At 37.5% G+C, this 144,179-nt stretch overlaps 1 protein-coding gene across 1 annotated transcript; it reads left to right on the top strand.

Annotated features, from left to right (window-relative positions):
* Positions 1 to 27,171: 27,171 nt before the first annotated feature.
* On the top strand, positions 27,172 to 100,553 carry CDH19 (cadherin 19). Its single transcript, XM_049830464.1, has 13 exons — positions 27,172 to 27,292; positions 38,292 to 38,383; positions 59,173 to 59,399; positions 62,031 to 62,325; positions 69,645 to 69,764; positions 70,411 to 70,575; positions 71,323 to 71,507; positions 72,742 to 72,995; positions 76,110 to 76,246; positions 84,355 to 84,476; positions 92,426 to 92,543; positions 94,655 to 94,906; positions 99,181 to 100,553. The coding sequence occupies exons 3-13, from the start codon at positions 59,202 to 59,204 to the stop codon at positions 99,669 to 99,671; spliced, it is 2,337 nt and encodes a 778-aa protein (XP_049686421.1). The 5' UTR covers positions 27,172 to 27,292; positions 38,292 to 38,383; positions 59,173 to 59,201; the 3' UTR covers positions 99,672 to 100,553.
* The last annotated feature ends 43,626 nt before the right edge of the window (positions 100,554 to 144,179 follow it).

Here is a 144,179-nt window from a genome sequence, read left to right as displayed (position 1 = left end):
GAGCTGACCACTAGAGGACATAGCATTTACTTTGAGATGTCATCTGAAATTAAGACTTTTGTTTTTTATAAACAAGTTATGGTACAGCTTGTACTACATAAAATGTCAACAACTCCTCAACTTGGTAACTGCTTTACCTAGCTGAAGTCATAGTGCCCTTTTAAAATCCCTTAATCCACCGGTGCTTGCCAAATTCTGAATAAACGATATTCAGAGACTTCTGTCGATAATTCAAGTGGTTCATCATACTAATCCGATGCGTTGGCAATGGCCAAATGCAGCCACATATCAGCTGGTGAATGACTCTTGGTCGAGTCACTCTTTGCATTGCATGAATGGATAAACAGATCATATCTGGCTAAATTCAGTTTTGTTCTCTGTATTTGCAAGTGTATGGTTAGCCTGACTTTTTTTGGCAAGTAAATATTAGAATATACCTAATAGTGGAAGTCTTAGTTTATCTTTACCACAGTTATTTTTGTGAGAAAAGAAGTGATGCAATCTCTGTTAACTAGGTCTCATATATCAGCTCTGGCAGTTTTATGGATTAGCACCTAAAATAGTGGTATAAAGTGGGAGGATTTACAATAAAATTCCACCAGAACAGGCTTGCATTCATCTTTCTAGAGATTGTGCCCAGCTCCACAAAAAATAAACAAACAAAGCAGAACAAAAAAACTAGTTACAGTGATTCAACTTGTGGGTTGTACAAGCAATAATGTCTCCATAATGAGGTCTTTACCTTAAAGCGGAGTTTAAAATCTTCTGGATTACCGGTAATGAAAGATGTTTTTTTCTAACGATCTAGATGATGGGAAAGCATTTACCAGTCTCCCAACAGCTTTTTGAAATACTGTTGATCTGTTTGATAACTGATGTCCTTCAGTATCAAGGGTTGTGTTGAGAAAACAGCATCATGTCTGCTTGCAGATGATGTAATGAGAAAACACTGGCAGATGAGAGCTAATACACAGCAGGGTGAAAACTTTGGACCATGACCCTATGAACTAAGTCAGTAACACATTATTCTCATGAGATCACAATTCTGAAAAATTAAAAATTGCAATTGAGGATATAAAAGAAAGGGGAAAAAAAGAAAAAAAAAAAAAAAGAAGAATTTGCTATTATTGGCAGGGTTAAGACAGTTACTCCATGATCAGTGATGGATTAATTTTACAGTATCACTGGAACTCAACTTTTAGGTCCTTCAATCCTACTCAATCTGCAATGAGTGCAGTTCTTCCATACCAAAGCATGAACAAATAGCTCAACTCTGTTAAATGGTACCTGTGGTATTCTTAAAGATCTATCTTCAAGAGCTTATTTTTTATATTATAAATCTATTCCGGAGCCCTCTATAAGTGTATAGTAGTCAGTCAAACAATTGGCAGTTTGAGAGAAACGGTGCAATGGATTGGAAGTCCATGTAACTCAGCACTGCAAGTGAAAGGCATCATCTGCTGGCCATCACCCTAAGAGCAAGGTGTCAGAGGGATGTCAGAATAGGCTCTCAGGCTGAAGGTGAGATTTGTGCCTGAAGAGGATATTTTTACTAATGCTGACTTAACAGAGGGCAGCATAATGCCTGTGATACTAAGAAGATGATATTTCCTATTAATGGAGCGGGGACCTTGCTATCGCACATACAATTCTGCTCCAGCTCATCAAGACCCATTTTTTCTGCTTGAATGAAAGATCACAGCAAGGTATATTTTGTAAAGAAAGCTTATGTAATCAAAATGAAAATTGAATTCTTACAGAGGAAAGATTTTAACAACAGAAGCTGTAAAACTCCCCTGAAAGTGAGATTCAGTCCAATTTGACACAATAAATTGTTTTACCGTTGAACAGAGTCCCACTAACAAGTATAGATTACATGTGTAAGACCTGGTTTTGCCTGCAGCTAATGTACCTAGAAGATGTATTAACTGTGCAGCTCTCCTGTTTGCAAGTGGTAGAAAGAATTCGATTCAAGTATAGGAGGAAATGGAGAGGAATATGAACACTAAAGCTTAAAAATGGCCAAATATTCAAAAATATTTAATATCTGTAGCTGACTTAATGTTCCAAATAGTCTAAGGAGGCTACAGCCTTATCTATAAGTAAAATATGCTTTATTATTTACTGGAATACGGAATAAAAGGCAATTACATTAGCCACAGATATTAAAATGCCAGATGGGGGAAGGGGAGGCATGCTATGTATTCTGCAGCGTGCCTCCTTGGAACTGTTAGTGCTTCATGCTGTAACAGGCTGAAAATGAAGTGCAAACTCATCAGTGTAATTACTTCTTCTCTTCCTTTTGTGGAGGCTGTGCTGAAGGATGGACATCTTTAACTTAATCACTGATTACGTTTGTTGCTGTATGCATCTGTAAAACAAGTGTAGCAAATCTATTGCTACGCTGAGACGTTGGGAGCCCCAGTTCCTGTTCACAAATTTGTAGCTCTGCTGTACGAAAAACAGAAAACCCACTTTTCCCTGCTGGTGGTTTGAATTGCTCTAATTTGTTCTGGTAATGGTGCCAGATGTCACAGTATAAAAGGAAGCCCGACCCGGCAAAAAAGATTGCCATTCTGACCTTCTATTGAATTCTAGAGCTCTTGCCCTTTTTTGTTTTCTGAACAAACCCAGCACTCACAAACATGCTGAATGGAGTGGAAAAAGCAGCTTGACTCGTGTGAAAGAAGTTACAAGCAGAGCTGAGATGGCCGCTTGCCACTTTCCCTGTCACGGTGACATCTGCCACCGTTTGCTGAGCTGCTTTTTTGGGGGGGCAGATGAACCTTCACCCCAGCAGGGCTGGCCCTCTCCCCCCATCCCTGCACTTTTGTCACTGCTGCTTTTTTTCCAGAATGGTTGTTATTTTTCCTTCGGTCTTTGGAGTCTGTCTTCTAGGAGAGATGAAAGCTATATCTTACGAAGCTTTTACTTCTTCAGCAAGATCCTGACACCATTTCTTTTCTCATACAATAAGCATTTAGTTTATCATATTTACCACTCCATTTGTCTTGGTAAAATGGTTTTACATCTGTAAAAAAGCCCAGCAGAGTAAATCAAACTGAATATAGCCAGATGCCTGCTTGCATTGATAACAGTCCACTTTCATGATAAAGGCAGTCAACTTCCACATGATTCATGAGTCTTAGCCTTTAAGCCATATTTTTGGTTAACTGATCTTTGCCGTATTCAAGATAATCTGTGTGAAATTCTGTTTTCCTGTTTGCAGGAAGAAGTAACAAACTTGGCAGTACTGATTTTGGAAACGAATAGGTGTGCATATGTGTATGTACATGGCTGTGTATGTCTGTGTGTCTATACATTTCCAAGGTCTTGGCACTTACTTTATTTCCATAATTCTTATTTATATAAGCCTAAACATGGCTCTGCCACAAAACTGAATACAGAGCAGGATACAGTTGTAGCTCTCACAAGCAGAGAAAGGGTCGTTAAAAGAAAAATAAGAGAAAAGACTCAAAGCCTTTCTCTGCTTGGTGAGGGTCTATTTAGACCCTTGGTCTATTTTACCCTTGGCAAGCCAGAGAGAGCATAGATTTTGATCTGTCCTCCTAACTGGCTCAGATGCACTATTCAGCATCCTCCAGGGCAGAGACATGCTGCTTGGCAGAGGGCATAATCTCCCAGCGCTACATGAGGCTGCCTGTATCCAGTGAGTGCAGAAAAAGGAGGAATAACCACTAGAGAGAAGAGCAAGTGACAGTCAAAGATATAAGGCACAAATGAGCCATAAGAACATTTTAGAACCAGACTATAGCCCTTGCTCACGCTAATTCGTATTTGCTCAGTTAGAGAAACCCAACAAGTATGTACAGTGCTTTATGATTATATTCAGCAAGCAGAATTACATGGATAGGTATTTTGTTCAATATGAAGTGTTCAAGTGGGGAACTTCTCTTTATCTGAAATAAAATATTCTTTGTTTGCATCACGTCCAAGAGAGTGAAAAGCAAGACAGACATTAGAGGCTAAAATTAAAGCGGGCTGAAAATAGAAAGGATTTTAGAATCTTAACATCAGACATTAAAATACGGTTTAGCAGTGACTGTTGAGTTCTTCTGATCTGCCCCATGAGATTTCCTGTAGGTAAACGTGGGACATGAAAATTCTCTGCTATAGAAGAAATACGGAGTTTATTTGATATCTTTATATCTACCTTTATATCTTTACCTCTTTATATCTTTATAACGATGTCCAAATCTTTAATCTTTATGTCTATATGACTGCACCTTGTTAACACATTTTATCATCACTGTGTACTTCATTAGGCTAGATCATGCATTTTGGGGTTGATTTCAATTTACACAGAAGAAGCAATTAAATATTCACATCCTGACTTGTTCTTTAGTTGCTGTTCTGGTTTTAAAATGGAATGCAGATAAAAATTATGTCAATTATGGGGTTTCTAGTTTGGTTCAAAACCACAGCTGATAGAATAGACAATGAAGAAACTTGGTACAATGCTAGTTATTCGCTCATCTCCCAACAATTAGCAAAGCAAGTTTCCTTTTCTTTGCAGACTATTGCTGTGCATTGCTAAGGTATTTCTTTGTTTGACTTCTGAGTGAGAGACATCTAAGTGCTGAATTCCATTATGCTTTCATCAGAATCATTCTTATTTTTACAACTCAGAAAGCGTGGTAGGCTGTACATAAATGTGAAATAAAGTTTTTGGCATGAGGATGAAGCTTGATGAAATTGCAGATACACACACACAAAAAAAAAAAAAAAAAAAAAAAGAAAGAAAGCTCAATATATGAGGCACTTGCTGGGCCAACAGTCCTTCTCCAAGGATTCATGCTGTCTGGAGATTTCTATCCAACTGTCTTCCTGTTTTCTCCCCTCCATTCTCTTCTATTTATCATCAGTCCACTGGTTCTTTTGATTCTTTACAGCAGTAACTGACACCTACCAGCAACAGCAAGTTGAGGTCACTAAGGCAAGTGCCTGTGTCTTGCTAGAATTGATCATTGATCTGGGGGTATGACACACATATGACAGAGCAAGGTCACTCAACTTCTTTCCCTCCATTTTTCATTTCTATGCAGGTAGCTACCACTTCAAGGTTCTTCCTCCCGGCCTGTCATGTTGTTTCTTATTATACTACCGCATGAAAAATAGAGAGTACTCCAACCTTTATGAGATATTATCTCCTAAGTATTGCTCTGCTAACAGTTCAGAAACACACTTACCACTACAATATGTCACCGAGGTACACTATTTTAAAAATATGATTTTATCTAGTAACAAGTACTACTATGGGAAAAAACTGCAAAGAAAGAAATAAGCCAACTCATTAGGAATAACCTATTAAATCTTAATGAAAATATGTTGTAGAGGAGTCATATATCTGCAGGGATGACATAAATAATAATCCAATGTGAAGTAAAAATTCACTCAAATACCTATGATAGTAACTTTTGTTGATGTAAAGCACTTTAGGATATTCCGTAAGTGCCACTAGGCTATTTATCTTCGAGCAAAAAAAGCATCTGGGAGTTGTTCAAGGTCTTATATTTAAAATGGATAAACCTGTATATTAAAAATAAACCTCACGCTCTAGCATTAGTACTCCACTCTCAAATGTTTAATGTAAAAATACATGTATTTGTGTGAATATGTGAAACAAACTCCTGCCTTGTTCTTTTCTTTGGTTGACTTGACAGGGTTATTTAATTGTGTGTAGGAGTGAATGGCACATTCATTGACAGGTTCCTAAAACTGTAATTTCTATCTGACCAGGGTTTTAAGCCTCAGGAATGTTTTTAAATTAATCCTAATCCAGAAGTGAAATAACTTCTCTGAGGGAAGAAAAACTATTGATTGTTCTGTTTCACTGATTTTCAAAAACAAAGATTGGATGTAAACATAAAAGTTGAGGTCAGCCCTTGCTAGACTGTCTTAATGACCTAGAAAGGACAGAAAGCATTATGCTTTGACAGATCTTCTAATCAACTCAGAATAGGGCCAGAGTTTCAAATGAGGTTCAGCTGCTGTCGTCACTAGTGCAAATCAAAATCATTGTCCTTACTAGTTTTGATGCCAGGCTATCTGATGTTGATGAGAGCTTACAAAGGCACCAGAACAGGAATGGAAAAAAACACGTTTCTGAGTCCAATGACATTAGAAGATTTAAAAGATTCCAGAGAATTACAGAGAGGTAAAGTTTAAAAAAAAAAAAAAAAAAAAAAAGGTGCTTCCTTCCACATTTCATTCAATGAATTTAAAAACTGCTGAAGACTGAAAATGTCTTCATCCATGCAGTATAAATAAATCTCAAAGTGGTGGAAAATAGGTAGAAGGATTGGCTAAGGACAATTATTGCCTTGTTAGAAAACTGACTTTTGGAACAAATTGTTCTGACAACCTTCTGGTATTAAAACCCATGATGTTAAGATGACCTTATACTCAGGGGTCAGAACCCTGGAATCATAAGAAATAAAACTGGGGTGGACCTTAAGGCGTCATTAGATCATTCCTTTACACAAAGGCAGAATCAGATGAACTTAAAATATTGGTGATAGATGTTTGAATAGTCTGGTCTAAAAGCCAAATGTTATTACACAACTTCCCTTCTGCATCTAGACCTCTATCACCCTTCAGCTGAACTTAAGACATTGCTGATAGATGTTTGAATAGTCTGGTCTAAAAGTCAAATGTTATTACACAACTTCCCTCCTGCATCCAGACCTCCATCACCCTTAATATTTTTCTTGATACATCACATTGTAAACGCCTGTATAAATCACCCCTATCTCAATGCCTATTATTTGATAACCAAGAAATAGCACTTATCTATTCTCACTGTTAGATTTTTTACCCTGATATCTATCCTCATGCTTTCTTGCTTAGAACGACATGCTTTTTTTTTTTTTTTTTTTTTTTTTTTTGTCCTACCTATGATGATCACGGTGAATACTTTATCTTATTCCTTTATGTTTTTCTTTTCCTTTCTCCTATGTTCTTAGCAGATTTCAGTATATTAAAAAAAAGTCATATACTGTAATATACTGCCCTGCCATGATTAAGCTGTTCTTTACTAAACTCCACAATAACTGGGCAGGTCTTTCAAAATTTTCTGCATGATGAGCTTTTCCTCTGTTCTGTGGAACAATTGCCCTATCCATAACATGATCTTATTGCCTGGGTGATTCAACAATGTTCAGATGTAATGCTCTTTATCTATCTATACCCATTTGCTTGAAATATTACCCTTATTGTGATATTTTAATTTCCTTTAAAATAGCTTGCTTTTCATCTACATTCAAGAGTCTGACTCCAATATTTGCTCTCAATGACATTTTCCCACACTGCCAACTTATATCTAAATCATTGCACTGTTTGTGTGAAATGACCCAACTTGATATTATTTAGTGGCGTGAGGGTCCCAGACCAAACTGAGGAATGCATCTTTGCTTTATATGTAAAAGTATTAAACTGTAACCAAAGTAACACAATTAAACAGCTTATGATAAACTGCAGATAGAAACGTTCAGGCCTGTGAAGTTGTGCAGTTATAAGAAGGCAAATATACCTAAAAGGCCAGGTTTCTCAGTCTTTCCTCTGAGAAAAAGGTACGGGGGGGGCGGGGTGGGAACATAGATATCTATACCACATAGAAACAGTATGTACACATAATGACCTCCATATGTCCATGTTTCTACAAGCTTATAATGAGTGATTTAATTTCTGATAGTTCTGTCTCCAGATGATGATACATCCAAGAATGTCAGCATAGGCGTATAATTTGTCATGTTTCTGTCCAAATTTGTAAACCTGCTCCAGCATCACTGTGGAAGTACTGCACTCCCGCCCTCCCCACCACATCCCTTGCACTCCCTGCCAAAGGCACCATTGCTTTAAAACAACAGCAATGCCCACTGTGGTTGAATGACAGGGTTTACAAAATGACTAGAAATTATGTGAACATTTCTGCTTAAGAGAAATTCAGTGAAAAGATGAGTTTGCCAAGTCTGAAATGCTTTGAAGAAAAATATTGATATTTATTGTCATTGGAAGCCTACTAAAGGCCAGAGCTTACATTTCCTCTCCAAAGGAGCTTCCTCTGTCATTTGCTGAGTTTCAGACTAAGGACCCTTCGTATCATAATTTGCAGTCTGAAGGTAGGGCATATTGTGTCTGGTTTACTTCTATTGATGTAATTTCTGTCTTCTTCTGTCCCTCTTTGAAATATCAGCGCATGACCATTTCCGACATTGTGTTAGACAGAACTGGAAAAAGAATTAGTGGGGAAAAGAAGTCAGAAATGTTTGAAGACACAGAGAAGGTACTCTGTAGACAATAAATGAGAGCATCCCAGCAACCTCGGAAATAGTGTTATAGTAAATGACATATAAAATGGTCATCAGAAAGTACCATGTGTATAAGCATTAAGAAGGAAAATAGGAGAAAAGAAAACAACCCTAGAATTGTAGTTATGGTGGAAAACAGATAAAAGAAATACTAATACAAAAAGGTTCATTGAAGTCTAAGGCACTACTGAGAGTGGTAGAGCATTAGATGCATGATTGGCTAGATTGCCTTAGAAGTAATTAAAAATACTGCCACAAGAAAAAAATCTTCATACAAGTAGATCAAAGAACAGAAACAATATTTTGCATTATACATACCTGTCTAAAAAAAAAAAAGAAAAAACAAAAGAAAAAAAAGAAATCTGCTCTTCTTTGAGGATCTGAATGGTAGTTCACTAATAAAAGGTGAGATGGCAACTGTCACACGTAGCTTTTGTACCATGTGAAACAGAACTATACCTTGGAATGGGATGTTAGTGCTAAAGTCATCGTTCACAGCAGTAACATAAATAATCACACCACCTTGTCGGTTTTTCCTCTGTAAGCATGAAATAAAATTCCTGAAGCCTGAAGTGAATTACTTATCTCGGAAGGTGGTAAGAGCAGTAGCATCACCAGTTACAGGAAAGGAAATCAAACCTTCTGTTGTCTTAATCCTTTGGTGGCTAGTCCTGCGGCCTTGTGCCCCTCCTCCCTGTCCCTGAGGAAGAAAAACTGTCCCACCAGTGCCAGCACATTGCGGCAGAGACCTGCCCCTTCCTCGCCTCTCTCTGCGCCTTTCCCCCGGGCGGGCGTTGCTCTGCCGTCCATCCGCAGGCCATCTCCTCTTGCAGGAGGAGCAACCTGGGAGGCAGGCAGACCCTCCGCGGAGCAGGAGGAGGGACCAGAAGCCATCCCCTCACCTTGAAGTTTCAAGAGCTTGCTGATCAGTGCCTCTTTGGTACTTCAGAAGCGGGGAGTCACATGTGAACACATGGGGCTGGAAGGATTAATTTTTTTTTATACAAAGTCCTGCTTTACCTCTGTGTTGGCAATTTAAGAGACTTTCAATTATCCTCAGCAGAGTGTTCACGCATACAGCTTCCATAAGTAAAATAACTGAGTGTAAACGTGTTTTTTTCTGATGGATGTTGTGGCTAAGAGGACATGACAGTGAGCTGCAAGAGTCATTATCTATTAATTTTGCTAGTTTATTTTAGTAAGCAATTTATAGCTTTTCCAGAATGTCTTTTACATTTTCCGCTCATTAATTGAGTCCCATTTATACTATTTCTTTTGCATTAAAAGATGTATTGCACTATTTAAAGTCTTAATTTAGCCCATATGTCAAAACTATATCTAAATGAGACACTTACAGCACTTTTGTATGAATTACATTATGTAAGTCTCCTCTCCTGTCTTTTTTATCCTTGCAGATTCAATTTCTTTATTAGAAGGTAGGAAAGGAACAAATAAAATACAAGTATAATAAGCAGCAATATTAAAACACAAATTTGGGACGACCAAGTCAAGGTCAAGCTGTAGAAGATATTTTAAGTGCTTAAAAAAAATGGTCCAGAACCTTGCATAAATGTACTTAAATTATTGCTGCTATCATCAACAGAGAGAAGGTGCATACATTCTCAAGATAATGTCTTCTTTGTAAGCCAGTGGTAGGAGGGGAAAAAAAAATGCAGAATAAGGAGGGAGAATCAAGGCAGACCATTATCAGAACTTCTTTCTCAAAGCTCATCTAGTATTCCAGCTTCTGACAGTCCTTAACTCTAGGAAAAAAAATAAAACTAGACCAAAACAAAATGACAACAACCCCCCATCCCTGGGATCTACCCCAGAGTTACTGAGGCTAGGATACATTCTGTCTTTAAACATGGGGGTTTTTTTCCAGAAACTCTTCCAGAGTTTTTGTTTGTGTATTTGTTTTCCGGCAAGTAATTTCTTCCTGTTTCATATATTAGCTGCCGATGCTGTGAGCTAGATACTTTACTGGTTTAAATTTTCATCTCTTTCCTTTAGTATCTCCATTGAATGGCCCATTGATTCCCAAACTGTATTATTTACAAGAGGTACAGGGAACGTCATTCCTTTCCTTGGATGGCTAGCAGCAGGCAGTGACATCTCCCACTGGGAGTAGTACCTTTGCACTGTTCAAATGTGCGTATAACTTAGATGCTGATATTGATGTTCACAATAATGATGTTTGTCATCTGCTCCATTGCAGATGTCAGAAGCTCTTTCCCACTTAGCACTACATAATAAGGTGTCACTTGCTTGGTTCTTTATGCTTCTTTCTTTAGTCAGAGAGTTTGGTGAACTTTATTTCTACTTTCTCTCTCTATGAGCAAAGTATGACTTTTTTACATTATTTAAGGTATATGCTGTATTTTTAAGATCTCAGTTAACATTAATCAAGACAGTTTTTTGCCCTTAAAACTGTGACTATTTTCAACATAGATTTCCTTTTGCTCGCTCACTATTTGGTGCTATTATATTGCTTACAATAAGATACAATGTTGCCAGTGGTTATAATCATGATCTTTAACATCTGTTCTTTGCAAATACCAACTGTTCCTTAATTTGGTGCCATATTTAAAAATAATTATCCACTTTCAGCCTTCCAATTTAATATCAAGTTGTATTTCATATCAATGTGTTTTACTAGGTAGATGATTTTGTTTCTTTTATTGTATAGTTGAATCTTAGCTGATAACAAATTACTGTTTCTTTCACCCTGGATAAATTTGGTAGAGTGAGTAGTGCTCCTTATTACCTGCTTCCATCAACAGCTTTCTTTTGTCCTGGCAAAAAAAGAAACAATCACAACATATTACCATGTTATCCTGAGAAGGAATTTGGGTGTACTAGAATTTGGAGGTATCTGTACTGCATATCTGATAGTGTTGCTCTTTCCTAGTAACTACTCTTCCGCACAGAGCTGAGTATTCCTTTTTTAATTTTTTTTTTTTTTTTTTTTTTTTTTTTTTTTAGCTATACTTTGGAAAACTATGTGTTTCAGCTTTTACTATAAAGAGACTTTTAGTATAAGGGAAGGCCACTTTATGATAATTTCTTTACATTGGGCTTGGAAATCCCTTCAGACCCTGGACTGCTAATGCACCTGCTCCAAAACCGAGAAATAGAATAATTCTGAACCCAAATCTTGAAAGTTATAGGTCAGATAGTAAATTCTGTGTTATGATTTTTTTTACATATTAGAACCTTGCTGAAGTTATTTGCTCAGATCCTAACTTGCTCTCCATTTCTTCAAGTGCAGCCTAACCAGTCCTCGTGCGCAAGCAGAATCCTTCACCCCCCCATAGTAGGTATCATGACACATGCTTTCAACTTACTCATTTTGTGGAAAGGCTTCAGTTATTCAGGCCAATGTGCAGTGTTACCACCATTGGAAAAACCTGAGCTCTCTTTCAGATCTACCCTACTCTGTAGGAAACATTTTTTTGCCTTTATTTATCTTCAAGATAAGGTTGGAGAAACCTGAAACCACCTAAGGACTTGATCAGGCTCTCGATACGGATAGTTCAGAAAAAGAAGTGGGAATCATGTTATCCCACAATCACTCACTACAGCATTTTTACAACTTCCCGGACCAGGTTAACATTACTAACTGTTGAACAGTGGCTCCTATTCTAGCTAGACCTTAGCCTCACCCAGTGTGGCTATTCCAACATTTCTGCAATAAATTCTATAGTGATACTGGATCTATTCTGATTTTCCACTGAACATAACTTAAGTAATCTTGAAGGTCATGGACATAAGGAGGAAACTATGGCCATGCACAAATATCTTTAAAGATTCTTGTAGGTGGTTATCCCTGTTAAATTCATTACAGTTTAGATAAAGAAGGCTGGAAATTACATCAAGTTATAAATAACATAGCTTGTAAACCTGTATAAGTGACCAATATGGCAGAAATGCAGTCAAATGCAGTCAAAATGCATTTTATGTGTATAAAAGGCGTAGATAACTTTTTTTTTTTTACAGACAAGGAAAGTAATTTGAATTAATCAAGAACTAAATATAAAGTAGACACAAATAGACATTTTTTTACTTTTAAAAATATCTGTGAAAATCTAAACTTCTAGTTTTTGTTTGTACTTATAGCTATACTTCCTAAATGGCAAGACACAGAAGCTGAGATCTCAGAACTTTTTCCTACTGTGTCTGATCTGCTAGAATCACTGAGCAGAATGTTCAAAACCTTAAACAAACATATGCTCTTAGAAAATCTCCAGCTTTTCAGACTCACAGATACTGGAAAGTTCAAAGATGGCAAGTTCATTGCACTGAAGATGCCCTGGTCTGAACACACAAATTTTGCAAGCTTTATTTTTACTGTTGATAGAAAAATTTTCTGTTATTTTCCTGATTATACTTAAAATTAACAGATCATATACAGATGATGGATTATTTTTTTAAATTATGAATATCAGACTTAGTCTTTAAATAGAGCAGCAGAACCTCTCATTTTTCATTGCAATATTTAGTTTACATTTTTTTTGGATGAAGGAACTTACTTTTTTCACTGTATGTACAGTACCTAACACAATGAAAATGCTATTTGTTAAAGTCTCCTAGACATTACTGTACTCAATATGAAAAACTAGTAATATTATTAACCTAGTGGGGTAGCACTTCAGAATAAATTTATTTCTTGAGCTGTGCCCTTAATTTTTACAGAATTACATCTCTAATGCTTTGAAGGATTTATGAAATAAAATCAAGTGGTGAAGTTGTAATATGAAAGAGTGAGTTGTTTTCTGACAATGTATTGGCTTTAGAAGCAGCAAGGGTAGAAAGTCAAATACAACTAAAAATGAAATGTCCTATCATTGACCTCTAGAGAATTAATATTATTTCTTGTAATAGGGAATGTTAATTTTATTACTTACACCTTATGTTTTGAACAGCTCTACAGTCTCTTTCTATATTGGTTATTTTAAGAATGATTGCAAGATTTTAGGTTGAAAAAAGTACTAAGTGATAATATGTAAACTTTGTGTTATGTGACTTAAAAAACAGAAGATGAGAAAGCCTTACTACCTTGTTTGATGAATCTTAGGATATTATTCTGAATACTTTGTTTCTGTTTCTGTTGAAGATGGCCTTTGTGAAATAGGCCTACTGGCATATAATACTTTACATACCCACTGTAGCTGGTTACGTCAGATAAATTCACTGAGGAAAATTAAGCTGTGATGTTTCTATTAGAGATTCTTTGGGCATTTAGGGACAAAATCATCTAACTTTCACTGGAATTATCATTACTAGACTACAGGCTGAATTTATTTACTGTGTTAAAGTTAAGTAACTAATGATAGGATGAGAGGAAATAGCCTCAAGTTGCAGCAGGGGAGGTTTAGGTTGGATATTAAGAAAAATTTCCTTACTGAGGGTTGTCAGACATTGGAACAGGCTCCCCAGGGAAGTGGTGGAGTCACCATTCCTGGAGGTGTTCAAAAAAGGCACAGATGTGGCACTTCAGGACATGGTTTAGTGGGCACAGGGGTGTTGGTTTGATGGTTGGACTTGCTGATCTTAGACGTCTTTTCCAAACTTAATGATTCTATTTCTATTTAAAGAAGAAATATTTGAATGCTAATGTTCCTATCATGTAGGTTCCATAAAGTTTTATGAACCGGGAGAAAACAACCATTTTTACTTCAATCAATTGACATGATACATTGTTTGCATCCTGTTTTTTGCAGAACTTAGTTTATTGCTTATCATAATCAGATTAAAGTTTACTAAATTAATGAAACTTACTTTTTTCTTCTAATAATGGAACACGCAGAGTATATGCTTTGACTTAGGAAGACATTGCAAAACTGAAGCTATTAATATCTTCTCAAATTTTCCTCTTGAATCTCTTCACTAAGATGAGAAGGAAACATTCTCATCTTCATTTATTATCTATGTTGTATATGTCTGTGTGTATACTAAATCATTTTTTGCTTTGTTCAGAATATTGAACAAAGTCATATAAATAACTACTCATAAGCATTTACTTTTTTGCTTGAAAATCTCAAAAACTTCATGCTACAGGACAAACATTAACTCATCTGATGAACAAAGAATCACAAAGTCTGAAACGGTGGTATATGCATACCTGTGCTACCAGTTTGGTGCATCCAAGTTGTAGAGTAGGTTGCTTGGATTCCTCTGAATAAATGACTCCCAAATCTTGTTATGAGCAAAGGGCAATGAATACACTTTATCTTCAAAATCAATTTGTTACTCTAGTTGAAATCTCAAGAGTCTAATGAAATAATAATAATTATTAGCCCAATTACCATCTGAATAAGTTGCAGTTCAAACTATATACAATTAAAATTAATATGCTCAAATTTCTTAGTATGGTGCCCCTTTCTTTAGTGAAGTGTTCACCCCCTCTAGTGCTCTGCTGGCTGCTGAGGTCAAACGCTTCAGTGCGGCTTGAGGGAAGTTGTACACTGAAACTTCAGCATCCCTAGTCCTTCACTGGAAGGAGCTAAATGTTGATACGGATAGCATCTTCCCCCACACAGCCCGAGGCGATTTTTTTTTACCTTTGTAGTACCTTGCTCTTTCTTCATTGGTCTGCAGGACCACGTCACATCCAATGCACTGTATATGGTCTGTTTTACATGTTTACCCAGGTTATCAGGTTGCATTCTTCTCACAAATGGTGTTATCTCATCTCTGGTACCATCCTATGCCTATAATTTTAAGGCCTCTGCTCCTATCCTGCGCCTCCTCTCCTCTATGCAGCATTTCATTCCAGGGTCATAGATAGTTCATTCTACACCAAAAAGCTGCTGAATATGAATATCAAGCAGCTACCAAAATGTATATAGCTATACACACAAACAAATATGCATGTATGTACATAGTTACACAATTTTAGAAAGCTAAACAAAGATAAAATAAAATCAGATAATTATTAATCTGATCATTGGATAACTGCTTTTGTGGTTAAACAAGCTAAACAAGATCTTCAGAGATGAATCCAGACAAAGCCTGGTAAGTCCTAAAGCATGTGTTATTTTGTCAGCACAAAGTCTGTAGCCCATTACAAGCAATGACGTCGTTCCACTGATCTAGAAGGCTGTGCTTGTTTTCTTGAAAAAAAATCGTCCTAAGAAGATCCTTGAAGTTGATTTATAGGATCACAAACTGATTAATTTTTCAATGCTGGAAGATACCAATGCTGGAAGAAACCAAGCTGGCAAGTCCATATTATATAGTTCAGAATTATATAGCTATGGGTACGCTGTTTATTAGCTCTGATATTCCTTTTCATACCAGTGTCAGTCATCTTCCATACTCCAGCCAGGTGAACTCCATCACTAGAGAATCCTCCACAGCATCCAGGGGCCCTGCATACCAGGACATGTTTAGTGTCCTAGCACATGCAGCACTCATCACTGAGACTAAGATGAGGGATAAGATGAAGAGCTATACTTATCACTACTCCCAAGTCTGTCATTTTATTGCAAAGTAGATCAATTTTATGAGGGTACATACAATCACATAAGCTCAGAACTATAACCAGGCAGATAAACCCTGCCTTTTGGTACCTTTGGTACATTGGTACCTATGAAAGAAGCTGCATATATATATCTCTCTCTATATATCTATATATATATATATCTATCTATATCTCACTGTGGATCTTAGTTGCTAGACTTACTAACTCAGGTTTCCACTATCTCGTGCCTCTTTGCACAGTTTTATGGTGTAAACATTCAGATTTCAAATCTGCATTTGGAGATAGTTATGGCATTTCTGTTGAAGAGAAAGGAAGATTTAACCTCTACAGTTTATAAAATATTCACATACAAAAAACCCGAGACATGGAGAAAAGTTTTGCCTCATGGTCAAATGTACTATTTTGGGGCTGCAATTTAAGCATCATTTCAATTTGTCATTGTTGGAATTAAAACAACAGTAACACCAATAAATTACTGTACTATACTAATGAAAGTTATGCCAGACGTTTTATCTTAATAAACACTGAAAAATGTTTCTTTTTTTCTCCCTGTGAAATAAAGATCAGATATTTTCATGAGTTTAATAACAATAATAATAAGAATGCTACTTTTAAGTTCTCTAAGGAGAAGTCAAATTTGAGACTGGGCCTATAATAAATATTACCGGTGATCTTGGAAACACTGGGCAATTTGAGTAAATAATATTGTATTTCTTTTGCAGTTCAGAAGGCAAAGTATTTAGCCAAGGTCAAAAATAGAAAACAGAGCTTCAGCGTTCTGTACCAAACAACAGAATTCAAGTGCCTCTGTTGCATCCTTGCTAGATTTAGCTTCCCCCGAATCCCCAAACCCTTTCGGAAGAGTAGAGTCATCCACTGGCAATGATAGCTCCTGCTCCTCTCGGCCTCCTTCCCTGTGTGAAACCCCACAGCCTAGCTGTTTGCACGGGAGGTGGGATGGCTCCTGAAGGCAGTGACCCGACTGCTGCACGAGCTGTTCTCCATCTGCCTGTGGGTGACCTGGCTAGCACCCAAGGCAGGGCTGACCTTGCTCCTGGGCTACCCACATCTTCATCTGTCCGGGACCTTGCCGTGCTTCTCATAAAGTTGCTCTCCCCTTTCTCCTGACTGCCAGAAAAACTGGTCCTCCCTCTGGCTGGTGTCCAAGCTGATCCAGTCGCTGTTTCTCCATCTGGTTTATTCTTGGAAAGGTGAACTGGATGTTCTTAATTTAGAATAGTCAGTCTCTCCCTACCCTCTCTCTCCAGCCAACTTACTGCATCTACAACATATTTAATTTTGGCCAGATTTCTGTGTAATGCTGGAGGGGAGACCTGGCTGTTTCCCTCTCTTGCTCTCAAGCTCCCTTTTTTCTCTTTTGTCCTTTGCTTCTTTTCTATTCTCCAGTAGCTGGCAGAAAGTTTCCTAAAAATAGAACAGCTTAAAATCTTTATAGTTTTACTGTATCTTCATTGTCCTTTTGATACACCACTATCAACTACACACATGTATCCCTTCCTCTCTCTCCAGTGGGTAAAGCGCTTTAACAACACACATTCATAAAAATTAATTCTATATGAACATCTTATACCCTTGGTACCAAATGGTAAAATGCAGAAACAGACAATGGGTTCAAAAGGAAAAGCCTCCATGAATATTTTTAGTTTACTATAAAATATCTGAGTGAAGCTATGCTGATTTTTCTCCTCAGATTTTATCACACGAGGTCTGTTTGTTGGTTGACTGTGCCGCTGACTCTTAGAGGTCAATGCGTTTCCGTGCTGTTACTCGTGTAGCATTCATGTCAGGGGCTTCAGCTGGTCTAATTGGCGTAGACTACACCGCAGTCAATGAAGCTAGCGAAGTTTTCATCTGCCCATCCTGCTCACAGATCAAATAGGAGCATTCCACAAGCAGCAGTTACTCGGTCCTATCTATCTGACCTGCCTTTGACATGTAAAGATAGGACAGACTACGTTATACCAGCTATAAATCTGCGTTAGGCAATGCTGTGTTAACTCTTTAGTAGCAACTATGGTAGCGTTTAATAAAAAACAACAACATTGTTTATGAACAATTCAGTATTCTGATGTTTAGCCCACATAAACTGGGCTGGTTTGTTTAGGGCTTCCATTGATTTTAGTGCAACTTCAAACTGGTTTTTTAGAGAGAACATGCTTTTTATACTGACAATTGTACACAGATATTAAATAGGAGAATCTCGCTGTGGATATTTCAGTGAGAAATACAGAAAAATAAATCACACTATAAGCTTGATTTCAGATATTTTATAGAAGGTAGAGTGAATTATTTTGGCTGAAGTTATTAATTTGGCCCTCTTTTGGGGACAGTAAAATGCCTTAAAGTCAGATTTTTCTTTGCTTTTTTTTTAAAAAAATAACTATTTTTTTTAAACTAAACCAGCAATCCTTTCAGTCTGCAATAGGTATTAATATGGTGCAAGAAATCACAAACCCTCTAGGTAAAACCAAAAGAAAACAGGTTAGGATTAGTGTCATTATAATGACATATGAGTTGAGGTTAAATTGTTGTGCCCAAAATGCAACTGTAAACTCTGTATTAAATTCTCTTGTGTCAAGACCCTACCTCTGAACCTCAATGAAAACCACAATTTTCAAAAAAAAAGGAAAAACTTTTTTTTTTCCCCCAACTTTTTTCTTTCTGAATTCGAACAAAAAATAAAAAGAGGGGGGGAATTCCTTAAAAAAAGGTGTGGGGCGGGAGTTGGTGTCAAACAAAGCAAGGTTCTTTCTGGCTGATTGACTTTTCTCAAGGTGTAACTGAAAAGGCCAATTTTTTCATTCTAGAAAACCAGAGAGCTCAAAAAAATTGCCTTATGTCTGTCCCCTATCCTGTACCTAGAAATCAAAAAAAAAAGGTTCGTTCATGGAGCACAGAGTGAGGGCATCTTGTCCTGTGTCACCTTCTTAGCACCCACTAACAAAAAGAAAAAAATGTTGGCCTTCTGTTTTCCTCTCCCTCTTGGCAGGAGGGATGAGATTTGAATCTTTTCCTTACCCAGGAGCTCATCTCAAAGGCTTTTCCCTTTTCACAATTGTCTTCCAAGCTATCATTTAGGCTTTGCTGGTGGGACATGGGATGAAATGTTGAAATTATGAAATTATTCAGACAGGAATCCTTTATTTTATTTTATTTTGTTCTATTAAATTTCATTCTTTTTTTTTTTTTTTTTTTTAAATGGAAATGTCATGGGGATTAATTAAAACAAAACAAAACAAAACACATTGACATTTCTGAAATTGGAATATTTAATTTAGTTTTGTTGAACTAATCCAACAGGGCTATTTTTCTGCCACTGAAATTTGTGCATAAATGTCTTTTCCAAATTAGGCTGACCTGGCCATGTAATCTCTATACTAATTCTCATACTAATCTCTACACTAGTATTTATACCGAGAGGTTTTAATGCTGATCAATCACAGCTATAGATTTGGTCTTCATAAGCTGGAAGGTAATATTTCTGATATTTCTTCTACCTTCATGCTTCATTTTTTTCCTACATGTAAATGGGTACACTAATATTTACGTCGCTACCTACCATAGAGGTAGAATAGCCTTCTAACATTTGTACCAGATTGATCACACATGTGAAAAAGTGTATGACGGTTACATAGCTAACCAAATGGAAAGAAATATTTGTCTTGTTATTCTTCAACATATTTTATATTAACTCATGACCAAATTCTGACTTGTGCTATATATGACTTGTATCTAATAGCAGTTGCTGTCATCTCTGCAGGAGACAGGTGGAAGAATAAGAACTAGTTACTTACAGAAATCAGCTGAATTCAGGTTCTTCTTAGGATGTGATCATCACTGTGAGATCTTGGGCTAAAGACAGAGATGGGACAACATCCCCAATTTTGTTCAATCTATATCTAAACAGTGTGTAACAGTAAGAGAACAAGGGAGCTCCATTCTTTCAGGGGATCATCTGAATTTGATCTTATTGATTGTATCTTGTGATGGGAATAGAAACAGGAAAAGATAATAAGGTGTCTGCGTATTATTTTCCAAACACAGTGTATTCTATCATAATATTCACTGAGAAAATGAAAGGGAAGGGAAGGGAAGGGAAGGGAAGGGAAGGGAAGGGAAGGGAAGGGAAGGGAAGGGAAGGGAAGGGAAGGGAAGGGAAAGGAAGGGGAGGGGAGGGGAGGGAAGGGAAGGGAAAGGAAAGGAAAGGAAAGGAAGGGGAGGGAAGGGAAGGGAAGGGAAGGGAAGGGAAGGGAAGGGAAGGGAAGGGAAGGGAAGGGAAGGGAAGGGAAGGGAAGGGAAGGGAAGGGAAGGGAAGGGAAGGGAAGGGAAGGGAAGGGAAGGGAAGGGAAAGGAAAGGAAAGGAAAGGAAGGGGAGGGAAGGGAAGGGAAGGGAAGGGAAGGGAAGGGAAGGGAAGGGAAGGGAAGGGAAGGGAAGGGAAGGGAAGGGAAGGGAAGGGAAAGGAAGGGGAGGGGAGGGAAGGGAAGGGAAGGGAAAGGAAAGGAAAGGAAAGGAAAGGAAAGGAAAGGAAGGGGAGGGAAGGGAAGGGAAGGGAAGGGAAGGGAAGGGAAGGGAAGGGAAGGGAAGGGAAGGGAAGGGAAGGGAAGGGAAGGGAAGGGAAGGGAAGGGAAGGGAAGGGAAGGGAAGGGAAGGGAAAGGAAAGGAAAGGAAAGGAAGGGGAGGGAAGGGAAGGGAAGGGAAGGGAAGGGAAGGGAAGGGAAGGGAAGGGAAGGGAAGGGAAGGGAAGGGAAGGGAAGGGAAGGGAAGGGAAGGGAAGGGAAGGGAAGGGAAGGGAAGGGAAGGGAAGGGAAGGGAAGGGAAGGGAAGGGAAGGGAAGGGAAGGGAAGGGAAGGGAAGGGAAAGGAAGGGGAGGGGAGGGAAGGGAAGGGAAGGGAAAGGAAACGAAAGGAAAGGAAAGGAAGGGGAGGGAAGGGAAGGGAAGGGAAGGGAAGGGAAGGGAAGGGAAGGGAAGGGAAGGGAAGGGAAGGGAAGGGAAGGGAAGGGAAGGGAAGGGAAGGGAAGGGAAGGGAAAGGAAAGGAAAGGAAAGGAAGGGGAGGGAAGGGAAGGGAAGGGAAGGGAAGGGAAGGGAAGGGAAGGGAAGGGAAGGGAAGGGAAGGGAAGGGAAGGGAAGGGAAGGGAAGGGAAGGGAAGGGAAGGGAAGGGAAGGGAAGGGAAGGGAAGGGAAGGGAAGGGAAGGGGAGGGGAGGGGAGGGGAGGGGAGGGGAGGGGAGGAGAGAGAGAGGGGAGGGGAGGGAAGGAAAGGAAAGGAAAGGAAAGGAAAGGAAAGGAAAGGAAAGGAAAGGAAAGGAAAGGAAAGGAAAGGAAAGGAAAGGAAAGGAAAGGAAAGGAAAGGAAAGGAAAGGAAAGGAGAAAGGAATTGTCTTTGGAAAGGTCTGATTACAGTGTGATATTCAGATTCTTTTAATTAAGAAGGTTACGCACCATTTCCACAGCCTTTTCACACATACTACTAAGCACACACTTATCTTAAATAAGTATACTTTGTTGCAATTCATTAAACTTCTTTCCCCTCTGGGAAAAAAAAAAAAAAAAAGAAAGGAAAAAAAAAAGAAGAAAAAATGGATTTCGTAACACAGAAACCACACAATCGTATGGAAAAATGCAAAAACACTCAAGTTGATCATTAAATACTGAAACAAATAAAATGCAAAGATTTTCAAACTGATTCCAAATAATTCCATGAAAAAAGAGTCTCCCTGGTATTGTAAATTAATCCATGCAGTTTTGTATTTACAGTGCCTCATGTGTAGCTTCTAACTTCTGTTCCAGAAGCTGTGATTTAAAACATATTTTAGTAGGAACTGAATTTTAGTCACAGTGGAATTATTAAAGAAGAAGTGAAAGAAAAAAAACCCCAAAACCCAACATTTATTCAACAAAATGCTTTCATTCAGTGTAGTGTATTTATTCTGTATAGTGACAAGTTATTGATCAAGAATGCAAAAAAAAATAATTATATTTCAACCTATTCAGCCTTCCAAGCCCCACTTCTCCTTCCTCTCTTGGTTCCACTTGGCTCCTCTTGGAGCTATGCCTCCCTTAAGTGACAATAAGTAAGACTCACTTTGGGAAAAGCTGCATATATGAATCTCCATAAAACCCCCCATCTAGAAATGGCAAAGATCCCAACAATAATAATAAGAAAAAGGCAATACAAATCCCCCAAATTCATTATTGAGTCCACAGAGCAGCTTCTCCGCCTTTTAGCGGTGCTGTGCTGGATGCTTATCTAGCCTGGAATAATTCTGCTTAGTTTGATGCAAATTCCAAACACAAGAGCCATGATTTGGGTATAGGTGACTGGAGAGGATCATCCACCTTAAAATCTTGAGTTCTGTCCTTCTCCCTCCCTGTCCCTCAGTGAGTAAATTCAACTTACTGTGATATCAGATCAGTATTTGAATAACCTACCTTATTTTCTCTGGGATATATTTGCAAAAGTTATAAGCTGCTACTTGGAAGTTGGAAATATCGTATGTAAATCAAAAATAATCAAATAAAACTTTGCTCTTCTCATATTTCATGCCAATGATCTATAAAAGTGTAAAAACATAACCTGCATGATATTCAGAGATCAAATACAGGGATGAATATCTCCTCTCCCCCCCCCAGTTTTAGTTCACAGGAGCAATGTATTCCTGTGCAAAACCGAGGACAGGACTTAGTAGAAAAGTCTTTACATACCTTGCTTTTATATAGCACCTTGCTGTAAAACTCAGCAGATGTTTGACTAACTTCATTTAACTTTTTCCAAAATGTGAAGCTTTTTAAACAGCTTTTGTTTGAAAATAATCATCTTTGTTTGTAGATAAAAGCATGGCTTCTAATTCTCTGCAAACTAACATACATGCAATTTATTCATTTGGGTTTTGCCCTCTAGAGACAAATACCTTCAAAGAAAAAAAAAAAAGTAGTTTTGTTTTGGTTATAAAGTTTTTTTCTTTCTTCCCTTTGTTTTATAAGAGAAATCCACCCTTAGGTGGATAGAATGGAAATCCCACCACTGAAATTCCTCTAAACCTCTGCCTTGCATAAATGCAGCCCACAAACACAGTAAAAGAATAATTAAGCAACAAATAAATGAAATAAGAAGCAAAATATGTGGGTTTCCCCCTCTACCACCCTCGCCTCTCTTCTTCTTCTTCTTTTTTTTTTTGAGGTTTTGCTTGTCTCACCTTTTGGTTTTCCGAGATTTTTCAAGAAAACTTTTTTGCCCTTGTCAAAGTATCTGTCTGTGTTTTGAATTCTCCTCATACTGGAAAGTGATTAAGGGAAAAACTGTTTACCTGTCGTCCCACCAAATGAACCCAAGAGAGTGAAACCTTCTGAGATGAGTCCAATTACGCATGTGTCAAAGACGAGGATACAATCTCATTTATCTCCTTGAATGACAACTGACCCCTTTTTAATCCCTTTTTTTTTTTTTTTTTTTTTTTCAGTGTTCTTTATTCTGTTTAAAAATAAACAGTGCTCCTAGGGTTTCACATCTTTATTATTTCTTTAGTTTCTGGAAAATGGAATATGTTTTCCTTAAATAAAGATAGTTAACTCTACTGAATTCTTAGGACTGTCTTTCTTCAAGTCATTATAGCATATACACATATAACCACAACATTTGATTGGTCATTATAATTGAACAGAAATTTATCTTTAAAAGAAGTTAGTAGATATCATATTACAATTGACAGATCACTAACCAAGTTTTAAATTGTATAGACATTTTAATTCCAATTTCATTATAATGTTCTTGCGCACTAGCGAACACCTAATTTAAGCTATAGCTTTTGGATGGATCAAATTCCTATTTTTAATCACAATAAATATAATGAAAAAGGAAAAGTTTCCAAACAGTTTAACTGGAATTCTGAAGTTTCTCTCTCAGTACACAGTGCCTATATCACAACTCATTTTCATTTATTTATTTTGGTAAAATAAAGTTCACTCAACTCTTCCAAACCTCCAGTAAGGTTTTGCTCGGGCAGTGATTAGAGCTCCTCATGTGTTCCCTCAGAACTGGGTTGCCCAGTCATGTTGATTGTGCTACTAAATCTGCTCTCAGCAAGCAACGGGTCTCCCCCATGGAGCGAGATGATGTTAAGCTTTTAACACACCTTGGAGGGAAGCTGTGACAACAGTCAAGGTGACAGTGGCTGCTGAATGCTACCGTATCGCTGAGATCCCTCTCTGCAGGAAATAGCAGGGTCTGTGACATCCAGAAAGAGCTAACAGCGTAACTCTTTTCCTTAATATGTGACAGTCCAAATCATTTCCTTTCAATATTAGTACCAAAAAGCCTGTCTGTCATTAGCAGATGCCTAGACAAGGAGAAGCGGAGACTGTTTATCACGTGAGAACACTGTACTGGGAATAAGTATGTGTTTTCTTCTCAGTTTAGAAATGTTTTCTCATAATTTTGTGAATTAGCCTTCTTATTTGACTTCTGTTTTTTAAGATGCAGACTACACAACTAATTTATTTTTTTTTTACTTATTGCTGTGTGCTATCTGCACCTTGTCAAAAGTCCCTCCTATTCTGGCCAGTTCACCTCATCACTTCTTCAACGAACATTCCCAAGAAACTTCCATTTTTATTTGCTTCCTACTACTTATTTCTGTTCCCTTCACATGGCATATATTATTTAGATTACATCCTGTGACAAGTTTCAGCATTCTTGCTAAATGAGCATATCTTGTTTGCCAAATGTTAGCAATGGTTGTACCCTTTTCTTACACCTATGCCTGGTTAATTCTGACTTGGTAAATGAAATGTCAACTCTTCTGTATTGCTAGAAAGCTGGTGAGAAGCAGCGTTGGTAAAAAAGCTGTTTTTCCAGGTGGTAAATGGTAACATATCACTGAATTCCAGTAACACTTCTTCAATTTCCACAGGTCTTAGGAGAGCATCCTTCTCCTCTTCTCATTTTTCCTTTTTTGCATCAGCTCCATGTCATCCTGTGCAGAGCTGATGTCAGACCATAGACCAAAAGTAGGATTCAAGCATTATTACCAAAGAGCAGCTGTCTCCAAACTTTCCTGTTTCTTAAAGAAACAAACAAATAAACAAAGAAGCATGATAAAAAAGTGCAGAAGACATGAAAATGTGATCTGAGTTCGTGTTGGTTCCCTCACTCAAATCTAACATCAAGTTTTAGACAAAGAAATCAAGTTTTGCTTAGCACAGGCAAAAATGTTTGAGGTAAGAGCACCAGAAAGAAATCTTTGTTGATTTGGTTTTGATATCCAGTTTCATAAATAATTAAATAACCATTACTAAGAACGCAGTGTTCTCAAAGAACCTTAAGTTGTATAATACTATCATGTTTGCTCTGTTTTGAGAAAAAAATAACAGTCAATCTATCTACTTCTTAAAGCTGAAGCTGTATATAATTTGATAAGTTGTGTGTTCATTTCCAGTCTGATACAGAAACTATTTACTTATACTGACGTAGTTAGGAGGAGATAATCCTGAAGAATTTACCGAGAGATCATCCTCGAAAGATTGAGAAGTAATTCTGAATAATCTCAGAAAAATCCAGATGCTCAGATAGCGTACAGAATACTTTTCTATGGACCATAAGGCTTTCTGATGGTGCCATGATGGGCGCAATGGATAGACAGTTTTCCCGTGTTAACTTCAAGCTCATTCATTTCAAGTTTTAAGGTCTGTGATATTAGGGAGGTTTGTATTTCTTTGGAGCCAGCTGATTTGTCTCTGACGCGTAGACATAAATACAGTAAACAGTGATTCAGTGTTAGCCAAGGTACCAGAGCTCACCTATGCATCAATCATCAGGACTGTTCCCTTTGCACACCATGTTCTGCTCTGCTGCTGTTCTCTGAGCTGGCAGCACTACCTAGTTGTATTTTCTTATAGCATTAACTATGCTGAAGAATCATGTTTCCTCATTCACCATCTTTTGTGTTCTGGCCATGAGATTCCTGAATGACTGAGTAAGAGCTGCAGGGCTGGTCAGAATTTACTTTCCTTCCTTTCCAGAAAAAAGTATGATAAAAATACACGACAAAAGTACAGGCAAGAGTTTTTCAATCTCCACACAGGAACAGTTGTTAAATTTTCCTAAACTGGAATACGAAGAGGAAAGAGGGAGAGGTAACTTTTCTCAAGATGTCAAAATTTTCTGTTTAAAGGAGGCAGTTTCAACAGAAATAAAAAAAATCTGTCAACTGAAGGCATTTTCATTCCTTAAGCAACTAATTTCATAGTGCAAAAACTAAAATTGTTTTAGAAATTTTTGAGGTGGTACCTTTTTTTTTCTTTTTTTCAGTTTTATCATTAGCAGGATACATTAAGTCTGACAAAATGTAATGTTTGTTGTTTTACCATTTAGGACTTTCAGAAATCTTCTTGACCTGGAGCTAATACTGCTGTAGCACTAAGCTCTAAATTATCTCACCATAAATATGCCTTCCATAATAATGACAGAAGTGTTACTGTAATCCACAGTTCTTGTTTATTCTCCAAATATCCTTATTTCTTTTTGAGAGCCCAAGGAATGCACAATGAATATTTGAATTTTTTTTGTGTGTTTTGAATATTTGTTCAAAATTTCCTAAATTGACTTAAGGTAAAACTTAATTTCTATGAAAAAATTGTAACCTGTTGCATAATTATTGCACAAGATTTTGAGTGTATTATTCTTTTTTTTAATGAGGATTATATTATTTTTGTTATACTTTTCAGTGGACTATAAAAAAACAATGCTAGCTAGTAGACAAAAATTAACTTTTGTAGACAGTTGCAAGAAAAATAAACCGATGTATTTCATGTCTCTCAAAGTATGTAAGGACATAAACCAATACCTTGGGCATGTGTTTTTTTCTCAGTGTGAAGATTTCATGATTCTTGAAACTAATTTATTTTGGGGGAAAAAAAAAGCTGGAGAGCAAAAAACAGACTGTAGAAGCTCTCTTCTTTGACTAACTTCTGTGACTATTCTAAATTGATCACTTGTTTCCCAGACTAATCTCTAAACAGAGGGCATATCCCTTTCACTTGCAAAATACTCTCACACAAAATGAATTACCTTCCCACCACCTTGGTTACTTGCCAGGGAGTACTTTATTTTTCCACTAGGAAAAAGAAAATCAGCTCGTATTTTGCTTGCTAGAGCCTTCTGCATTTTAATTCTGAACTCTGAATGAACATCAGAGAGGCCTTATGATGTTTTGCACAAAAGTGCCTGTGTTCATAGTTTTACTCGGGGCACCCAAAATAGCATGCAGTAAGCAGTGTCATACTGTGAGTTTTCAAAACTAAAAGCAGAAGTGACTTATACTGGCAGGAAGCTGCAACTCCTAAAGCTTTCCGAGGATCTGTGAAGTAAAAGAGAACTGCTTACTTCTCTGCATCAGATGTTTAATTCAACTTTTACAATACCCATTTTTTTAAACCTAGAAGGCCCTGAGGTTACACAGGTAAGATCTCTATCTTTTTTTCCTTTATTATCTTCAAAAATCAAATTTAAAACGCTTAGCTGTGTGTCTCCAGTGCAAAAATCACAACAGGCGAGACAAACCCAAAAGCCACTCAGAACTTCCAGGACAAATCTGCTTTAGTTGTTTTCTCACGTTCCACCAACTAACTTCTATAGCTGTGGAAATCCAACTTTCTAAGTTGGATTTACCAGAGGAAACACTATAACTGTTTTGTGTTCAGCTGGCATATTAAAATATTCATGCTGATTATGTATCTGTTTTTGCAAGACCCCCGCCTCTGACAGACTGCTTGCAATTGCTTCATCTACACTTATGCAAGTGGTTGTCGCTAAAATGTGCTTACAATTTCTGAGGGTGATATCAAGAAGAGTGAAAAGTCTCTTGTTTTACAGCAACACTTAGAAGTACTCCCTGGCTTGCTTCTCTCCATTCTACTTTTGCAATAATAATAATAATAATAATAATTTTTAAATTTTGTCTTAACTTTACGTTCACCTTTCTTAGAAGTACTCCCTGGCTTGCTTCTCTCCATTCTACTTTTGCAATAATAATAATAATAATACTAATAATAAATCTTTTTAAATTTTGTCTTAACTTTACGTTCACCTTTCTGTTCCCATTTCTCTTTATAATCCCACACCTAGCAACTGCAAAGTCTTTCAGACCACAAAAAAGGGATGCCTCTACCTTTGTTGGATGTCAAGTGTAAAATGGCAATTTGTTAGTAAATAAGATGTTCAAAGAGCAGTGCCATATATATACTATCAAAATATTTGTATTGTATGTTTCTTTCATAAGCCTTCTATTAGGAGGTATAGCTACAATTTATTTTTCATGTTCAAACTCTCTGATTAGACTGTAGTCAAGAAACAGACAGTAGAATATAGCCCAGAAATATTTAATAGCTGTTGATTGGTTATTAAAATGCCGAGTGTCTGTCAGCTTGTTCATTTCTGCAAATTATTTTGGTATGAAACAGGTAGGAATTATATGGCTTTTGGATTATAGAATTTTTTAAGAGACTGTAATTTAGAATTAGTTGTGGTTGCAAAAGCACTCCAGATAGATAAACCACTATTAATTTATATGGGGATAAATTTGCACGAAGGTGCAAAAATTGATCTGTGGACACAGTTTTAGGAGTTATAATGATACATTGAAATGTTCAGCATTTTTCTGTTAGAAGTGTTGAACCAAGCACTTACATAAAATGAATATAGGGCTGTGTCTGGAGTTCAGGATTTCTGCATTTTTACAGCCTAAAAAATGCATTGGTGTAAGAGCTAGCAGACAATGAAAATCCATTCTTGGAATTATTTTTATGTAAAGGAGGGAAGAAGAAAGAGGGGCTTGTCCAGAAAATACTCTAAGTAGCTTAAAACTGAAGAACAAAATTACAAGTCTACTATGGAAAGCCATGCATTTTTAGAACCAAAATGTAACTATTTTAACCTAGTGTTAGGTAATTTATGAAATTATAATGCACATTTTACATTCTGAACTGCTAGTATGTAGAATATTTTAAAAATGAACTCAGTATGTCTCTGTTTCAGAATGCTTTACAATTACCAACCTGAAGTAAATATCAGACAATATCAGCACATTTTGTTTTTGAAATAAGAAAACAATATGTGATATGCTATACAGGCAGATTTTAATGATGCTCATGGTTTAAGCTACCTGTTGCTTTTCATCATTGCCTGGTGTTTTATTTGCTTTGGTACTTTATAACACTTTGGGGTGAAATTGCCATGGTGTAGTCTTTGCATCACATTCACTATAAATATACCTGGTGACTTCTTGTTAGCTTTATCAGAAAGATTTGGCTATTTCTTAAAACATTTTAATTTAAAACAGGTAATTTTGCCAACAGATCTAACACTACAATAGATAATACTCAATTAAAGCATTAGCTCTTTTGTAGGTGAAAACCACTATTCTCCTTTTACTCTGCAAGTCACAGAAAGTCTTGATTTCTACCACAGGCAGCAGAAATGGGTTCCATCACAGTCCCTTATTTTTTTCCCTATTTCAACTATGTTCCCAAGCCCTTTTGAGTCTACATGATGCTAAAGGAAGAAAGTTGTAATAACATGTCTTTGTTATCCATCCTTTCAATCTTCTTAACCCACAAAAATACTTGTTTCTGAAGGTGAATGAATCGAGAGGCCAGAGAGTGTGTCTGGCAACCTCAGCCATCCTGAGTATTCCAGACCTTACTAAGTAGACAAGGTACATATCCATCACAGAGGAAGTTGATGAGAATGGAGCAATGTCAACGAGACCACATGGGACGGACCTGGGAACATAATTGTGCTTTGGATCCACAGATCCAGGTCTCCTCTCCACAGCTGCATTGCCTGTAGCATAAAAGGAATTGCTATTGCTGCTGCTAACAAGCTGCAACTGTTAACAATGTTTGCAAAAGGACATTACTCCCAGGCTTTCTATCAGGGACACAAACATAGTGAAGACCTTGTAAGTGGAAGGTGATATTAAATTAGAATCCTTCATTCTCAGGCCACTGACCTAACTGTTAAATCAAACTCCTTTTTGAGACAACAGAATTAGAAACATTCAAATAAACAACATAAAAGATATCCCATTGGGAAAAAAGAACAAAGAAAGAAAGAAAACCTCAGTAAAAGACTTCGTGTCTGCACATATAGTACTGGAACTAAAAATACGATAATACCTGGAATAAGGTTACTAAAACTATATTAAGGGAGAACACTAAAGTATATATTCCGATGCAATGTTAAATTTGTGGAGGACAACTCTTTTTTCCATTGGCACTATTTTTTTTTTTCCAACTTATGACTGACAGTTGTTGCAACCTTAAAATTGCTAACTAAACATTAGAGGAAGTGTTTGGCTGTCACTAAACAATTTCCTGGTTGTCGTGGTTTAACTCCAGCCAGCAACTAAGCACCACGCAGCCGCTCACTCACTCCCCGCCATCCAGTGGGATGGGGGAGAAAATCGGGAAAAAAGAAGTAAAACACGTGCGTTGAGATAAGAACGGTGTAATAGAACAGAAAAGAAGAAACTAATAATGATAATGATAACACTAATAAATGACAACAGTAGTAATAAAAGGATTGGAATGTACAAATGATGCGCAGTGCAATCGCTCACCACCCGCCGACCGACACCCCGCCAGTCCCCCAGCGGCGATTCCCCACCCCCACTTCCCAGTTCCTATACTGGATGGGACGTCCCATGGTATGGAATACACCGTTGGCCAGTTTGGGTCAGGTGCCCTGGTTGTGTCCCCTCCCAACTTCCTTTGCCCTGGCTGGGCATGAGAAGCTGAAAAATCCTTGACTTTAGTCTAAACACTACTGAGCAACAACTGAAAACATCAGTGTTATCAACATTCTTCTCATGCTGAACTCAAAACACAGCACTGTACCAGCTACTAGGAAGACAGTTAACTCTATCCCAGCTGAAACCAGGACACTGGTTTACTTTTTACATGGGGTCATGACACATTGGGAGCCAAAACACGTCCCAGTAGAGTAAATTAGAAAATATAAATAACAAAGGAATAACTGAATTCGGTGTGACTGAGCCCTGTCGTTATGCATTTATCCTGATTCAAATCTAGCCAGGATAAAATCTCTCTGCAGAATAAACTCTTTTGCAGTATTTTACAGACCTTTAAGACAGTCAGTGGTAAATAACATGGGTAAATAAAATAGCAAATTAAAGTTCTTGAAGTTTTATTTTGCTTGACAATTTTCTGTTTAAAACTGGTTTTACACCTACTTAAGCAATATTGCATATTCCTATTATATTAACAAATATTTAAAATGCCTTGCCCTCAGTCTCATGCAGTATAAAGAAGGTTTGTGGCTTTTCATTGTTAGAATTCTGACAGTGTAGTCAAACTGTTGAGTTCTCTTTAAATACAAAGACTACAAAAATTAAAAGGGATTTAAAGAGACAATGCTTGGCAAATGGTAAAGACACTATGCTTACACACATCTTTCCCTTTGGAGAATCTTCTCAGAATGGTGAATAGGTTATGTAGAATATGTGGGGAACAATTTACAAGGCAACATAGTAAATTTTTCCTCTTGCGGTAATGAGTTGAAGTGAGATAATACCATCTGTCAAAACCAGTCAGAAAAAGACAGGATCAAAAGACTTTGCAAAGAAAACTGTATTTAGTGTCTCTCTAACAATTTAACATTGTTAAATGAGATCTAGATATTCAAAACAGAACTTATCAGGAGACGGAACAAGGAGCTATGTCTTATATTGCTTCGTAAACAGATTGCGGTTCACTGGATGTGGTCTCAGGTGAACAGAGCTCACCTCCTAGGAGTTTTACCCATGGTGACTAAACACGGGAGCCAAAACCCGAAATGATGTGAATCTTTGTTAAATCATCAATCTGTGATTTCTGGATGATTGGAAGCACTCTGAAAACGTCAAGAAGACTGCCAACAAACTTCGTAAATAAAGCTCAGAAAATCATAACACAGCAGCATGTAAGAACTTGTATAATCCAAAATACTCTAAATATTCTCTGCATATTTTTTGAAATTTACTGAAAACAGTCATATAAGCACACATGCCCCTACACAAAACCTTGCTCTGTGTTACATGTTGACATGAAGAGTATGAATGTGCCACAGAAGCTCCCTAGCGCCTTGGTGCACTCGCACATCTTTTTGAGAAGATGGAGACAGACTAGGAGTAGTCCTAACTTTGGTTGCCTCTTGACTTATCCATGACATTTCAGGTGCTAAGAAATGAGATTTTTTTTCTCTAAATGGTGCAAAGGCCTTCTCTCTTTCATCCTTCAGATGAAGAACACAAAAAGAGACCATTATCCAAGGGTCCATGAGCTGTGACAATGGGTCGCACTCATGAGGCCCTTCCCAGGCACCTCAGCTTCCAGTGGAGTCCACAGAAAACTTGAGGGAAAGAATGAAGGGAGAAGAGGACGTGTGCCAATATGGTGCAACCTATAAACCCCCCCATCTTTGCTAACAAATTGGAAAACAGTGTTAGTTTCAATTACTGCCCTGTTCATCTTCAAACAGCTGATCTCTCACTCTGTCTCTCTCCATGAGATACAGATAGCCGTCGGAGAAGATTAAGGGCATTGCTGGTGCTCTTTTTATCTGTCACTGTGATATATATTGGCTGGACCAAAAGTTACCCTTAACAGTAATTCCCAATGGTAGATGAGCTAGAATGATTTATGCTACTTTATATCCCGTGAGGTACCCCTGGAAAATAAAAAGACATTTCCAGACAAATTAAGATGACAACCAGACTTACTGAAAGAAAATGTGGTAAGTGTATTGGTTTTCCCCTAACATCAAATTTAACATATAAATTGAATTGGTTTCAAATGCCAGATCATTAGATAGCTGGCATACACAGCTATTTTCATAAAAGACTGACCCATGAAATGTATTAATAGCATTTGGAAATGTCACATAGAGATAAACTGTGCTGATTGCTCAGCTTTTCGTATGCGCGCTTTCAGGAGTGTGCAGGTGTTATAAAATTAGACCCATTTTCTGGTGCTTTACATGTAATATTATTCTACTCAATTGTTTATCATCTCAGCTATTTTTTATGTGATCATCTTATGAAAATATTTTTTCCCACGTAAAGATTACAGGAAAACAGAGCCTAGACTCAAAGACTGTCACAGTTTGAGACCAATTTGACAGCGTGGAGACTAGATGGGCTCAGTTACCTGAACATTTTAATCACAGCTAGATGAGATTTTTTTACAGGGGACACAACTCCCCTCACCTGCGGAGGGGAGACGGTGCCCTCCAGGAGGAAGATCAGACGCGTCAGCACAGCAGTCCCTACTGTGCAGAGGGGTTGCAGGCCCAGCCGGGCACATACGGACAGGTAGCAAATTTCTCAAGGAATAAATCAGTAGGAGCAGCTAACGCAGAGCAGCACTGCAAGCTGCGTACGATAGGAGCACGCCAAGGCCAGATCCTGAAGCGTCCTCTCTTGATGGGCAGAGCTAGTTTCACCACCGCCATCTGAACGACCCAGACAAGTAACCGCCTGCTCTTAGCAACCCAGCATTAACAAAAACAAACAAAAAGTTCCTATTACACTGAGTCCTTAAAACCAAACCTAAGAATTAAGTTACATTAAAAAAATAAAAGCTTTTCTCAGTAGACAATAGTGTTTATTTCCCTCAAATGAAGCTTTTTTGTCAGAAGAAAAGAAAATTTGAAGCAAGAACGTACCGCCAAATATAGTGTCTACAAGCATGGGTTTGTTGCCTGTATGAAGTATTCATAGAAACTCTGAAATGTAAATTTATGATCACATTTTCCAGTTATAGTATAAAAACTGGAAATGTAAATAATTCAAAGATGTGAAAAACCTACGTTGTCATAAATCATGGATTTTTGCTTTTCTGTCTATTGGGGTTTTTGCTGTGCGGTTTTCCTTTTTTTTTTCCTTTCTTTTTTTTTTTTTTTTTCTTTTTTCTTTTTTCTAATACATAGCCTCTCCAGAATAACAGCTGATTTCCAAGTGGAGAAATACTGCTTAAGTCTGACCTACCATAACCTGATTCGGTCCATTTTGTTTCAAATGAAAACAAGTATTGCTGAGTATTACTAATCACAAATGTCACAGAGTAGAAAGTATACTATTTCAGTAGGATATCTGAAGATAAACTCTGTTGGAACAATTTCAGTGGCCTTTTACAGTCAACAACTTTAGATTTCTAGGAATTTGTAATTGTTGTGTGTAGGCTTTCTTTTTTTAAGTCTGGGTATGTTGGAGCAATGCTCGCTATACCTAAACCAGGGAAGTGAGGTGAGCCTACAGACCCACATAGCAGTACCTATTGGAGAATGAACCGATGTCACTAAAAGACTGAAATTGTATTCACCTGTAATGCATGAAAAACGTGAGAGTTTTAATTTGTATGTCACAAAATCACAGAAAACAATAAAGTGAGGAAATAAAGAAAACTTAGGTTTGCTTTGATGTGTTTTCACATCCCAAACAAGTGTTTCCCTTTTTTCTACACTATCACATAGTGTCTATGATTTACATACTGTAGTATGACACCATAGTAGTATGAAATTATGATTATATAGATCATAAATCATAGTAACCATATGGAGGAAGAGCATTCTGGTAATCAGCTGTGTTAAGTAGGGATTCAAAATGTGTGAGAAAAAGTTTCCTGAAGATTTTTTTTTTTTTTAATATACTAGAAAACATGAAGAAATGTCAAGTCTTTCAGATAATATTATTCCTCCTGTCCAATCTAGAGACAAAAGGTTTCCAAAAAGTGTTCCTCTTACAATTCAAAGTAACTTCTACCAAGAAGACAAATAGAGTGTTTTATAAGAATTTCAAACATTATTTTAAGCTAGTTGATCTATGAAATATCTTTGTTCTGGTCTAATTTTCTTTACTGGATTCATCTATCTCTACCTAAAATACAAAACATATCTAACAGAGGAACTGTAAGCTATACTCCTAACTGTAAATTAATACTTACATATTTAACAAGATGTACCTTGATCCTCACTAATATTAATATGAACTCAGAAGTGAAAGAACTTGCTCAAAAATAGAATATTTCTGTGGGGATGACAATAAGACTAAGAAAGTAGTTCATCTGACCTGTTTGTAGATGTCTTTTAGGTAATTTATTAGCTAAGGTTAATTGTCAAGGTCTTCTTTAGACAGAAAGAGGGTGATTTAGACTTTGTATGTTAGTTACCTTTCCTACAGTGCAGTAAACCACAGATGCCTTTCTCTTTCCATTGACTACTGAGGGAACCTGCACAGGCATGTTACGCTAAGTCTTTAACTTTCAGGTGCTTAAATTAGTAAATGCAGTCTTAAGGAAACATGGGAGCCTCAGGCTTTGTATTCTTAAAAAGAAATATGCTATCTATGCCATAAAGAATAGTCATTCACAGGCATGGAAAAAAATTAGATAAACTCTTAGGTTATTAACAGGCCTATGACATCTATGAGTCCACAATAAACACTGTAATATTTCATCTTGTAGTCACAACTTTTCAATAAAAAGGAACTTTATTCCATATCATGTTCTGTTCTTCTGATAACAAAATTAATTTTTCTACCTCATTTAGCAGTTGTATTTAGCAGGTAATGATTCTAGGAGTAGAATTAATTCACACAAACAGCACTAATAAAGGTAATGCAATAAAATAATAAAAAAGTAACACGTAAAGCTAACAAAAAAAAAAAAGGGGGGGGGGGGGGGGGAAATGAAACATTTTGGACGTTGTAACTTTGGCCAAGGCTCTGATATACCTTGTCAAAGTGACAGTGGGTAACTGTGGAGAAGCACTGGATGTTTTTTACTCAGCAGAAACTGTGAATAAGTTTGATTTAACTGAGGCAGAGAGGCTGCAAATTGATTTCGTGATTCATTTAGGACACAGTCAGAGGTAGCATATAGAAAACCCTAGAGAGAAGAGGACAGCATTATTGTTTCCTTCCTTAATAGGTGTAAAAGGTTGGAACTCTGTCAAGTGGCGGCAAGTTCATCTGTGTAAAAGACAATGTAAGGTATTTGCCCATCAGACACATCGATTGCTTGATGCGAGGGAGAACCAGAGGTGACAGCCTCAGCAGCCGCTGACAGCTTGCTGCCTCCCACATCTGGGGGAAGGAGATAACCAGGGGATGCTGAGCCAGCCCAGCCCTGCTGCCAGTCACACTGCCAAGCTCGGGCATGCAGGCGGCGGCTGCAGTGCTGACAAATCGCGGGAGGTTTATTAGTCATGGCCTGCTCGGCCTTGCCCTCTACTGCTTCATGAAGTTAACAGTTGGTTAAAAATTGGTTCAAAATCAGTTCACAGCTAGTTAAAAATCAGTTCGAAAAAATCAAAGTTATATATTCTCACATCCCTCTCTCAAGAGAGGAAATGAATTTAAAGAATACAAATAACCCTTTTCAAGCTTTGAAAAACTAAAATACCCAACTGTGGTTTTCACATGCAAACCCCGCCATTGTTAAACACCAATGTATTTATAAACAATGGGCATAAAATACCATGGGCACAGCTTTTAGTTATTAAAAAGCAGTTTTATTCAAGTGTCTTGCACTGAAGTCACAATGATTGAAAACATTTTTAGAGGGCATACCTCAACAGTAATTGCTTTAGATCTTCAGGACTTCTCCATTAGGTAGCTAGCTATAGATATATATTGGTAAGTTTGCATAAAAGTCTGTGCATTTACCACTATTTACCATTTATTTTAAAAATGAACTACATACATAAAAAGGGAAACAATCTAATATCACGTCCATTAAATCACATATAAGCTCCGTAATTAGCAAACAAAAGTTGGGGTTCATTTTTTATCATTTACAAGGCCACACCGTGGCTGTGCAGCAATAGTCCACCAGTGATATTAAAGATGTGTTAAAAACCCATCCTTTTTAGTCTTGGAAATTATTTTACACTTTGAACTTCTGAAATACTTCTAACAATGCACTAACTGTATATATATTTAGTTCATGCTTTGTTTTCCAATATTCATAATGCCTTTTAACTCTCCCATTTCTAAGTCTGTGATAAAGAAAATAAAAATAATTATGCCTTTCTCTCGTAACCATCTTGCAAGTTACAATTACAGCAGGGGAATCATTTACCACTTTTTTAGACTCATTTGCTGATAACTTTAAGCAAAACCCATGGAGTTCAATTTATTCCATTAGACTCAACCCAGTCAAAGACCTCTTTCTATATAGAATGAGAAAGCCAGGAAGAATCTTGGTTATCGGGTGGGTAAAGTGATTAAGCAGCAAGTACTTTCCATTTCGCACTGATTCTTGTATTGAGCCAATCTTTGTGATATTTATGTATCAGTTGGGAAATTGTGCTAAAATCTTATCAAAAGTCATTATCTTGAAATATTAATTTTCTTTCCATTCTTTTCATCCTTCTGCCTCCTACACAGAAAAAAAACAAACAACAACATTGTTTGGGGGATATTGTCTAAGCATTCCAAAGAAGTTTGAACATTTGGATTTGGATTTAGATGTAGTAAGGTTGGAAGTAGTTCTTAGATATTGTATTAAGATGCTGAACAAACTGAACACTATATAAGAAAAAGCGCTGTGACATGAAGAGATTAACCTTAGCCTTGAAAAGAAACAGTACCATCTTTACTAAGGGGATGAAGCCATAAACATGCTGTAAGCATCCAAGCCACTCTCCTACCTTATCAGGCATTTTCTCCCTTCAAACCTTCTCTTCTATTGTACAAGTACTAAATAACCTAGCAAAAAAAACTTTTTTTTTTTTTTTTTTTTTTTTTTTTTTAGCTTGTTCAATTCATAGCATACGATTTCTCCATTCAAACAACAAACAAGAGGGGCTGAGCAGGGGCAGCAAAAGTGGCTGGTGTTAGAAGAGAGGGAAAAGGCAGCCTAAAGTCATGGTGCTACTGAAAATACTTATGTTAAACTATAAGCTATAAACTATAAACTCTCCTTTAAGAGGATTGGAGAAGAGCAAGGTAGTACTCTAGGGGGGTAAAAAGGTGGCTTCTTACAATTCATTTACCATTTAGCACAAAAGAACTGAATTTTTAATACAGAACAATGTTCTACTGGGAGCTGGTGGAGGAAGTGCTCTTCAAGGTGAAGTGTTTTCATTGTAGATGAATTATGTGGCCTGTATACTGAATCAGTTGCTGTTTCCACAAAGATGGCATTGTAAATCCAAATTGACCGAATTGCAAGAATCCTGATAATAGATCGTATTTTGCTTTAAGATTGCCTTTTCACAAAGCCTGCTTGGTCTCTATTTGATCCCAGCCGCAAATAGTTCAGCATCCAGTTTGATATCACTTTGAAAAAAAATCAAGTGATGTGACCTACAGATAAAAATGCCCGCTCTTCCTGTTTATATGAACCAACTGGATTTGTATGAGATAACTTTTTTTTTTTCCTTCTGATTCTCTTTAACAGAGAAAGATATTCTTTTGAAGCATTTCAGAGAATTTGATCAGCTTGGAATTTTTCAACTTTGAAACAGCTGAGAATTCAACCGTTTCCTCAAGGTAAAATATTTTTTTCAAACTAATTACAGGTTTAAGCAGTAGAACTGTTCTATTTATTTATTTTGAATATTGCTCTGTGTGTTCTGTAAAAGTCACCTGATATCGAGTAGAGAAAATGGCAAGACATCCCAAAAGGCAGATTCAGAAGATCTAATAACCCTTACCTATTACCTGTTCTAGCTGCCGTGTTACCTCTTTTCTTTTGGGGGCTGTGTGTGAATGTTTCATACATTTGTTTCTTTTAGTTTTACCTAATCCTTCTTGACACTATTTCAGCAATGAGTAGAGTCAGCACATTAGATTTATTGGTTAATCTACACAGTAGAGCTTATTTTCATGTTCTATGAAAGCTTGAAGCCCTTTTATTTATTTGTTTGTTAGGAAAATTGTATTTTCTATCCAGTGGGGCATTTTTATTTTGTTTTCACATTGCTATGCTACCATTCTTTGCGTGGATAACAGGCCTGGCCCCTTCCCAGAGTGGGGGATTTCTGTGCCGTTCTTAAGATTCCATAGCACCATGCCAATACCCTGTCCCTGCTTCTACTCCTTTGTTACCGCACAGCTGTGAGGGTGAAATAGTACAATAACATAATCAGCATTAGCAACGCACATTTTGAGTCGTATTTCAGTAAAGAGCAAGGAGGTCACAGAAGTAATTTGAAAGAAAATGAGAGTGAAAATGTACAGAATTCACTTTCCTGTCTGACAGTTGTTGGTAATAACAGCAGGAACTCGATTGAAATATTAGTGCTCTTCTATACATCTGTCTCTATAGCAAAACTGTGAGACCAAGGAGTAATCCCAGTTTCTCTCTACACAAATTTTCAGCCAGTTGTCTAAATACTTTAATCTTAGGATTTTTTAAACAGAGTGCTAGTGAAATTGTGATGCATTACTGAATAAAGTTTCAACCCAAGGTAATTGAGAACATCTCTGTATTTTGCAAACACCCTGCACAGGAAAATACCCTTGCATTCATTACATTGCTATATGATGTCCTTTATGAAAGCAGTTAAATATATTTCTATGATTTAGACACTGATTTTCAGAGTGGCCTTTTAATTCTGAGTGTCCAGAGGACAGATATTTTCTTTAAAATCAATGCTTACTGTTGAAGGCTAAATAGACAGTAACACACACAATACAAAGTTCATACGCTCTGTAACTGTCTTTGAGGGACAAAAAAAAAAAAACCTAAGTAAAAAAGCCCCATAAAAACTAGTTGTATATTAGAAGTGTTGAACTATAGGACATCTCATAAAAAACATTTTCCATAAGAGACCTCTAAAAAGTCAAAATGTGTTGAACAGTAGTGAGCTTGGAGAAGGGAGATGAGAGGAAACTTATCATTAAGGAAGTTGCCTATGTTATCTCACAGCTCATGAAAGCTTCCTGGACAAAGCAAAACTTACCTAAAATCACCAAAAAACCTCAACCCAACCCTCTATTATTGTATGAGACAACAAAAGAAATTTAGTGGCGTATCTAACTGTTGCTTGTTTCTTTCACTTTTGTTAACAATCTTCTTTTTATTTCTCTGAATAGTTTTCTACATTCTGTTGGCTCTCCTGCCATTTATCCACTATTTACAAGTCCTGGGCAAGAATCTGTAAAAGGACCCAAACCACCTGGAATGATAGGACATAGCTAGCATGACACAAAATGTAAATCTATTGATAAAGTCTGATAGAATGATGAGCAGTGGAATTCCACCCAAGGAGAAATAGAGGTGTCAGTCTGCTCTTTATATTAAATGTGCAGGGGAAACTTTCAGGTTCAACATCCTGCTGAAAGCTGGCACTAGAATTAAAATGCAAGAAAAGAATGAAATAAAGCAACATAAAATACAATAAAGCTGTACTGGCAATTCCCATCTGGGCTGTTCTTTTCACACTTTCAGGATTAAAATGAATAACTGATGTACTCGGGAATCTCATGAAAAAGAGCTACGGAAATCATTAACCTAGGGAATTAAATTATATAGAATCGGTTCTCTAAGACACTGAAGTTATAGGTAGATTCGATGATTAAAATGACCCTATACATTTACTAGTCCAAAGTTCCCAAACAATGTTTATGATATTTATAATATTTCCCAATGCTATTTAGGAAATTTGCAGTGCAGCAGGCCTGTTTTACGATTTTAATCTGCCCAATTGCTAAATGTTGCATAAAGCAGAAGGTGTGGGGAAGGAGAGCAAAATTAAGCAGACAGAAAGAAAACTGTTATTGTTTTCAGAGTTAGTGGGAAATCTCAAATCAATTCAAAGTAAAAGACTCAGTTCGTGATCAAGAAGCTGAGAAGCAGGGAATTATCGGAACTAAGCAAATATATAAATACTTTTTGTTACTCAATTTTGCCACATCCATCTTGACACCACCCAGCAAAACAGTTGACTGTGCCACACTTATTTGAATCCAAAAGAATGTCCATGACAAAATGGTGTGATTCATAACCCATTCTACAAGAAACTTCTCCTTCAGTCTTGCTCTTCTACATCTTTCTCATTACCTGAGCAGTGTCACTGCAAATTTTATCTGTGGACTGGGAACAATAACAATTGACTCTAGTCCCATTGTTTTCATTAGATTGCAAAATTCAGAGTGTGCCAGCCTCTGGCACTGTTAAATCCACACAGCTTTTATGGAGTTTAACAGCTCAGTTTGGGGAACTTTTTCAAAATAAACTCTTAATAAATTAATAATGTAACTCATATTCTCTTTTAACATGGAAAGCACTACTGCTACCATACGCTGGTTTCTTGTTCCTTTTCATTCCCCTTGACTTTTTGATTGGCTTACTATCCAACATCCAACTACTTCTGAGAAAGCATGGGGCGATCAAAGACCATTTTTCACTAGCTAAGGAACTGACACCTATTTATTAAATATATATATATAATCCATTAACAGTGGACTTTATAGACCTAAATAATTTAAGACCATTACTGTCTGCAGGATATGAGTTCTGGCTTATATAAACTAGTGAATTAGGTCTTTGTCCATTCAGTTACTATGGCAACTTTATGGACTTCCCAGTTTCAGCTGGCTTGCAATGAATTAAAGTCAGAAACTCTGACAGACTCCTGGAAGAAGGGGAATTATGTAGATGAAACTAGCTTTAAAGAAGTGAGATATCCGTAGAAACCTATTTTAGTAACTTCTTTTGTAAGAACTTATTTTGGGATCAAATTTAAACAATCCGATTTAGTGAATCATGGCATCTTTGAGAACTCATGCATATTCATATCTTTATCTGCATTGAATTTATTCACTCGGCTGCGTAGGAACCAGAGAATGCTCCCAAGCCTGGCAAAGGAAAAGAAATGTCTACAAAGCAGGCATGCTGATGGCCAGGTCCAAGGCCAAAAAGTGGCTTGAAAAGTATCCACTCATTTCAATGGACTTTGAAGTGCTATTTCTTCACTACAAATTTTCATGAACCACGATGAAGGGATGAACTTTGAAAGAAGTACCCAAAGTCTTACAGATCAATTTCACAAAAAATATGACTATGTCCATGAAGAGGTCTCCTATGTCCTAGCTTGGGACTTTCTTAAAATATTAATTCCCAGAGGAAAGTCCCCCACTCCTGTCACGAACATAGTAATTTATCCAGTGAGGTTTGGGAAATACAATCCATGCTTGATTTTCCTGCTCTTCTTCATGAGTTGCTAGCTGAATTTAAAGAGACATGTAAAAGTTACCAATATAAATAGTAATAAAGCTTACTGAAGTAGTCCTCGTCATATTTTGCCAACTAAACGCTGTAAGTCCCTAATTTTTATAGGCACGTTTCCAAGGGCAAGCATTGGTTATGTTTCCTTCTATTTGAGAAAATTAATACAGATAATGGTATGAAATTAGTTTTAGAAAGTCAATTTTACCCATAATATACTTTAAAGTTTCATTTAGTTTGGTGTTCATTGGTTTTGGGTTTGGTTTTGTTTTTTTTAAACTTTACCTTGTTACTTTATTTTCTTTATTCAGAAAATTTATTCAGGAAGTTAATATTTCACCTTTACACATTCTTATTTAAAAGAAACACAGAAATCCTGGAGCTGTTAGCTCTTCAAACATGCATCATCTGCGGATAAGTTTGCTATTTGCAAAGGCCTCACGTTTCTTCCTTAGTTCAACTGCCAAGCCTTCTGTCTCCTGCTTTTTAACACAATTCTTCATGGATCTTTGAAATCTTCTCAGACTACTTCTGCCTTCCATAACCTCTGCTCCTTTCTTGACTGCCAAACTTCTTTTGGTAGTACGTGTCGGGCCACGTCACCATCAAGGTCTGATAACAATAACTTCTATAATTTTCTTAATCCATTCTCTTACCTCCTTTGCTCCAGAGAAACTACTTTGACCATGCGCCGTGCCGTGCTGATGTCACAGCACCAACACCAGATCTTGATGTTTTAGTTATTGTTTTGAAACAACTGGGAGAGTACTTAATAATTAAGAGCTCTCTGCTGCTTTCTAACAGACATGGGGCTCTTGGATTGAATTTCTGCAACTCCTACAGATTTCAGCTGAAAGGACACAAAACCATTCCAGAAGTAATATTTCTGAATAACTTTAATTGAGCTAAACTAGATATATCTGTAGATTTTAGCTCAGTCTGGCATTTAAAGCTGAGGAGAAAATTGGAACGTGCAAAGGACCTGCCTGCTGGTTTCCTCAGCCGTGCTGTACGGTGGTCTGCGTGGACCAGGAGACAATTCATCCTGTGAATGTCTCCCGTGGACTGAAAGGCCCCTGGCCCAGCACACTTGGTGCTCCTTTCCAATGCAGGTCTGACTCTGTCTAGCTTCTTTTTTTCTTAATCGCTGCTTGAAAATCAGGTGTGACATTTTAAACACCAGGCTCTTCTAGTCTCTCACTTCTTGTCACTTACCACTCACCGTGATTCCTACCCTATTGAAGTCATCCTAGCCAGGATTTACTTTTAGTGTGAACTCCTCCTATTTCTGCCTCTCCCCCACTTGCTTCTTGGCTTAAGAAGCTTCTTTGAGTGAAAGAAAAAGTAGGTAATGAATTTGACAAGTGTTGAGTTTGATTGTGCATTTTAACATTCTAGTAATACATAAAGTACTGAGAATACCTGCTCAGCTGGAGATATAACAGCTAAGGCTACAAAGTACATAAGCGCTCTTGAAATAGGCAAAATTAGCCTCTGAATGACTCACAGGGACTCTGGCTCAACAATATAATACAGCACAATTTATTTTTTACAATAGGTTTCTATGAAATAAAATATCAAAAGAAATCTGTACAGAGAGGCCTGATTGAGAGAGAACATTGAACAGAGAAGCAACAGAGGCTCACACAGGTAATGGGGGCATAATGACACACAAACATTAGAGAGAGGTAAAAAACTTGGCTAAAGATGCAATAAACTGTTATTGCAGATAAGTTACAGTGGTGGGGACAGAACTGACGGTGAGTAGGTAGTTCATCGATCTTAGGTGCAAGCAGAAAAACAGTTTTTAAATGAAGATTGGGAAAAAAGCGGGGAGGGACCATCAGCGGCTCAGCTTCTCGGTGAGAAAGGAGAATTTGATGTAGGCTAGGAAGAGGAAGAATCATGTTGTAGTAAGGTAAAAACTGGTTGGAAAAAGAAAGAAATGAATGAAAAGTTAAAAAAAAAAAAAAAAAAACAACACAAAACAAAACAGAACAGAAAATATGGAGAAATAACAATATTTTGCCAGCTTCAAAAAGAACTGCGTGTCTGGCTTTCTTCTATCAGGAGTATTAGTCCAGAAGATAAGTAATCTTAACAACTAACAATAACAATTAACTGAACCAATATCAGCTGAATTTGGGGGGTTGCTTTGAAGTCTTTAGCCATATTGAATTTTTGATCCAATTTTCCACTGCTCTCACTGCTTTTTTTCTTTCTCTTTTCCTTTCTAAACTACTGTAATACACTTGAATAATGACCAGAATTTAAGGACCTGAGAAAAAAAGTGTGTTAAAAAGACAGCTTTTTACCAGAACTATGTGTGGGTGTTCATGGCACCAAATAATAGCTAGGAACTTTTCAAAGGCTATTTCCTACATAGATACAATACATTATAATAACCACCCAAAACCACAGCATGACCTGAACAATGACTTTTAGAAAAGCAAGATTCAACACAAATTCTAGTGGTGTTCCTGACTTCCTGATTAATGGATTTTTAGTCAAAAGGGAATTTATAATTAATAAGAATGTCTCAAGATATCTTAATTCAATTCAAGGTAAGGACTATGTTGAATGATAATGGAAGTATAAACAGTATTTCCCCCCCTCATTTTGAAGGAAGAGGACATAGGAATATCAGAGGGGTCTAAAGTAACCCCTATCCTTTAAAAATAGGTTTAAAGTCAAGAATTTTTGGAGAATGCAATATCAATAGCTAGACAAGGCATTCTATTTTTAGGATTTTTTTTTTTTTTTTTTATGACTCTCATAAAATGTGATTTCATTTAAAAAAAAAAAAATATGCATAGATTGCAAATCTGATGGGGTTTTTTTGGAGTATACCTGGAATATTTTATTCCACACCTTGGAACAGAAAAGAAAAGAAAAGAAAAGAAAAGAAAAGAAAAGAAAAGAAAAGAAAAGAAAAGAAAAGAAAAGAAAAGAAATCCTTTCTGAAAATCTTTTACATTAAATCGATTATACAACACCCTTTATTTGGCCTGGATGACCTAATGCTCTGTTCCTATCCTGTTCTGAATACCTTGGCACCTGGAAAATGCTTACAAAGTTTAATGGAACCAAGTAAGAACCGCACTGGATTAATACATCTTTGGTATATGACACAGATTAAAAAAGGATATTAGCCTTTAATGTAATTGATAGAATAAGTGAAGAAAGAGGATAAGATTTGTTCCTGTTAACGGAGCACAACAGTGAAATATTAAAAAAATGGATATGGAAAAGACAAGCCTCTGCACATTGAGACCTAAGCAGAACTGAAACTGAGGTTATTCCATTGCAAGAGATAATGGAAGATTCATCAGCTGAGAACTAGACTAAGAGAATAAAAAGGCATGAGACGATATTACATTTTTAGCAAGTTTGTCAAGTAAGTCTTTTCCATCTCTACTTCTCCCTATTCTGAAAACTACAAATGCTCTTCAGTTTGTTGTCTCTATTGAAAAGCAGGCAATTTCTACCCTTTCCTGTCTGATATTATTGCAGCCTTTCTGAGGGAGGTGCATTCTTTCAGCATTTTTCCAACTGACTTCCACTGTGGTGGTGCACAGTGTGCATGTGCATATGTATGCAACAAACATTGTCGGTTCATGAATTTAAATTGTGTCTTTAAACTGTATTAGGTATCAGAGCAAATTTTATAACTTATAAGGAAAACTCTTAATACTGTTAAAAGTAATTGTTCCCTGCTTTATTTACATTAATGTGTTTCATTAATAAACACATCACAGGGTAAGTTAATGAAAATTAAAAATTATCTTTTTTTCTCTCCTTACTTTTTTTTTTTTTTTTATGTGAAGGTATGGTTTCTTTAACTGCTTGTAAGAGACTGGTTTTATGATTATTTATTTACTTTACAAATGAGTCCTGGTAAGTTCTCTCAAATATAAGCATTTGAATCTGATTTCAGTCCAGTTCCCCATTGACATAGACTGAATGATTTCATTTAAGGGTGTTTCTGATTTACCTCATTCTATGTGGAAAATTGACTTTAAAACCAAACCCACCTGTTTAACAACACGTCAAATTATAGCAAAAAGCATCTGCTTAACTGAAATGTTGAAGCTTCTTTTTATCCTTGGGCATTTCAGGTTTGGAGGAATGAAATCTTCTCAAAAACCATGGGAGAGGTGAATTCATTGCACTATTAGTTTTAGTGTATGGAAAGAATAATTATGAACGAAAGAAAAAAAAAAAAAAAAAAGAAATCTGAATCCTAAAGAGAGTTTTGAAGCATTTCATGAAGTGCCTTCCTGAAATTCATTTGGCAAACAGATTCAAGTGTGAATCACAGAATGTGGTCCTTTACATCGTTATGCTGACAAGTGGTTCTTCAGTACTGAGTGGTATCCTGCAGAGCCGAAAATGTTCCAGTAGGATTTGCCCAGTGAATCAAACATCTTGTAATTGGATTTGCTACTTCTCTAGGATAAAAAGCAAATGCCAGAAGGCAAGATTTTCTGTTTTTACTGTGTACATGTGTTAGTCTTTTTAATCAGCAAAATATTTATGCTAAAAGACATGGGTTTAGTCATAATTTTCTTTAGTACAAACTGTCTTAAAAATAAATAATAGTCATAGTTAAGGAAAGCTACAATTAAAACAAAACATTTACTTATTTTTAGTGTAGAGAGTGCAGTGTACCACAACTACTGGCATAACTGAATCTTTTAGCATCTCAGCATCTGTTTACTGAATTGATTTTTTCATCAGAAAAAAATTGCTGAAGCTATTGAATGACTGCAGAAAATGAACATAATTTTTCATAAAGTTAAGTCCTAAGGTAAGTATTTCAATTTTTCTTTAGCAAGTAAGCATCTGGACTGAAGTAGGATGTAGCTGTACGGCAGAATAGTCTGTGAAAAAGAACTAAATATAATCATTAATCCACCAGTGTTTAGACAAGAGACACAGCTATAGCTACTTCATTTTTCTTTTCTTTTTCTTCCTCACAAGAAAGTGAAGTGGGAATATCTGTGTCTTTTGTCTATGAAACTATTCACCAAATAACTTCTATTCTTCAGTTAATAACATGCAGAAAAGCAATGCTTCCAAAATAAGAGAAGATACCATACCAAACAGGGAGAAATCCTCAAGGATTAATTACTTCTGGGGAATCTGCTGGAGCTCTGCATGTGTGTCAGTGTGATGTTCTCCGTGATACCTGCTGATCCCCTTGGGGGATTTCAGTAGGCTCCCAAAGAAACTTTTAATTTTTCTTTTTTACCTTCTGATGTTCCAGATTTAATTTTAACATTATCTTGGTTCCAGCTGAAAAACAGTAACACAAGGACTCACAGGGAAAGTTTACAGTAATATTGGATTGTCTTTGGTTCCACCAATATGCAGTGTTGACCTTAACCAGCACTCCCAAATGTCATCTCTGCAGAACAAAAGCAGTCTGGCAGAGTCTTGCCCACCAGAACTTTGTCCTTCTCCACACGCTCTATTCTGTTGATAAGAAAGGTGTGGGTGACTCCTTCTTTGTACCCAGAGACTTTTTAGATAGGTTGGGTCATCTCTATCAGATTGTTTCTAAAGAAACTCAAAGGAATTGCAATGAGAAGACTTGAGTCTCCTTCTGCCTTGGACATGACTGAAGTGTTTGAAGCTTATTTCATATTTCCAAAATCATGAGAATCTTTGTCCACAGAGTCACAGCAGTGGCAGCAGTCACCTAAGGGAAGCTGAACATAGGAATGCTGAACCAGACCCAGAAATATTGAACTGGTCCCAGCTACATGTATCTCCAGCAAATTGCAGATCAGCAACCAATTGCTTGGTTCTAAAAATACTGGTGGAACAGGGCTGAAGAAGGCAAAAGACTGGCTGTCTCATCTCGTATGCTCACATCCACTAGGAAATAGGTATTGTGCAGCCAGTTTTATATGCCAAAGTTCAAATGGAATAGAATAGCACCAATAGTCACTGGCTTTAATTCAGGAAAAGGCTATTTCTCCTTGTTGGTTTACTCATGTCTTTTGGTGATTAGTATAACTCCAGTAACAGAATGAGAATGACTAAAATACTGTGGTGTGAGGTTGTAAAACATACAATATATCACCCCATCCTCTATACTATCTCCTTTGGCTTGTGGGCTGAACAGGGAACAGCTCTACCACTTGTTTTCTTCAGTCACTGCAGGAAATCTCATCCTTCACCTTTGAACCCTTTCCCCTCATTTAAAACAAATGTCCTACCTTTCCCCACAGTTCCTATAGGTTTTTAAGGTGAGACATAAGATTTGAAGAAATAAATATCACAATTTAATACTGTAAAAGATGTTTTGAATCTCTAGTATGGACAGATTTCTGGCTACTGCTTTTCATACTCAGGGTTTTCTCATCTGAAATGGCATCTCAGCTTTTTTCGACAGTGCCACAGGTATTCTACTAAAATACTACAGTCAGGTAATATGTGTCAGTGTACTACCTGGAAAGATAATCAGTAAACCATTACAGAACAACAGGAATGACAGGATTTCTAGTCAGTCAGCTCTACACTGATTAAAATCCACAGACTTAAAGGCACTAATCAACTAACAAGTTCATTTCTCTAAAGCTGTTTAGTCCATGTATAACTGACAGATAATTACTCTGGCAATTCTATATAATAGTTTGAAGGCCTTCCCTAATGGTACAATAGCATATTTACAAAATGAAGAAAATAATGTACCAATTAGAATGAAGTCAAATTTATATCACATTCATAACAACTAAGTAATTGCTTTCCATGTAAGTGAAGTGCTGGGTGACTAGTGGAGACACATGCAGTCGTACTGTGTTAATATGCACTACCAGTCAATACAATTTGGTCAAATGTCACATCAAGACGCGCATTAAAGAAGACACTTCTCAAGGTTAAGTAGTAGCTTTTAAAATAGCTAGTTGTGCAACAAACTAGCAAGACTATTGCTGATATAGCTCTAATTAATTGACCGAAGATATTATTACATTTTAGATGTTAGTTCTGATAGGCACGGTATAAATAAATTCAGCATACTTGTTAGATGTGGCAGTCCAAATTTAAGTGTGTGAAAGACCAGAAAGTCAAAAAAGACTATATTAAAATATTTTGATTCAATACAAATAATAGCTAAAACTAAAACAATATTAAAAGCTAAACTAATCATAAAAAAAAGAAATCGGGCAGATAAACATAAGCTGAGAGGCATTACAGAAAAGGTGACTTGAGCTACAGTGGAACTAGTATCATATTTATCCATTCACAAAAATCAATCAATCAATCACACAATATGTATGAGTGTTATTCAACAACTGTGATATTCAGTAAAAAAATGTTCAAATAGCAAAATAAATTCTTTCAAATTTTAGTCCTTTCTTCCCACTGTTGCTTTTATCAACTCAGTTAAACATTACTATCACAATAGTGACTTCTGTGCCAATCTGCAATGGTAGTTATCAATGGAACCAGAGGGCAAATCCAGCATAGTTGGAGCTAAATATGCCATATTTATTCCTTAGAGGTTTAGTATGCCTTTTTCTAGTGTCTCCAGACAAAATACTTAAAATACATGAAGAATGGAAAACTTACATAAAAAAATATCTTGGCACTGATTGCAAAAGTTCAAATCACAGCTAAAATTCAACGAAAATGGTAATGCGGGGTTTCTAACACACCAAACCTCTAAAAAATATTATCTGCTTCTATGTGAAATTCAGAAACAGTGAGAAGCAGCAAGAATAGGACAAACTCAAACACAAAAAGGAAGCCTACAGAAGGTGGAAGCAAGGACAGATAGCCTGGGAGGAATGCAGAGAAATTTTCTGAGCAGCCATGGATCAAGTTAGGAAAGCCAGAGCCCTGATAGAATTAAATCTGGTTAGGGATGTTAAGGGCAACAAGAAAAGTTTCTATAGGTACATCACTGATAAAAGGAGGACTGTAGAAAATATGGGCCCTCTCCAGAAGGAAACGGGAGACCTGGTTACCTGGGATATGGAGAAGGCTGAGATACTCAATGACTTTTTTGCCTCAGTCTTCACTGGCAAGTGAATCAGCCACATCACCCAAATTGCAGAAGGCAAAGGCAGGGACTGGGAGAATGAAGAACGACCCATGGTAGGAGAAGATCAGGTTTGAGACCACCTAAGGAACCTGAAGGTGCACAAGTCCATGGGACCAGATGAGATGCATCTGTTGGTCCTGGGGGGACTGGCAGATGAAGTAGCTAAGCCACTATCCATCAGATTTTAGCAGTCATGGCAGTACATGGAAGTTCCCACTGACTGGAGAAGGGGAGACATAACCCCCCCCTTTTCAAAAAAGGGAAGACTTGGGGAACTGTAGGCCAGGCAGTCTCACCACTATGCCCAGCAAGATCATGGAGCATATCGTCCTGGAAACTATGTGAAGGCACGTGGAAACCAAGGAGGTGATTGGTGAGAGCCAACATGGCTTCACTAAGGACAAATCATGCCTGACAAATTTGGTGGCCTTCTATGACGGTGTTACAGCATTGGCAGATCGGGGAAGAGCAACAGAAGTCATCTATCTGGACTTGTGCAAAACATTTGAATTGTCCCGCATGACATCCTGGTCTCTAAATTGGAGAGACATGGATTTGATGGATGGACCACTCAGTGGGTAAGGAATTGGCTGGATGGTCACACTCAAATAGTTGTGGTCAATGGCTTGATGTCCAAGTGGAGATCAGTCATGAGTGGCGCTCCTCAGGGATCGGTATTGCAACTGACACTATTTAACATCTTTGTTGGCGACGTGGACAGTGAGATTGAGTGCACCCTCAGCAAGTGTGCCAACAACACCAAGGTGTGTGGTGTGATTGACACTCTAGAGGGAAAGGTTGCCATCCAGAGGGACCTTGACAGGCTTGAGAGATGGGCCTGTGCAAACCTCATGAAGATCAACAAGGCCAAGTGCAAGGTCCTGCACATGGGTCGGGGCCAATCCCAAGCACAAATACAGGCTGGGCTATGAGTGGATTGAAAGCAGCCCTGCAGACAAGGACTTGGGGGTGTTGGTTGATAAGAAGCTCAACATGACCCAGTAATGTGCACTTACAGCCTGGAAAGCAAAAAAAAACCCCAAAAAACCTGTATCCTGGGCTGCATCAAAAGAAGGGTGACCAGCAGGTTGAGGGAGGTGATTCTGCCCCTCTACTCCGCTCTGGTGAGACCCCACCTGCAGTACTGCATTCAGTTCTGGGGCCCCCAACATAAGAAGGACATGGACCTGTTGGAGCGAGTCCAGGGGAGGCCCACGAAGATGATCAGAGGGCTGGAGCCCCTCTCCTATGAAGACAGACAAGGAGTGTTGGGGTTGTTCAGCCTGGAGAAGAGAAGGCTCCAGGGGCACCTTATAGCAGCCTGCCAGTACCTAAAGGGGGCCCAAAAGAAAGCTGGAGAGGGACTTTTTCACAAGGGCAGGGTAGATTTAGATTAGATGTAAGGAAGAACTTCTTTAGTGTGAGGGTGGTGAGGCACTGGAACAGCTTGCCTAGAGAGGTTGTGGATGCCCCATCCCTGGAAGTATTGAAGGCCAGGTTGGATGGGGCTTTGAGCAACCTGGTCTAGAAGAAGGTGTCTCTGCCCAGGGAAGGGGGTTGGAACTAGATGATCTTTAAGGTCTCTTCCAACCCAAACCATTCTATGATCCTATGACTAATTGCACTACTTTGCACAGTCTGGAAGATTTTATCATTGTTCAGCACAGATTTTTTAAAAAAACAACAACAAACAAACCACAAAACATATGCATTAATTAAACTAGTTGATATATGTATAATCATAGAATCATTCAGGTTGGAAAAGACCTTTAAGATCGTCAAGTCCAACCATTAACCTAACACTGCCACATCCACCACGAAACCATGTCCCTAAGTGCCACATCTACACGTCTTTTAAATGCCTCCCGGGATGGTGACTGAACCACTTCCCTGGGCAGCCTGTTCCAGTGCTTCATAATCCTTTCAGTGAAAAAAGTTTTCCTAATATCCAATCTACACCTCCCCTAGCACAACCTGAGGCCATTTCCCCTTGTCCTATTGCTTCTTACTTGGGAGAAGAGACTGATCCCCACCTCCCTACAACCTCCTTTCAGGTAGTTGTAGAGAGCGATAAGGTCTCCCCTCAGCCTCCTTTTCTCCAGGCTAAACAGCCCCAGTTCCCTCAGCTGCTTCTCATAAGACTTGTGCTCTAGACCCTTCACCAGCTTGGTTGCTATTCTTTGGACGTGCTCCAGCACCTCAATGTCTGTCCTGTAGTGAGGGGCCCAAAACTGAACACAGGACTTGAGGTGCGGCCTCACCAGTGCCAAGTACAGAGGGACAATCACTTCCCTAGTCTTGCTGGCCACACTATTGCTGATACAAGCCAGGATACCATTGGCCTTCTTGGCCACCTGGGCGGACTGCCAGCTCGTATTCAGCCGGCTGTTGACCAATAGCCCCAGGTCCTTTTCCGCCAGGCAGCTTTCCAGCCGTTCTTCCCCAAGCCTGTAGCATTGCATGAGGTTGTTGTGATCCAAGTGCAGAACGCAGCACTTGGCCTTGTTGAACGTCATACAATTGGCCTCAGCCCATCGATCCAGCCTGTCCAGATCCCTCTGTAGAGCCTTCCTACCCTCAAGCAGATCAACACTCCCACCCAATTTGGTGTTGTCAACAAACTTACTGAGGGTGCACTCGTCCAGATGATTGATAAAGCTACTAAACAGAACTGGCCCCAATACTGAGCCCTGGGGATAACACTTGTGACCAGCTGCCAGCTGGATTTAATTCCATTCACCACCACTTTTTGGGCTCAGCCATCCAGGCAATTTTTTTACCCAGCGAAGAGTATACCTGTCCAAACGATGAGCAGCCAGTTTCTCCAGAAAAGTGTTGTGGGAAGTGGTGTCAGAATCTTTACTAAAGTCTAGTAGATAACATCCACAGACTTTCCTCATCCACTAAGCAGGTCACCTTGTCATAGAAGGAGATCAGGTTGGTCAAGCAGGACTTGCCTTTCATAAACCCATCCTGACTGGACCTGATCACCTGTATGTGCTGTGTGATGGCACTCAAGATCATCCACTTCATAATCTTCCCCAGCATCGAAGCCAGACTGACAGGCCTGTAGTTCCCTGGATCCTCCTTCCAGCCCTTCTTGTAGTTGGTTTTCACATTTGCTAACTTCCAGTCAACTGGGACTTCCTTAGCTAGCCAAGACTGCTGAGAAATTATGGGAAGTGGCTTGCTGAGTACTTCTGCCAGCTGGCTCAGTACCCTTGGCTAGATCCCATCCGGCCCCATAGACTTGTGTGTGTGCCTAAGTGGTGTAGAAGGTTGTTAACCAATTCCCCTTGGATTATGGCGCTTCATTCTGCTCCCTGTCCCTGTTTTCCAGCTCAGGGGGCTGGGTACCCTGAAAACAACTGATCTTACTATTAAAGACGGAGGCAAAGAAGGCATTAAGTACCTCAGCTTTTTCCTCATTCTTTGTCACTATGTTTCCCCCCACATCCAATAAAGGATGGAGATTCTCCTTAGCCCTCCTTTTGTTGCTAATATATTTATAGACACATTTTTTATTGTCTTTTATGGCAGTAGCCAGATTAAGTTCTAGTTGGGCTTTGGCCCTTCTAATGTTCTCCCTGCATAACCTCACAACATCCTTGTAGTCCTCCTGAACTGCCTGCCCCTTCTTCTAAAGATCATAAATTCCTCTTTTTCCTGAGTTCCAGCCAAAGCTCTCTGTTCAGCCAGGCCAATCTTCTTCCCCATTGGCTTGCTTTCAGCACATGGAGATGGCTTCCTCCTGCACCTTTAAGATTTCCTTCTTGGAGAATGTCCAGCCTTCCTGGACTCCTTTGCCCTTCAGGACTGCTTCCCAAGGGACTCTGTCAACCAGGCTCCTAAACAGGCCAAAGTCTGCCCTCCAGAATTCCAAGGCAGCAGTTCTGCTGAGCGCCCTCCTTACTTCTCCAAGAAGCAAAAACTCTATCAGTTTGTGATTGCTGTGCCCAAGGTGGCTGCCAACAATCACATCACCCTCAAGTCCTCTGTTCGCAAATAACAGGTCCAGCGGGGCCCCTTCCCTAGGTGGCTCACTCAGCAGCTATGTCAGTAAGTTATCTTCCAGACACTCCAGGAACCTCTTAGAATGTTTCCTCTCTGCTGTATTGTATTTCCAGCAGACATTTGGTAACTTGAAGTCCCCCACAAGAACAAGGGCTAGTGATTATGAGACTTCTCCCAGCTGCTTATAGAATATTTCATCTGCATCTTCATCCTGGTTGGGTGGTCTATAACAGACTCCCACCGTGATATCTGCCTTGTTGGCCTTCCCCCTGATTCTTACCCATAAACACTCAACTCTATCATCACCATCATTAAGCTCTAGACAGTCAAAACACACCCTAACATGCAGGGCTACGCCACCACCTCTCCTTCCTTGCCTATCCCTTCTGAAGTGTTTATAGCCATCCATTGCAGCACTCCAGTTGTGCGAGTCATCCCACTGTGTTTCTGTGATGGCAACTATGTCATAGTTTTCGTGCTGCACAATGGCCTCCAGCTCCTCCTGTTTGTTGCCCATGCTGCGTGCATTGGTGTAGATACACTTCAGCTGGGCTATTGTTCCCCCAACTTTTTTGGGGGGAGAAGCCCTAATTCCTACATGACCATTCTCAGGCACTTCTGTAGTTTCTAACACATCATAAACATGACTAATTCTTTGGGAATTCTAGAAGTAATATAGCCTAGATGTCTACCATATTGTGTGAAACCTAAACTGGTCAATGAAAATGAGTTCATATACAGTCTTTTCTGGAAGGAAAATAGAGCAGCAGCACTATAATACACTAGGATTATCAGTAATCAGCCATATAAAATGCAACTAGGACAAATAGCCAGTAGACATAGTACAAATGAACAAATGTATAGTTGAAATTATGAAGGTTTCTATCCATTCAAGCTTTTTCTAACACAGTAATCCGAAGGTGTTAGTTACAAATACCCTTTCTTCTTTATCCTATTAAGTGAAAATTAAAGATAGCAACATAGAAGAGAGACAAATGTCACTATAATCATAATAACACTGATACACAGAATAGAACTTGCAACTGAAAAAACATCATGTTAGGCCTCTACTTGAGATAAGAAATATGTTTCAGAAGCTGCATATTAATGAATTAGATTAGCTTGCATGATTTTTTCCACTTTGTTGCTGTTGTTGTTTGCTTGATGTTATTAAAATAAGCAAAGACAACACAACATTCCACAAAAGGAATGTCTTTCAGTCTGACATTTTTGGTTCTGCTCGGTACTTTCAAGGACAGAGAGATTTGTTTTTCTCAGGAGTCACTGTAAAGTAGGATCAAGTACATATACAAGGTGGTCCTAATGGTCTCTAGTTAAGGAGTATCTACCACAGCCCTTGTTACTGTGCTCCAATGATTTGTTACCTCCTAATTAGAAGGCTTTACTTATATCAGATTATGGGGGGGTTGTTACAAGATTAAGCTGTTTTTTCCTTATCCTTCAGCTAACAGAACTGGAACAGAATTTATCCTCACCTTCACTGTAATCTTCTATTGGGGGGGGGAGGGTGTTAATGCTTTAGAAGGCTGTTGTTTTGTCCACCCTTGGTCTTTTATTTTTTCCACCAACAAATACATAACTTCACTATATCCCAGAGGCTGTATTTTTTAAACCTCTTATTCTTCCTACTGTTAATCTTGCAATACTAGGCAGTAACAGGTATTCTTTTGTAATGTAATGACACAGTCATAATTTAAAATAAATTACCAGCACACCTAAAACTAATTCTCAGTTTCAAATGGTGACAGGATATCACTTGGTGATGGTTCTAGAACAAACCTAACAAAGGGCTCTGCCACTTTGTGTCAAGAAGGTAAATCTCTTCCTAGTCTACAGGAAACTTGTGATTTTCATTGGGTATAAAAGGAAGATACTGCTTTAAAAGCTGTAGCTGTTTATTACAACTGCAATTGATATTGTCATTACTCTGTTCTAAGTATCAGTCTTCACTATCGCAATCCAATGCAAGTGAGAGAGAGTGGAGACGTACTTCCTGAGGAATAGGACAGGAGCAGAACAATGGTTCCCATTTCTCTCAGTCCCTTGGGAAATTATTAGTGATAGCTCATTTGCTCATTTCTGAAAATATATTTGTCTTTTTTTTCAATGAGTGATTATTCTATTAAAAATTTATCTATTTGTGCATATTACTATAGCACCTAAAAGCTCTGTGCTTTTACTAATCCTCCCTTCTGCTGCATATTATAATTATAACACAGAGTACAAGGTCATTTCATTTGCAAAGACTTTACAAATTAAGTGTAAAACAAGAAGCAAGTGATGGATAGGAAATGTCAGAGGAGTACAAGGGAATAACAAGACAATACTGGTCACTGTGATAGGCAGCAGTCTTAGCGCAGAACCACTTTAAACACTGTGAACACTTTTTTTCCTTTAAGTAGGTAACACTGAAATTTAGCTTTTTTTATGGAAAGGCTAGAAATAAAAGACGGAATAAGAAGTTAGTTTCTGGATATTTTACAAGAGCTACTTCTGAGTGTAGGTTACAGTCTGTGGAACAGAAAGAAGGTGATTGTTTCACAAGGGAACAATTGGATTTATAAAGGATGGCAACATGTGCTTGCCAGAGGCTGGAGGCAGTGTCTCAATGCCAAATGAGTAGGAGGACATTGGAAGCAAATATGCTTTGAAAGATCCTGAAAGTAAAGGCAATTTGAGTATGTCTGATGTGACAGAGAAGAGAAAAGCAGAAATACATATAACACTCGATTCCATTACATAGCTTTACGGGGTTTTTTTTACAGTAATTTGCCTACTATCTGTGTTTTCAAGTTAAAGTCTTTTTATACCCCTAACAGCGTGCAGTGTGTCAAAATCTAAAAATGTTTATTCCCCCCTAATTTTTCCAAGACATGACGCTTGAATCCGTGTATCATAGGCTATTAACATAAATTAGCAAAGAGGAGACACTGAAGCGAACCAAAATATTAATTATGCCCTTGAAGCTGTTCATTGCTGATGGCTAACTACCGAGTGCATTGCTAAAAGGTGGCCAACAGTAGACCAGCGTAGACATATTCCATACCCTCACTATGTTGATGTGTACACATGGTGTCTGTCAGATGAGGTTGATAATGAGCGTCTGTTTGGCACTCACCCTGCATGAAATACTGCCCCACAAGCCTGAAATACTTGGTTGAACAAGGTGGGCAGTGTCAGAACAAGCGGCCAAAGCACCAGCTAATGGTTAGCCAGAAGCATTTGCTATAGCCCAGACTGAACACCTGTCTCCTCATTCAAATAGCGATTGAAATGAATTTCTTTATGATTCCTCGGAAAGGTGTCTTTGACTATATCGGCTTTCACTGTTTGAGTTGTCTGTCCCTTGGTATGTACTGCAATAAAGTGAATGTTGATTTTCAAGATCAGTTTCTGTGCAAATTACTGCTTAGTGTTAAATACACCTGTTGTACAGAGAGACTCTTGAAGGCCTTTAGGCCTTTTAAACCTCACTCAAGCTTTATTTGAGAGCCAAGTTGAGCTTTGCTGGCCTTTTCTTCCATGTCACAAATATTATTCTTGCAGCTTTAGGAAAAGAAGCAATTTTCCAAGGAAAAATGAAACGAGAGAGTACCCAAGTCACATTCCTTCCATTCAAGTCTCGTCTTGCACTATTACAGCTTTACAGCTGAAAACCAGAAAATGATAAGAAATTAGAACGTGCGCTTTAACACCTACAATTCTATACCCCTTAGTATTAGAACTGCTTTATCTTTTTCCCAGTAAATATACATACGCACCTTACATTTTAACAGAAAAATGTTCAACATCATGTTTAAATTTCTGGAAGGAAAGAAATAGTTGTCTATATGACCTGTCTGTCATTTTAAGCAATTATGGATTTTCCCTTTGCCTAAGGATGGGTATTCACAAAATTATAATTTAAGTATGATCTTAAAATACATAAATTAGTATTTTATCTTGGACAGATAAAAGGATCATGGATTTTTCATACCTAAAGTAATTGCAGCCAAATATTTTTTTCCCACTGTTTTGTACAAACTGACTATCACGTGATAAATTCATAAACCAGACTGCTCCTGCGTAGGAAGTGTTATTTTTCAAGACTAGAGAATTTAAGAGAATGGTTAATGCCATTGCCAAGTAAGGTTTTAAGACTTGCAATGCGTGTGGTAAGGATTTTCAAAATTTTCCTTTCTTCCTCACAGAAGATGGTCATTCTTAACAAGCATTGCACTTTATTTAAAATTCAATGTTTCATTTATTGTACCAAAAATCACTGAAAAGTCAATAATAGCATATAGTTTGTGCAAAGCCCTCATTTTCTGAAAGAATACTTTGTGCCAATGAAACGAGCTGCAGAAACCTACAGCTTTCGAGATGCATTTGCGCTTTGTCTGTTTAATTGAAGACAAGAATGGCAGAGGTAGTAAAATCAGTTAAGACAATTTCTATTGACAAGGAAGGAGAGAGTTACACATTTTTGCTGCTTCTTCGTGGTAACCTACCACCTTTGGCATTTTTGCAGGCATTTTGCTGAGTTGAGAAAGAGGGAAAGAAGAGGTTAAAAAAAAAATCTGCACAGCTCTGTTTCATCTGTCAGTCATCAGGGCCGCTAAGGCTAGATGTTCACCCTTCAGGCAGTTCTGTGACTGCATCTCAAAATGAGCCCTGTCTAAGCAGAAACATACAATTATTCCAATCAAATTATTCCTAGGCTACACAATACAATTACCCAGCTTAATTTGGAAGATGAATTAATTGAAGGATGATTTTCCTTTTTTGCATAGAAAGTCCCTGTGTAGGATATTCATGAAGAGAAGTTGAATATTTGACTTTCATGCCAGAGTCTCCAAGAGAATCTCTATTTTAATCAGAAAGGGACTTTGTTTCAGCTCTCTCCTTTTAGGGAGAGGAGGAGGTTTTAACAGTGCAAATCAGCTCTTATATTAGCAGAGAATCAATATGTAAAAGCGGAAAGACAAAAGTGATGCTATGTCAAAGCTGTTTTGTCTTTTTTCTCCTCTTCCGCAGATGAAAATTGATTGAAAGAAGGGTCCAGCATGAATTGCTCTGCATTGCTGTCTCTCATACTGATGCTGGTTCAACTTTGGCCTTGCTCTTCGAGCACACAGACCCACAGCGCTCAAAATACAGATCAGGCTTTCACAGCAGTTCGAAGAGTGAAGCGTGGCTGGGTATGGGAGCCACTTTTTGCAACAGAGGAACAGACCTCTATGGTGCCTGTGTATGTTGGACAGGTATGATAGTAATGATTCAAGGACAGTACAAGGTTAGACGTAATGTCCTGATTAGCAGCTTACTAACTTGACTTGGAAGACAGGCATCTCCAGTGACCTGGAAATATCAAGAAGGGTAGGAAGAGGAGCTCAGGGAGCTGTAATTAGGCAGCACAACATCACTCCTTTCCTGTGACCTGACTCAGGGTCAGAGAACTCCAAGTGCTGGAGGTCGTGGCAGTACCAAGGACCTTCCTTCACCTAGGTCTACTATCAAGGAAATTCCACATTCGCTCAGTTACTAAAACTAGCTCCATACACAGCAGATGAAGGTATGAAGCTGAAGAGTTCCTTTCTGTCTTCTGAATGAAAGTTGAAGACCCATTTATCAACATCTGGCAATTTGCTTGAGCTATTATTGGCACTGCATCAAAGCAGCCATACTGAGTGCAGTGTAGTTTACAAACAGTATTTAGCATGATTTTCTATTACACTAAGTAGCAGCTGATTTACCCCTCATTAATTTTTAATGAAGCAGATTAATACTAAATCCTTTCACTACTGAGAAACTACAGGAATCTGCATGGTTCACTAGATTAACATAGGTTTAGCACAACGAGCAATTATTTTTCACCCTCCTTTAAAAATGTGTTTTAAGATAATTGTCTTAATGAGGCTTTATCTGCCCCTTTCTTCTCTTTCTGCTTATTATTATTATTATTATTATTATTATTTATTTTTTTATTTCTTTTTGTATGCTAGAAGTAATTGTAATCTTGAGATCTAGTTTTTCTTTCCTTTAAGGCACTTTCTAGATGAATGAACGGAAATAAGTTTAACTGCTAATTAACTAGCACTACAATTTAATTGGGCCCAAAGGGTGAAGTGCTCAAAATTCATTAATTACTTTTTCACAACCTCTTCGAAGTAACTACTATGGAAGTATGATGTCTCACTTCTGAAAGAACAAGTGTCGACATACTCATTTTAAAATTATTATTAATTTCCCATAGTTGGAAAACAGTTTCCTGTAAAGAAACTTCATAAATGTCATGAATTTTTATACAGCCTTAGAAAAATTTCAGAATCTTGCTTTTCTGTTTCTCACAGGTAAACTACAGTGAATTTTTATTGAAGATTATGTTTAATTTATTGTGGTCTAATCATTGTTGAATCAGACATATTTACTTCTGTCTTTTTATTGAGTAGAATATGCTGTTCTTTCAGTAAATAAACTGATAGTCTATGATCAACACACAAAATTTTAGTAAATAAGGCCCTGTAGGAAATTGCAGCAACAAAAACCCAAAGGTAGACAGTCTCTGTTTTCAAGTCACTATTCCATATCAATGTCTTTTCACAGTCAGATTCAGAGCTCAATCTTCAAATTTCATTTAACATAGACTCATGACTCCTTTTCCATTATCATGTTTAATAAAAATAAATGTGTCCATCAGCACTGCAGTGGCAGGTGTATGAAGGCAAGTACATAAATTCTTGTTCCCAGTTCTCATTTACAATGGAAAGACCATTTATTCTTTTGTGTCTAACATAATACAACAGGTAAATTGAGAACCTTCAGTATGCTTTCTCAGCAAATGTCATCTGCAAGAGACCTCTCATTTAACATGGTCAAGGTCATGAACATCTTCTGGGGATAAATGATTCTGAGTGAAGTGGTTCAACACAGGTTATGTCTAAACAGCCAGTCCGAGGCATGCTTCCAGTCTCTAAGGGTTTGACGCACTCTGTGATCACACCTGAACTCCGTCTTAGGCTAAAGATCTAGAAATTCATCACCTTTCTCATGCCCTGGGGTTCATGACAAGGAAACCAAGATTTACAGATCACAATAAGTAAAGAAAAAATTAGAGAATTAATGATATGATAGAAATTGTTGTTCCCATAAAATTTAACTGGGGGTGCTTGACATGTTAGGAAGTTAAGTTATTGCTATTAAAAAAGTACTGTTACATATTGTTAGCATTAACAGAACTATTTGTTGTCATGAACAAATGCAGCTGGACCACAATGGTCTCCAGGGCTTAGCTTCATCAGAGGAACCGTCATCATAAAGTTCATCTTAGCAAGACAACAGAGGATGCAGATCATCCTGGAAGGAAATGGAAAATGTCTATCAATTTATTTCAGAATAAATAATACAGGCTTATACCACAGAATAGCTTTTCATCTGTTTAATATTTCAACAGAAATAGAACACCACTGTCTCTCATATTTACACTTAGTATTGCTGAGTACAAAAAAATATATAAAACTTACGAAGTACACTTGTTGTTCATAATAATAAAAAATTTAGATAATGTTTAATGACCTTTGCATCATTTTCAGCAGAAGTTTATGGGAGCTGATAAAGCCATGAGTTAAAGTAGGTACATTGCCTTCACTTCAAAGTGGCTGAAGCATCTTTTTTTCAGGTTTACCATGCATTTATATGTCTGTTACATCAGCACGTTAAAATTGAGTCATGACTGGCTGAAAATGTAACAGTACTGTCTTTTAAATACTAGTAACCAAGAAGGCTCACTAGTGACAGGGTTCACTATAGAATGAAACCAAACAAAGCCTAAAAGGAATATTCCAAAATTTTATTCCTCCCGAAATGTGGCTTATTTCTCTGTTTTGTGCTTGCAGCTGAAATCAGATTTAGACAAGCAGGATGGCAACCTAAAATACATTTTGACTGGGGAGGGAGCCGGAAGCATTTTTATCATTGATGAAAGTAACGGCAAAATTTACGTGACACAGAAGCTGGATCGAGAAAAGAAAGCCTTCTACACTCTAAGAGCACAAGCAATTAACAGGAGCACTCAGCTTCCTGTTGAACCTGAATCAGAATTTATTATCAAGGTTCGAGATGTCAATGATCATGAACCACAGTTCTTGGATGGACCTTATGTGGCCACTGTTCCAGAGATGTCACCTGAAGGTACGCCATGCTGTGAACCAAACCCTTCATTTCCTGATTTTTTTTTAGGTAGCTATGTTGATATAAAAACTTAATAACATATTTTATAGACTGCCTTTCAGTGAGAAGGAAGCAAAGTATTTTACAATCTTGGAAATTTGCAAAGGTATCTGCTTAAACTGAAGGTTGTGCATACATCTACTTAACATCCTTGCCTTTAAATGTTTAGGTACCTACATGTATCCAAGCCCAGAACCTGGATACATGCTTGGATTGACTATAGAGAGTTGTCTTTCCTGTCAGTGATTCAGCCTTGAAATTGGTACTTGTTTAAAAATATAACATTACCATTCGAAATAGGTAGAGTACTATAGCCAGCTGATACTGAAGAGGAGATTTGGGGCTGACAGTTTTCACTACTTTTTCAATCAGTATAACACCCTAGTCTCCAGAAAATTGTTCAGTGTATGATTATTGTTACAACCTGTCAGCTCTTCAGGCTTCTACCAATCTGAAAGAAAAGTAGTGTGCACGTAACCTTTAAAGTCCTCTGACATCAGCTGACTCTTTGAAGGACATAAATACAAGCTTGGCTGAACTGCAAAGTACTCAACAGCATCCTTCAGTCTACTCTGATTCTGCTTAATAATTAAACAATATGTCTTTACTATAGCCTGTGTAATATAAATCATATTGTACTGTAACTGGAAGACATTCACATTCGTATCACAGGCACTCACGATTTCACCCCCAAGGATACGGATAGTTTCCTTCCTATAAGTAATAGGTTCAGAACAGGAATGGTATGAAGCTAATGTAGGGCTGATGTGATCACCACCAGTCAGCTTCTCTGTGTCTCAAATAGATGGTGTGAAGTGAAGGACTGCCTTCTGATTTCCTAAGCACAGAAATTATAATTTTCTTGTCAAGAGGAACAACTTAAACCCTGCACCACTTCTTTCCCACCTCCACAAGATCAAATGGACCTGTACTAGGATCTGTCATGTATCTGGAAACTTAATACAACAAATACAAAGTCAACATCTGACAAATATAGTTGTATATATACATATATGTGTATGTACACATATGCATACATAATGTGTATACATGTACATTTAAATGTAAAAAAAACCCTCAAAGTGTGAATGCAGCTGACATAAACAAGCATGTTATAGATACTGCTATCTCCAAATAGTTATCTTCAAAATCAAAGGAAAACTGAATTCTTTAAGTCTTACAGAAAGAATCCCAGTAATCTTTTAAATTCATACCCCTATCTCTTTTGGATATTTCTATTGTAAATAATATTGAAAAGAAATTCAAATATTGTGCTACTTAAAACTGTATGAGTTAATAAGGTCATTAACGTAATAGCATCAGTGCTCATAAAAGGTAATAAAAAATATGTTTCATTCAGCACTACCCATTCAACTTTTAGCGCAGTTTCAGTGAATCTTTCACAGGGAGCTGTAAACTTTATCTTCTTCTGCCAGCCTGGATAGCAGTTGCAAGAAAAGGATATTCATGCCTGGGGTTTAATCAAAAGTGGGGTTAGTATCCTAATTTCTGCCAGGAAGCAGTAGCTCACCATCACAACCAGCAATAGCTACAAAAGACATCCATTTAATCAATTTATTTCCTAGTCACCCTGCTTATAACACCTTCTATGAGGGTCTCATGGTTTAACCCCAGCCAGCCACAAAGCACCACGCAGCCGCTTGCTCACTCATTTCCCCCCCACCAGTGGTATGGAGGAGAGAATCAGAAGGAAAAAGCTAAAACTCGTGGATTGAGATAAGAACAGTTTAATGGAGCAGAAAGGAAGAAACTAATAATGATAATAATAGCAATAATAAAATGACGATAAAAATAGTAGAATTGGAATATACAAAACAAGCGATGCACGATGTAATTGCTCACCACTCACTGATCGATGCTCAGTTGGTTCCCAAGCAGCAATCCCTCCCAGGCCAACTCCCCCCAGTTTATGTACTGGGCATGACGTCCCACGGTATGGAATACACCGTTGGCCAGTTTGGGTCAGCTACCCTGGCTGTGTCCTGTGCCAACTTCTTGTGCCCCTCCAGCTTTCTCGCTGGCTGGGCATGAGAAGCTGAAAAATCCTTGACTTTAGACTAAACACTACTGAGCACCAACTGAAAACATCAGTGTTATCAACATTCTTCTCATTCTGAACCCAAAACACAGCACTGTACCAGCTACTACGAAGACAGTTAATTCTATCCCAGCTGAAACCAGGACACAGGGAAATCACTTTTGAGTGTATGATTGTTTCTTCATGGCCACTTTCTTCCATGCAGACAGACTTACATGTCTCGAGACTTCTGCATCTGAGCTCTTGGTCAAGTAACTTTTTCTAACATAATCAGCTGCTTGTTCGGAGGGTACTTCTTTATGCGTCTTTACATCTCACTCATTCACTCAAGTTTGGAGACAAGAAGACAAGTGCCTTGTCAAGGACATTTGCATTTTTTTTTTAATGTGCTCACAGTAGTAATGGGCATAGTTCATTATCTGGAATTATCTGGGTATTTTTACCTGGGATTACACAGGTTTAAGACTTTGATAATGGCCTTTTTTCTTTTCCTTCCCCGCTCCCTCCCCCGTGGTAAAGCATTGTTTATGAGGCACTTGGTGTCTTACAAAAATGGTTTTAAAATAGATAATAATTTAGTATGGCTTGATTTATACTCACACAGACCTGTAACCATTCACAGAAGTATATCAAGAATTGACTTATGGATTCCTTCTATTTTATCTTCCTGTCTTAATGCTGAGCTCCTGTCTTAATGATGGCTATAGAGAAAAAAAAAAAGAAAAAAGTTAGGTAGGACAGTAGTTATGGCCAAAAACAACAGTAGTAATCTTTTCCTGTATACTTCTGTTTCTCACCTGAAACCATCAACAAGCAGTTGACAGATGAGAATTTTCAATCTATATTGACTTGATTTGGCTATAAATTTATACCCTAAAAACGAAAGGCTCAGCAGTCTTTATCTAATCTCCTGTGTCATCTATTATATATTTAAATTCCTAAAATACCGTATCACTTCAACATAAGATTAATTAAACTGCAAAAAAAATTAATTTATTTTGTGATATTCCTGTAAGACTATAAAGAAAAGATTCCAGTAAAATGTAGAAATATATGAAATGGAAAAAAAATAAAAATCAGAAGTAACGCTACCTCCCATTTATCAGAATGGGTGAGAAATAAAACAAGATGCGTGTGTACTTCCTCCCTCAGACACAGACTACCTGAAATAGTAAACTCACAGATTTGCAGTCATCCAGTGTTTGATATATGAATCTAAGTCAGTCCTATGGATCTTGAAATATTTTCTACACTGATGCTTCTATATTTGACCTCTCCAGCACTAGTACCATAGCTATTTTAGAGATCATTCTTTCACCTACTTCTTCCATGTAGACACTACTAGACTACTGCCATATTAATGTGTATATCTGGCACATAGAATGTAAGTGAAATGGTATATAATAGTATATACCTCAACAGTGGTCAGCTCCAATGAAACAGCTGAGCCATACCATGAAGTCTTCTCAAAGGGTAGGGACCACACTTCTGAGGTGAAACCTCTTTCAGTGCACTTACTAAAGCGTCAATCCTTACAAAAAAATTTCTAGCCTCCCAGTAGATAAAGAGAGTAACCAACTAAAATTTGCAGCATTGATACCGTAATAGTTCATTATATCAGTGCTTTTCTCCCAGTAAAATAGAACATCTTCTTGCATAGTAAGTGTTGTAGACCAGAATTAGTTTAAATGATACAGTGCAATAGAGAGACTTGGCCTTTGCTCTGTTTCGGTGCTCTCTAGCAGCAGTTCAGCTCACTGATGCTAGACCTGGGATCTCCTGGTAATTTCCTCACAGAAAACATGCTCAAGAAGTGTGCTCAATACTTGGGAAAGCAGTTCACTCTTAACGAACATTTAGTCTGGAACTGAGAAAGCAAGGAGACAATAATTCACAGCCTGCCACTTGCCTCAGAGAACCACAGAAAAACAGAAAATAGGCACAGATAAATTTGCCTAAAGTTAGGTACAAATATCTATCTATCTATCTATACTAATGTGCCAACGAATTAGAATACATTTTACTTCTTTCTTAGCTCTCTTTTATCTTCACTACTAAATTTTATTAGGATGTTATATGCAAGTGTCACAGTAAATGAAAAGTGTGTCAGCAAATGTACTCTCTTCTGAGAACACAGGACTGTGGTTTTCCCTCAGGCATTTGGTACAATTTTACATTAAGTGTCTTCCATATGGCTGTTAAACATGTACAAAGGCAGTGTATCTGATGGAATGGTTAAGAATCAGATGTAATAATGTATCAGTACTTAATGTTTTTTATAGATTTCAAGCTCCAGCTGGAAAAATGAATAACTATTTGCCGTTTGAGGGCCCTATAGTTTACCTAATGGGCTGCAATATATAAGTGGCACTACTATGTTTTGCCCAAGAAGGGTAAAACCAAGGCTGCAGAAATACAGCAATCACCAAAATGTAGTTAGCCTTAAATAAATCTAATAGAAAGCAAAAAATGTGTAAGAATGTTTACTATCCAGCTTAAGACACTACTGTGTACATAAACCACATATTTGGGGCTAAACTTTATATCAACATCACACAGACTCCCATAATCAAAAATACATGTTTGAAAAACCACAGACTTATTCAGTTAATTTGTCTCTGCCATGATATCCATCTTCATGTAAATGTGGTGAAACTGTATCATGGTTGGATTGTCAATTATATCATGTCATGGCTGGAATGTCAAGAGGTGAGGTTTGGGGGTTTTATTTGTTTGTTTGGGGGCGTTACGTGCTAGTTGATTGTTTTAAAATATATTATTTGTATCTGATCAGTTATTCTTCTCCCAGCCATGGAGTTATAAAAAAATGGCTTTTTGGAGTTTTTGAGTATATAATATTAACACTGTGATTTCTATCACTCAGATACAGATGTCTGGGTAAACATGATTCCATTCAGCAAATGGCTGGCTTTGTTTGCTGCAGGTTAAATGTATAAAGAAATATAGGCTTCGTGGCAGTGAAAAATTAAAAACTGAGAAAGTATTCTAAACCCAGGATAAAATTTTCCTTCTGCTTATTACATAGTCCGTATTTAATGTAGAGGTTCATATAGTGATCATGACATCTTTGTCCTAAAAAAATGTGAGAAACCATAGTCCTCTCTTTACATGGTCTCCTGACACCCCAGTTTAAAAATAGTCTTCTTCCTGAGAGTGCAGGAGGTCTGTTATTTCTCCCCCCGCCCCATCGGCTCCCTCTTTACCAGATGCCCCTACCCATTATAACCACCAGCTGCATCTCACTGAGCCCCAGTGGCATATCCCATGCTTCTGTCTTCTGCTATACTCTGGAAGAGTCAACAGGCAAGCAGAAAAGTAAGCTGGGCCTTAGACAAGCAGCAAATGCTGGTCTAGATTCAACATTTCTTGCTAATGGTTAGAAAATGTAGAAAATAAATCTACCTTCAAATGAGTGAGATGCACAAAAGCTATAATGATAACTTTGCAGTCCTATATATGTTGAATTTTATTCCTGATATATTAAATATGGTGCTGTAAACAAGTCCATTTCTAAATGTAGTTGTGGGCACTTGGGTTTATTTAGTAATGGCATTTAGAAAATTTAGTTAGTTTAGAAAATGGCATTTATAACAAACTGTACCTATTGGATTATTCATAGTTCTTGATCTCTTCCTAACTAGCACTCCTTTTTTTTTTTTTTTTTTTTTTTTTTTCAAAGCAACTGCATTCTAGTCATGCTAAATTGTCTTAGAGGATGGATTTCCTGTATTAGTAAGAGCAGTTTCCATAGACTGCAACTGATATGAAGTTAATGGTTGTGTAGCTGAAGATTTCCTTTACCCTTCAGTCTTATTAAAGAATACTGTTTCTGAAGCACACATATGCTCTGGTTAAATATTAATCTGTCATTTTATCTTTATTATTTCTCCAGAGCAATAAGGAACAGTATATATATGTATACATCTATACACACACCTAACACACACCTAAATGTCAGAATTTTGGTAGTGTAGGTACGTTTTGAAGGACTTATAACTGCAAAAGTTGGTGGCAATTAATAATATTTTAGTGTACCTCCACTCTGAGAGAAGATAAAATGCATTATGGAATCACTTGAAGTACTGCTGAATAAATTGAGACAAAATGCCAAAAAATATTTCTTTAAATAATCAAAATATTTCATTAAGCCTATCCTTATATGAGAAAGCCTTTTTCATTTCTGTTTAAAAATAAAACTATTGAACTGTTAGAAAACTCAGAAATTAATATACTTGTTTTATTGGGGATAAGTATTAACTTTGAGTTTGTCAAAAAAGGTGTTTCTGGTTTAAATCCTTGCACTCCATTGTTTCTTCTTCTTTTCTCCTCCAGCATAACTATACAGCTATATTGGTAAGCAGGTGCAACCATGTGAACGTATGCCAGAAAGTTTTAGAAAGTAGCTTGATTCCCTGCTGTTCCTCATGAGAAGTGATATTTGTATTCTTATGCAGAACCTAGGTGAGGAAAAAAGACAAAAATAATGATTAACATACAAAATGATGCTACTGTGAATATTTTCTTTTAAAGGACAATCACCACTGACAGTACCATGAGATTGCTGTCAATCTTATATCTAGGACATAACCAGCTTCCAGCCAGAGATGAAATCAAGCTCTGCAGATTGATTCTGCCATGTTTTTGCATTGGGGATTCTGCCATCACTCTTGCACTGGGACAGGCTCATTAAAGACTCAAGGATAAAAAATGTTATCAGAGCCTTGTTATACTTCTTGGCTGCTTTACTTGCTAACAATTAATTTCTTTATCACCAGTGGGTCTACTGGTGATAAAGTGGCTGTGTTTTCTTATTCCCATGGGAAACTTCCATAAAATACTTTGAATAATATACAAGGGGAAGAGAAACAATTTGCTGGACTCCATTCACATATCAAAAAATAGGGGGAAAAGCATAAGATATGTGGTATTTTAAGCAACATAAATATAGTGTTGAAAAGTCATATGCTATATATTTTTATTTTCATTGACAATTTGAATGCAACAAGAATAGTTGCTGAGGAAATATTTTCCCTTTTTAATGATAAATTTTAGAAGGTGCCATTTGCTCCTGTAAATTTTCAGGACTGTTTGCTAATATAACTGGTATGTTAAAAGCTTTTTAAAGAGTTTATGCTTTGTAATTATGAGATAATTTATACAAGAAGAAAATAAACGTAATCTATTTCCTTTTTTCCTTGAGGTACTTCGGTTACACAGGTAACAGCTACAGATGGCGATGATCCTTCTTATGGGAATAGTGCCCGTCTGCTTTACAGTCTCATTCAGGGACAGCCTTATTTCTCTGTGGAGCCAAAGACAGGTACTACAAATGATCCTGTAATTTGAAAACATTCATAAACTAACATAAAATGGATGCAAGCAAAAATGTCTTTCTTCATTTCAACACAAAGATCAACTGATACCACCCTACACTTGTACATCATTGCATAGTTCCTAGATCTAAAAAAAAAAAATTCTTTCTTTCCCATGGGAAGCTGAAATTCTTTCTGTCTTGAGAATCAGCAATTTATTTAGCAAATTATCTTACTAAAGAAAAGAGTTGGATTCTGAGTACCCCATCCAACAAATGGACCTAGGAACACTTCTGGGTTAACAGCTCTACGACTCATTACGTGACATTCCTATCTCTATGTTGAAGAAACCACAGATATGTGACATCCCTCCAAAATCCGGATTTCTGGGAAAGATAGATGATTATATATGATAGAGGAGACATATGGTGTTCTCTGCTTTTCAGAACTCTAAGGATGCAGAATGGATCTGTCATACAGTGTAGATGTTGCCATGAGTACTAATTCCCAGTATTAGGACAGTCGTGCTGTGCATGGTCTGGAATGCAAATTCATAACTGTATCCAATGATGCATTTTATACCCTTATTATATGGTCAGATGTTGGGAAAAAATGGGTCTTTATATGGTATGATATTATACTTTTCATTTTTAGGGGTCATCAGAATGGCTTCCCAAATGGATAGAGAAACAAAAGATCAGTATTTGGTCATCATCCAAGCCAAAGATATGGTTGGGCAAACAGGGGCGTTTTCAGCAACAGCCACTGTTACCATCAACCTCTCCGACATCAATGACAATCCACCTAAATTTCAACAGCGTGAGTATAGCCTACTTACAGTAGTTGAAGTCTTGAGGAAATTTAGATCTACTGTAGCTCTGTTAAGTTCACCGGTAGGTCTTTTCAGAACAGGTCTGTGCTTTGAGTTCAGCATACAGATTTAAAAAAAAAAATAATAATAAAGAATTCCCACACAAAAGCTCAAAAATGAAAAGGGGAAGAGAACCTGTCATTACAGAAGACCTCAAGCTTGCTGGTTTTATTACTAGGCTTTGGAGGCAAATGACTTACTACACTGCTTTCCACATAGTTTGCTCTACCTAAGCCTAAAATCGGGGCAATGGGATATTTAGCACTGTTTTCACTCACTTTCTTTCTTTCTCTCCTCTCTTCATTCTTTGCTGACAGATACTGTAAACTGTTTGGCAAAAGACGTGGTCTTCTCTGTCCAGGGAGTTTCTAGCAGATGTGGGAGCTGCTAGCTGGGCTGTCAGGAACAGCTAGTGAAACGCAGTTGGGAAGTGCTGCCCTCCACTGTTTTTCACCCTGTTGGTTCTCCTTGGCTCTTTATTTACTGCTAAAGTGGGGCTGAGAGAGGAGGACTCACTCACCAGTGGAAAGGTTGTCATCCCTTGCCTCCAAGATCTAGCCATTGCTGGATTAGATCCATTGTTCTAATAAAAGCTGGGGGCTTTCCCCAACTCTCTGAGAGCCTCAGGCCGTCATAGCTACAGCAGGTATTGACCATGGCAGATCACTAAACTGTGCCAGCATTTGTTTCTTTAGGACTCTACTACATGAGTGTCTCTGAAGAGGCTCCTGTGGGCACAACTGTAGGCAAAGTCTTCGCAGAAGACAGCGACGTAGGGGAGAATGCAGCCATGAACTATTCACTTGAAGGAGATAGTTCAGATGTTTTTGACATCATTACTAACAATGAGACTCAAGAAGGAATTATCTTATTAAAAAAGGTGAGATATTGGAAACCTTAAAAACCCCCTCTAAATACTGGAAAGAACCTTCCCGAGCAAGCTGGATGTTTAAAGAAGGCCTGTTGCTTTGGCTCCTGCTATCTTTTCTTTCTTCAGGCTTTGTGATTTGATTGGAATATTAGGGGAATAAAAAGAAATATGCTTTTCTTTCTGTTTACTTTTTTTTGACTCATTCTTATTACTGCTGAATACAATAGTGGCAGTCAAAGTATCTTAATGTTATTCCTAGCTGTGCAACACAGTGTATCCCATTGTAAGAAAATGTTCTATCTCTTCAGTGCATCGTCTGTAAAATCTTTATCAATAAATTGTACACAATATTTCCTCACTTGCAACACGTCCTGTTAAACTTAACTGAAGCCTGACTGTATTACAGTATTAGATAGACAATGGAGTTTCTGTTATGACATAGCCTTGAAAAGACACTAAATATGCTAAAAACCATACCAGTTTATGAATGTAGGTATTTAAGAGGCTTTAATACTATGTGATTTAGTTTGGAATCACATAGGAATATTTCTGGGTCATCTAGGTCATCATCTGAAATGATGATAGAGTTTGATAGTCCAGTGAAATCCAGGACTGAAGAACTGAATATAAATTTGTGTGTGTGTGTTTGGTTTTGGTGTTTTTGTTTGTTTGTTTGTTTGTTTGTTTCTATTTTAATTTATTACAATTCCGGAAGGATATGGGGGGAGGGAGGGTTTGGTGTTTTTTTTTAATTACAGAAGATAATGACTATCTAAAATAGTAATGTAACTATGCATTTATTAAACACCCATTCTTTCCTTCTGGAATGTATTTCCTTTAGAGACTAAATTTTAACATACTCAGCTTAAGCCCTACAGATTTACTGATTCACATTGTTTGTGTAAGAGTTAAGAATGGTGTTCACTAAGGTTACACTTATGTTGGAAATACTAATACTAATAGAAGTTCTTTTTCTTAGGGCTGGCATTCTATGGGAAGATTTCTTTTACGGTGTTGTTTAACTGTAACATTAAAGCCAGCTTACATGTGAAAGCAAATGATGGCATAGCACAGTTTAATTTTAAAGTGGTTTTAAAGTAAAAAGGAAGTCTTAGAAGTAACTACTTTTGAAACATTCCCATAAGAAGGGTAACACCTTGTCTTTATCGTCACACCCCTTATTGAACTTTATTTAATTTAAAAGTGAAGAAAGAAATAATTTCACATCTTTCTTTCTTAACAGAGAGTAGATTATGAGAGCAAGAGGAGATACAGTATTCGAGCAAAAGCTGTGAACAGGTACATTGATGACCGTTTTCTGAAAGAAGGACCATTTGAAGACAAAACCATTGTCAAAATCAATGTGGAAGATGCTGATGAACCTCCCGTTTTCACCTTGGAGAACTATGTGATGGAGATTGCTGAAGGGGCTATGAGTGGCTCACTGGTCGGCGTTGTAACAGCTAGAGATCCAGACGATGATGACTGCCCAGTCAGGTACCTAACCTAAAATGTGAACAGGTCCCGAATATAAATGTAGTTGGGATTTCCAAAGGCTTTTTCTGTTTCTCACTTTGGCTCATGATTACAGTTAATCATGCATTCATTGCAATAGCCTAGGTTACTCTTGGTGTCATGGTTTAACCTCAGTAGGCAGCTAAGGACCACACAGCCACTCCTTCACCCATTGGGATGTGGGAGAGACTCGGAAGGGTAAAAGTGAGAAAACTCATGAGTTGAGACAAAACCAATTTAATAGTGAAAAAAGGAAGGAACAAAGAAAAGAACAAAGGGGGAAAAACCAAAGCAAACCCAAACCAAACCAAACCCAAACCAAACCAAACCAAACCAAAACCAAAACCCACAACAAAACCCCAAGAAAAACAAGTGATGCAAAACAATTGCTCCCCACCAGCCGGCTGACACGCAGCCAGTCCCCGAGCAATGGCAGCCTCTCCCAGTTTTATTGCCGAGCATGACGTCATATGGTATGGGATGTCAGTTGGGGTCGGCTGTCCCGGCTGCGTCCCCTCCCAGCTCCTTGCGCCCCCCCCAGCCTCCTCGCTGGTGGGGTGGGCTGAGAAGCAGAACAGCCCTTGGCTCTGGGTAAGCCCTGCTCAGCAACAGCGAACGCATCCCTGTGTTAGCAGCACTGCTCTCAGCACAAATCCGAAACACAGTCCCGTACCAGCTACTAGGAAGAAAATGAACTCTATCCCAGCCAAAACCAGCACAGTAGGTTAAATGCTAGTAGGCTTGTGCATCTTTGCAATCACTTCGAGATGGGGTAATATTTTAAACAGTAGCCTGGAAGAGGCTGTGCATAGCAGCAGAACTAGGTAGCACAGCCAAACCTGTAAGCGCCTGCAGGTGTTCCAGTCTATTCCCAATAATTTCTGGAGACATGGAAAGATGGACTCATTGCTGGGAGGGAGACACAGAACAGCTCCTCTGGCATCTGCTCAGCTCAGCATGACCAAAAATTTACCAATTCCCTACATCTACCACAGTTGCCCCACAGAGATATTATATAAAAAGAGTCCCCCAGGCTTTTAAACTTGAAAAATAATTTTGCTGTCTCTGAAGGGAGAAAACATGTAATTAAACTTTAACATAGGGTTTATAATTAAAATAGCTTCTTGAGTTACTTGACATCACTGTGTACTATGTAATTTAGCCAAGCTAGGATACAGGAACAAATGGATTAGACACAAAATAATCTATGATGTGTAGATTCCTAATAGCAGATATATATATATATATATATACACACACACACACATATATATATTGTTACTTGTAGTTATGGCTTCGGAGGTTTAGTTAATGCAAGGCCATTTTTTGAATGATTTTACATTCATGTACTGTTATTTAGTAAGCTAGTCATAGGTTAAATTAAATAAGAATAAATAAAAATATACATGTACTCTTGTCCCCCCCGTCCCCCCCCCCCCCCCCGGAAAAAAAAGACTTGTTTTGTGGTTTATTTAGATGACTGCAACATCTCCTGTGAAACATTTAACCACAGTGTATATCTAGGACTTCTTATTTTGAAATATTTCAATGGAATTTGCTACAAAGTGAATACGTCTTCATAGTCCCAAAACAGTGACACATATATTGCATCACTGAGTTTCTTTAAAATAGAGTATGTCACTTCTAGTGTAAAGATATGTTTATTGCACTAAGTGCAATGCATATGAATCTAATTTTGGAACTATTGCTATCACAAAAGACAGCAGTTGCTTATAATGTAGAAAACCAGCTGTGTTGCCTTGTGCACCCCAGTTTTCAAAATAAAAAAAAGACATGCAACAAAACCTCACTACATCTGTAATAAAATATAACTAAAAATATCTAACAGTTTTTCTGAAAATTATATATCAAGAACCAGATTACCAAAAAAAAAAGAAACCAAACAGAACAAAACACAAATGTCAGAAAACCCTACACAAGCTTTGGATGTGGAGGATAAGGAATACTCACCTAAAAAAAAAAAAAAAAAAGAAAGAATGAAGAAATTGAATTGTAAATCCCTAAAATAGAGATTTATAAATGTCAGACCTTTGGCTCAGACGATAAGAACTTTCACTGACTGTGTTGTGCTGGTTCCTTGATTTATCCTTCTACTGATTTTCAACACAGACAAAATGTAATTATAAATAACAAGTTAGAGAGTCATCCAACTGCTGGCACATAACGTGAGCTGGAGTCGTAAGTGCCAACAGGAGACAGAAAGGCTTTGTCAAGCACAATTAAAGCTACAATAAAAGAAGGACTAGTTGCATGTGGGAATTCCAAACTGGAGTGGTAAGAACCTTTCAAATCTTCAAACAGGTTTTATTTCCTTGAAATAGACTCTAGTAGGAACTGTGACATATGGTCTTTTTTTTATATATTTCATGAAAATTATTAGTAAATATCCTTTCCATTTGAACCAATATCTTTGGTGTCTTTTTCAGTCCATCTCTGGCCTGTGACCAGTGGTTAGACTTTAACAATTTGAATGGTATGTATGTATGTATGTATGTGCGCATGTGCATGTCCACATACGGACATAGCATCCGGAGCCTTTTGAGTGAAAACTCAGGAACATGGGGCTCGTTTGCAACCATTCCCTGTGTTAGGATTTTGTTCCCTGCCTAGGTGTCACCTCATTATAGATAGTTGTCTGTCTGTCTTTATAATGCCCGTTCCCTTGGTCTCAGAACATGTCAGCAATGATAAAATAGATTTGCCATTATACCTCCACTTAGCTGTTAGTGTTATTCATTTCACAAGTGGCACTTTTGCTGTTTCTTTTCAATGAAGTCATTCACCTGCTGTGAGCCTGACTTAGAAGTAAGAATGAATAATGCATTTCAGATTCAGTTCACATTAATATAGATCTGAAACACATTTAGTTTTATAAAAAGAAGAGCTTTGATCTTGGCAGCAGTGAATTTTAAATGTTTATAAGTGTACTTTTTTCATGATTTCTGAGTTGTTGCAGCACACATTTATATGTATATATGCACAGCTCTGTTTTCTCAGCTGACAATAGCTTTCTATGTCCTTGCCTCTGATGGAACATTTCAGTATTAGGGAACCTCTTCACTTTTTTTGGTGCAGGTACTCTATTGTCCACGGCATGCATTTAAAGAGATTGTTCAGCATCAATGAACACAATGGAACAATCATTACAACTAAACCTCTGGACCGAGAGATAGCTTCTTGGCACAACATAACTGTTACAGCCACAGAAACAAGTGAGTAGAGAAATTTAAGGAACGTTGTGTTTTAAACACTGTGAACTGTAATTATCCTCTGAGTATGCCTTCTTTTAAGTGAAGAATACATGCTTCTTTCTCATTATATTACTGTTGCTTGCTACATTAAGGAGCATTATTAAAATGATTAGTTAAATAGAAGCGTAATGTATTTGAGCTCCAAGGTCCTGTGCTCTTTCATAAAAGATGACCTTATAAAAAAAGAAAGGAAATTGTAATAGGATCGAGACTGTAATGCTTTCAAGTTACACTGAAGCATATGAATTGCTCCTGCAGTGCAAGATCTGATGTTAAATTAGACCCTGGCTAATTTCACACCAGATTTTTGACTAGTGTGAAATTAGCCAGGGTCTAATTTAACACCAGCCAGAAACCTGTGGCTCATTAATTGTGAATGTAAAGCCTAAATCAGCTAGACTTCCCTTCAGTGGCAATTAAATCTCTTAAGCATCCTTTATATAGATTTTACCTGTCAGTTTAGTTTGAAAGTCAAATGCAGATTGCCTCTGTTTGTGCTTTTGGTGATCTGGTTGCCCTAACTCTGGGACAACACTCTACAAAATTAACAGCTACTAATTTATAAGGCAGTTTAGCAAGAATATTGGGATATTATTTCAAAAATAATCACATCCATCCTCAGGAAGGAGAAAAAACGTATGAAATTAGAATCGAATCAATAAATCAGACAGGTTTTGCCAAATACTTTTAGCATGTTTTTTTTTTAATCCTGAATCTCAGATAAATGCTATTTATTGCTAAGAATACTTTAAACACATATTCATAAATTGCACCGTTCCAAAAAGGGAGCATTCCCTGTATATATGTAGAATATTACTGCTAGGAGTTTAGTATAGGATGGTCAGTAGCCATTTTCATTGAAGTCTTTATTTTGTGCTTAGGAATTGATGGTATTTTCTTCCTTTTCAGCTTCTCTGTGAGTTTTTAAGCACGAATGTATTTTACTTCTCAGGTTGTTGGGCAGTTGGCAGGTGTTGGTAAAATTGATCTCTGGCATATTTTTGTCATATCTTGAATGGCGCTATGGAAACACAGCGGGATGACTTTGGTTGGGACTTTTCTGTTTAGTTAAACAATAAAATAGGAAAGAACTAAATGTTACAAATGAATAAGTGTCTCCTGCAGCAAAAGAAAGCAAGCCTTTCACAGTAATGAAAGTTATTGTAGAGAACCCAAACCCTCATTATCTTCATATTCTTATTCTTTATTTCTTTAATGATGATAAGGTCACTGTCTATAACACTATATTCAAAAGCATTGAAGTTAGGTCACCTTGGTCTGGGCATACCTGAAATGATTTATAGTATGAACTAGTAACATTTTATTCCTTGAAATATAGTCACAAAATTGTGTGTATGAGACATTTAGTGGATGACATTGTGGCTCCACTGAAGCCAAATCAAAATGCCATTAGAGTTCGTCCACACAATATTCATTGCAGCTGAGACAGATATTGAAACTGCATTACAACAGCAACCTCCCTAGGCACCTATTGAGGTCCTGGCATTCATAAAGGACACAAGCCTTTTGCCTCCTTTGTAATGACAGGGATCAGAGATTACTCAGAGGAACTTGCCTCTGTTATTGCAGACTTGTGGTGTGGATCATCCTGTCCTCATACTATTGAGATAGCATGTTTTAAAGGTACACAGAAGTAGATCAAATTCGTTGGACCTTAAATACAAGCAGTCAGAACCTGCAATCTGTTGAGTCTTATTCCACTTTATGCCTAAGGTGGTTCTAGACCAACAGAAATCAAGTTTCCTTTGATCAGTTTTTACTTGGTTGTTATCAGTTTCCACCTAGGACAAGGCTGAAGCATAAACAACAGCATTCCAACCACGCATGAGACCAAGAAATCCTTAAGTCATCAGCTTCACTTAACATTGCTTTACTGAGTCAGATGAAGATTGACTGACTAATAATTAATTTAGAAGAGGAATATCTGCTTCAGCTTGCTCTCTGTTGAACTTTAGATGAACAATAGAAATTCCCAATGATAGCAACTGGCTTGAGCTTACTTTGATCCTCATTTCTCTATACGTCCACTGGAAATGTGCAGTACTAGTCGTAAGCAAACTTATCCGCAAGAGACAACAGTCATTTTCCCACTGGATCTTGCAGATGTCATCTCTTTGAAGGTTTTGGTCATGGATCTATTATTAATTCAATATTTAATTGTCACCCCACTTTGGTCACATACACTTTTATTGACAGACTTGTAACTTTTTTAATTAGTCCTTTTTAAAAAAATAAAATCATGTCTATTTCCTTTAGGAAGTAGTGAAATTTGCTTTAGCCTACATTATAATAATAACAACAACAATTGTTATTACTATTATTACAAGTTTCCTTTTACTGTCTGATGAAAATGCCAAGTTTTCTTTAATCCCCCAGAAGTACGAGTTCTATTTTGTCTCTAGAGATGGTAACTGCTTTTCTTTTCACACAGCTCCAAAATAAGCAAGTTACTAATTTGGGTCCCTAGTAATTAAAACATCAGCTTCACTCTTCACACTGACCCAGACTATTGCACTTGATATCCTGTTTTCTCAGACCTTGTTTTTCAAGTTCTGATCTCTTTCATGGAGGCTATGACAAAGAAATTTTCTCTTTATTGAAAGATCTTTAGCCTAATGTACAATATGAGTACAATAGTTGAATTCAAATTCTGACAACTATTTTCCTGTGTAAGGGATAAAAGACAAAATAAGTGTTGCCTACCATCTTCCCCAATTGCAACTGAAGGACTCACTCTGCTTCACCTAAAATCTTCATTAAATATTTACCAGACACCGATTCCAAGAGTGGCTTTTTAATGCGTTGCTTCCTCCCGATACAAAACAACTGTGATTTCAGAAAAATTAAAAACTTCCATACTGTTATCTTCCAACAGCAACATGACAAATGCTCTTCCTTCTCATTTAACCATATGCTGAGGGAAAAACAAACAAACAAACAAACAAAAAACCCTGAACCAAAACAGCCACAACACAGCAACCCAAATATAGTAAGGAAGAAAAAACAAGACTATTACCAAAAAAAAAAACAAATAAAAAAAAATAAGGGTTATTTGGTGAAAGAAAACAGATGGAAATGGCAGCTCTAGGCTGAAAGGTGCTATCTAAATGCTTGTGAAAACAAAGGGTAGGCTTTAAAGCCAATATAGTATCCAGGATTCTTACCAACAAGCAAGCTAGGAATGGGCCAAGGTAGCTGGGTCCTTCCCATGCCACTTTGTATACAACTGAAGCCACCAAAGGTGTTCCCTGTCTCCTAATAAGTGTTACAAAGTTTTCCTGTCAATGTCAATCCAGGCAAATCTCTGCCCTACACATCCGATTCTGACATAAGTAAAAGACATTAAGTCCTACACTCTCGGTATTATTTCTAAAAGGCATGTGTGCTACATTTAATGTTTATTTAAAAAATAAGGCTAGCACTGTTTCATTGCTTATTGTATTATTATGGATGTTGAGATTCAACAAGAGAAATGTCATCCCACAAAGAAGTGTTTTTGAGATGTCTCTGACAGATCATAAGCTTTGGTAAATTAGAATGGCTCTAATGATTTCACAGAAGGAGTAGCAACGTGAAACTGCTGAGTATCTAGTCCTTTATCTCTGTGGTAGTTGCTTTTGCTGCCATTTCCTATGGCAAAAGACTCAAAGCTATCAGCACAGATTCCATAAGATCCAAAAAAACAAATGTTTGCTCCAAGCAACTACTGAATTATACATTAAAAAAGCAATGTAAGAACCAAGCAAATCCATACAGTTTGAAGTGAGACAGAAAGGACTACGTTTTGGTTTTCTGTTAAAGGTCCATTTGACTAATTTAAGAAAATGTCTTTAAGGACTTCTGAAGAGATCAGAAGCAGTGACACTAATACCCATCATGAGGTGTATTTTAACCATAATGAATATTCTTGTCAGTGACATACTTCTGGTTTAGACAGAGCCGATCGAGATATTGATAGATATTTAGGTTGATAGATATTGAGTATTCCTGGAATGTCTTAAGATTATTTTATTCACTGGAAAAATGTCTTCATTATGGTCCTTACCCAACAACACGTCGAAGTTAATGTGAACGTTACTGCTGGAGTGAAACCTCCTGACTACTAGAGTAATACATGACATGGTAGAGAGGGCAGACATTTTTCAGAGCTATACCATGTAAGTGAGGATTCAATGTGTTGAAAGGGAAAGGACTTCTGAGAGATATTCAGTATGGAATCATAGAATCATTCAGGTTGGAAAAGACCTTTAAGATCGTCAAGTCCAACCATTAACCTAACACTGCCAAATCCACCACTAAACCATGTCCCTAAGTGCCACATCTACACGTCTTTTAAATGCCTCCCGGGATGGTGACTGAACCACTTCCCTGGGCAGCCTGTTCCAGTGCTTCATAATCCTTTCAGTGAAAAAAGTTTTCCTAATATCCAATCTACACCTCCCCTAGCACAACCTGAGGCCATTTCCCCTTGTCCTATTGCTTCTTACTTGGGAGAAGAGACCGACCCCCACCTCTCTACAACCCCCTTTCAGGTAGTTGTAGAGAGCGATAAGGTCTCCCCTCAGCCTCCTTTTCTCCAGGCTAAACAGCCCCAGTTCCCTCAGCTGCTTCTCATAAGACTTGTGCTCTAGACCCTTCACCAGCTTGGTTGCTATTCTTTGGACGTGCTCCAGCACCTCAATGTCTGTCCTGTAGTGAGGGGCCCAAAACTGAACACAGGACTCGAGGTGCGGCCTCACCAGTGCCAAGTACAGAGGGACAATCACTTCCCTAGTCTTGCTGGCCACACTATTTCTGATACAGGCCAGGATACCATTGGCCTTCTTGGCCACCTGGGCGGACTGCCGGCTCGTATTCAGCCGGCTGTTGACCAATAGCCCCAGGTCCTTTTCCGCCAGGCAGCTTTCCAGCCGTTCTTCCCCAAGCCTGTAGCATTGCATGAGGTTGTTGTGATCCAAGTGCAGGACCCGGCACTTGGCCTTGTTGAACCTCATACAATTGGCCTCAGCCCATCGATCCAGCCTGTCCAGATCCCTCTGTAGAGCCTTCCTACCCTCAAGCAGATCAACCCTCCCTCTCAACTTGGTGTCATCTGCAAAATTCCTGGGGATGCACTTGATCCCCTCATCCAGATGATTGATAAAGCTACTAAACAGAACTGGCCCCAATACTGAGCCCTGGGGATAACACTTGTGACCAGCTGCCAGCTGGATTTAGTTCCATTCACCACCACTCTTTGGGCTCAGCCATCCAGCCAGTTTTTTACCCAGCAAAGATTATACCCGTCCATCCTATGAGCAGCCAGTTTCTCCAGGAGGATGCTGTATCTGCAGATCTTCCTTCCCTTGGTTCAAGATGACATATTTAGAAACATTTCTATTACATAAACAAATAGGTTTTTCAGCCTAGTCTACACACACCTGTTTTACCATGAAACAAATATAGTTAGGTTTGGCTTTTCCTTGTTTGTGTTAGTTATAGCAATATAACCTTATGTAAATGCAGTAAATGCAGAAAAAAAAGTGCTTTATATTAGCAGAGTTTATTTTCCTTTTCATATGGGAATAAGCCATACTGACATAGTTTTTATATCTAAAGCCACAGCAATAGAGTGGCTTTAGATATATACAGTCATAGTGTATACTTGTATAACAGAAGCAGTACAGTGAGTACAAAATGCCTAAGAATTAAACCTGTTGTGCAAATAATACTTGGAACAAAACTGCAAGCTCAGTCTATGAAGTCTGTCAGCAGTAATGCCTTACACGTGCCTGGGCAAAATCAGGCTTCTTTGTAAATATGTTTTTGGAGACCAGTGGTTAGAACAGCTCTGTTGTTCCAAATTCAAAGTCTCAGCTTTCTGCCTTGACTAGGGTTGGGTATCCATGTCCACTGCAGTTTCTCCATGTCTACCAATGCAGAAATATTTTTAAAGCATGTGAATTCTGGTAAAATTTTCTCCCAAAGATTCAACATTTCAAAATACTAAAGAAGAGGTAGAATAATAGTATTTCTTAAAGGATTGTGACATGGGTTTGTGGTATCCACGATGTTAAGTGATGTAAGAAAGCGCAGCCGCCTCCTCCAGCTGCTCTGGCCCAGGACCCACCTGCCCGGCCGCTGGAGCCCAGCCGGGTGCCCGCGGATCTGAGGTGTCTGCTTAGGGATGTGGCTTACGCTTCCCTGTTTGCAGGCTCAAGCCATAGCAAAGCTGAGCACATGTCCCAGAGATGCACAAACACACAGACACAGAGACAGAGGACACTGACACGACCGGTAATGCAGACTGCCACAGGGAAGGCACTGCCTTCAGCAGCACCTGCATACAGGGCTCACATAAACCACAAGGACAGACAGCCAAGTCCCCTCCTCTGCTTTGGCTGGGGAGGCAGAAGGTCGCTGGTGCAGGGGCACACACGCGCGCGCACGCACACACACACACACACGACACTTTCCAGGTTCACAATCACACATACGCTCATGGATCCCTTCAATACCTGCATGAACCCTCTGTCCGCCTGGCACCCTTCCCCAGGTCCCAAGTCCTCTTATGAGTTTTGTGGGTGCCCAGCTCCCCAGCTAGTCCATGCTCAATGCTCACCGGCAAACCTGCAGCACTCACATGCTCGTCCCTCATGCACCCCACATTTGCAATTCCCCCCTGAGTGTAAGAGCATGGACCCCCCCAGATTGCCTGGCCTGGACCCAAGGACTGCCTTCTTACTGTTGAGTCCAGCTTAACGTTTGCTAGCAAAAACACTCCCCCACCCCCCACCCCCCCATGCACACCCAGTTTGGGACAGCTACAGTTGTCCACTGCACCCCCCACTCAATTCAGTAGCTTGGACACTGGACCAAGGGTACCCACCCCCCATCTGACTCCAGTAGCTGGCACCAGTTTTCACTCCCACATACACAAGTCTCACCAGTGGCTGGTACTTAGTCCCTGCAGCACACGTACGCATGCAATGATAGTGAGATTATGCAAAGCAAAAGCAAAGAAAAGATTTAACAAGAAGATATAAGATGATAGGACTGGTGATCAGGCACAGGACTCAGCCAGACAAGTGTTCTGACCGGCCCCTTTTACAGCTCTCTCTCTCTGCCCCCTCTTTGTTCCTCCCTGCACGTCCCCCATGGGTCTGTACAGCTCCAGTGATTCCCGCACCCCTCCAGGTCTGGGGGTCTATCTGGTTTACAGCTCTATCAGTTGCAAAGTCCAGGTTGATCTACCTGCAATTGTTTCTGGATAACCCATCAATTATCGTGAAGTTCATTCCTTGTCATTGTCTCCATGTTTGCTTTGTCAGGTCTGTGTCTTGGTGTATTTTGTTTCTGTTTTTCCCTTTTTTCCCCTTGGTTTCCCAATTGTCAAGGTCCCCGATCTGATAACCTCACAGGAATAAACTTTCTCACACTCTCCCATGCCCCCATCAATCAGTGTGTCTGACCAGGTTTGGTTCTCATCACCCCCTCCATATCATTTGTCCCTCAGGTTTGCGTCCCTGTATGTTCTTGTTTATGGCTTCCTTTTTTTCTTATTAACTCTTGTTGCACTGAATAATGTTCTTGACCAGATACGCTTAGAGGAGCAGGCACTCTCTTTCCACATACCATTACATGACTAGCGCAGTAAATTGTTCTGCATGAACAAAACCTCATTTAATTTCTCCAGATCAGATTTTATTTTGTACATTTAAATCAGTTTCTGATGTGGTAAATGAAAGAGTGAACAAATCCAAACTTTTACATGAAATATCCTTGTATATTTCAAGATCTACTATTATAACTTAACATGATGGATTGGTGAAAAAAAAACCAAAAACAAATCCCCACCCTCTTTAACACCTTTTTTAAACAGAACCTCAGCAAAGAAAGAAAATGTCCTTTTTTATACGTATAGGATATATTTGAACTCATTAAAAAGATTTGGAATAAAATGTGTCTGTAGCTCTCTGCAGAATATAAGTAAAATTTTCTAAAGCCTACATTAATTTAGAATATGTAGTAGATTGTAGCTTTTGATTTCTGTCTTTTTTAACCATTAGGAAATGCCGAAAAAATTTCAGAAGCAAATGTGTATATCCAAGTTCTCGATGTTAATGATCATGCGCCAGAATTCCCTAAATATTATGAAACATTTGTTTGTGAAAATGCAGTTTCTGGCCAGGTAAGTGTGAAGGAGTCAGCCATCAGTTTTCTCATTGCAATGAAGATTTGGTCTGAGATGTTACTATTTCCTTTAATACTGATTATTTCAGTACTCTGAGTACAGGCTCCATTTTGTCTATTTCCAAAATTAGTTCTGTTGATATGTGCATAGTTTGAAATTCACATTTCAAAAGACTGTTGTGTATTTTTCCCCCTTTAAAACAAAATCAATACATCTCCTTGTTTGTCTACCGAAACAGGTAATAGAGAAATACAGACAGAAACTTCTGACACCCCCCCCCTCCCCAGAATAAAACACAGATTTGATTCATGTTCATGTCACAGAAGTTAAAACTAGGGTTGTTATTGACAGCAGTAGTATAACATAGTGCAGAACAACCAGACTTAGACCAGATTCAAACCAGATCCATGTGTTCCTTGGTTAGAAAGCATTTATTGTGAACAGAACTCAGCCCCTATCTAGTTCAGTGGAAATCTGAAGATCTTTAAGTCACAGCCCTTGCAACATCTTCCCTAGCTGGCGCCTTATGGGATTGTCGTATTAAGCATCCTTCCCTGGAGGTTTTTTTTTTCATCTCCTACTCGCTCCCCAGGTGAATGGGGTCACATCAGCCAGCTGCCCTAACCCCCCAGGTACACTGCTGACTCTCCATTTTCCTCCTGCCACTGTCCTCTACACCTTTATTTTTTTTTTAAGTGATCGGTTCTACAGCCTAAGCCCTAAGCTGTGCAAGAAGTGTGTCGCCAGGCTCCACACAGGAGTCTGAAAGAAAACTGCAAAAAGTAAAACAGGATATGCAAAGTTAAAAAAAAAAAAAAAAAGTACAAAATGAGCAACAAAAAAAAGCAACAACAAAAAGTTACAGACAGAAAGATCTGGATTTTTTTCACCACTTTAAAGCATTCTTTGGACATACGAAGGAGACCTTTGGGATATTTGTGATGGTTCCATTCAAACGTTTTGCTATGTTTTGATTTCTGAATCACAGAGCCTTTCTTTTTACACTAGCTTGGTTTACTTTGACCTTGATTAGTCTGCAGTTAAATAAAGCTTTCTTTGTAGCAAGAGTAATTTCTTTATAGTTTTTGCATCCATTTATATATTTGTCTATCAGCGGTTGGTTTGTTTATTCTTCATTCGGTAATTTTCCACTCTGCAAAGGCTACCTCTAGTTCAGAAGTACTTGGAGCAAGCCATTTCTTTTGGTTTTTGGGTAAGTCATTGACAGATGAGTACAAGCATTAAAGCACTTGTCACTTCATGTTCCTTGTCTTCAAGACACCATGAATTAAATATGGAAGCTTATAAAATGGATATTTGTAACCCATGTTTTGGACTTGCCTACAATATAAAAACCCAGATGATTTATTTCCCAAGGTTTTTATTATTCCATAGTTGCTTACTGATCAATAACATCTGTATGCTAGCCTATTAATGGCTACTTTTCAATAACAAATTAAGTATATATATGTATATAAAGTATTTTGAGAATCACTGGAGAAAATGACACTGTAAGGAATAGTAGTAGCAAAAATAACAATAAATGTTTTGAGCACAGGATATAGAATTATTCCTGTTTAACACTGTAATACCTGAATGAGGAATGAGCAGGATATTTTTCCCATTTTACAGACAGGCAAAATGTTACTATAAATTTTCCTTTTTCTTTTCTTTATTTTTTTCTTTTGTTTGTTTGTTTTTTTGTTTGTTTGTTTTTGAGAGTCACAGGCATCTTTAGTTTAGCCTTTGGAGACAATGATAGTAATGTTAAATAATCTTCTCATTAACAAATGATATTAGGAAGAACAACAGGAAATTACAACTGAAGTGCATAATTATCACAGTCAAAGTTTATGACATTTTATTCAATGTTTATGATTTAAAACAGAATTGATAGCTGATGTATCTCCTTCAGTGCTATTATTCTTTTTTTTACTTTTTACTCATGGGAAAAAAAGGTTCTTTATTTTCATCAGCAAGAAGCCAAAATGTTCAAAAACAATTTTATAGATGCCCTGGTTGTCCAATGAATAACACAATTTACATTTCAGAAGAATCAGTTTAAGCAATTGAAGGGTTTAATCAGGACATTACATACCTTTTTCCCTTAGCCATATTTCTGCAATCAATTCCAAATGGCTCAGGAATCCACTTACATGTTATGAGTTGAGATCAAAGCTTGTAGAGATTCTATATTCTGGGTTTTGATAAAGAATGTGAAACACATCGTGAACAAAACTAATTGTTGTCCTAATTATCCAAACTCCGAGGCAGTTAACGGTAACTTCAATCTAGAGAAGAATGCTTGTTTTGAAGTTTGGCGTTTTCTGAAACATTATAAAAAAATTCTTTGTCTGCTTTTATTCCGTGAGAGTTGACCTTCATGTCCCTGTATGGTAGTTTTGTGAGAGTTACAGACATGTTTAGCTTAGCCTCTGAAAGGCATTCAAACAAAGGGATTACATTTTGGTCTGTGGGACTATAATTTGAAATTTGACAATAAAAATGGAAGAAGGTAGATATGTGGGTTTTGACATCATTATACATCCATTCATTATGTTTGTTAGACATTTTTAATGGATTTTTTCACTATCCATTTCATGTTATAGTTCTGTACTCTTTTATAATCCAAGTCAGCTGTATACTAGCCACAACTAAAGTTTTCTCTTGCACATTGAAAAGCCACTTTCACTGTACCACCAGTATTAAATACATTCTTTTCAAAACAACTTGAACATGAAAGTTCCTGTGTAAAATAGACTTCTATTCTACCACAGCTATAACTAGTATCAGATCAAATAGAACAATATTAGTAAGATATCCAAAACTAGAATTTCCTTTTGATTATATCTTTTTACTTTATAACTGTATGTAGACATGGTAAATGATGACCACAATGTGGTATTAATTCTTTAGAGTTACCCTTTGTGTGTGTATACAGTAACTAGAAACTGTTGAATTCTAGAGGCAATATTCTATAAAAATAATCAGGACACAAAATGGTCCAAATCTGTCCCAAAGGTAACACTAGAGGCATCCCAGCAAGAATTGACTTGACCCGGAAAGCATAATTCCCAAGGCATTAATACATTAACTCAGCCTGAAACTGAAGCTTGAAAGTTTGAAGTAAGTTATATCAAATGTCTTACATCACATGTAAGCAAACTGACCATCCAGAATATATCTATTTTTACGCATGGTAATTTCAGTCCTTTTTGTGGATATTGGTCTTTATTCATATCATGCAGGAAACAGATTTCAGCTGAAGACAAGCTGCCCCGGATACACCTACATTCTGAATTAATGTGTCTTCTCTGTTGCATATGTTTTCTGGCAGTTCTGAGTTCCTGTAATTTGGGGATCACATATGAATTGACTTTGATGTTGTAGCTTGCTTAGTAATTTTTATTAAATCTGAAGAAGTGACTGTGTATGCAGAGCACTTTGTATTAGAGATAAGGAAAAAAACCCAGATTTATTTACTCAGTACTTAGTATATAATAAAATAATGATCATTTTCAGTGAAAGTGAAGAGTACTCATTTGATATTACTTCTCTACATAACAAAATGTTGACAGAAGAGGGGAAATCTTTAACCAAATTCTAGGGGTATACGATTAATGTTAACAATGAGCTGTTTGCTAAAATAGATCCTCTCTAAGAAATCATGATGTAAAATGATTTTTGAGAACAGAGAAGTGAAAGTGATGGGTTAGTAAGCCAATTTTTATTATTTCACGTTGCTAAGTTCTCTTCATCATTTACAAAAAGCATCTGAGCAGTAGTGAGAAGAAAATAAAAAGTTACAAAGAATGAAAAGGAATGAGGGCATCCCTTAGAGTATAAAAACCTGGTGAAGCTGTGAAAGTACCATCTACTCTAGTAGGGCCTTACTCTAACCTACACCTGCAGATGCACTGAGTGTAACTTGTGGCATTTTGAAACAGTGGGCACAGTGGCCCATGGAAAATTCCTTTTTTCTGTTTTATATGGATTATGATTCAACAACTTTATCTCCTAGCAGAATGAAACAGGGAAGACGAGTTTATCAGCATATGCAAACAAACATACAAAGGCATCTAAGTGTCATGGCATGAGCTTTGTAATCATTATTCCTTTGCTGAGATGTATACCATTTTATTTATAGCTGAGCAGGAATATCTTACAGGAGAAACAGAGAAATCAGATCAATATTGTGCTAATTGGCTTTTCAAAAAAGAAATAGAAGCAGTCAAAAGGAGAACCTTGGTTTTGAGTTAGAAGTTCTACCTGGAAAATGCATGTATTGTCTATAGTGATGAACATTTTAGTCTTTTGCCTGCACTAAACTCTCACTGTCATCAAACATTATTAGGCGATGAGAGAAATCCTACTACTTGTAAGATCTCTGCCAATTTGAACAAAACCTGTTCTGTACTCCCAAAACAGGTGGGTGATCAGATCTTTTATATCCTATAAAACACAGCAGAGCTCTTATTGAAGGATGTTGGGTGGAAAATAAAGCAAACAAAACTAAAGCAGAGAGAGAAAGGTGGCAAATCTGTTCCTACTTCCTTCCATCTGTCTAATGGGCATGGTAAAACTTAAGTTAGGTATGGGAGCACACACAAAGGACTCCAAATTACACACTCTGAGTACTCTAGCATCAAAATTAATGGTACTGGTGGTTGTTCAGATGGACAGTTTATGCCTTACACTGAACTCGTTAGAGAGAAAGCCCTTAGAAGCAGAAAAGACTGTAACAGAGAAACTTTATTCTTTCTTTTGGACATTTCCATAACTCCAATTCAGCAACTACTTGCGGTTGAGGAAATAAATTTTCAATGGAATTTCATTAAGAATACCAGGCAGTCAACTACTCCATAGTCCATAACTTGTTATTTGCAAGTCAAACAACGCTTACCTAGACATTCAGTCTAGAATGGTTTACGTAAATTCCCTTTTATACAAACTAATTAATCAATGAAAGGTCAGAGCTGTTACTGATCTCTTAGACTCCCCCACTGATGATATTTACCAGTTGAAAGTGACCACTAATCAGACGGGTGGGGAAGTTGAGTATAGCAGGCCACATCTCTTCTTTTTGTGACCTTTGATCGAAGGAGCCCCTGCTGTTCCCAGCAGTGATCTCAGTCTGTTTGGAAAGAAACAGTAAATGAGGCCCACCCACCATGAACTAAAATCAGGTTTCAAGAAAAATCAAGTGAATTAATCTCAGTTTTAATGAAATGCACATTTTCAAATGGACTGCTGGATTATTAAAGCTTCTAGATTAATGAGACTTGAAATAAGAAATTTTATAGCAATTAAATTTCAGCCTAGTCAATACAACAACTGTTATGACCTTGCAGAAGTAACACATCTTTCACTCTATTTTCTTTGTTTACACACTAAAATGTAGGGTTTTTCTAAACCTTGACTCACAAACAGCAAGTGCAGCTTTTCAGTCTGTGATGCCAGTTTCCCTGGTGAAAGGCTAGAATCTCCTAGGTTAGATGTACAAATACCTAGGAAACCAGAAAAAAAAAAAAAAGAAACCGTTTCCATCTCTCTGGGTGATTTTTTTCCTTTAGAGTCAGCAAAATTGAGCTGCCTATTCCTCTCTGAATATTTTATAGACTTATCTGGATTTTGCTGAATCTTAGTGAAAGTGATATAGTAAGAAATAAACAATAAGAGTTTACCCTGTCCTTATGTTCCAAATATTCCCCTGTTTCTAGGGTGAATCCTCGAAGGCATGTGAATATGCCAAGAATAACCATAGGGGTCTTAGGTTTGTGTAGAAGAGCACAGTACAGATCAAAACAAGGGAAGGTGGGTTTTTTTTTCAGCCAGACACCTACTCTTCAGAGTTATTTTGATAGGATCAGATATAGATAAATTTTATATGGGTAAATACATTCCATATGTAAAATAATGGAAGTTAATAATGGAATAGCAGAACAGTATCTGATTCACAACAGGAATAATTTTATGATTTTCAAACATGATAAACTCCTACAAATATACTCTCCAAAGACATTGCTAGTACCTGTGTAAATAACTATTAATCAGAATGAAAACTAGATGTATAAAAGTCACATCTATAATTAATATGGTGGTTGTTTTTTTCTTGCTAGGTAAGTAGGTAGGTAATTCTTCTCTGCCAAGCAACTAAACTAAAAAATAAAAAAATAAAAAAAAATTAGATGTGGCTAAGGTGTCTTTGTAAATTACTATATTACTCTGCATATTCAGTCTAGCTTGACAGACCCTGAATTGTATGGAGAGACATACATCCATACAAAGCTTTCTCTCAGCTGCGGCCTTGGAGGCTTTACTAGCAAATCATCAGCAAAGGCCAGCAGGGTCTTTTTTCATTTTTTCAGGTATATGTTAGAGTATTATCATGAAAATGTGCCATTGTTCGTGTTTTAAACTGGTTATATAGTTTTGTTCTCTATTGCTGTTCATATTGAGCATACTCTGAGAACTATATTCCCTTATAAAAATGAAGTCTATGATTTATTATCAGGTAGTATTAGGGATCAGTTATTTCTTTTCACTGATTTCTTGACCTGCATGCCTATGCCTGTATTTGAATCACCTTAGCTATTTTGATTGCTCTGAGGAAAGGGAAAAAAAATTCCTCAAGAAGCTTCATCCTTTGTACACTGTCACCAGGTATATCACTGAACAATCACTCCTCTCATTAGTGGCAATAAAAAAATCTCAAGGGTCCTCATTTTTCCATAGAGTGAAAATATAGATTTGAAATAAATTTCACATATAAAAAGGGCAGAGTGCTAAGAATACAAAGCTTCTGGGGTATGAGCCACATTTTGCACTCTGCTATCATGATTTCATCAAACTTAGCTTGCTTGAAAAGAAAAAGAATGTGTGCTGAAGTCTTAGATCTTTGAAAAATGGTTTAATCGGGACAGAGTTTTCAAAGGCACAGATGGAAGGCTGTAGTCACTTCCACTGACTTACCGCTTTGCTTTTAAAGCACCACTTGTAGCATTCAGATGCTTTCTGGTTTGAGGAAAGTTGAGGCTTCAAGTCTTTTGGGTACAAATATCTATAAGGCATAGGATGACTGGTAAAACAGAGATCAGGTTCAAATTGGACACTTTTCTGAAAGTTGGTGGGCTTGCATCAGTTTGCTTTCCTCCCGGTTGCCAAGGATACTCACCAATACATGCTGAAGCCCAGGTCTTTACATTTTTACTATTAAATGTAACAAATATAAGCTCTTTTTAAGCAGAACTACTGCTAATTATGGTAACGGTAGTGTGGTTGTTTATTTACAGAGATGAAAGATACTCTTTTGAATGATAACTGTTATTTTTAATCTTGCAACGACTATCTGGTTTAACATATTTGTAAATGAATGTTATTCTGCTTTCTTGAGAAAAAGCAGCCAAGAAGTTCCATAATCAATGTGTTATAATATCCAGAATCAACAATTCAGCACATGAACTTGTCACCATATACTCACTTACTGGAGCTACAAAATATCACCTGAATGATGTCAATGTGTTTGTAGGCTGGAAGGAAATGGGTTTTGTATGGAAGGATTTGTTCAAATGTAGAATTATATACTTTTCACCTTGAAAAAAAAGGGCAAAACTCTATACATATGATTAGTTTTTTCGTTTATGGAAACTTCACTTACCCTTTGTCTTTTGATCCGGAAAATCTTTTACATTTTCTCAAGATTGTAATGCCTGCCTCTCTCAAACAGATGAAAAATCAAAGCAGAATATTTGCAGAATATGAGTCTTGATGAGAGTCTTTGAGTATAGGAGGTGTATATTGGTGACTGTGTAACGTGCACTCAACGTGTATTCCCAGATCACATCTCTAGCATCAACAGTTTAAAATACTTGATATGTCCTTTTATTGTTTTAAAGGACAAGTAAATACTTTTATTCTTAAACAATTCTGTTTATCTGTGTTTCCAGCTAATTCAAAGCATCAGTGCAGTGGATCAAGACGACTCAGCAGAAGGTCACCATTTTTACTTCTCATTGGCTCAGGAGGCCACAAACAACTCACACTTTACTGTCAAAGATAATCAAGGTGGTGTCATTCATGCAGCTCTTTAAGACCTTCCTAATAAAAGATGCATGCTTCTAGTGGGCCTCACATCACCAATTTTGTAAAAAAATTCCACTTAAGTAGAAATTGTTATTATAAGATATGAACATTTCATGAGGTACATTTCAAAACAATAATTCAGTAATACTAAACAGTTTATTTCCCTTTTTCAGCTAAGTAATATAAACAGCAAAAGACAGCTTTATTTCAAAGAAAGAAAAAATGCTGAGATGAAAAATACACTGGTATTCCTTAAAATTTATTTTCTTAATGTAGGGTACAGTGAGAGATACCAACCTTCTTGTTAAAATTACCTATTTGTCTAAGAAACAAGATCACCAGAAAGAGAAGATTGTTGTTAATACAGGTCTGTTACTTCATCACTTCAGCAAGACCAAAATTATAAACACTGATAAATACAAATATAATCTTATTTCCCAATATATTTTAAATTGCATATGCTGGTTAATAATGACATCATTAAATGGTCTTCTATATGTATTCTAATCTTATTCAGAACTGATATTGTTTGAGACTCTTACAAAGCATGATATAGAGTGATATCAAGCAAAACCAGTCTGAAGTAAAAATGTAAGTACATTACCGGTTGAAATTACAGGGAGGATGACCACTTAGAGTCAGCCTGCTGAGACTACAAAGACGAGCTTCTTCAGACTCAGCTAAAGTACACATCGCTTGTATTGACTTTGCTAATTATTTGAATGTTCTGGCTAGGTGAATAAATCAATGGAAATAAGTTTTGGAAAGTTCAGACAATGTTAAACGGCAAACTACTTCTCTCGATATCTCCGAAGTTAATGGATTAATGTGTGTTTCAGTTCCCAGCTTCATTAATCTCACACTCAGTGCCAGGAAGAGATAACTTGTTACATTAAGGTCAAACTGTGTAGGAGCCGCAAGCCTTTCCCACCTTTGCTCATTCTCCACGAAGTCCAAGCAGAGCCACGCACAAGGCAATGCATCCCATTCCTTTGGTGGCTATTGATGGGGAACAAAACCAACCCACCTTTTACAACATGGTAGGGTCAGCCCTCACTCTCTCCCTTTCTGCTGCATTTCACAGAAATGGTTGGGTGAATTGGGATAGTCCTAGGCAAAAAAGCAAAAGTGAGTGTACAGATCTGGAGCATTTTATCTCAGAGTTATCTTCTGAATTATGAGAAAAACCTAGAAGAGCTTAAATGTGAGGGAGTTAACTTCAGTAGACTGTTTGGATAGATGTGTCGTACAGATAATGGTAGAAATACTTTCTCTTTTTTTTCTATGTACATGTACACACACATGCAGTAATTCATCCTGCCATGATAAAAAATTCTGACATGTCAACATTTATAGATGTTTCTCCTTTCCATTATACACAGATTTTGACAGGGCTAATTTGTTTTGTGGCAAGCTAAGTTTCAGATTTGAATTAGTTGATATGCAGCAGGAGCTGAACTTAAGCTGCTTACTGGGTTTTGTGTGGAACTGATTTCTAAACCCTAATAGCTAAATACAAAGCGCGGGGAGAGCCTCTAGCAACTTTTCCCTAATTTAGATAGCAAAGGCTCGGCTAGCTCCAGTTTTTTGAGTCATGGAAAGAAATAAAAGACCATTCTAGTGGACTTTTTTCTTGCTTTCTCCTCTTTCCCTTGCTGCCTGCTTTCTCTGTGTGCTGCCAGAAACACTTTTGAAGCCTTTTGATTGGTAAACTGTCTATATTTCATCTGTGAACTGCTGGATTGGTAGCAGCTGGTTACATGGAACCATTTTAAGAACCAATTAGTTAGTCTAAGCAGGTGTCAGGTACTGAACACAGTGGGATTTTTTTTAGCTCTGAACTTTAAAAACAGAGCTCCTAGGTCAATTTTTTTTATTGCCTGTGGAATACATATGTCAAAAATAAATGCAATTATTCACGATTGACACAAAAAACCCACCACATGCCAGTGCGTGGTTTTACTTTTTTAACTTTATTAATATGTAGCTTCGTGCAGTACCATTGTTTTTAAATAGGTCAGATTCCACTGGAGTTTTATTGTTGTTGTTAAAAAGTGAGAAGTGCATATCATGCATAATAATTTATCTTCTAGATAACACAGCTGGAATTTTCACAGCAAAAAGTGGCTTCAGGAGGCAAGAGCAGTTTTCTTTCTACTTACCAATCTTAATTCTGGATAATGGAACGCCACCGCTGACAAGCACAAATACTCTCACTGTCACTGTCTGCGACTGTGACACAGAAGTTAACACCTTCTACTGTCGTTATGGAGCTTTCATGTATGCCATGGGTCTCAGCACAGAAGCTTTAGTTGCTGTTTTGGCTTGCATACTAATACTCCTAGGTAAGTATGAGTAAGAGAAATGACTTTGTTTCCTTTTACACTAGGCGTGATTAAGTGACAAAAATGTGGTCCCTTGACTGGAAGCACTGTGCTATTGAGAAAAAATGCAATAAGGCAAATGTTTCATTTCTTTTCTGTTTTCCTAACTACAATTCCCCTCCTCTTCCCTCTCCCCCCCTCCCCAGTTTTCAGTAAAATCTGAATTCTAACACAATGACCTAAAAGCTGGCTTTAGTTGAGTCATGGTCCTACTTGTCTGTATTGGTTGAAAGTCTGTACTGAGCCCAGGTAAAGCTGAAGACGGCATTACACAAGGAAATTGGCTGGTCTAGGAATATATTAGAAGGAGCAGTACCCTACTTATTCTGCCTTAGGTATGCCAAATGCAGAGCTACGATCAATACAAAGTAATAAAAAGAAAAAGAGAATTCGATACTCTCAGAAAGCAGCTCCAGCAACAAGCAGGAATTTTCTCTGTTGGTTAATAAGGTGGCATCTGCAGACAGCCTTTTCTCCAAACGTTGGGCATCTCCTTTTTCCTCTCACGGGACACCAAATTAACCTCCATTACATTCGGGAGCTCGTGAATCTAAAAAGTGGGTTTGAGAGTGTTTTAAATGCACAGGAGCTGCGCTGGTACTTCTGCGAAGGGTCACACACAGCTGGCACGTGGCACTCGAAACCGGACCGGCCACCCGAGGCTGGCTGCTCCTGCACTGCGTGGGGCTACGGCTGCTGCAAGACGTAAGGGAGTGACAGCGCTCAGGGAAACAACTTCTTCACCGAGGGAAGCATGCAGCCATTGCAGCTAAAACGCATTTCCATTTTTTTCAGCAAAAGGGTATTCCTGCAACGTTCGATGAGTGCTTTGATGATACTGACACACCGTGACGGCAGGCACGCCGTACTAATCATTCCCCAAAGGCTAAATATCCATCCTGAAACTCTGTGCCTGCCTGAGTTAGTGAGGTTAAGGTATGGTAGCTTCTGAGGTCAGGAAAGAAAGAGAAGTGCTGGAACCAGGTAGGTTTTCCAAGGCAAAATGACTGACCTTAGAGCTTGGTCACTGGTGGTGGGCATAGGCCTCGAGACCAAATTCAGGCTGATGCCAAAAAAGCAACAGAGAAAGAGTTCCAAATCCCTGTTGCCTGTGGAATAGTATGGCACATCCATATTATGCCATTGAGCACTATTTTTCATAAAACGTCGTATCTAAAAACGTCACAAAACAATTGATGGATTCTGTTAGTAAAACCATTTTTCCACTAGTGAAACTACAAACAACGCCAAAGTAAGAAAATGCAGAGAATCAGGATTTCACTAAGCTGTGTGATATCAAATCATCATTATAAATTGTGCAAACCCAGCATAAATTGTTTTTCTAAATTTCCAAAGATATTTTCTAAATTTTCTAAATTCTAAAGAAAAATAAGGAAAACTATAATCAGAATCAAAACAAGAAAGCTGCAGCATAATATCTAGCTACAAAAATATAATGTCCAGAAAGAAAGAAGTAATAATAACAGAAATTACATTGCCTTAAAGAACAAAAACGTTTGTTGAAAAATATTCTCTCACTGTATTTGTTAATAAGAGCAAATAAAATAGTAGTATTTTTAAACTCCTCTACCGAAAGAAATACAAAACAATTTTATGTAAACCATACTTTTTTGCCATATGAAGAATATCTAGGTAAAGAACATTATTTTTTCTACCCTCATTATACAATATGACCTCTGCCAGTCCATAAATAACAGCATATAACACTAAGCATATCATCATTAACTACAAGAAAGCTGACGCTTGAAAATAAAGGCTTGCAGCTTTATTCTGATGGTGTGTTTTGATCCGCCAAAGTAGCAACAGAACACGAGAAAAACAAGTCCAATAAAGCTAATGGAATTATTTTGACTTTACACCAGTCAAAAAAGAAATTTGACAAGTTCAAAATGACCCATATTCTGCATTCTGTCCACAAGTATATTTTGGTATATTTTGGTAAATACCAGTATGGTATATGGTGTATGGTATATTTTCCTTAGTGCAAGGAAGAGAAACTGGCTCTAATTATTTCCTGTTGTACCTTTCACCTCCTGACTGAATCTCTTGGTGAGAACTCCTTGAGATTTCTCCTCAAATGGAACCCTATAATTTAGTCCCATGTAGATAAAGGAGATGTCCAGAAGCAGCACGTGTACCTGTTAATTATAAGCCAGCATCTTCAAATGCCTTTGGGGTCTTAAAATTAGGTGGCATGCAGGAAACTGCAGAAACAGAATGGCCTACAAAAAAATACACGTGTTTTTATTTATCCCTGTGAACACACTGAATAGATAGGTCAAGGATGAAAACAATGGAAGGGTACCTTATAATTATTGTGTCTAGATGGGAGTACTCTTGGCCAGACACTAACCATTTCTTGACTCCATAGTGAAGTCCAAGGATTGCACCAGTTCCCCTACTTCCATCTCCTGGTTTCCAACAGAGAAAACAGGTACATGAGATGGGATTTGTGGTTTCTAGACTTGCCTGCACTCCCAGAGTCACCTTATTTCAATCTGAGCCTTCCTTGCCCCAGGCAACCTTCAGTAGTGGCATGGGAAAGCAGAAGCAGCCCCCCTGACTGAAGTCCCTGCCTTAGACCTGGCAGTCAGTGTGAGCTTACAGGAGGGCCAGCGTGCTTTTCAAATTTTCTGTGATTGTCGCAGGCTATTGGAACCTGGTCACTTTGTGGCATGCACTTACAGGACTGAGGATCAGGCAAACTATATCACTGCATTATCCAGGCCATCAGTGGAATTATTCACCAAGGTCCTCTCTCCAGATGGAATACACCCTTGGTGTCTCCTGGGCCTATGCGTACCACAAAACTCAAAGCAGGGATACAGATAAATATATTAATGAGAAAGAAAAAGAAACTAATCTGCCACGCTCTTTAAAGACACACATATTTTAAATGCACTAAAACTTCAAATGTATTTTTGTGATTATTTAAAATTAAATAATAAAAGGTTCTATACATAATATGTTTGCCACATATCGGAAACCAAAAGTTTGATTTTTTTTCCATTTTCCTCTACCATTGTGTGCACCATTAGAAGAGTTCACCATGCAAAGGGTTCGGAGAGTTGAAACTATCAGGGGTTTGTAAACATATAATAACATTGTAGAAATTCTTGTTTCCAGTGCTTTCAAGTTTGGGGTTGGTATCTCCCAGTCAAATAAAATTGTATACAGTAAATATGTAGAAACAAAGAACTACTTCAGGTCCCTCATATCCCTAAGTGAGGTAAAATCCTGTTATTGTTGGTAGTTGTATCTTGTTATGTCCTGAGTGAAAAATTACAGTCCACAAACTACTTACTTATGAGATAAAACTTCAGTAAGATTTAGTTAAAAACTGAAATCATTAATCTCTGTGAATGTCATAGACTATTTCAAAAGGATCATTCAGCTAAAAATGAAATGAGGTAGGATCAAAAAATAATGCTTTAAAATAAAATTTTAAAAAGTTTTCATGTATGAGAGAAACAAGCTGCTCTGATTCATACTTACTTGCTAGTAAGTACTGCTACAAGATCACACAAAATTTAGTGATAGTCTTCAAATTTCCAAACCAGCATCACGGAAATAATTGAGCCACACCCTGCATAGTCTATGGAATTGAATGGTTCAACCAGCTGAGGAGGATATCTTGCTCATTGCCTCATTTTCCATTTGATTTTCCTGGGGCTTTGATCTGAGAGAGACTGAGAGATTAAGAATTTGAATTTTGAATGTGAATTTGATATATTATGTGATAAACCAAAGCAGTTTCAAAAAGCATAACTCGTGTTTCCATCAGTTTCAAACTCCCATCTACCAAAAGAACTGCTCCATTTCATTCACCTATTTTATAAGTCCCTTTGTAGCCATTTTCCCACCACATGCTATGCTCATTTCAAACCTGTAAAATCCATAAAAATTACAGCTCTATAAATGTGTTAAGGTAGCTTGACATTGCAATAGCATTGACATTAAGAAATGTTACCATTTTTTTAAGTCTTTCCAAGCACATTCAAAGTCTCTGGTTCTGTTTATTTTTTTTCCCTTTCCTTTCCTTTCCTTTTCCTTTCCTTTCCTTTTCCTTTCCTTTCCTTTCCTTTCCTTTCCTTTCCTTTCCTTTCCTTTCCTTTCCTTTCCTTTCCTTTCCTTTCCTTTCCTTTCCCTTTCCCTTTCCCTTTTCCTTTCCCTTTTCCTTTTCCTTTTCCTTTTCCTTTTCCTTTTTTTGTCAGTGTTCTTTTTGGCAATTGTAGCCATAAGGCAGCAGAGGAAGAAGTCTCCCTTTTCAGAGAAAATGGAAGAATTCAGAGAAAACATTGTCAGGTATGACGATGAAGGAGGTGGCGAGGAGGACACAGAAGCCTTTGATATTTCAGCACTGAGGACCCGCACCGTCATGCGAACACACAAACCTCGGAAGAACGTCACCGCAGAAATCCACAGCCTCTACAGACAGTCTCTGCAGGTCGGCCCTGACAGCACAATCTTCAGGCAATTCATTTCAGAAAAGCTTGAAGAGGCGAACGCAGATCCTAGCGCTCCTCCGTATGACTCACTCCAGACCTATGCATTTGAGGGGACCGGCTCTTCGGCAGGATCCCTCAGCTCTTTAGGTTCACACACATCGGATGCGGACCAGAGTTACGACTACCTTACAGACTGGGGACCTCCCTTTAAATGGCTTGCAGGCATGTACACCTCCCATAGAAGTGGGGGGGATTAGTTACTCTTCGCTTTGTTGTTTTATTTTCCTAAATCTCAGCAACCAAAACCAACTGTACATTTTTAAAAAAGGAGATCACCCCACATCTAAGCATGAAAAATAGAAGCCCAAGGTTGGGTGTTTTTCTGGGTAGTCTTGGATGTAGAGATCTTTTGAAAAATCACACCAGGCATGTCGTGAGGTGAGGGAGCCTCCCGTTTGAAAATCTCGTGGCTATTTAGGTGCCTGAATGCAAATTGTGCTGCTTTGGATATCTAGGCTCTCTTCTGGATATTGAAAACCTGGGTACTGTGAGTACAAAAGGAGGAGTAGAAGCCATAAATGGATATAGTAAATATTCCATCATCCATAAGCTTTAAACTGTTTCCAAAGTTAAGACAGACTTTTGCTGTTGCAGTTGAAGATATTCATTAACCGAAGTTAAACATGCGTATTTGTACAATGCTTCATTATATAAATGTACTTGCATGAAAAAGTAGACGCTAGATATTCTAATACAATTGTCAGAAGTGCTCACAGAATCATCTATTTATTGTTCTTAGGATGATAAAACTAAAACGAATGTCTTTTCCTATCAGTGTAAAAATAAAGACCTATTACAGCATCAGCAAGTATTTGCTGCCATTTTAGTTTTTAATGAAGCTATTGGAAAATGTATAAACCAATACTTAATTTAGCAAATAAGATAGAAGAAAAGAAATCAGTTAAGTTAGAACCAGTGTTCAATGTAAATACTGCAATTGTCCACATTATATATTACTGTACTTAGAACAAAATGCTATCCAAATACAGGCATTTTTCCTTTTATTAAGAGTTTAAAGGATGACTGATTTACCAGCACAGATTTATTTTTTTATTATGGAATATAAAATTATCTGCAGTAGTCAGTTTTATTATAACAATATTAAGAATCTTTAAAATGCTAAGCTGATGGTTATAAAACTTTATGTATAACATTAGATAATAAGATAATAAAATTTTTTAATGTTAATCCACTTCTGAAAATGATCTTGAATCATTCTGCAAGACTCAAGTCAGACTTCAAAATTAATTTCCCACGGTATTTTTTCCAAATATCCCATAATGAATATAAAGCTGTCTCAGAGTATTTCTTTGCTCTTACTTATACCACTACCCAGCAGCAATTTTGGATCTAAGGGTCATCAAATATGTTCAAAATGGTCTGCCTGGAAAAAGCAACCTGCCTGTTTTTTACTCACCTCTCTTCCATCAGGTACTTATTTTACAGAAATTACATCATGTAATCAACTGATACATTTCCACACCTAAAAGCTGGCATCAGGATAAAGAAAATTATGCAACATTTTTCCCCCCCCCCCCCACCCCCCCCCCCCCCCACCCTTTTTTTTAAATAAGATTTTGGGTAAGTGCTACTGAATTACAGAGTGCTGGACAAAGCTTATGCAAGAAAAATAATAATAATAATAATAAAACACAAAAAAAACAAGAAACAAACAAAAAAAAGCATGTAACATACAAGGTCTGCAATGTTTGCTACAATTGCTGTTCAATGAAGAAAACCAAAGCATGTAGGCTTAGGGTAAAGGTGCCAGTCCAGAGTTTAAATTCCTGCCAGCTAAAAATAAAACATGTGGAGGAGTTTGAAAATCAGGAGAGATTTCCAATGCGAGGTCTCGTAAGGGCAGAAACATTATTCATGATATTCATAGCTGGAAAAATGCAGGGCAGATCATCTGACCAGGCACAGATGAAGCAGCATCTGCTTCATAAGGAAAAATTGGTTCTCGCCAGTCTCATGCTAGGACGCCAGTCTGAATGAGCAGCTACAAAACAGCTTTAAAAGATGCACAAGTGAAAACATTGTACTAATGACTCTAACGTTTGAGTTCAATGGCTCTCAAACAGATGTGACAAAATAACTTTTTTCTGAGTTAATATTGTATATATTAGTAATTTTCTCCATGGAGAGGAATAGAGAAAGGGAGAACACCTATATGTGCGCTGTTTGTTGGAGATGGTGAAAAGTACATTTTTAGGATTAGGTCTATAGATTTATGCAAGTTATACCCTAAGCAAATCCTTATTCCACAGATGGCCCCAGTGGCATTAATAGAATTCCTCATGTTTTCAGGCTGTATTTAGTACAAAAAGTATAACAATGTCTGATCTTTTCTCAATCCAGAGATTTTGTCCATTTATGTGGGGAAATAGCCTTGAACACTCAACCATATTTGCACTTGTAATTTCCTCTTTTTACTGTAAGAAACTTTAGCAATAAATAATTTTTGTAACCAGTGCATACCACTGTCATGTAATTTTTGTAACCACGGCATGCCGTTGTCAGTAACTTCTATATGAAAAAGAATAATGGCTGACAATGGATCTTAAATGATCGTTAGCTGGAAAGACATAAGATGGTGTTTGCCCAGCAGAGAAAGGGAGTGTTTTGCTCCAAAGTAAGAAGTTATTCCTAGCTGTTACTGGGCCACATCTTATTAGGCTCCTGGTATTCAATCTAAGTCAAACCTGCCAATTTATTTCCACATGTGAGAAAAGAATCACTGAACTGACCTAGTAACTTCACACTTCTTTTAATATACTGTGTTTAATTTAGCTGAACAATGTCTGCAAAAAGGTTTTGTGGAAGTGTCTGCTTATCTGAAGGAAGTAAACATTCTGAGGAAGCCAAATTAAACACATAAGAGATATCACAATAATTAATAGTATGAAATTAATAAAGCATAAATTATAAGCCAGAGTTCCTGATGATGAGATCTATTAAACTGTAGAACGGTTGTTCCAAGAGAATCCTCTGTTACCTTCATCTTTTAAAACTCCTTAGTAGCTAGAACTAGTTATGCTGTTGGCTGAAGCAAAGAGTGCAAGTATGGTACCAAATGGTAAATAAATATTCAGCTGTTCATGACCTGCCTGAGGGAATATGAGGAAGACTTATTGCCTGGTCAAAGGAAGTATGATCACACACACTGCTTTAAAGAGATGTTCCTGTATATTTCTTTTTCTCTAACATGGTAATGAGACAGGTTAAGAACTGGTGAAATACCTGACAAAAGATTGGCTTCCTGTTCCAGTCCTCACTCATAGGGATTCAGTGTGTTGTGTTATTCCTTTTATTTAAAAGCCAAGGAAATGAAGACTATGCATATATTAATAAATGCTTAACATTCAGATGTTTGAAGTTAAAAAACAAAAGAACAAAATCACTTGACAGCACATTGCAGCTTCAGACCCATTGTTGTGACTGGAAAAGGCTATTTTGTTTATCCATTCACCCAAAATAAAATGCTTTAATTTGATTTTCATTTTGTATATCACAACGTAGGGGTTTTTTTTTATCATAACACTGAGAAGCAATCCTGCTTGCCACTGAGGATAATCTTAGTCTTTAATTCACAGAATTTTCCTACTGCATTTCCTCATAGATACTGTCATTACACTTCTAGCTTTGCTTTCAAAATTTGCATTGGAAATGTGGTTGTCATAACACTTATTCTTAATTGTATGGGGTAACCCTGTCAGATGAGAGTAAAAATATTTTTTAAAAGACAGTGTGCATTTTATGCTTCAAAGTCAGATCTAATATATGCTCTCTGAGGAGTAGAAGTTGAAGATTATGTGATTTTACATTTTGGCAAAGAATACATTTTACCCTTGATCCAGAATATGAACAAATAGAATAGAATTTATACAAAAAAACCCAGTAGCTATTAGTAAAGTCTGTAAGATTTCTCTACCAGAAAATTAGTAAACCTATATTCTATAAAGAAAAATAAATTGCATTAATGTTTATTAAAAAAGTTGACACTTTTTACAATAGTAATTTGGATGGTCTCATATTTATTCAGAAAAGAAAAATATTCTTCATACATGGGTCTGTATCAGCCTTATGTCTCATATACAGAGTCCAAGGAACAGTAAGATTTACTTATAGTGCACAGAAGGATAAAACATACATACAGAAAGAGTGCTTAGGTCAGTATGAAAAACTTTACCCACAGCAAATAGATAATAGCAATAAGCAGAAATGTGCATAATACTCAAGAGGATATCTGCCAGCAAAGGCAGTTAGATAAAAGGCATTAAGAGCAAATATTAATAAATACAATTAGAAACCATTAGTACTTCACAAAACTCTCCAATAGCAGGAACCAGACCAGGATATCAATGACTTTAATTCCACAAACATTTTAATTGTGATTTAGGAAATGCTTTAATAATATCGAAGTTTTTAATTTAAACAATACCCCACATGTGGAGGTTCAAATAGGATTGGTTTGCAGAGAAACAATAACATCTGCATACATATATCTGACCAAAAAGATACAACAGAAGTTATTGGATTAAAGTTTAAAAGGGTGCAAACCTGCCCAAAGATATATGATGCATCCCTTCTGACACTGTTATGAGTAAATTGATCTCTATCATCACAAATTCCTCTGAAAAGAGACTTTAGAAAGTGTGTCTCAGACAACTGTTTCAGTAGCTTAGGAGCTGGAATAAGAATTTTTTATATACTGACTCTGTATGTTGGACTTACAAATGTCAAAACTATCCCCCATTATTAATATTGAGGATACCTGAGTTATGAGCAAGAACTGGATGGCCTTGAAGACTGGAGAACAGAAAATGGATAAAAAGTAATGGCAGAAATAAAGATCATCCACTCTGGAAATAGTTCTTAAAAAAAAATCTGCTATTATACTGGGCATTTATCCAGTAGAGTAATTAAACAGGACAAGGATATTCTATCTGCTAAAATAACTATGAACTGCCAACAAGATTCAGCCCCGCAAAGCCAAAAAAAAAAAATCAAATATGAACAAAAGCTGTACTAGACAATACAATAGACAAAAGAAAATGTTGACCATGAAATTAGATTGAGGATAGATTACCTCACTGTTTAATTACTTGACAGCTCATTATCTTTTGTTGCACTCTGACCAGCCACACCAATATTGTTTCTGAAAGTCATACATTCATTTAAACTGTACTGCAGAGGTAGTTCCAGTATTAATTATTATTAAAACATTTTCATAGGACAAAATATCGTTACAAATTTATTATTTATTCCATGCATACAACCTCTTTGGCAAGGCCAGAGAAGGTGTCCAACAGATGTAAAAGAGCTGATAAAAGAAGTTATCCTTAAACATCTGCTTTTATAGAGTCAACAGTCTAACTCAATATGCACACATTTCATTATATATTTGGTGAGCCTCATTTCATTGGTTGCAAATGCCAATTTACTTACATCACTTATGAATTCAAAATATCATTACAATGACTTTACAAATATTTTATGAGAATTCTTAAAGATTACAGTGTCTTTAGTAATATTTATCTAGGTTCTTGTTGTCGAAGAAGCTTATTCTCACAAAAATCTTACCCCGCTTTTGCCATCACTGAGTATGAAATCATCCCAGTTAGCTTCTAAAAGCATTTCCACAGCAGTTCATCTCACCCAAACTTAGCCACCTAAAAATTGGTGTAAATTATTTAACTTCCTTCCCATCCTGTGCTGCCAGTCCCTCGGACATCCCAGAAGTTCAGGGCAGGCTGGACACTCTCCGAGACTGCAAAATGACAGAAGCATCCTTACTTATGAGACTGACTCAGGCATGGTAGACCTTCTGTAGCAAAACTCCTCCTAGTACGTCTCCTTCATGTCACTGAGTACTCCAAGCCACTAATGAATCACCCCCAAAGATTCATCTGCTTTCCCCATCCTGATAGGGGTGTAAGGATTCTGCTTTGTCTTCTTACCTTCACGTACATTTGGGTTTATTTTTAAAAACCTGATAAAATCTTTTCTTTGACAATAGTTCCTGTCGGTCTTGAATGGTTATTATTGTTTTATGGTATTCTACTAACAGCTAAAGGTTTCCAAGTCAGCTCCTTGTGGACATAACTATTTTGCAATCGCAAATATCAGGAAATGCAGAGAAAAAGACATGAAATCCAGGCTGAGGGAGGTCATGTAGCTGGTCAGCTCCTGAGCTGATACAAGTTGTAGATCCTGAAATATTCAGTCCGCTGCTCAGCTCCCTGGACTACAGTTAAGTTTTTGCAGCTCTGCTTGTGCTTTCTTGGTGAATAACAAAGTCATTTAAAATAAAAATGTTATGTTCACCTGAGTTGGTCTGTTCCAGTTTTGTAGGTCATTTTGAACAACTTTTTGCATGTGACCATTGTCAAAGCAGATTAAAGTAATGCAACTGCTAGATTTTTGTTTATGATGCTTTTTCCCAATGTAAACTAGACCATAAGTAGCTTTAAAAAAAACCAAACAAAACAACAAACAAGTGAAGAGTACATCTCAGGGAAACACTTTATCTTATCCTCTCCCTGGTATATAACTTACCTAGACGCACCTTTGCCCTGCTGTGCCTTAAAAGAAACAGAAAGCCTTAGCAAACGCAGGTCTCTCACAATGTTCTTTGATAGGAGTTTTGTAAGTAACAGTCTATGACTAAGATTCACAGTTAATTGTGGTGAAGCAAATGGAAATTAGATAAAAGAGAGTTGAAGCGTTGAAGGAAATCACCATTGACTTGTTACCAATTACTTGCAGCCAGGTTGCAGGGTAGGTTGCTTGAACACCCACCAACTTGTTAGACACAATATCTTGTTATAGAGATACAGTTATATTCAAAGGTAAGAATTTACTGTTAGTCTGATTAAAGTTATTACTAGTCCCGTTGTTAAAACTTATAGTTCAAATCAAACTTTTTCCTCTCTACTCCTTTTTTTTCTGTTTTTATGCTCATGCTCGTAAGGCTTCAAGTCATCAATATCCCAAGTCCTTTGCCAGGAAGAGTGCAACACTGATGTTGGTCATGTCTTACTCCTTGCTCCAACATTTGCTTGGGGGCATTTTTATATGTTTGCTAACATTCTTTACACCTTAATCTTTCTTCGTTGGTCTACAGGTATGAATATACTTTATATGGGTTGTTTTACATAGGCTGAATACTTCTTTGTTCTAATGCTCATTTTACCCAGCTCCCAATATTGCATCCCTTTGGTGACCAGCACTGCTAAGCTCTTTGTACCTCCTAGCATCCTGTGCCAACAGCAGCGTCCTGGGCCAATACTTTCAAAGTGTCTTCCCATTCTGTGCTTTATTCTATGCTGCATTTTATTCTAAGGTACATTCTACAGCAAATAACTCTCTCACATAATTAAATACAAAAATAGATAAATAGATATATATAGTCACACCATACAATTATACAAAGCTAAGCAAAGCTAAAATTAATTAGATAATAGTCACCTGATCATTAGGTAATTCCTTTTATCATTAAACAAGCCAAAACATATCTCCAGCCAGGCCAAGATAAGTCCAGAGAATAGCTGGCAGGTCCTAAGTCCTGTGTTATCCTGACACTAAGCCTTTTACAAACAGTGGCATCTCCATGTTTACTACCTACAAGTCTACAATCCCTTGAAGGTTGTCAAAGGGAAATCACAATCAGAATCTGAGAATTAACTGTCGCCTACAATTTCAGGTATTTCTGGAAGAGTAATCACCTCTGAAAGAAGGAGAGGAGAACCCTGACATTTCTGTTGGTCTGAGTTGCCAGAGAAAAAGCAACCAACATTAGAACAAATATAATTTTAAAACATTTGCCAGAAATGTGTTTTCATCCTTGCTATTTCTTCAGGTTATATTTGCAATAGGAAATTCCTGACTGTTCACCACATATTTTGGTTTGCAGGTCCTTGCCTGCAGCTAAAAAGTTCCTCAGCCTTCTGCTATCTAAGTGCTCCTATGTGCTAGATGGTTCAGATTCACTAAAGAACCCCAGCCTACCAACCAACCAACCAACCAACCAATCAACCAACAAACCATAAGCAGTCTGCAATAGTTATTGCAACAGGATTGTAATATTTATTTTCCATTGTTACTGGAGAGTGGTAGGGACAACAAGGACCTCATGGTTAGGGAGCGAATCTTCTAAAAAAGATCCACAAAGTGAATGCTTCAGCTATAAACTTGCAAAGTTTTGAAACAGCAGAAATCCAAAGAAGAATCTACTTGGCTGATACTTTCTTCTTTGCTTTTTTTTTTTTTTTTTGCTGTCCAGGAGAAGAACTTTATAATGCAAGTCATTGTGGGGACAATTAAAATGCACCAAATAGCCATTGTAGCAGGCCACTGTGGAGTCCCACTTGATTCCTTGGGGATGAAGTAGACTGTTAGTGATGTTGATATCATGGATTAGGACTGAGTAGCAGGGTAAATGGAAAGGAATTATACTTCTGGACACTGAAAATTGCATCTACTTTGTACCACCTTTCTAACTCTCCTTTGCAGTGTCCAGGACATAAATTAACTATTCCTGACATTCCTTGTAAAATTCACACTTTTTTGGTTTACTCCAAAGATTATACAGATAAATTTCAGCTTTCCATGTTTCTCCTCCTCATTGATTTACTGGTTTGTAGGATTCTGACAGGTATGCATTTTTTGCTCTGAGCATTTTCTTGATGTTTTTTTTTTGTGTGCTCCTTTTTTAAAAAAAAAAAAATGAAAAAAAAGAAAAAAAGGAAAAGATCAGGAGGGAACCAAAAACTCAGCAAGCAAGTAGAAATGCCACTGTGGAATGTATGGAATGTAGTTTGAAACACAATCAGAAATGGATCTTACCAGGAATTCTACAACTTAACCTGTAATAAAAGAAGTATTTGGACCTTTATTTTCCCTTCACAGGGCACAAAATACCCTTATAGACACCTAACAACATTCCTGCTATTGCAGAGACCTGGGACATCAGAGATGCTTTCCAACATCTTTTTCTCTTAGTGTGATGTTATAGATATTTTACTGTAGCTCTTAAGCTCTCAGTAGTGTGCTGGGAAGCATTTTGTAACCCTTACTAGGGAGTTAATAATGGGAAAGATGTTTCTGAGGTAGATAGAACCAGAATGGTTACATACAGATGATCTGATCTCATATTCCTGTTGGTTTTTATTATTACTACAATTTTCATTTTAAATAATTTGACAGTTGAAGTCTGACAGTTTAAAAGAATGTATATTCCTTGTCTACAGGAATTGTTTAAGGAAAAGATAATGAAATCTTCATGCCAGTTTGCCCAGGAAAAAAAAAAAAAAAAAAAGACAGAAATCCCATTGGTTCTTATAGTGGACCCCAACCACCCCAACATCTGCTTGGAGAGCAACACAGTAGGGTGCAAGCAATCCAAGATTTTCTGGCATGTCAGGTGACAGCAGTTTGATGTACGAATTGAATAGGCCAGTTACAGTACTAATCCCACGGGCTGGCTAGGAGGTACTCTACCTGAAGTAGGAAAAGATCAGTATTGTTGGATGGGTGGACTACAATGTGGGTGAGAAACCGGCTAGAACACTGGGCTCCATGGGTTGTGGCTTACATTTCACCAGTGTCCAGTCTAGCGGCGTTCCTTAGAGGTTGTTACTGAGCTTAATACTGCTTATAGTCTTCAACAATTCCCTAAGCAATGGAAGGGAGCACACCTTCAGCAAGTTTATGGACAGCACCAAACTGGGAGGAACATTTAATATGCTGAAGGGTAAGGGTGCCCTCAAAAGGTACCTGATGACACTAGCGGCACGGGCAGCAATATGCTGAAATGGTGGGGAAATGTTACTCTGACTGTTCGTAGGCGTCCTGCTCTGACAAGGGTCACTTATGAATGATAGAATCAATTTGTCAAGATTTAAATAAAAAATTGAAACAACCAAAACAAGAGGTGTCCAAATACCACTAGTAAACTGGAAGATGTAGCAGCTGTTTAAGCGTGGAGTTTCACATGCTAATATGATACTCACTGTTATGTCTTTTGCTTAGCTAACTCAGAAGGGAAAGCAACATGTTAGCCAATTTAACTTTAGCGATAATTTTCACCAAATGTAATAGTTACATCCAGAAATGTTCTAGCTGGGAGAAAGGAAAGGTATGAAATAAGTAGCATAACCATCTGCTTATCTAGAAAGCTATTAGTACACAGATGAGCTCAAAGTATAGGCTTTCTGTTTGGGTTTTTTTTGATGATTTAAGAGGTGTAAACAACTGTTTGCCAACACTGTAATATGCATATGTAGGTTGACAAAGCAGACAAACTCTGTTTTCTTAGATAAATAACATTGTCCTAAAACCCAACAATTCTTGCTTATTTCTTTGTTTGATCAGTTAGAAGCAATAAAACATATAAGAATCGCCTGACTTCCTGGGGATTTAATATTTCCTGCCATTTTTACAGAAGTTGGCATACCCTAAAAAAAGTTAGATTGAATCCAGGTATGCCTGAAAGGCCTTTTGTATTCCTGCCTCCTTACTACTATCTCTCATAGTAGCTGCTGAAGGGAACCCCTATAGCCTGCACCTTAGAGAAGAATATGGGAGTACAAGAAAGAAAACAAAAGTCAAAACAAAACAAAAATCAGAAATTCAGTCACAAATCATCTTTGCTAACAAAAAGTAAAAACAAACAAACAAAAAGTCTTTTACAGATCTTGAAAAGCCATTGAAAGGTAAGCTTTAGAGATTAATCTGAGATACAAATATCAATTTTCTTTCCTCTGCGATTGTTTTAAAATGATGCTATACCTCTGATCCATCCTCTGAGTTTTCAAAAGTACATATGTGGCAACAGTGTAAATATAAGAAAACATCATTTTCTGATAGAACAACTATTTTCTTCAATGCTGTCTACACTTTAAGTTAATCTTTGAGCACATTCCAGGCAACAGTCCAGCTCAATCTGACATTACAGTTTTCAAAAACTTCCTTCTTCTGGTCTCAGATGCCTTTTTTTAATACTGTGCATACTTCCTCATCAAAAAAAGCGCTAATTATCCAATTTACAACACATGTTCCAAATCCCTACCACCTGAAATTGATATGCTGAAACTCCAGTGCATACTTAACCCTATCCTATGCAAAACAAGTAGAAAATAAAGTGACTACTGATTTTCTCAGTAGGTATTTTTGTTCTTACTGAGACAGGATTCTCACCTTGGACCAATCAATCATCCATACAGAGAGAAACCATAGTAGAAAAGTCCTTAAAATAATGTCATTGTGGGGATATTTATGGTGTGGGTTTTTTTAATCTGGAGCTATTTACTGGTGGTAATGTTTCACGAAGGTTTGCTTAGACTAATGGATGGCAAAAAAAATCACTAAACAGTTACACTGCTGGAAATTCGGAGCGCCTGTAGAAGCACACGGGCGCATTAAGACTGTATTCATATGCTTTAACACTGAGCAGTTTTATAGGCTGTTACACTATTGAAACAATTCTGAAAATGTTTGCCCAACACTTTTATATTAGTGCTATTCTGCACTGCCGGACTAGACAAAAACTTTATTAAGAACCTTATCAGTTGTCTATTAGCTTTCTGCACCTCATTGCAAAATATCAGAATAAAGCAGTAGGACTAAGCTCTTGGGTTTTGAACCATTACTCTAATATGTCTTCATTGCAGTATGCTATTTGCAGTGTTGAAAGCTCTCGTCAACTGAACTTATTTTGCAAAGTTATTGAGATGATCCTAATGAACTATAGCTAGGTCTGCTGGGTTTGTTTATTTATTTATTTATTTATTTTTCTGCTGATTGCAGAAAATAGTTTTTCGCCTATTTAAGTAGTGATTTTTTATTACTTTACAAGAGACCTGAAGAGCCAATGCTTACTGAGAATTACTGCACAAGCAGCTTCCACTAAGTAGATGATTATATACATCCTTTCATGCTCCTATATTAACTTAAATGCTGATTATTGTGGTTCTTTTTAATTTTCTTTCTTTCTTTTTCTTTTTTTTTTTTTTTTAACTTAAGGTGGTTCATATGGGTTCAAGTCTTAGCATGTAAAGCATAGAAGTGCTACTGTAGGGTCTACTTTATATACCACAGAGCTTATTGGTGGGAAAATCCTGATATCCAGGATTAGCTTCACACTGTGATTAACTTTTCAGTGGCAGCAGGATGGGATTTTTAATTCTAGGTTTTAATAAGTTTATGTCAGTTATCAGTTGAACACTTTGGTTAGAAATACACTATTCTCGTATGAAATGTCTTTATTCTACATCCTCTTCTTTTTTTCAGCTTCTCATAAACCAATTCTGCAAATAATTCCTATTCTATCTTAAAGGATTCATTTCAAAATAGACTCACGCAAGGCTTTCAAACTTTAATATTTCAGTTATTTTCCTTTCCAAGTGATTTTTCTGTCAAATCACACATAACTGTTAATGCAGCATCCACTGTTAAACAAATCAGGCTTGTTTGTGGCTTACCTGTATGGGTTCAGCCGGGGAAGGAGAGGAGAAAAATAGTAAGTAACAAGGGCCTAAAAGTTACTGAAGGTCATGTCACAGTTTTGGGAAATGATTGGCTTAAAACCTGTTATTGACTTTGGGACATCAGAGAAATAAGAACTCAGAAAATGTCCACCTATACAGTTCTAAGGGTTGACTCTTGAATCTCAAGCTGACCAGCCATCACCTGACAGCAGCCTGTGGCACTGAGTCTGTAAAAGGTGACTGCTCTCTGGTTATGAGATAGAGATTTCATTTTTTATCTGCATTACTATTCTGTATCTGATAGGCTAAAGTATTTGATGCTTTACAGTGATACTCTTGAAACAGGTATGGATCCATTGTAGAGCTCTTAAGGCCTATATAATCCAAGGCAGCTGTGTTATTTTGTCTCAGAAATGCCCATCAATTCAGTTTGATTATAGGATATTCAGACTCACATCCTCTTTCTTTTTCCCCATCTATCCCACAGTAGGTGTAACACCCATCTGCCTCATGAGCTCTTTTACCTCTTTTTATATAAAAGTATACTTATAGTAAAGCTAACTGTAAAACCAAATTAATAGCCTGGATATTGATCCACACCCTTCAACAGCAGAAAATTATTTACTTTACTGCATACATAGATAATAAGGGCTTCTGTGAAAGCGACCAGGAAGGCTTGATGAGTTCAACAAAAATGCTGTGCAAAATGATACCCAGTGCAGCATAAAGAGTCATGTAGTATGCTCTGCTGTAGGAGACACTATTGGGAAAATGGCAAGAGAAGTGTGGTACAGGTAGGAGTCTGCACAGGAGATGTTCCGCTCCCGTGACCCCGGTTCATGTGTATGTATGTATGAATAAACAGATAGGTGCAGAGTATCATGTCAATATTCCCAGCATCCCCTGAGCTGTCCAGATGCCAGCCAGCTGTAGATACAGAAACCATATTACCATTCAAGCACAGAAATAAACCCTTATTAGGAAGAAAGTATGCTAACTTGGTCTAAACCCAGCTCCAGTATGCAGCTCCAGAATCATAACTGGCATACATGTGGCTGCCTCAACATATCCACACCTGCCTTCCTCTGCAGAGAGGTGCTCTAATGTTAGCCTAGCCCTGGCTTATTCTGTGAGGATTATTACACTATTAGAGGTCAAATTCAAAAAAAGAAGCTTCTCAGGGGAACAGGCATTAGTATTTTGTGACTTAACTATTTTAACAGCATCCAATAACACTGCAAATTGCAGAAGTGGACCTTTCATTATAAATCACTTGTTTCTTCAAGTGGTGCTCTGTTTTCTAATTAATTGGTCATATAAGACTTACAGTAACTCAGGGCCAGAAATTGCTGAAAATTATGGGAGAGTAGTTGAGCACTTCAAACCAACCATGAAAGGACAAAGGTTAAATTCTGCCTTTGAGCAGTACTCATGTCGGGCAGACTATAGACTGGAAACATTCACTTTATGAAATAAACTTAAGCTATTTTTACTCTGCACAGAGCATGGAAAGCCAGATAATTTACTGTAGTCGAGCAGATGCTTGTTTTGTTTTGTCATTATTGTTATAAATAAAAAGAATGAAGAATAAGCAATCTCAGCCAATGGAGAAATGTTATTGCTATAAATGAAGAGCTTTGAAATACTGCACAGATTGAGAAATCAAACAAAGAGAGAGCATTACTTAGAAAGATCTCTGAGAAAAAAAAGAATAAAGGAAGGATTCTTATAATGCAAAAAAGAAGGAAAGAATAAAAGACTGAGCTTTCTTTGTTTCTCCACCACGGTGGGTCTCCTGCTGTTTGGGGGCTGCAGTGATTTCTGTAGGAGAGCCAGAGGCCAGGGAAAGGGAACTGTAAATGAAATAACCATTCTTAATGGAGGTAGAGCTTAGAAGTGGCAACAAGGACCCATCTCATCCTCCTCGTTGGTAATGTGGTCAGAGCTTATGTGAAACACCTTGCTCTGAGCAGCGCCGTCCATAAGGAACAGAGATGCACATTCCTACAGCACTAAGGAGCACACGGCGGCAAGTTGTTACCAGACTCATCCTATAAAGTGACAGACTTCATAAAATAGGGACGCTTCTTTTGGGAAGGGCAAGGGAGGACAAACCCACTTTCTGCATGATGGGGATAAGTTTCTACATCTGTGTTCTATATGAAAAACCTCGGTTGTGTTTTCTTGCACTACGGGAACATGGTTTGGACTATTTCTACTCTATTTTTCTAATTTTATATTACTCTATAAAGGGTGAGATTTGTTCTTTTTGCATACAGTGTTTTGGCCTTTAAGAAAGGCTAGAGAACAAAAGCAGAGATTATTTAGCCTAGTGACTTCAGGCTGTCTGAAGACTATGTGGTCTTCTGAATAAACCTCACTGCCTATACAGTGGTCTGCTTGGCTGACAGCAAGTTAGGCTTGATGATTGATCTAAAAAAACCCAAACCTAGTACTCAAAAAGTTAAACTGATAGCCAGAAGGAACATGGTTCCAGACTGAACTGCCTTAAAGCATGATGAGTTTTGTCTGTACTGTCTGTGTAAGGGGAATAAAAAAATTCCCCACAATTCCAAAATGCCATGTAAAGCAATTCTGGTAGAGGCTTCCATGCAGTTGGCATCCTTTCCCCTTAACCTGTTTTACAAAATCGTACATGAGGGGTCCATTGAGTCCATCAGGTTGCTTGGCTGACATCCCAGGGCAGATAGTTGGCACCAAATTTTGGTTGTTCAGTGTGTGACAGGATTTTTATCACCAGCTACCACAGCTGATGGCACTTGCTCATTCAGTTTCATTGAAATTATTCTTCCTTTTATTCATATTCTTCTTAGTAGAGGTTTCTGGGGTGAGATGTTTTAAAGCTATTGTATCAGCTCCATATATATATATGTAATATGTACATGTCTTCATAATGAAAATTTGAGACAATGACATGACATTCATTTGAGTTTCTCAGGTAAAATGGGATTACAGCATGAGCCCAGAAAAGAGCAAGCCAGTCTTAGTCTGTGTTAATGGTTGTTTTGCTGTGTTTTTCCTCCACTCATTCTAAGCTTTCAAGCATTGGCTTCGATATTAACTTCCTCCTTGATTGCTGTCTTATCATTTCAATTGGCATTGCTTTTAAAAGACATTAATATTTTTGTTCTGTTATATATATATTAACATCCATCTGTAGGAAGCAGCTGTCAAAGCAGTATTTTCATTTTCTTTTTAAAAATAGATTAAATATTTAGATTTCAAAAATAAAACGTTTTTAAGGACAAACCACTGAAAACTCAAACATTTCAAAATTTTAAACTACATACCTGAATATTTTCTGTACTTATGTTGGCTTTTTAAAAATGTTTTGATAAGAAAAACAGGAAAAGGATCACTAGAAATGAAAAAATCCTCCAGGAAAATATTAGTTTAAAATACAAAAAGCATTGTTTTCTTTCTAGTTATATGTGAAGTCTTAACATATATCTATACCTCATTCTTTTCCCTCTGAAACTTTTGTTTCAGTTCAGTAATAGTTTCTCTGACTTCGAGATTTTGCAACATTTGTTTTTACATTTCACTCATAATTTTTGACTCTTCTACTATTTTTTGAATGAATTTTTTTCAGAAGAATGATTACTACGTGCAGCACTCCTTATGAGATTTGTACTATTTAGACATTGCCCTACACTGCCGTATCTAGTGAAGGTGGGGTAAAAGCTTTTATGTTCCACCCTCCCCCCCTCCTCCACAGGCCACCTTTAAAGATCTGCATGAAATGCTGAAAAAACTCTCATGCTGGTTCATAAAACAGATATTTGAAACTGATTGTCATGCAGTGCTATACTTCCACAGAATCACAAAATGGTTGCTGTCAGAAGGGACCTCTGGAGGTCACCTGGTCCGACCCCCCCTGCTCAGACAGGGTCATCTGGAGCCGGTTGCCCAGGACAGTGTCAGCTGGCTTCTGAATATTTCCACAACCTCTCTGGTCAACCTGGGCCAGTGCTTGGTCACCCTCACAGCAAAAAAATTGTTTCCTGATGTTCAGGGGGAACTTCTTGTGTTTTATATTGTGCCCATTGCCTCTGGTCCTGTCACTGGGCACCACTGAAAACAATTTGGCTTTGCCTTCTTTGCAACTTTTCCTCGGGTATTTGTACACTTTGCTAAGATCCTACCCCTGAGCCTTCTCTTCTCTAGACTAACCAGTCCCAGCAGTCTCAGCCTTTCCTCATAGGAGAGATGCTCCAGTCCCTTCATCATCTTTGTGGGTCTTTGCTGGACTCTGTCTAATAGCTCCATATCTCTCTTGTACTGGGGAGTCCAGAGCTGGACACAAGACTCCAGGTGTGGCCTCACCAAGTGCCGCATTGAGGAGAAGGATCACCTCCCTTGACCTGCTGGCAATATTTATGCAGCCCAGGATGCCGTTAGGCTTTTGTGCCGCCAGGGCACATTGCTGCGTCATCTTCAACTTGGTGTCTACCGGGAGCCCCAGGTCCTTTTCTGCAAGGCTGCTTTCCTGCTCATCAGTCCCAGCATATACTGAGGAGGTTGTTCCTCCCCAGGTGCAGACCTTTGGACTTCCCTCTGCTGAACTGCATGAGATTCCCGTCAGCCATTTTCTCCAGCCTGTTTAGGTCTTTCTGGATGGCCGCACTACACTCTGGCATATCAGCCACTCTTCCCAGCTTTGTATCACCCACAAACAGGCTGAGGGTACACTGTGCCCCATCATCATTAACGATCATTAATGAAGATGTTGAAGAGGGCTAGACCCAGTGTTGACCCCTGGGATACACCGCTAGTTACTGGCCTCCGACTAGACTACGTGCCACTGATCACCACCCCCTGGGCTCAGATGCTCAACCAGTTTTCAGTCCACCTCTCTGCTCGTCCAGCCATACTTCATCAGCTTCTATATGAGGATCTTCCAGGAAACAGAGTCAAAAGCCTTCCTGAAGTCTAGGTATGCAATATCCACTGCCCTCCCCTCATCTACCCAGCCAGTCATTTGATTGTAGAAGGCTACCAGGCTGGTCAAGCATGGTTTCCCCTTGGTGAATCCTTGCTGACTACCATAAATCACCTTCTTGTCCTTCATTGCCTGGAAATGGTTTCCAGGATTTCACTATTTGTTTATGCTCTGTGTTGTCCTGCATTGAAATGACAGTCTCACAGTAAAATCTCACGCAAGTCAACTTTCAAACCTGTAGAGGAATATTAGTGACTTTGAGACAATCTTGATTGATTTTCTGATCTGTAAAACAGGCTAAATAATATTTTACTCCTTCATATAGAACAGAATAACTTTATTTTAAATTAGCTCCTGAATTAAAAGTATTCTGCAAAATCCTTTTTTTTCTTTTTTTTTTTTTTTCTGACACATCTAATCAAGTGTAACAGCTTTATCAGCCTTACATCAATTAATTTATTGTACAATTTGACCTGATAATATGTTAAAATAGTGCAAAATATATAAAAAAATAGTATATTTAAAATACTCTTTTCTGTAGCTGCTTGATTGTAAAAGTGTCATATTCTAAGCTTAACAGAATTCTGGAAAATTATCTGGGATTTCAAAGAAAGAAAATAATTAGTTCTAACTTGGCATTCATTGAAATGTCTTTCCAGTCATTTATAAAGGCGTTGATTTCATAGACCAGCTTCCAAATTCATGTTGGCAATAAATTGTTAGCACCAAATTCTAAACATGAGAACCAAGTAGTGACATCACTAATCTGCAGAGAAGCTGGGCCATTTCCAGTAATTTATTTACAAATTTCAGATAATTAATTTGATGGAAGGCTTGTCAGTGTTCACTTTTCATATCAAATACTGGCTTCTATTGAAATTGTCTATTTTGGAGCACTTCATTTTTTGCCTATGCACCATCACAAATAATAAGGGCAGAAAGAGGGTTTTTTTGGGGGAGGGGTAGGGGTTGGTGTTGGGTTTTTTTCTCTCCTGGCTTTCAATAAATAACATCTGACACTTGTAAGCAGTAGTAGCTATTACTCTAAAGATATTTTCATTGCCATCTCTGAAATTACCATGTAATAGCTAATACTGCAACTATTTGAGGAATAAACTGCCACATATTATTTCCTCTCCTTCCCTCCATTTTTTTGTCAGCTTAAGCAGTTTTTAGGTACATATGTTATTTTCTAAAGCAAAGAAGGATTTTTATGCATCAACTTAAAAAAGTAACATAAGTATTAAAAAACTATTACTGTGTTCTGCTTGAATAATAGTTGGGAGAACTGTCAACTATGTGTTTACTGCACTGTCTCTGGAATATTTTAGAAGATAGAAAATACACAGCTTGACTTTTGTATGCCTGGTGGCATATATGTATCTGGTGGTTAGAGGGGGCAAAACCACTAAAAAAACCTTCTGATTCAGAGACTGATGAAGTCTAATATAGAAATCGCACATAAAAAACAAATGTGGAACTCAACAATGCCAAATTTTTTGTCAGTGTTTAGTGTCCTTATCACTCAGATCTTCAGGAATGTCTGAAATGGCTTCTAATCTCAGTGAAAGAGGCTACACCACCCAAAATTTGCTCTCTATGCTGTCACTGAAGCTATACAAGAACTAATTACACAAAATGTGAAAAGACTACTTGTTAGTACATTTACAATAGTATATTTAACTCTTTGACTGGAGGATTTCTGCCTGCTGCTTTTGCTTCTTTTATTCCTCATAAGGAATTCAGTTTAGAGAGGGAACATAGCTCTCCAATAAAACCGTAATAACCACTATTGCAAACAATCTAGTAAAGGCAAAGAGATTATTCAATATACTTCTCTTTCACCCGTTTATCTTTTCCACTAGCTCAGACTTCTAAAACTTGAGGTTAGCTAGTGATGAAACTAAACCTAAATCTATAGTTTTCTCTACAGCATGTTCAGCATTTTTGTGTTAAAAATCTTGTGCCTTTTTTTTAATGTTATTGCCTTGTTTTTATAATACAGTTTAATTGAAAGAATATTTTCTCCCTTTTTTATCCAACTTTGCTTTTTTCTTCAGTCCTCGTGTTGTGATTCCCTGGTTGTTTATATTTACTTCAAACATATTATTAGCAAGATGAGATGAGAGAATGAGAAAGATTTCCATAACTGCTTCTCTTTTTTAATATTCCTGTCCCAGGTAGTCTATTTCTACCTTTCTTTTGTCTATTTTCAAAATTATGTTTATTCTGATGCTGTGGTATTTGTAGTTAAAAGAAAAAAAAAGAATTAGGAAAACTGTTTATCTTCTTATTGGCAAGATCAACCAATTGGCACCTACCATATTAAAAATAAACACATACTATTTTTTTTCTTTTCAAGAAAAAAGTTGTGTTACATTTGCAGAGCTGTGGGTTTTAATCTGCATTTGGCATTACTTTCAACATTCTGCTTTCAATTCACGTGCAATTAAGTGTGTTCTAGGCAGTAGCAGTTGTATGATACATGTGCAGAGATAAATTTCCATTTTATAAATGTACTTTTAAATGCTTTATCACAGCTCCTAAAAGGCCTGTCATGGCTGAGTTCCTGTTGCACTTAGTACTAAAGAAATTGTGACCCAAATGACAATGTCTGCTTCAATGACTTTGCATATTAACAGCATTAAAAAAACCCCAAAACATTGGCTATATACATAGAAAGCCTTCAGGGCAACAAGGAGACAAAATGTTGGATATACATTCTGAGTCTTTTGTGTGTTATTTCCTGTGGAGTGGTCTTGTCCTTTGATTCAGGCCTAGATTTTACTTTTAGGACAACTGAAATGGTGCAATCCAGGGCCAAGGAGAGAGATAATGATTTTGCATTACAGGCTTCCTGGCTTTTTTTGTATGGTAGTGCACTATTAGAGACCAAGAGGAGTACGTGCCTCTTTCTCTATGAAAATAAGCTGTGTTTGAAAAAAAACACAGAAAATTTTACTTTCAGCATGGCTACTACACATGAGAACCCAGGCTTTCCAAACGGATAGAGAAATAAATGGCATACAATTAATATGTATTTTTTTCTTAATCCAAGTTCCTGTCCCTAAGGAAAAAAAAATAATTTGAGCCAGGCAAAGTGATCTAGTCTCTTTGATAGAGGTTATTCTGTGAGTCAGATTATGCATCAACACTACCACAATTTTGTCTCATATTTTAGAGAATCTGTCCCTTTGTAGAGATGCCACTTTGCGGTCTTTTCCTTCTTTATGCTGTGATTAAAATGCTGTCTTGTTTAGACTCCAAGTCATACAAAAATGACAAAGCATCAAACCTTGTAAGAGCACTTCAGAACTTTGTCAATGCAGATTTTAGGAATGAAGGTGTGTCTGCATCAGGCTGCCTGTAGCTCAGAGGTGTAAACTTAATCTATAATGTCCTGCACATGTGTATGATCTATAATGTCTTGAGGCATAAACACTGGAATTTTATGGGATCTTCATGCCTGAAGCTAGCCATGCAACAAGGTTGCAAGACATAATAAGTGCATAATGACTGAACCATGGTGATGAGGTATGACTCATTTAGCCAGACTGAAAAATAAGTTCTGTTTGGTTTTATATAAAATTATCATTCGGTGTTCTGTACTCTGTGGCTGGAAGTTTTCCAGAAATCTGTCTCTTAAGCCTTATTCCTGTCCAACCAGTGTAGGTAAATGTAAACTTGGCCTCAAGCACAGTCTTGAAGGTAATATAGATCTGGCCTTCAGAAACAAAATATTGATCCATATGGGAATATTTCAAAAATCTGTAGAAGAATGAGACCATAGGGGAGGTAAATACAGCTGAATAGGTCATAGTTACACAATCTTTTTTGGTTTTCCATTACATTTAATTTTCATTGACCCTTTTTTTCCAAATAGAGTTAGGTATAAGACAATTATTTTAACTTTTTTTTTTTTTTTTTTTTAATAGGAGCTGCTATCTTGTGTCCATTGTAGCAGTTTGTCTATGATTGTATTCCAACTAAACACCCTGATACCAGTTACATTGGAAACAAAAGCAAGCAAACAAAAAGACCTTAAAAACCCAAGAAAACAAACACTGTATTTATTTCAAAGTTCAGCATATGCTTATGCTTTTTTTCTAGGGGGTGAATGAATAAAAACTGAGACAATCGGATGTTATTTATTGGTAGGAACACTTAAATGGAAACTAAAATTGTTTTTGAGTAGAAGGCTAGAGGCATAGTATTATTAAAGGAATTGTAACTCTTTGTTGGACTCAAGAGACCAAGTCCCCAACCCCTTTGAATTTGGAATTTTAAAAAGTCTGGGGGAAAAAAAAAAAAAAAAAAAAAAGAAATTAAAATATTAGAAGGAACACTCATCTAATGTTGTTCAATATTTTGCTACAGCGAAAGGAAGGCCCTGTGGCTGAAGCATTACTTCTAATGTTATGTTCCCTTTCTAGATTGTATTTTATTAATGTTTTCTTTTGTACCACAGTGTGAAGGGACATAGAGCTTTTATCTTTTGTTTAAAATTAATGAGGACTATATTACTTTACTAGGAAAGGGCATCAGAAGAAAATCTTTTCCCTTAGAAAAGGAAACACAGGTTCGTAAGCAGATTTGATTTTCAGTTCTGGATCATGCTGGCTTGTTAGGTGAGCTTTGACAAATTCTTTAAAGTGCTTGTGCTGAAGTTCCTGTGTTTTTGTGCTATGCTGATATTTGCAAAGTAACCTCTTAGGTGCATTGCACGCCTTCGTTAAAATCTACATTGTGACAGCAAAAATTTAAGATAATAGCATGTAATTTTTTAACTAATAAAAGGCTCTTGCCTCCATACCTTCCATTCAGTTCAGATGTGCTGAAACAGTATCTTGTAGCTAAAAGACATTGTCTTCTAAACATTTTAGACAATGTTTGGTAATTTGAAGTTAATGGCTTTCCAGCTGAACTTTGGAATATGCTTATCACTTCATATGACGCTCCTTTCATTACTGGATAAAAATATAGGGATTTTCCCACACACTAGCACCTGGGAAATTCCTCAGAACATCACAGCTCTGACAAAAGGAAACCCTATCATGCGAGAGATCCCCAAGGCTTGCTGAAGTAAAGTGTTCATCCTTTGAAGATTTAAATGTTAACCAGACTTTCTCTAAACTTATCAAGTGACTTTTGATACAGTAGCTGCAGATGACTTTCTCCTGTGGTACAAGGTGTTTGAAAACCCTCTGTACTCTCCTGCAGACATCTGAGACCCTGGGACTGTACGTGTGAAATGTAGGAAGCAGGGTCAGCAGTCTGTCCTTCTCACCTTCCCTCCCCACCACCCTTTCCCGAAGATACTGTTCTTGCCAAAGTCTCAACAAACACTCTATGAATTTCTCAGGACCATTAGGTGTTCATAAAAAGTATGTTAACTGAACAAATAAAATCTTTATTTCTATCAAATGGAGCACTCAAAAACTTTGAAAAGCTGTAAAATAAGTATTTTGACTGTTGTGTTGTTTTTTTAGAGTACCCTATGCATTTAAACTGGTCTATTTTCTAACTATTTTTATAGAACTCTCTTTCATCCTGAATGATGCAAATACAGAATAGTGTATTTATTCAATGCAGCAACTCACTATCGTCTTCATCACAATAAAATTTGGGGCAACTATATTTAAGGGAGATTAATTCTTAACTACGTGATAAAGGTAGCCAATACGTACTAACCATAGGATAACAAAGCAAAGACACAGAGCAAAGCAACCTGAATGGGGGTAATAAGAAAACTACAAGATGAATTATTGTCCACATGACCATCTTCCTGAACCACCAGATAGGAAACAAACCGATTCAAATTAAATTATGTTTGCAGCAGTTCATTACCCCCAAAAAGATCAAGCAGATTCTGCTTTCCATATGATTTGCCTGTTTGAATTTCTACAGCTGTAACTATACTACTCTATGTGGCACATACCGCAAGAAAGCCCAGATTCTTCACTCACTCATCAGAAAATGGATAGATCATCACAAGTTGTCCAAACTATGTTTTATTTTTGTGGGAATTGAGTTAATAGCAAAGAAATGTAGGAATGATACATACTCAGCCCCTCAGCTGCTATGGAGTCATGACATGTGGGTGAAATCAGATTTGATAACTTCAGAACAGATATACTTTACAGTGCAGATGAAGCCTAGCACAAGAGATTCAGCAATCTTATGATTTAACAGAACTCATATTCATTTACTTAATTTCATTATGAATTTCCACTTTAACAAAGTTAATTACATGTTTCTAGTTTTCCTGAAGTGAGGGCCATAGCCCCTAATTACTACAAAGATTAGAAGAAAGCTCCTCATTAACAAGGTCCGTCGGTATTTGGAATGTCTGATTTCATTGTATTGGGGGGAAAAAAAAAAAAGATCCAGCATAGGTCAATATTCAACAGAGATTTAGTCAAATAATTTTGTATAATATAGTAACTTTTCATCAGTTCCTTTGGAAAACAGTAATAACAGTAATAACAATAAGACTTTAACTGTATTATCTGTCTGCACAGTAATTTTTTTTTTACCCAATTATATATGGTACATACATATGTTCACAGAATGATCCCAACATTATAAAATGCAGTCATGTAACTTCTCATCCTCATTCAGAAAGGTTTTGTTCTTTTTATCAAGCAGTCTAGTGTCAAATGTCTGAAAATTGTTGTTTTCTAGTCTATTGGCAAAAAAATTATAGGGTTTTATTCTAACATATAAAGGGAAGAAAGTGCCAGAAACCCATTTTTGAGATACTATAATCATCTTGGTTTATCACTGTTCTTATTAATCTAGATGCTCTTGTTATTTATTATTTTTTCTTTTCTAAGTTTATACTTTAAAAAAACATTGCAATTTATTGCTCACAGAAAACTCACCTTCTAATTTTCTTTTCATATTTATTTGTTTTATTTTTGCCTTCATTAAATACTAAGCCATATTGAATCATCTGACTCTTCTAGGTTACTTTACCCATCTCTTTCTACCCAGCATGAAACTCAGCAGGGTTTACAAGATGAGTGGAATCCCAGGAGAGGCTTAATCTTTTTTTCTTGCTTATGTTGTTTTGCATACTTTATGATTATGTAATTATTATAGATATTTTTTTCCCTTAGGATTTTCTTTCAGCTTGCAAAGGGAAATATTGCTTAGGATCACTCTGAGAGTACACCTGAATAAAGTCTGGGTCTTCAACATATGTTTAATTCAGCCATTTACTTACTTAAAGGCATATCTTACAAAGAGAAATCCTTAATAGCCACTGCTCAAAAGCATCTAACTGAAAAAAATTACAAAACCAGCTGAACCAGTCCTCTACACTCCTTGGACACAGGTAGTTTGATACACTCAAGATGATGTTTATACTATACATGTTACAGTATATGAGAAAATGGAAAGCGAGCAGGTTTTAGGTATTAGGAATTTAGAGGACATCTCTGACCTTTCTAATCTTGAGTATTTTATCCATTTGTGATACACCTTTCTTTTGTTTGTGAAGAAAGTAAGTTTATTCCACCATTCAGGACACAAGGACACATGCTTCATTGTGCTACTGGTAAGAGTCTAGTGAAGACAACTGTGAACAGGCAAAGGCTTTCTTGAGTGACTCAAAAGACTGATGTTAGTAAAAATTTCACCAGAACAAAAAATCAGCAATTAATTTAGGGATGGAACAAGAATTCTGAAGACTTTTAAAGACATTACAGAGGTACTTTTCAAATGTGGAAAACCAGTGAAATGTTCAAGGAATTAAGGCTTCCAAATGAAGATCACATTTTATGCTTTCAAAGTGATTTTTTAAAAAACTTTTTTTATTGAAGACTTAATCTTCAGAACCTTTCTAAAATAATTTACTCTTTTGCACTCCTCATAAACCTGAGGACTTCACCCATGAACAATATTAACCACTCAAGTGCATTTATATGCATTTTCAGGTTTTTTTACCTTATAATTCCAAATGAAATACTAGGTATTAATAGAACTGTGGAAAGCCAAGTATCATTCTAGATTTATAATACTATGGGGTATTAAGGTATTCCCTCATATATATTTGGTTGCAGATTTCTGCTAAAGAAATGGAGAAAGTTTAGATCTCCTTTTGAAGGGATGAGAAGCATTTGGAGCATCCCAGAAGAGCAATATTATTATTATTGTTTTATATTAATGTTTTAATTATATTTGGGGATTTTTTCCTTAAAAGAATCACATGACGGAAAGGACTCAATCCTCCATTATATAAAGTCTAAGAAAAGTTAATAAAGAGGGAAAAAAATGTGGTAGAGAAATATGATAAAATGCACTGAAAAATTACTTCCTTTCTATGGCACTTTTTGAGATTTTCAGATTTTTATCAGAAAATATTGTCCATATAATTCTATGGAATTTTCAAGAGAAGATCAGAGCTCGTCTGCACTGTTGAGAAACATCTAAGCTAAGAACAACTACCTTTGGAGAAAAAAGCAGTATAGTGAGGTCACTAAATCTTTAAACTAATGTAGCTTGGACTATATTCTATTAGTGAATCTTTACCTGCCACAAAAACATCCAGGTTTTCTGTGTGCAGGTTACACTACCTACAGCACACTTTTAGACTTGCTCTGAGTGTATAGGTGATCATCCCTGTACCGCTAGTGTTGAATTGAAATTTCAAACATTAGACTCGCTCTCTGCCTTTCCACTGAATGCGTTCCATGACAAAACAGTGGTGTTTAACTTGACCAAGAGCAGTGAACCAAAAGCAGTCAAGACTGGCCAGAAGTAGCGTGGTGCAAGTTGTGGGATCATTTTTATAAAAGTCTTTTCCTGTGGCTAACTTAATCTCCAGCTATTTTCTTTGTTCAATACAAACAGTAAACATTTCAGGTACCCCCTACAAGTGAATACAAATGAAAAACACTATTTACATATTCAGTAGCATAGACTTTTTTTTTTCACCAAATATACACCAAATGACCAATCTACACTGAGTGGTTGATGGCAATTGCTTCTGCAATTAGAAAAAGATGTTACTAAACTAGTGAACCTCATTAGCCTCATTTGCATGAAGTGCAAAGTAACTATAATCTTAGAGAAACTCAGAAAGGAGCATATTTACTTGGGATTGCATTAGAATAATTTCAGTGTCATGCATCAACAAATTATATCCTTTTATGTAAGTCAGTAAAATATGGGAACAGCATTGGTGCTATTTTGCATGTGCTATATCTCCACAAGTAACCAACAAGTGCATCGTATTTACTAAATGAAGATGTGTAAGCAGGTGCTTCTGAATTGATATTTTATGAATAAGACATTTTAATAATGCATTGATTCATCTCCATTTATTGTGTAAATACATGGCAGAACATTATGTGTACAAAGGAAGAGCTTCACACTTCTTACCAAACAGAGCTACAAAGACCCTGCTCTTATCTGCAATCTTAGTATCAGTTCAGGGTATGCCCTGTGCTAAAGTCATGCCTGTGCTTCAAATGCTCATTATTCATCCGTCTCTTAGCAGAGCAGAAAATACTCTAAAAAGGCACACTTTTTTTTTTTTTTTTTTCCAATTTTATTTTACTAATGTGAAATTGTAAGTAATTTACTAGGTATTTTAATGAAGACAGACTCCTGTACAGGAAGCTAATAAGAAAATATGCTTTTCTTTGCCATTTTTCTTAAATAATAACCAGCACCCTCCCAGCTTGCCCCCCTAATTTGCAGGTTAGGAAAAGAAAACCCCAGTTTCTGATCTGAGGATCGCTTCAGCATGTTCAGCTGCTTAGAGACAAGTATGTACAAAGACCGTGTGCAGATTTAACACCTGGGGGATCCTCCTCCAGGCTCAAACGCCAGTTGGACTTCCCTGGCTCCACGGGAAGGCGGTGCTTGCCAGCCCCAACTCAGGGCCAGGTTGTCAAGCTGTGCCCTCGCCTGAACGATGCTGGCATGCTGGCGGGCTCTCACGCGGGGCTGTGGGGAGCAAGGCGCCGGCCAGAGGCACGGTGGAGCAGGACGCACACAGACACAGCCCCGCTGTTCCTCAGACAGAGGAGTCTCACCTCCAGGACGGGGATCACCTGTGCCTCATTCTCATTCTGCTCCAAGGAATGTCTAACGTAGCTTCATGGAAACGCCTCATTTCAATCCGAGGACTTTTTTTCCAGCTGGTTAGGTCCCTTTGCCTGGATGTTTATGACACTTTTCTAGAGGTTATTGGAACTGCCCGAGCAGCAGATTCAGCACAGCTCTCCAGTTGGGCTGAACAGACTTTAAACACTGGCCTCTTCCATTAAACCATGGCTCTTTGAACAGGTCTCTGCAAAAGGACGTGTAAACTCCTGCTGCAATTTGGGTAGAGCCAGATTCGGCAGAGGTGAGTGGACCCACATGTAAGAACAAATCCCTTCCTGAGCCTGAGATACAAATGCTGAGCTTGCCTGGGAGCAAAGCGGCACGTACCTCAGGAAATGTCACGCGGGAGATTCAAACGCTTTTCAAGGTTAGGTTTGCAGCAGATGTGCAACACTTGAATGGGGACTGGGTACATACAGACAGATATGGGCCCATCATCCTTAGTTGAAATGTGCACTAAGGAGAATACATATAAAATTCCCCTGAACTTTTATTTTCAGTGAGCTGCAGGTGCCACTTTAAAAATATTTTAAAAATTCTTAATTCAGTTGCATTTAACGTTTGTGCTGACCATTATGTTATACGCAATAAATGAAATATCATCTCTTAGCTTGAAAAAGTCCCCACACCATAAACCAAGCAAAAAAGTAACAATATTGTCCTTAAAATGACATCCCATGCAACGTGACCGAGTTTGCCTCTCTGCATGTAAAGCACTAGGGTAAGCGAGACTGACAAGCATTATGCATAATTCTGTTTGACGGGTAATAGTGCTCCTCTGTATGTGTACCAGTGTGTGTGTGTGTTATATCATTTAGAAAAAGCAAGAAAGCAATTACTTTATCAACAACTCAGAATTAGTCCTCTTTCCTGTGTTTCCAATTTGGCTGTTTTAAATAAATAGTTAATACACAAGGACAACTTCTTCCAGATACTTTGCCACAGAAAGCCTTTCACACAGTTCTCTTTTGTATTTATGCTATTTAGTACTATGGCACTGAACAATGAAATGAGTTCATTATTATCCAGACTTTTTTTAATATCGTGACTCATCACTTATAGGCTTTTGGGTGATGGTTAAGCGATTATCTTCAATCTATCAACACACAACCATTTTGGTACAATGAAAAAGCCACAGAGGTGTCTGGTTGGTTTGTTCATTTTTTTTGTTTTTTAAAAAAAAAGCAAAGCTAAAAAATACTTCTCAGCCTCACACTATGCAGCACGACTTGAATAGCATAATACTTCTGTGTTAGTTTGAAGGACTTTGTACTGAAGTACCTAAAACATTGAGAATATGAGGGTTTCTTTGTCCTGCCTAGAATAAAGGAAGATACCAATAGCACCAAAGACTCCAATAACGTTTATCTGTCCCTTTCGCTTCTTGGCTTTCCCAGCGTCGGGAACAGGGAGATAGTCCCACCCTGCAGCTGTCGGATACAGGGGACCTCTGCCACCTCTTGGCGTCCTGCCTGTTACATCATGCAGTGTAGCAGGAGGAATCAGACCTATTCACAGAGGTCATTCTCATAATGCTTTGGACTTGATGGGAAGTGTTACTTGTCTGTTGTTTTCAACTGCCTGTTTGCAGGCAGTTCAAAAGCAGTGGGAGATAGTAAACGCAGAATGCCTTTTCCAAGACTCTGCTGGCTCTTTTCTATTTACACAGTTTCTGTCACTCTTATCACAATGGCATCTAAGCACTTTTCCGTGTTAAAGATGACAATTACACTGACGGCTTTTCAAAACCTATTGAAGCCTGCCACCGGTTGGCACGGCTTCCTCTCAGCTGCTAGATACGGGCTAGGAGATTGCCAATAATTTCAGAGGCTGACAGACCAGCAGTGTTTCAGCCCAGGGATTACCCAAATGTATACCCCTTTGGCTAGTGTCTCAGTCTGTCAATTAGAAGATTTCATCTCTGAATGCTTCTACATGCCAATTTTAATTGTTGTCAAAAGCTGGTGTGTGTAGATGCAGATGCATAACGCTGTTACAGTTTACAAGACAGCAGACAACTGTGGGGTAAAGTAGGTGAAATGCCAGATACCTGTGGAAAATTTACGACAGTATGAAGCTGCATTGTTTCTATAACGTTATTTGAATACAAACAAAATAGACGTAGTAAGACCTTCTTCTTCTCTTCATTACACTTGTCTTTCAGAAATGAGTAAAAAAAAATAGCAAATTATTTGTAGCCTGTTAACCATCTTTTCAAATTGCCACTCCATGTATGTTAAACAAATTTCTCTTCAGGGAATGTGAATCTTTTCATGAAGAAAACAAAGGGAACTTTTCCTTCTCTATTTACCTCCTGCATCCATCATCCCTGTACCTCAGTAACAGTATTCCAGTGCCATTTAGAAAGTACATTCTGCTAATCAAAATGCTGATTTCCAAATGCTATCCTTCAGAGATTCTGAAATGTCTAGTTATGGAGTTAAGAAGTTCGTCTTGCCATGTAAATTTATGTATGAGAGTGTTCAAAAAATCTCTCTCCAAAAAGTTAATGATCCAGACAATGACAAGTTAACCTTCTTCACTCAGCAGGATATGGAAACGTGAGGAAAGCAGGGGTTTAGTGCCAATGGGCTATTGTCTTAGCTTGTATAAATTTGCATGGCTTTATGAAATCCACACTTACTTTCAGTATCTGAGGATATTGAGCAACAAGTTAAAGTAAGATATCCCATTTCAGCTTGCATAAAAAACCCCCACCCAGAATGATAACATAAAAAAAGATCTCATATATTGTTAAGTATATTAGGAAAGCACACTGGATAAGCCAATACAGGCATTTTTTAGGCATCTCAAAACTCAAATAATATCCTTGAGCCTTGATTTATTAGGAACCTCTCCCATTCACCACGATCATTCAAAGCTTATTGAAAGTGGCCATGAAATAACATCAGCCAGCTCCCTCAGCCCTCGTGGGTGCATCCTGCCCAGCCCACAGACTTATGGGTGTCCAATTTGCTTATGTATCTATTTGTTAACCTGATCTAACCTGTTTTTTTTAACCGCAGTCAGGGTTTTCCTGTGTTTACAGGTATTTGTCCACAGCAGATTACTCTTTCGGTAAAAAGACTGGCCTTTGCTTCTTCTGTTTCAAGGCAACTGACCTTCCCCAGAAATTGCATCGGAAACCAAGGCTGTTTACTCAGGACTATGGATGCAGTAGGCTGCAAGATATCTGAAAGACATCTGCTGCTACGGTGAGGAAAATAACAAGTACATTTTAAGGTTTCAGAATGCATCTAAAACCTAAACTAAGACCAAGAAACAGAAAGTGTATTGTGGCTATATTTTAATGTACTTGACACAGCTGCAGTATGATCTTTGTAATAAATATTATACATTAAATTAATTTATTATATTTGTCACAGACACCAGCCCAAATACAGTCAAGAGAAGTTTTGCTGCCAGATTATATGAAACTAGAGTTGCATCTTTTGTCTTTTATGATCAAATATTTCTGTGATGGGAGAAAGACAACAAGAATTAGTGTACATATCCAGAGAAATACCTTACTTTTTGTTATTTGTCTAGGCAGATTTTTGACCTGTGCTATCTCTGAATTGAGAAAGTTCAACCTTCTTAGAACTTAACTTATGCCTACACTGGTGGTAATACCTTGGTTTTCAAAAATGTCCTAGATATGTCACCCTTAAACATAATGCCATGAACTCCCACTTGTTAATCCGAACTACTGAAGAGATGATGTCCAGCTAAGGCTGGAAAAAATAATAACCCTATATTGTTAGGGATGATTCTTATACACATACATACACATACAGTGTTTTCTGAGGAATAAATCCTTTATCACAAAAATTGTCTATGTTTTTCCTACTTATGTTCCTACTTCCCCTAATGTTTTTAGAGGTGTAAAGAAAAATTTTTGGCTAAACATGGAAAGTGCAGCTATGTTATAGTTCATTTTTGGGTTTTTTTTTCTTGATAATTTTTTAGTATAATAATTGTTGACACCAGAAACAACAAGTTTTGTGATATTTTTGTAGTTTTATTTTTATAGGAGCAGAAAGAATTTGAATATTTGTTACTGAATACTTTCAAAGAATAATTTAATATACTACTAATCCATTTTAACACTTCTACAAAGCACATGAGATTTACTGAGAATAAATTAAAAATGTATACCATATTTTCTTCTACTCGTCCATGCTGTTCAGTGCCTGAAATTCAATGCTTCCCTGTTTTTGTCGTAACGGGGTATTTTTAGCTGATTTTATATTTTAATTACAGATAGTTGTAGCAAATGAGTATTTCTTGGGACTTTAAAGATTTCTCTCAAGAGAAGGGGCACAGAAACAGTGCCTAGAGACATTTTTGTTTAAATTATAGTGCAATTAACTTTCTTCTATTTTGTAAAATAGAAATTGATTGAAATATTTAAAGAAATAACCATTGTAAAGCAGTAAAAAAGCCCAGATAATTATCTCTCTGAGGATAAATATATAGCACTATTTTTGAAACATTTTCTGAGGAGTATCAGTATAGTACTTTTCTGCAAACTAAAATAGTTATATGTAAGATTATTAAAATTATATTGCTACTTCATGTATCTCTTGCTGCAGAGCATGTAATTATAATAGGAACCCCCTCTCAGAAGTACACATTTCATATTCAGGTGGTGGGATGGTTCAGTAAGACTACTCTAGTTCAGATTAACAGGTACAGAACAAAATGTACAACCCTTCAGCAAGAGGAATTCTGGAGCATTAAACACATCCCGTCCTTGTCCCTGCCCCCCCCCATCCCCCCCAGTTCTGGATTGCTTCAGAGGTTGGAGCTGTTCATGGACCATGGTGTGCAGTAAAATTAGGGTCTTTTCAATGTTGTGTAATGTCTTCCTGACTGACCCATCCCAACTCCTTGTATCCCTTTCTAGACGCCATCTCACACTGAGGGGCTGTTCTTGAGCCTTTAAACACTTCTGTTGCTGTCCTGCTTTAAGCCAGCCGGTAACAAAGCACCACACAGCCACTCGCTCACTCCTCTCCCCTGACCCTGCTGGGATGAGGAGAAAATATAAAGAAACGCTTGCAGGTTGAGACAAGGACAGGGAGGGATCACTGACCACTTATGGTCACGGGCAAAAGACAGGCTCAACTTGGGGAAGAAACAGAATCAATTTAATTTACTACCAATCAAAACAAAACAAAACAAGACTATTAGGAAGTAAACCCAAACCTTAGAACCCCTTCCCCCCACCCCTCCCTCCTTCCCTCCTCAACCCCACTCCCAGTTCTCTCTCCACCTCCTCCCCCCCAGAGCAGGGGGACGGGGAATGGGGGTTGGGGTCCGCTCCCCACACCTGGTCTCTGCCGCTCCTTCCTCCTCAGGAGGAGGAGGACTCCGCACTCGGCCCCTGCTCCACCGGGGGGTCCCTCCCGTGGGAGATGGTCCTCCACAAACCTCTCCAACATGGGTCCTTTCTGCAGGCTTCAGCTCTTCCCAAACTTCCCTGGCGTGGGTCCTTTCTGTGGGCTGCAGTCCTTCAGTCACACACTGCTCCAGGGCGGGCTTTCCCGTGGAGTCACGGCCATCTTAGGTCGGGGGGGACAGCCTGCCACCTCACCACGGGCTGCGGGGGCAAACCCTCCTCCCCTCCTTCCTCCTCACTGACCTCGGTGTCTGCAGAGGGGTTCCTCTCACACCCCACTCCCCCCACTCACTGCAGGTTCCCCTTCCGAAATCCGCTCTCCCAGAGGCGCAACCGCCGTCGCTGAGGGGCTCGGCCTGGGCCAGCGGCGGGTCCGACTGGGAGCCGGGGAAGCTTCCAGCAGCTTCTCACAGGAGCCGGCCCTGCGGCCTCTCCGCCGCTACCAAAACCCCGTCACACAAACCCAAAACAGTCATGATCAAGAAACACTGAAAAAGTACAGCAATGCAAAAGGGAAGCTGGAGATTCTTCTTGCTATGGTTTTTATCACTGTGGGTTCCAGGCTGGGAAAGATTGTTTCTCAGAGAGGTAATAATAAGAAGGTAGCTTATTTATTAATAACCTGGGTATTTTAAAAGGTTTATTCACTTGCAACTCCTTCGAAACTATTCCCTACATTTAGTTTATGAACTCAAGCTGTATGTTAACCCTTCTGAGTCTATGGAAACGTGCTTATGAAAACAGACTTGCTTGTAATTGCAGTGCTAGCTGCATAGTATTTTACTAACAATGTATGTTGGCGTGTTTTATGTTATTATTTTAACTTGAAACTTATAGCTTGTGCTGTTTTGTGTCATTAGGAAATGATGGACAGAATTGTTTTGACATTTGTCAAAACAGAGCTGTAAGAAAGTGGGAAAAGTGGGATTGTGTGTCATCTAGACCTGGATTCATCTGGTCAAAAAAAAAGACAAACAACAAATAAACTAAAATGTGGGGGTTTTAACTGAAATGTATTGCAAAAATTTGTATTTCTTGGCTTTTTGTGTTCCTTTCAAAAGCACTTTCAGTTGTAGCTTTAAGAAAATTAACTAAATAGTTGAGGAAGTTGTTGAGAAAACTTTTAAAAATCAGTAAAAAAAAAAAAAAAAAATCATCTTTCAACACTCAAGAATAGTCAGAACAGCTAAACCAAGACTTGACTCCCCTCCTCCATCCTCTTCTCCTTTCACTAGCCTGTGGCACCAAGAAGTTCAGTAAAGCAGGCTGTGTTGGATCAGTCTTCCGAGTGCTTTGTTGAATGGATGACAGGGCTGAGGCACTGCCTTTCAGTGGGGGCACTGGTGGTTCTTCCACCTTTGCCTGTGCTGCAGGGGTGTTTTCCTCATCGTCAAAAGCATCCTAGATTTCACTGATTGTACTTCATCACAGCGTGGGGATAAGACATTTGGAGTGTAGGACTCTCTTTGCCCATGTGCAGAGATTCTCCTATAAATCTGTGCTGCAGTTCTGAAATCAAGCCAATCTTCCCCACTAAGAGCTCTTCAGCTAAGCGCTGGTTGCTGTTAATTTACTGTGTTTACCTTTTACCTAGTGTTTCTCCAGGGAATCCACTTGTGTCCTTCCCACAGCATATTATTCATTACCTATTTATGTGGTAAGTGTCAAAGGGTTTTTTTATGTAAAAAAAAAAAAAACAACACAAAACAAAAAAACACACCCCCCCAAAAAAAAAAAACCAAAAACCCCAAAAAACAACCCCAAAACAACAAAAAAACCCAAAGCAAAACAAACACTAAAAAAGCAGCTATAAATCTCTAGAACAGATTATACATATTTTGGAAATCAGAGCTTTTGCAGCCTGTTTTCTGCAGGCATTCTGTATAAGTATACGTTACACCAACTGAGGCCCAACTTCAACACATTCACCAAATTCTAGTCAAATATACATATATGGGTTACAGTATTACTGAAAACAGACATGATGGCAGGTATGATAAAATAGAATACCTTAATCCTTCACTAAATTTTAACATTTGAAGGAAATTGCCTCATCTCAAAAGGTACAATTGTGTTTGATACCTATGAGGGAACAGCTTGGGAAATACATTTTGAGAAGAAAATCCTCATTGTTAAGACATTTTTAGGTCCTATTGGTGAAGGTCCTATTGTAGATGAAGAAAGAAGAAGTGACAAATCAGTGACGTCCAAGGGGCAAAAATACAGGAATTCAATATATTTTTTTCACATGAGCTTCAATGCTGTTGAGAGAATAGATGCTTAAGTGATATACCTCCTCTCATTCATAAATCTTTTTAGGATTTTTCTAAGTTATTTAAGTTTAATTAATTCAATTTATCTTGAGAGTTTTAAATACATTTTAAGTACTTAACATGAGGTTTTCAACTTTGAGAACGTTATTTTGGCAGTATAAATGAAGAATGTAGGTGACCATACTAAACACTCTTCCCCAAATCATACTTTATCAGAATAAATTATAGATATTCAAATCTGACAAGTTTTCATTAATTTTAAGTAATACCTACTAACTTGTTAGGAACTTTTACGAGACTGTAGTTCAGCAGGTATAAATCAGGACAGTTCTACTGGAACGATGATGATTTATGTCATATGAAGTTATAGCCTATAGACTTACCTTTCTAGTTTCACTCTTGCAAAATATTGAGTACCTGCAATTCCCACAGAAATCAGAGCTAGCTAAGGGGGAAAAGGATCTTATTAGATACCTCAGTAGGTTACAGAAATGGAGTTCAGAGCCCATGGGCTATAATCCATGCTAATGAAAATGTTATTTTGCACTATCTTGAATGGATGTCACACCATAGTTTAGAAGGTAAGGACAGTGAGTATAAATCTGGATCCTATTCCTGGCTGAGTCATTGTTTTACTGCTTTTCTAGCACACAGAATATAGATCTTAACAACCTTATCAAAGTGCTGGTCATCTCATCTGGGTGGCAACAGCTCCCTTTTGGTTTCTACAGAAACCGGGATAGGTTAATTCTTATCACCCAAAGGCTTCCCGCAGTGTGGCATGAAACTGCATGCTGGAGCTTGGAACGTTGCTATAGGTCTTAAAGGCATTTCTATCAACTCAGGTGGGTCCTTTTATTAGTTTGTGCATTTATTTGTCTGTCCGTGAGGTGGGTTCATGTCCATGGAGTATAAATAATCTCCTCTGTCTATATGTTTGCACATTCTCTATCAAAAGAGGTGACTAATCTCAGCTGAGAGCTCTTTATGCTTTCATAAAATAAAAATGCTACAGCATAATTATTTTAACTGGAACTAATTGCATAGGTACAGCATTAACAACTCCAGAACACTTTGTTGATGTTTTCTAGCATGTTACAAAAGATGTGAATATTTGGTCATTCTGATTTGCTTTCTGCAACTGCTGTTCCTAACTAACAGGAATGTTAATTGAATTTTTTTTTTTTTTTAAAGAAGAAATAATAATTTAAAAAAATTGAATTAATGAATACTCATCATAACGACCTTTAAAAGGATACAGAAGCCGTTTCCAAGGTTGCAGTTACATGATTTGTCCAAATCAGACAATGAACTTGAAGTACTGGACTCAGTCTGTTCATAATGTTTACTAATTGCTTTGTAGCACTATAAGCGAACATGACTATTTTTACCCCTTGTTCGCTGTGTACTTGACCTGCGTGCCCACCAGGTCAATGTGCACACCATTACACAGTGAGTTGTCTGACTTACGTTTAACCTGCTTATGTGATAACATCACATACACGTCAGATGGATCTGACTGAAATTATCTTGAACAAATAAATAGGTTCTAATTACGACTGCAGGGGCCGCATCTGCCATATTCAGGGTGAAGTACATGTATAGAAAAGGGGAATTCTGTATTTATCAAGTAAAACTGGAAGGATGCCACAGATAAGATACTATCTTAGTACAAACCAAATCCTTTTCTTTTTGAACGCAAAGACAAAATATCTGTCATAATCAAAGAACATGAATCACAATTTTAAGTTATTTTACATGTAAGCAAATTCAGTTAAGAGAAGAAAACAAAGCTTTAAACTTTTGACATAGTATCACTTAAAGTTGTCAAAAATGGTTATTTCCATTTTTATCTAATTGAAATGTTTTTCTGACATTTTAATTGATTTTTATGTTCCTTAACAGAAAGAAAACACTTTATACTTTTTTAACTTAACTCAAAGAAGCTTGTTAAGAAAACATACAATCTAATTTAATTGAAATTGCAGCTACCCTGTCTCATTATAAAGTTCAAAGCACTTCAAATAATTTTAATGAAGGAGATTGATAGTCATATTGAAAATGTCAGCATGAACATTTGTATTTGTTATTAAAAATAAAGAATACAATTTAAAAGTAATTTTACATTGCCAGCAAGATCTTTATATTGAAAGGTTGAAAAATATTTATTCCTATAATTATTGAGCTTCTTCATCTGAGACCAACAACTAGTGTTAACTATTATAAAAATACATAATCAGAGTTTACAATTCATTTTGATGAAACAAAAGTCAGTAAGAGGAAAGCAGGCAAGCTGTATTCCTCAAAACCTTTTGTATATCTTGGGAGAGTCAGAAACAGAGTACGTGCCAGAATGTGGCCTGGTAAAAATATTAAATTAGATTATATTAAATTAGATTAGATTAGATTAGATTAGATTGAATTTTATAATTCCTTGATTATTTCCCCCCCCCCCCCCCCCCCCAGTTTATGAAAACTTTTTTATTTTATGCAGTTCTCACTATTTAACTCTCACTTATGTGCAAACAGGTCATTTTTACTGACAATGCTCTTTGTTTTCATGAATTTTGCTTTGCATATTACAAAATAGCACAGCATATTTTCTATAGAAAGAGATTTCTAAGCTGCCTTAGAAACATGGTTCTGATGGTTTACAATTGGTGAAAGTTATTTTTGAAAAATTAAATAAAGTGTTAGTGCAGTTATGGGTAAACAATTTAAAAATCCTTGAATTTTGAAAAATTATATTTTATCACACACACACAAAAAGATGAGTTATAATAATGTCAGAATAAACACATCTCGTTTTGTACATTCTGGGGGTCATGTGAATAACAGCACGATGAAAATGAAAGTAGACTAAAGATGGATCCTAATATAGGAAGAAATTTCAAACAAATATCCAAACCGAACATAACTTCTGGTTTTCCTTTTCACATCTCTCAAACTCACTCCATACTCCTTTAGGCAACAGACATCATCAGCTCTTCATGTCTGAGCTCGCACTCTTAATTTCACAAAGATCTGTTGGAATGGAGGGTTAGTTAGTGTGCCATTATCATTTCCTAAACCTATTCAAGTTATGGGCATAAATTTTGTAGACAAAATATATTAAATATCAGTGACCAGTAATAGATAGAGAGGAATGAAAAATAATACTGGCCACAGAATTTCATTACTAGTGTTGAAAGAATTTAGGGTCATCTCATATCTAAAACTGAGAGCAAATGGCTGATTTGATAGAACACTTGGCAGATCCCCTGATCACATTCTTTTCCCATTGAAAGGGAGAAATATGCTTGGAAAAATGCCTTTAGCTTTCGGAAATACTTTCAGAAACTCAAAAATTTAGTTTTTATTGTTTAGTATATGACCAACAGCTTCCAGCACAGCAGAGTCAAGGAAAATGGGTGTTCAGCTGCTACTGCAATATTAATATTAAATAATAAAGATGACTTTTTGGGGGATATTTTTTGAAGCAGGAAGGGCTTTTTATTTGCTCAGTCCCTAACTTAAATGTGCTTAAGAGTTAAATTTATTGACTTTGACATTAAGCCTGTGAATTGAAGGGTACCAAAAGGACGTTATTTAGAATGGGGTCATCTTTCGCTCTGGGCTCAGCACCTGCAAATACAAAGTTTTGAACACATATAAAGAACTCTGTATGGCATGTGCACTGATCATAGTTTTCCTACTGACATAATATAAAGTCCTCTGTACATTCGTAGCTCAACATTAAACATAGAAGTTTCAGCACATACAGCAGCCCATCCTTTCCTTTTCAGCTATGAGGCATCCTTCAAACCAGATTCCTTCCCTTAAAAGTGCGTTGCAAGGGCAATTCCTGTGTCTGATCTAGATTGTTGCACAGATGTAGAGACAAAGAAATACTGCTCATCATTTACAGGTGTCTGAAATGCTACATAAATACGAATTGATCAAATCACATTACAGACCCTGGTCAGAGAATCAATTACGTATTTGAGTTGTAAAACAGCTAAATATGTCTTCCCAAGTTTTTACCCTACTGTACATTCCAGAATTGCCAATTTACTTGCTTTTTATGATCTCAAAGAGAGATTGGGCTCACACAGAGAAAGCAATTCTGATAAATACACACTTCTCAAACTGCACTGCCTTATAAGCCATCAAAGCAATTTGAAAATCAATTTGATGTTTGACAGGGAGCCAGTGTATCCCCTTCAGGATACAACCAACATGCTGAGGCCACTTACTGAGAGGAAAATTCTGACGATACCATTTTGCCAGAGTTGGAGTATCTGCAGTGTTTACTCAGGAAGTTCATAGAATTAAATATGATAAGAGTCTAATCTAGAGGTCAAAGTTCAAAACATTGGTAGCTTTAACATGTACCCTCAACTGATGCAGCTGGTTTCTGACTAGGTGATACCATTGCATTATCTTTTTTTGTCCTTACAGATGTGATAGACACTACCAAGGGATGTAGTGAGATGCTCATGAGTTCCCAGGCATTCTTTATTAAGCATAGGCATTAGTAAACGAGAGAAAAATTTCATTAGTCTGTTGGGATGATTCACTGATACTTTTAAATCATTTCTGCAGAGATGACACAAAACACTAATTCTTGAGAGCAAGGATTTTTGTCTTTTTTTCATCTGAAATGGTCAATGTGTATCAGACTACTGGTATTGATAAAATATTTCTTATTGAAAATGTTGCTTTGTTTTTCTGGAATATTTTGCATAGCTATTTTGAATTATATCAATGGATTTTATTCTAGATCTCCAGCAACTCAATATTTTTATAGTTATATTAAAATCAGTGGTATTACTTTGAGTCACATAAAATGAAGTATAGACCCACTGTCTGTGCTTTTAGTTGAAAAGTTGCAGTAAGTATTTTAGTTTCAAATGGAAAAGGGTGGCAATATTCACACAAGTTACAAATATATCTATTTTGAAAAATAGATTTTTACCACAGGCAAGAAACATGGAATTTGTAATATTCTTTTCAAAGTTATAGACAAGATAATGGTTGTAAATGGTTTAAAACCAGAACAAGTAGATATTACTTCCCAAAAGACTAATCAAGCAAGGAATGTTCATGCCACCATGAGATAAAACTGCCAAAACCTTACAAATTAAAATTGTAGTTGAACAGACGTTCTCCAAGATTGATCAAAACATCTTAAGAAAATTTTTAGTCACAAATGAACAAATTATGAACTTTATATAAAAATTAACAAATTAACAAAACAATGGAAAACCTTAGAAAAACTGTAAATATGTCCTTATTGAAAGTGAACTTAGCTGTGGATGACATTGGCAGTCTTGACAATATTATTTTATTATAGTCATCCATAGATCGCTAATGGACACACTGAGACATGGAACAGTTAAGGCATTTGTGCAAGGTCACATGGGAAGTCTCTTGCAGGGCTAGGGATAAAACTGCTTCACCATCCTATCCTTAATACTATTTGCCTTTTCACTAAGTCATTCTCCTGCCACAAGATGAATTGCTTTCCTGTTAAAAACCATAAAAACAAGTAAGGATCACTTTGGCACCAGCTGGCAATGGGGGTGAGAAAAGGATAGTGTGTCAGCTACTATTCTGAATTTTCTCTCAGCTAGACATGCAGCATAATGCCGTTTGAACTTCTGTTGATTTACTGATATATATTTTCTCCTATTCATTTCCCATAGTCTGACATGTCATGTGGGTAATTTATTTCTTGAGAGATGTAGCTGTTATTACACTTGGGGCCATCTAGCTGTATTTTTCTTTGTCTTTAATGCTTCTGCACTTAGTTATGCTTACAGAACTCCTAGGAAAAGATGGTGTACTTTGTCACAAGGCATAAATCTTCTTCGCAAAGCCTTCTTTAAATTATGAATACATTCTTAGGGAAGGGAACTGCATTGGTAGTTTAGTTGTACACCAGGTAACATAGTTAGCACTATAAGGCTGCGGCAATTGTGATTAGTCCTACCATTGCAATAGTGCCTGAAATGTTGCTATGCAACCCAGATCCAGAAAAAGATTTGTAAGGAGCAAATGACAAAGTGTGAGTGAGTTACCTGACCTGTGGTGCTGTTCTTCATTCTGTCAAAAAGAAAAGGCGATGAAAAAAGACAAAGCTTTGCTATATAAATACAGTATAAAGCAAAGTGATCTGGATAATGATAACCTATTAACTACAGAGATTAGTTTGCTTTTAACAAGTGATAATTAATTTTTATTTCCCCCATCTCCCAGCCTGCACGCAGTTTCTTCCTCTTGCCTTTTCAAAATCTACAGTCATTCAGTCAGGTCAAGTTTAGGCCTGCAGATCAAATTATTGCTTTAGTAAGTCTTACTGAACTAGACGCTTTCACCTTTTGGTCTTTGTGCTAATGCGTTCTCAATGACCGTATTAATTTAGGTGAGAAGTAACTCATTCTGCTAGTGCAAATCAATGCAATTTCTTTTGTTTAACTTTACATACAAGCAGCCCAGTAATCAGTGGCAAATGAGCAGACCCCAATATTAGAAAAAATTAGCTAATACTATGACAGCTTATAATTTCACACAAGGTAGGGGTGAACAAGAAGGCAAAATATTGGCAAATCATTTAAGTAGAGAGTCATCTAAGAAGGAACAAATTTGTGTTCACGAGTGAAGTACAGAACTAAAATATGTGAGGCAGTTTGTATGGCTCAGAAATTAGTTTTTATAATCAGTGTTCTAATGCAAATCAATAATCTAGTTCTTACCCATTTACTTCTGCAAAAAAGAAACATATTGAATATATGTATTCCATCAGGGAAAGTATAAGTGATACAAAGCATCCTCAACATAACAAAAAAATATCAGGTCAAATCCTGAAATACCTGTATGCACAGAATTAAAGTACAAGTAGGCTCCACAAAGACAAACTTGTGCAGTGGGATTTTTCGTTTGCTATTTTACGTGATAAAGAACAAGACTTCCTAGCAGATCTTTACATAAGTAACAGCACATGCTGTGCATAAATAAGGGTGAGGTCAGTAGGTCAACTTCCAATAAGAACTACAAGCATAATCCTGTCATGGGAGAGCAGAAGAGAATATCAGTTGCACTAAATACTCTTTCCCCTGTAAGGCAATCAGTAGTTCTCCAGGTAGTAAACCTACAATGGTATTAGCTACAGAAGTCAAAGAAACACCCCTGTGCAACTACAGAAATGACAGCTACTAATAGCAATAATTTTAATGCTGAAATACTGGAATGCTTACCTTTAGCCCTAAATCAAGGTAATTGCACTGTCATTTTCTTTGTTCGCTTTTGAGCTATTGATATTCAGTATGAAATTAAAACTGAAATGTATGTAGTTAATGAGGAGATATTATTCAACAAGCACCAGAGCAATGTCATTTAATACATTTTTAATAAATCACAAAAAAAAGTCAAGGTTTAAAGGAAGAGCCATGAACATGATCTCTTATTATCAGTTACTGTCAGGAAGACCCTACATGACTGCCAATCACCTGGACAATTATCAATATAGTAGTCTCAAACTAAGGGTCAAAACCTGACGTGTTGCAAGTGAAGAATTACAATGGGAAGGAATTGCAAGTTCAAACACACAAAGGTATATTGCATTTAATGATGAAGTCTTAACATCAGGTATCACCTTTGTCTAGCACCAGACAAACATTACAATTTATTGAGAGAAAACTAGATGGCTGTTACAGCATGTAAGGAGGAAAGACATGATGGGAAGAGATATAATTCCTTCCTGTTCTATCCACATTTCTTTCTTTCCACCCTTCAAATAACATTAGGACTAACAAAATGTTTTAGCACTCTTTAAGAAAGAAGCCTTTTTATTCTGTAGCACACTGTCCGGCTAGTTGGACAGCAGAAATGATGGGATAAATCAAAGATCCCTTTGAGTATCAAACTATTTTTAGGTAGGTATGTATATTATTATTGCCTTTGTGATAGAATTAACAATGCCAAGAAAAAACATAGTCTGAGATTTAAAATCGGTACTTTTACTACATCCAAGAAAAGAATATAAGGTCTACCAAGCTGTATCATGTCAGGCTAGCCTACACTGAACAAAAAAACCCCCACAAATGAAAAAGTCCTCAGAACGGACAACATACAGCAATGAGAAGAGTTCTTTGCATCTATCAGTGGAGTTTGCTGATACTGTTTGCTTGAGACTGACCTCCTGACATGGGCAAACCTACCAGGGCTGAAACAGCTGTTTCCAAAAAGAGTAAGTTGTTGGATAAGTACCTTAGTAGAGGATTCAGGATAAGAACTGAATTCCTTCCTTTTAATAACACATCTTCCAGTTAACACATAGAACAAAGTGTGGAAATATGTATCAAAAATATTCATCCAGCTTGATCTTAGGTTGGTTCATTTATTTGGTTTCATTGATTCATCCTGGCCTAATTATTTTTAATACAGTGACAGTGAACAACATTTTCTGTGAAACAGCTGCTGCTGGAGTCCTTGCTAGCTAGCAAATTCAGCAGAAAATGTGTGTGCCAGAACTGCGCTGAGAATCTGTGTATGCCACGGCATGTCCATCTGCTATATACAACACACGCCAGACTCTTCAGTATGCACTGGGAAGACAAGGTTGGAGTGTAGGGAAGCAGAAGAATTAAATGCAGAATATAAATAAGACATTTCATATATGGTTACCACACCATTTTTTTTTTTTTTTTCTTTTTTGTTATACATCCTTTCACATTATTTCTTGTCAAGGTCAATGGCCCTATGCCATTTTCTAAGCACAAGATATAAACAATTAACTTTGTACTAAGGTGAGTTATTCATACTATGCATACCAGTACCAAGCTTTCTAAATTCCTGAAATAAGCAGGATTAGAGCTGCCAACTTCTGCTATGTATTCCTGCTTCTGTGGTCATGATTTCTGGCATACGTTTCAACAAGAGAAATCTGGTCTTTGAAATTCTGATATTACATGGAAAATAGGACAACCTAAATCAACCATTAAAAATGAGCCAGACTCTGTAAAATTCATATACTGATAAACCTCTTTGCATCTCCATGGCCCCACTGGGGATAACTATTACTGTATATAGCACCCAAATCTGCGTGTAGGTCAATGAAGAGACAGTGGACCTGTCCAGAAAAGAACAGTCTTACAACCAGCCAAGCAGCCAACAACAGCCTATTTGGTGTCCAGACAAAGCCTGCACAGGTAACATTTGAGTAACTGTTTATTGCTATACAGCTGTGCAGTTGAGTTTACCTGATTATTAAGATTTGAATTTTTGCTTTGTCCATCTGGGAAGTTCTTCAGTTAGGACACACGTCCTAAATATACTCTGATGCAAAATTACACCTCTCAGAGGGTATATAGAAAATTCGTAATGATAAATCCCCCGAAAGAGATGCAATCACTTTGGAACTCTGGCAGAAAAGTAATACAGACCTCAGCCATACCACTTAGGCACAACCTTGC

This window comes from Accipiter gentilis, chromosome 27 (assembly GCF_929443795.1).
Source record: "Accipiter gentilis chromosome 27, bAccGen1.1, whole genome shotgun sequence".
In the NCBI taxonomy this organism is placed as follows: Eukaryota; Metazoa; Chordata; class Aves; order Accipitriformes; family Accipitridae; genus Astur; species Astur gentilis.
The sequence above is the reverse complement of the archived record's forward strand: the minus strand, read 5'-3'. Positions and strand labels throughout refer to the sequence as shown.

What these genes read in the sequence shown, in the direction of transcription:
- CDH19 (XM_049830464.1), top strand. Translation starts at nt 59,202, where the DNA reads ATGAATTGCTCTGCATTGCTGTCTCTCATACTGATGCTGGTTCAACTT. An exon ending in AAAATGCAGTTTCTGGCCAG is followed by an intron (nt 84,477 to 92,425) that starts GTAAGTGTGAAG and finishes CTGTGTTTCCAG; the next exon opens with CTAATTCAAAGCATCAGTGC. An exon ending in TTGCATACTAATACTCCTAG is followed by an intron (nt 94,907 to 99,180) that starts GTAAGTATGAGT and finishes TTTTTTTGTCAG; the next exon opens with TGTTCTTTTTGGCAATTGTA.